The 137,636-nt window shown below is 46.1% G+C and overlaps 3 protein-coding genes across 7 annotated transcripts; 2 read left to right on the top strand and 1 right to left on the bottom strand.

Annotated features, from left to right (window-relative positions):
- The first annotated feature begins 55,298 nt into the window (after positions 1–55,298).
- On the top strand, positions 55,299–85,153 carry LOC142091366 (galactosylgalactosylxylosylprotein 3-beta-glucuronosyltransferase 1-like). The gene is made up of 6 exons (XM_075170541.1): positions 55,299–55,760; positions 74,700–74,848; positions 75,189–75,727; positions 77,068–77,364; positions 77,867–77,974; positions 81,717–85,153. Exons 2-5 carry the CDS (start codon positions 74,737–74,739, stop codon positions 77,951–77,953), a joined length of 1,035 nt encoding a protein of 344 aa, XP_075026642.1. The 5' UTR covers positions 55,299–55,760; positions 74,700–74,736; the 3' UTR covers positions 77,954–77,974; positions 81,717–85,153.
- Positions 85,154–89,773: 4,620 nt separating this feature from the next.
- LOC142089822 (beta-1,4-galactosyltransferase 3-like) lies at positions 89,774–103,474 on the top strand. Of its 2 annotated transcripts, XM_075166827.1 has the most exons (7): positions 89,774–89,837; positions 89,956–90,409; positions 97,445–97,680; positions 98,550–98,740; positions 99,302–99,424; positions 101,769–101,873; positions 102,797–103,474. In XM_075166827.1, the coding sequence occupies exons 2-7, from the start codon at positions 90,172–90,174 to the stop codon at positions 102,954–102,956; spliced, it is 1,053 nt and encodes a 350-aa protein (XP_075022928.1). In that variant the 5' UTR covers positions 89,774–89,837; positions 89,956–90,171; the 3' UTR covers positions 102,957–103,474. The 2 variants fall into 2 exon arrangements, with proteins under 2 accessions (XP_075022928.1, XP_075022938.1); XM_075166837.1 differs by lacking the exon at positions 89,774–89,837 and having other exon boundaries at positions 89,845–90,409; positions 102,815–103,474.
- A 638-nt stretch (positions 103,475–104,112) lies between these two features.
- On the bottom strand, positions 104,113–133,209 carry B4GALT4 (beta-1,4-galactosyltransferase 4). Of its 4 annotated transcripts, none has more exons than XM_075166794.1 (8): positions 133,005–133,209; positions 132,260–132,444; positions 117,526–118,003; positions 115,725–115,957; positions 112,006–112,193; positions 108,170–108,292; positions 105,605–105,709; positions 104,113–105,159 (listed from the first exon to the last, which is right to left on the bottom strand). In XM_075166794.1, the coding sequence occupies exons 3-8, from the start codon at positions 117,791–117,793 to the stop codon at positions 105,018–105,020; spliced, it is 1,059 nt and encodes a 352-aa protein (XP_075022895.1). In that variant the 5' UTR covers positions 117,794–118,003; positions 132,260–132,444; positions 133,005–133,209; the 3' UTR covers positions 104,113–105,017. The 4 variants fall into 4 exon arrangements, with proteins under 4 accessions (XP_075022895.1, XP_075022906.1, XP_075022913.1 ...); XM_075166805.1 differs by lacking the exon at positions 133,005–133,209 and adding an exon at positions 132,665–132,772; XM_075166812.1 differs by lacking the exon at positions 132,260–132,444.
- Between the last annotated feature and the right edge of the window lie 4,427 nt (positions 133,210–137,636).

Here is a 137,636-nt window from a genome sequence, read left to right as displayed (position 1 = left end):
CAGCCACGCTGCCGCCACTTCCAGCAGAAAGCGTCCCAGTCTGGTCTTGCTTCTCTCGGCTTTCGGAGGAGACTGGAAGTTCAAACGGACTAATGAAAAGGGACCGGGGAAGAGTCTGCACAAGGCTCCTCTTTGGCTCCCCCCCTTCCCCTCCTCCTGCCTTCGGACAGTTAGAGGAATGAGAAACCAGCTTCCTGTCCTGACTCCCGCTCGCTCGCTCTCTCCTTTCCCCCGTTTTACAAATCCTAGGATTATCGAGCTCAAAAAAATGCTGAAAGGAAGTTCGCTGAGGAGGGGGGCGGAGGACGTTTTTTGGCAGTAAAGGGCATGTGTGTGTGCGTGTGCGAGAAGCTGTGGGAAGGCGGGGAGAGGAGTTGCGGGACGGGGATGGGGACGGGGGGAGGAAGAGGGAAAGCCTGTCCTGACAGTCGACAGATAACGGACTGCCTGAGAGGAAATCACTGCGAGCCGAGCCGAGCCGCAGCCCGCGGCGCAGCCAGGCGCTTCCTGCGCTACCAACACTCAGCTCTGAAAAGGCCTGAGGAAGGGCCGGCGAGCAGGAGAGAGACCAGGAGCTGCTCCAGTAAATCCCTGCCTCTGTTCATCAAGTCCTTCGTTGCAAGGCGCCTTCCTGTCTTCGAACGTAACTCTGTCACTTCAGGATTTGCCTTCCTCTACAGAGGTGCAGGCTGGAGCTACCGAGGTGCAAGAAGGGGGCAGAAAGTTGGAAAGCTAAAGAGAAGGGGGAGGAGGGAAACCTTCAACTCCCTCCTCCCCGGCAAGCAGAAACAGATGCCGTCCGGGCATCTAAGTTCACGTACTTTCGAGTCAGCTCCCAAAAAATGCTCCCCTTGACCAACGAAGAGATTTAGAGATAAGGAACAGAAATCGCCTGGTAGCAGCAAGAAGGGAAATGGGATGGGTCTGCCCTCGGGCCCTAAGTCTTGCTCCCCACTCCCCAACACTTTTCTAGTCTAATCTTCAGTACATGCATATCTCTGCTCGTAAGAGCAGTCACTTGCACTTACTCCATATTTTTTATCCCAGAAATTCAGACCTCTTTACAGGGCTGGGTATGCTGGTGGGCCGCACCCTTCACCTAGAGAGGCAAACTTAACTTTGCTAAGGCTTCACCATCCCCTCTTGCTCCACACCAAATGTAACTGTACGGGTCTGGGTGAAAAATAATAGACAAATGAAAAACAGGAAATTGCAGCTTTTCACCAAAAATCAGACCAAAGACGGGGAGAGTAGTTTTGGTCTGGAGGAAAACTGTCCAGGAAACAGGGCAAAGGACTCCCTTAACCCACCTCCCTCCTCAGCCCTGGGGTCTGCACCCTCAGGCAGCAGAGAAACCCCGTCTCCTCCCACAGACCTCTGCCAACTCACCACCTAACCCCTTTATTTTGACAGAGTCATTTTTCAGAGAAATCAAGCCTCCGACTGTGATCCGACCACTGCCAAAAGCAATTCAGGTTCTGTCTGTTGGCATGGTGACGACTTTTTTTTTTCCTCAAAAGTGTTGGATGTTATCACTTCACATACGAGAAAAAACACCAAGAGCCCTAGTGAAGGACCTTGAGCAATTATAACTCCTATTGTGCAGTTTATCACCGTAATTATCGTCATTATCCCCGTTTTACAGCTTGCTGGCTGAAGGGTTGAGGGGAAAATGATTTGCAGAAGGCTGCCAGAGAGATGTCCGGCCTGTCGGCTGCCAGCCTCCTGCTCCCACTCCCAGGCTAAGGGGGAAAACTGAGCTCCTGCCACCAGACTGATGGTTGTTCTCAGGGACCCTCAGCGCTCACGAAACACTTAAAACTTCCTTGAATTTATTCTGGGCTTCTCGCAGCACCTTGATGTCGAGTCGGCGCACGGGATCCCTCCCTGTAACGGCGTGCCGCCAAACCCATCGCGTGCCACGGCGCATCCTGCCTGCCTGCCAAGGGGCAGACTTCAAACGGGGCGGGCAGACAACAGGACGCTCAGACCTGGATGTCTCACCAAGCTGTCCTCCCACTGCCCAAGTGGCTGGCTGCCTTCTGTAGGAAGAGAAACCCCTCTCCTTGCCCCCTCAGGGAGGAAGCACGTCCTCCCGCACGGGCCAGCCCTCTCCAGCAGGGCTGAGCCCCAGCACCAGTCCAGCCAGGGGGACCCGCTTCACCACGGAGTTCAAAGGAACCACACCGTCTTCTTCGAAGTCCTGAACTCCTCTCTGCAGACACCTCCCTCCCTCCACGAACCAAACAGGACGTTTAAACTCCCGGTGCTGGTCTCGTCCATCACCCTACATCAGACAGCATCAATAACAGGGGCTGTGTCCACAGCACTCGCCTGTCCCCTCTGCCTGGTGACCTGCTGCACCACACTCCTGCCCTCACCTCCATGCCTTCCCTCATCTTAGATACAGTTTCCCCCCTCCTCCCTTGCAAGCCTACCCAAACAGGATGTCTTCAGAAGAGGATGATTTCATTTAAAAAAAAACTAAATTCAATAAATAAAATCAACCCCTGCATGTATACAGCTTCCCCATGTCACCAGCGAGGGAGCTGGGAGGCCCCAGACACAGCGGGGAGCACCCTGGCATGGCCGCCGTGCAGCACGGGCCCCCTCCCCTCCCTCGCACAGCCCTGCTCCAAGGGGCCTCGGTGGCCCGTGGGCCCAGAGCGTGGGGACTCAGCTGCACCACTGGGTCAGCCTGCCACCCTCACCCCTTGGCGTTTCTCACAGGCCGGTAGGCATTTTCAGCTGAAAGGACCATTTCTTGGAGTCGGCTCTGTGGCGGATCCCTGCAGGAGCTGAGGGATGCATCATCCTTGGGAGCCATGGTGGTGGGTCCCGCTGGCTGATGAACACTGCAGAAATTGAGCACTGCCGTCTGATTTTGGTTATCTGGGGGCTGTGCTGTGCTGCCCTGACCCCGGCTGGGCTGCGGGTGGGTGACGGCTGCCCAGGGCCAGGCCGCAGGACCCCCATCAGCCATTGCCACTAGACTGCCATGGCAGGGGGCGGGGAGAGACTGCCATTCCCCTGCCAAAAAAAAGCAGTATTTGAAGCACAAATCCAGGGAAGAGGAGCTAGAAACAAAACAGAGAGGATTCCCACTTTATTCATAGAGGCTCTCTCAGGCATTGCAGTTTGCTGCAAGTTTCTCTCCATTTTCCCTGCTGTCCCGTACCAGGTACCCCATGGAGGGAAAAGGGAGTCGGAGGACGGAAATGGCATGGCAGGTGGGGTGAAAGAGGCACGCATGGTGGCAAGTGAAAGAAGGCGCGAGGAGCTCCAGGAGAGCTCTTGCCAGGCAGGCTGGGCTACGGGGGTGGCTTTCCCCATGCCAGGATGAGGTTCAGTGAGAGGACAGAGGGGAGGTCGCTGCGGGATTGCCCGGGGAGCCCAGGGCTGGGAGGAGGAGGAGGAGGTCAGGCAAGGTGAGCTGGAACCAAACAAGGGAGGCTTTACAAACAAAGCGCTTCGTATCGGAGCCTGAAATCAGTGCTGAGCCAGAGGATTTTTCCGAGGGAAAGGGGGGATGTTCTCCTCCATAGAGGAAAAAAAAAAGAAGTCTGGATTTGCACAGCCCAGAAGGCAGGGGAGGTTAGGGTGAGCGGCAGGGCTAAGGAGTAAGCCAGTGTCCCTCCTGGAAAAGCTTTCACAGATGAGAACAGGCAAAGCCGGAGAGGAAAAGAGCTCGGGCCAGAAGTATGAAAAGCAAAAAGGAGTTCAAAGCTGAAACAGCTGGAAAAGAAGGGGGAATTTCTCTCCTAAAAAAAAAATAGAAAAAGAAAGATGTGAGTCTGCAGAATAAGAGCAAGACCAAGCCAAGACAGAGCTCTCACAGAAGCAATCTCTCCGTAGAGATTACTTCCTAGTCCCCACCGCCATACAAACAGCTTGATGGCCAGCTGCCCCACGGTACAGCAGCCCCAATCAGGAAGTCATGGCCCTCGACACTTACTTTAATTCCTTCCCTTTGAACCTGTAAAAATAGGTCAGGATTTGAAGTTAGTCACAAAGGCCTCCCTGTCAGAGAGGGCCACAGATTCATGCAGGAAGATGGAGCACCTTCCCATCCCGCTTTGCTGCTGGTCGCGATGCCTCGCCCTTTGGCTTGAGAGCGGATATGGCAAGCCAGCGTTTGTGTGTGAATGAACATAGGATGGATAATGACTTTACAGTTCTCTCCGTTCTCACAGACAAGGTATCGGTGACCCCAGAAGCAGTCAGAGAGCCTGGGGAACAGCTTTGGCCATCAGGTCTAAGTATTTTTTCCCCTTCTAAGAGCCGGGGGCCGTGGCAGAGGCGTCACACAGGCTATTTCTAGGCACCCATCTCTCCCCTCCCTGCTGCATTTCCTTCATTGTGTTTGAGCTCTTTCCTATCCGTGGCTTTAAAATCTCCACCAATCTGCCAGGCGCCACTCAGCACAAAAGAGCAGGGGGGGCCGGGGAGTGGAAGACCCGGGGAGGGGGGGATCTGAACCCCTAAAAATAGCCCTGCTGAGTACGACTGTTTTCCTGACACAGACGGTTCATTGTTAGACCCTGACACGCCAGTTCACCATCCCTCCCCACCCCTCGACATGCTTTCTTTCATCTCCTGCCCCTCTCCAGCCCAGTTTCCTGTCTACTCCCATCCCCGTGGCCAAATCTGGGGTGTATTGTGAAGCCTAAAGCCTGGCGTGGAGGCTTTTGTTTCTTCGAGCACATGTCGGATGGCAGGCTATGGGGCTACCCTTCAACTTCCCTTGTCACAGGGCACCCACCACTCTTTGTTCCTAATTTTACCCGCTCCCAGCCACAAGCCCTGTCTCCCCCAGCTCTCACCTCCCTTTCTGCCTTCCAGAGAACCCTTTTGCCTCACATCATGACACATCTTCTTCTACCTGTCTGCCCCATGCAACCTTTTTGTTAGCTACTTCACAGACCCCAGTACTTCAACTACAAATGAAGGAGGCACCTCACAGTCACACGCTTACTTAGAGCCTCCTTACTGCTGGTTGCATACCCACGGCACAACAGTGTTACCAAGAGGTACAACAGACCTATGCCCAGAAGGCTCTAGTTATGAGCCTGCATGATGATGTGATGTCATCACAGTGATGCCATATAAGGCGACCAGAAGAGAACAAATGGAACACCCCTCGTACCACGAAGGTACATTTTCTCTCACTTTGCTGGTTAGGGCATAGGGCAAGGATCTATGGCTGGAGGAGCAGGTGTAGTCATTGACATAATAGGAGCAGACAGATACTCCTGCCCATTCCCACTGTTCACAGTCATTTCAGAAGTGTCTTGCATACAGAAAAACAGATGAGGACCGTATCTCCCTTCTCTTACTTAAAGCACAAACTTATCACAGTTGCTTAATCCTGTGTTTGTGCAGCATCTAGCACAGAGGAACTCTAATTCTTGACTGGGGACTCCAATTGTTCTTTATTTAAACAACATAAAGACCATTATAGACAGGCTTTATGTCTCTCAGTATAAAACTCCATTGATATAGTGCAATAATATACGATAGTATTATAAAACAAACATTCAGAGAAAAACTCTACCAGACAAGCCACATAGCTAGCAAAAGCTTCCTTCATCTCAGAAGCATGTTCTGAACCTTCTCCAAGCATCTTACCAATGAGATGACCCATTTGGTGAGGCAGGAAGGCCACAAACCTCACACCATGGAGCGATTCCAAACTCACACAGGCCTTTTCAAAAGCATCCTGCCAGCAGCATTTTGGATAACATGGAAGAGGCAGCTGGCAGCCCTGTGCTGAGTACAAGCAAGATAGCATGTCATAGAGAGGTGATTTCCTCAATACATTGCCTCACTGCAAATAGCAACAATAAGGATTCCCACCAAACCAGGAAATGTTTTTGCCTCCTTTTTTCCCCCTGGTCAGGTAACCAAAGAGACCTACAGAAATAAAACAACTTGCTTAAACCTACGTTGTGACTCTATAGCAAAGCAAAAAGCCAAAACAACAGCACCTATGAACTTGGGAAATGCCTTAACCATAAGTCCATTGCTTCTCATGTCTTACCAGCCTGTGAATACAACTAATAACCAGGCACAGACAGGATCTCTAGGAGCTGAGAAAATTTAGTTGGGGAAGAAAATCCTGAGGAGATCTATCACTTCAGACACCCGATGCTTAGTCACTATGTCCAGCAGCTATACTACCACAGCCTAAAGGAGAGCAGAAGATTTTCAGTATTTGTTCCTTCACATTTGCACCCCACTGGTTTTGTAGGAGTTTCCCCTACCCTTCATCCTATAACCACTGTTCTAGCAGAAATGAGAAATCTGTTGAGCCAGAGACCTATAATGCTAAAAAAGAAACTATTTAGTCTCTCCTGCTTTAAATTCTGCCAAACAGCACTGGTGGTATACTATAAAGGACCCCACATGTATAATTTCTGATTAGTTCAGCTCACCACCACTCAGAGGACACTGACACCAACACCCAGTTCACTGCCTGTATTTTCACCTTCAGATGTCCCTCTCTTATTATCCGTTCTGCTAATAATGTTGCCATGGGAGAAGGAAGTTGTGAGTTAACCCGTCTGCATAGAAACAGCAGACTATTGCACTTGCGTTATTTTAATGGTGATGCAAGGCTCAGGACTGAGAAAGAATCTCTATTATAAGGACTAAGCTGGAAGGGAGGAAAGAAATGAGTTTAGAGGTTCACTCAAGCAATAATCTATTTTGATCACTTTCTGTAGAAGATAAGGGCTGCTTTGTAATAATCTTATTTGTTGAAAAAAAAAACCAACAAATAGCTCAGGGGATGCTCACTATTTTAGGGATAAAAGCTAGCCTGTTATGTGCTATTTTTAGAAGTCATTTAAAACCTGACTTCCTTTATTCTGGGGTCTTCTCTTGATCACTTGTGAGAATCATCTTTTCTATGAGAGAGTTATGTCTTGTTTTAGCACAAGCTTTCAAATAAGACTCCTTTTACTGTGTCTGAACACCTAGCACCACAAGGAAGAGTTCCTATGGAGAATTGCCAGTTATGATGATGGTCTCCAGCTAGGACAGACTGCTACTTCACCCCTTCTCTCTGTCTCTAGCAAGGCAAAATATGATTTGATGGCAGGAAAGGGGAAGAGAGGAAATGTAGGTTTGCAAAAGCCACATGTCCCCCTTGCAAACGCCTCTACAAGAAAGCTGTCAGCTGTGATGGGTAGAGTGCTAGCAGCTGTGGCAGGCAAGGCCAGGTGTTCTTGCAAGTGGCAGGCTCCAGCACATTTGTTGTTTCTTATTTCTACTCGCTGAGCTAAGTCCCTGTAGGAAAAGCACTGGTGGGTCTGCACAAGTGATCTCCTATTGTCTTCTCTGCAAGGGTGATCATATCCTCTCTTGCTTCTAGGCTTTCTCTTCCTGCCTTGCACCACATCTTTCTTTACGATCAGGCGTGTGCCTATGTTAAGTGGAAAAACAACTTGCCTTTCTACTCTTCTCTCAAATGCTGAAGGTTCCCTGAGCAGGGAAATCAGCTATGCCGGGAGATTCTTTCTGCCTGAGATCTGAGTGCCCCCTTTCTCAGGATGTATAATATTAAAGCTCTCTGTATACTCCCTCAAGGAAAGCCACATTTCTCCTTTAACTTTCCCTTACCTGCGCCCTAGCTGTTCTAGTGGGAGGTGTTTTCTGTGGGGATGTGCCAGGTTGTAGGGATTTTTTAAAACTCTTTGGCACATTTGCTTTTCCTTTTCCTCTGCTTTCAGAAATGTCACCAGCCCTGCAGTGCTGTCAGCAATATTATTTAGTTTGAATCCTACTGAGTCTCAACACCGCCAGGCAAAGGTGGTACAGTTATCTTCTTTCCATCACTAGGCCAAAAGGGCTTGGCTTGCCTTCACTCTGACACCTCATTGTCTAAATCTGTAGTTCAGATTATTTCCTGACTCATGTTGAAGTTATATTGGGTGTGAATTATAGCAGAAAATACTCAGAAGACTTCAGGCTGGAACCAATAATATTCTCTCTGTGCTTTGCAATTACTTACACAGCTTAACAGGCTGCTTTCAACTTTTATGGCTAGTGTAGCATCACTGTAGCTGGCCAATATGTTTGGGACATCTAGGGAGCCCTCTTCTGTGTAACTGGGGTGCCTATAGCAGAACTAGTGTCTTTCCTGTAGACTAGCAGAGGAGTTTTGTTATCTTTAGCGTAAGCTTTGGCTAAGAAGCCTGACTCCCTAATGCTGCCCTGCTATATTTAGACTCTCTTCTGGTGTGCCCACCCAGTGCTGTTCCCCTTGTTTGTTTCCTACCAAACAATGAGACCTGAAAGAATTGCCTGGAAAGGGGCCAATGCTTTTGCAAACGAAACTGTCAGGCGGCCAAGCTTTGCAACGGCCCTTTGTAACATACTGTACTGGGAAATGGGAAGCAATTGTCCCTCTTGCTTCAACCTCCAGCATGGGCTTTTTCCCCATGCTAAGAGCTCTGTGTTGTGGCCCTGCCCCAGGGACTGTCTTTGAGGAGGTGTCAGAAGATATGGGGGGAATGCCAAGGGGCAACAAATCAGGGTGGCAAGGAGCAATGTGAGATCTGCGCTCTGTTATCCCTCACCTCTAATCCTGTATTCCTGCCAGAGCGTGTTTTAGCAGCAGGTTGTTCCTGGAAAGCCTTTGCTATCTGCCCTGATTGTAGTAGAAGCTGCTCATGTACATATAGGGTTACAGGTGCGGTCAGATGCCCTTCTCGCTCCCCCCGTGTTTCTTTTCTGTGCTCTTGTGGTGCTTGGCTACCATTTTCTACAACCTCAGCACTGAAGGGGGGAGAAAAAAAGCAGCCTCAGCCCTACTGGTGAGCAGAACAAGAACGACGTTAAGATTACTTTTGCTTGTTTTAAACAAATGGAGCCAAAGGAAAAAACAAAGGAGAAGGGAAAAAAGCCAGACAGGGAGAAGAGAGAGAAGAGAGATTTCGTTGAGACAGAGGGGTCTGCCTGATCCACAGTAGCCTAAATGATGAGAGCCTGGAAAGTGCAGATTTACATCCAAAACGGATTTTGTTCCATTACCTTAGGTTCCAACTTTGTTGCTTCTTTTGGCCTCCTGAGCCAAACCCTCTCTAGCCAGAAAAGGATATGTGTATCCCTGAGGGAGATTCCAGGAACATCCTTCAGTTGGCTCTGTTTTGGGTTTTCCTTTAGGCCCATAAGCATCAGAGAGGTCAGAGCTTGCAAAAAAAAAAAAAAAAAAGATGCCAACATTTCCAGCAGAGGAAGAAAGGTACTGAGTATCAGAATCATAGCAAAATTTAGGGCAAGAGAAAGATCAGCTAAAAAGGTATTTGCCCAAACCACGTGGGCATCTGCTGGTCCTGCCTGAGAAGAGGGGTGTAAATATCCTGTGAGGAATAGGGGGAACACACGTGCCCCCAGTACCAGAATGTCATACTCTCACTCCACTGACCACCATGTATGCACTGTTCTCTGGCAAATTTAAAAGATGCTGGGACGAATCCAATGGTTTGAGTTATAGCTACGTAGCATCTTTTTTTGTAATGATACCAAGTATTTGCAACTTGAAAATGGAACCAACTTTTAAGAACAGCTTCGGAGAACGCATGCTGGCAGGAAAAATGCAGCTGGGGGAGAAATAAGTAGATAATATTTTGACACCATGGGCATACAGCACCAATTGACAGGCATTGTAGGACAGCAGTCTTAGGCAGAAATTGTGTAGATGAGTGGAGAGTACAGCGAGCAGTTCAAGCATTACAGCAGGAAAATCAGGTAAAAGGGAGAAATTAATGCAGCAAGGAAAGGCTGTGTTTCAGACTGACCCCTAGCAGACAGTGTCTATCGGATACAGTAAGCAGGACCCTGCACTGCTGCACTTTAACATATCGCAGAAGACAACTGGAGTAACTCAAATGTCACTAAAAAAAACTGAAAGAGCCTTGTCAGTTCTGGGGATGGCCCTTGTCATAGGAAATAAGGCAGTTTCATATGCATCGGGTTTTCTGGGCTGTAATATTATTGTCATATGTAGCAACTGTCTTAAAGTGCCAGATCCTGAGTCAGGGGATTTCTTGTAAGAATCTCAGCTTTCAGTATAAACCAGTACCAAAAAAGCTACATCCTTCATTAGCATACAGGGAAATTTTAAAGACGCAAACCCTAAAAGCTCGGAAAATTTTGGATGGCGGCCTAAAAAACAAAGGCCTGTCTCTATAGCAGCTCCTGATTTGGTGCACACAGGCTGGCTGAGAAATCTGGGATCCTCTTGGTTCATGTTGCAGTAATAAAGGGGGTTATTTCATACTTGCTGTTTATTGCAGAACACAGATCCACTGTGCTCAGTGACTAAAGATCATTTGTGGAGCCTTAATAGTCAACAGGAAATTATATTCTCATTTTGCCAAATCACTTTATCATGGTGGCATTATGAAAAGACTGTTCATCTATTTTAGTGGTTGCTTAGGAGATGCGAGAGGGATTGGCCTGCAGCCACTTCCCTCTTCTGACTCTCCCCAAGATAGCGCTGCAGCCCCTTGCCTACAAGAAAGCCACTGGGCAACTGCTTGAATGGCCAAGGAGATTTTACACTCGGGCTCCTTTTGTGACCTGTTGTGGCAGCAAGGCCAGGTGGAGGAAGTCCTGAACTCCAGCTGAACGGGAAACAGAAAAGCTTACCAGCAGGGAGGACCAGGGGAAGAAGGTGGATTAGTGACACTCTGAGAAGCTCAGGGATGTCAGGGATGGCAAGGAAATGGCTGCTGAGGTGGTGCTAATTCTCTGAGGAACTTGCAGCAAAAACCTGCATTTGGTGGTTGCATGGTGGACCCTGCTCTGGGAGGAGCCTCTTGCAGAAACTTTTGTTTAGATGTGAAATGGATTAGGAGGACTGCTGGGGAAGGAATCATAGTTGCCTTTTAATTGTGTTTTTAGCCTTTAAAAGAAGTGGATCTTCCTTTTAGAAAGTGAAGCTCTTTGAAAAATGAATGTGAAATTTTGACACAGTGTATTAAAGGCCTAATCTTGCACCAGCAAAGTGAGGCAAGTCACCAGTACAAAGTGTAAGAGAAGTTTGCTGAAGTCAAAAAGATCCTGTCCCTACAATTCACAGCCTTTTCTGGAAGTTTGAGGAGGTTTTCTGAAATTTATTCTTTTTTTTTTTTTTTGATTCAATAACTAATGTTCTGATCAGCACTAAGAAATTCATAGCAAGTTGGAAAACCAAGGAAGACTAGATTTTCTTTCTTGGTCTCAGTAAAAATGAGATTTGAAAGGCTGAGATCTATCAGCTCTAAAACCTTGTAAGACGTATTGACCAAAAAGAAACAATTCAATTCACTACCTACAGATATGTCCTTTCCTTGCTTAATCAGTTTTGATCAACTTGTCTTGTACATCCTGCACAGCTACTGTGTAGCTTCATTATCTAATAAAAAGCAGAATTAAAATGCTGGCTTTCTGCATCTTAATTGAATTCCAATTCTCATCCAAAAATAGCTTGACACAAATCAAAGTAAAAAAATAATTATCATGTAAATAAGCAAAGCCATTCATTATTTTCTAACACAACTAAATGCAAATTATGGATCTGAATAAATGTGAGCGATTAGATTGTTCTATTTACATGTGCAGAGAGCCCAGGCTAGCAAAAAGTTACCAAATTTAGTGGAAGGGCTATATTTAGTTTCAAATCAGGATGCTTTAATTACCAGCTAACGGGAAGCAACCTTTTTAGTTTAGTTTTGTTTTGTTTTCTGGTAATTTTTATGAGGTTTTGGAAATAACTACAAATGTGAAGCATAATTAAAATAGATTGCTCCAATCATCCTTTTTTGCGATCTGATATTTTTAAATCACACCATCTTGAACAGACATTATCACACACCAGTCTTGTGGAAACTTTACAAATGCTTTTCTAAGATATCCCAGTTCATGCCAACTCACAGTTTTCTCCCTTTTAAACTATCTAGGCTACCCACAAATGAGTTTGAGCTGGATCATCTCCTCCTTTCAAGTTAACTTTTGCAGAAAGTAACACAGTTCCTCATGTGTTTGCTGGTTTCGCTGGCTCTTTATGGCCAGAGCAGAAGCGGATAGCAGTGGAGACCCCCGACACTTAGTATGTGCTTAGCAGCCTCCAAACAAAAGAAAAAAAAATAACAAATAACACCTTTTCTGTTCACTATAGTCTAACACTACCTACTGCTTGTTACAGGCTTGAGAAACTACAGCCACGCAATACCTGAGGGTTATAAAAATTTTTTTAACTTGCTGCCTAAGCTTTGAAGTGCCGCTGCATCCGAGTACAGCTCTTGCGTCAGGGGTAGTTAGGCGCCGCATTTCCAGAAGACCTTGGAGTCTCTGTCACCCCTATCAGTCCTCTTGCTCTGCCCTTTCCTGGTACAACGCTTCCTGTACTTCAGCTTTTATGCCGTCCTTGGGTTCCCAGAGCCCGTTTGTAGGCTGCAGAACAATAGCAATTGCTGAACATATGAAATGGGAGAAAAGAAAACATCTTGGTAAAACACTCACACACTGGGAGGAGGATATAAAAATAAGAAGTGACAGCTCAGCTCTGGGGCCCTAGGATCTATAGGTTGTGGATAAAAACCGATTCTATTTTTCTTCCCGAGTCTTACCTCTTGTTCTGCTTCTGAAAAATGCCAGTAAGGAGACAGATCCTCTTAGTCATCGCTCCTAGGAAATACATTCCTCCTGTGCCAATACCATCATACCTTCTATTACTGTAACATATTCTGGATCCTTCTCCCTCCTTTTATTTGGCTCCTACAGCTCAGTGAATCATTTTGCAATGAATTGTTTATTCAGCAAATCTTGCTTCTTTTTCCATTTTTGGAGTATCCCAGAGCAGATTGCAATTTCCTCAGGTTCTTTATTATCTGCTGTTATCTGGCAAGTTTTCTGCAGTTTCTTCCTCTCATCATGGATTGACTGTGAACTTTGAGGGAGATATTTGGCTGGTCGTGGTTTCAGGCATATGGGCCAGTTGTGATGAGTGAGACGGCAAGGCTTGAGAAAAATCAAGAGCATAGTCACATGCCAATGTTTGACTGCAAAAAGGTCATCATTATTACTTTACGTTGCTATTAACTTTTGCACCTGTATCTTTCGCTTAAGGAAAGTGAACGTGAAAGAAGGGTGCTGAAGGGAGAACCATTTAAATATAGGACTGCATGTCATTGAAGGGGAGTAACTTTTCCATTCAGAACAGGATATAGCCTCAGATATAAAATTCAGAGAGAGAAATGATGATTGAAAAATGATATTGTCAAGCTGCCAACAGCCGCCTCATTTCATTGCAATCCTTGGGACACCCTGGTGTTTTCCATGTCTCCATCCCAGCCCCTGCCATTTTGTAGTTCAGTTGCAGGAGGCAATTCTGAAGGCAAGCGGAGCAGGTAGTCACACAGGAAAAAAACAAAACCATCCTTGCTCTAAACACCGTGTGGGTGTAAGTTGCCATAGTAAGGGAATCCCATGAAAGGGTGTCCCAACGTTGGTATAGTATGAAGGAGGGCCCTTGAAGGGGAGTGCTTGTCTTGGCTGACCTCCTCAGTTGTGTGCTGGCCCCACCTTGCTGTAATGAGAGGGTTGGTGGAAAGCGCAGGTTTGCTGCAGGCTCCCGTCATCCCTGAACTCCTTAATTTACCTTTCCAGTGAGGGAAGGAGAGGCAGGGAGTGGAGAGGAATAGCGACCATTTCTTTGAACAGGCACTGACCGAGAGCCAGGGTACTTTGGGGAAAAAGGAGAAAACAAGGGAACTCCACCCTTTTACCACAGAAACGTCTCAACCACATCCCAAACCCCAGCTAGCTACAGAGTCCTTCCTTGCATTGAGAAGCAGGCTGGAAAGGGAGCCGGAAGAAGTGGGATGTACAGGGACCCAGAGATATTTTTAAACATGCTGGAGGTCTGGTTGCATAGTTTTGGCCTGGTTTTGTTGGCACAAGGCCCTTTCTTCCCTGGTTTTGATAGATCACACTTGCTGAGGAGGCCCTCCTCATGTGTCAACATGAAATTTTCTGGCTGACGAGATAGCTCTGGGGACGAGTAACCAGCAGCAGCAGCTTTTCTAACCGCACTTACTCCGCAGCCTGTTTGGTTAAGGCGTCTCTCCTCTCAGACCTGCTGCTCCGTGCGCAAAAGCAGGACTGCCAAAGAGGACCTGCTGTGGGCCTTCAGATAATGTCACAGGTTTGACTGAAGGACTTCAGGCCAAGACAGCCTTTCTCTCGAACATGGCTCTTTGGTTGTCAGCTGCAGCTGGAACCTCTGTTCCCCATGTAGGAGGCAGACCGCCATCATGCCACGTTTGACAGACTTTCTACCCTTAGGTAGAAGGTAGAGCTGTGCCTCAGGGCCTCTTACCAACTTGCTAGCCACAGAAGAGGACCACAGGAGGTACTGAGGAGGCACCAATTCAATAAGGGACATGTGCCGTGACTAAACATTGTTTGCACACTCAGGGTATGTGGAATATGGACAAGGAAAGGATTGTGGCTCTATGCAGGGAGGAGACTAATTGCTAAACAAGAAGGTCAAGACGAGGTGATGAAATCCTCCAGATTAGGCTGTGGAGGAAGCACACACCTGTGCTGGCTCTGCACCCAGTGTACCTGGTCACCCTTGATCCATTGGGAGATGATGAGGAGGAGGAACTGAAGGCAGGAGAGGCCCAGCCACTTCCCCACATAAGAGCTGATCTCAGCCCGTGTCATGCTGTGGTGATGTGGTATGTTGTGGTGATGTGGGACATCCTGTGACACAACTTGTGACAAAGCCAAGAAAGATTAAAAGTGCTAGAGAAGAAAAGCCTTGGTGTGTTTATTTTTGGTAGAAACAGGAAGGATGCTGGTGAGGCTAAAAAGAGCCCAAGCAGTGTCCTTTCAGAAGCCTACACCTAACAAACAATGTATTTTCCTACACACGGTAAAGGCAAGATCTCATCCTTTACGTAATAGCTTTCATCGAAGAGGCATTTAGTTAAATGGGAATTTCTTCACCTCCTGCTGAGAAGCAACCCTATCTGGGTAGTAAGAGAGCTGTCATTTAACCGCGAAGGTGATGAAAAGAAGCACACATCTGAGAAATCAAACACGTGGGAGGTAGTGAGTTCAAACCTGGCCAGAGTAACAGTGCCATAGACCTTCCCTGAGGAAGGAAACACAGGACTTATAATAAACACCTTTCATTAGGGGCTTCGGTGTTCAGCTCATCTGAAAGGGAGCAACTCCACCGCTTCCAAACTAAGCCACTCAAATGAATCAGCTGCTCTTGTGGGTTTTGTTGCATGCAGCAGGGTTCTTGATCCAAATGCTGATCACGACTTTTGTGCTTCGCATAAGAGTGCCGCTAGAGCTGCAGTACTAAGCTAAAGGCCTCTCAGCTTTTTCTCTTTACTGATTTTGGTTTTAAAGCAGCTCAAACTGGCCAAGAGGGAACAAAGAAATAATATAGCCTCTGTCGCTGATAAGTTAACTTTTTCTCTATGGACCTATATTAATTGCTTCTTTCATTAATGGTGTGAGCAGGTAGATTTAATTTTTGAACAAAATCACGGTTGGTAGCTGTTAGTAACACCTGAGCCTGCCTCTCTGGGCAAAGTACCCCTTTAGAAATCCCTGTGTCTGCAGTAGCTAAAGCCCTTTAAACACGTCAATCATTTTCCTCTGAGGAAAAATTAAAATCTACCCTGACCTTGTTGCTGAGATGGCTGCAGCAGGAACAGCATGTAGGGCCTCCTGGCTTGACACTGGAGGCATTTGTGGGATTTGGGACACAGTTTGACATCTAGTGGTAACGTGTGGTATAATCCCAGAGCTCACAGTAGAAAGTGCAAGGGTCACAGTCCCGGATCAGACAAGCTGAGACAGGATCCCTCCATCAGCCAAGCCAAGGACACGCTTGTATGTGCATGTACAGCCACATACCTTGGTATTACGCATCTTCTATCCTGCACTGACATTCGATTAAGGGAGAAAAACAGCTAGGAGGTAGGCCCAGGTCGTATTTCATCCAGAAAAGCAACATCTTTTAAGATTTGTGTTTTGATCCCTTTGCTTATGATCTCTTGGATCATTATGCATGCTTTTACCATGCTAATGAAGCAATAGCAGGAGAGTCTTAACCTAAGTAAAGCAACAGAAGATGTCCAAATAGTTAATTTTAAAGTCTGCTAGGAGGCTGAGGTTAAAGAAATTTGGGATATTTCAGCTTCAGATTTGATTGGTGCCATTTATGATTGCAACCAGGAGAGTCTTGTGGAGCTGATCTACTGCTAGGAACAGAACAATGAATGCACAGATAGAGCCATCTTTATTAAAAGAATATGTAGGGAAGAGTAAAATGATTCAGGTGACGTGAGCCGCAGCCCAACCTAACACTTCTGGAGGGTAACAAAGAGACTGAAATCTTGCTTATTTTTGTACTTCTCCACATTTCCTACAATCAGAATGGGAAAGTATCATCTCAAAAAGTTTGGCCTAACTCTAAGAAACTCAGCTTGGACTGCAAAGGTGAGCAGCTCCTCTGAACTTGCAAGATCTGCTTCTTACCACTAAAATCAACCTGTGCAGATAGACAGTGGTCAGGCAGTTGCTCTATCTGTTTGGAAAAATTAGATTAAGTATGTATACAGCGATTAGTAACATTTTATCAGGGATTAATTTGGCCCACTGTGTACAGCTGCCAAAAGGAAAAGAATAAATGTTAATTAGAAATTATGTCAAGAGTTTTGGAGCATTTAAGGCAATTGTTTTCCTTCTATTTATTTTTACAGAGAGAAAATAAAAATAATGCTTAAATCAGAATAGCAATTATGAGCTAGAGCTCATGAAATCACATACCCTGTCCTCCAGATTTAGAAGAGTAGAGAGACTCCATTCCTCCTCCCTCTCTGGGAAGTAAATCCATTTTCTGTGTGCATTGAGGCACGGGGTAGTGCTCCATACTATCATTACATGAACCCTATGGGCCACAGTGCAAACCGCACTTGAAGTCCACTCTCTGGTGCAGTAAAATGATGTTTGCTCCCTGGGGAGCAATTTCTCAGTCTCTGGAGTGTGTTGAAGTGTGCAGTTTTCACTCCCTCCAGGATGTAGCTCAGCTGGTCACCTGAAAATTGCCTTCTCAGCCTTTTCTTGGCAGAAACAAACCCAAGATTTGTGTGTCCAACAGATAAATATGGGGATGTTCAGCTGAAAAGGCCAAAAGCTTTGGCCTGCTTTATCGATCTGCCTGCTTAGAAGTATTCTTCTGTTTACTAAGTCAGGCTGGCTGAATAGGCAGGATGGGTTGGTTTCCCAAGTGGATGGAAATCACGCTTCTCCTCTGAGTAAGCCTCCAGGTTGCAGAAGTCTCCAGGTGCAAGAGGTGGAGAAGAGCAAGAAGCGTCAGTAGGCTGGTTTGTGGTAAGGGAAATCTCCTATTGACCCTGTTCTTGCTCTGTCCCATGGCCCGTTCACACACCATAAACAGTCACAAGGTCTGAGTGTATCTACCTCAGTCAAGGCTTCAGACTGTTCACAGCCCTGTTACGCACTTCACAGCTGCTTGCTTCCTCAAACAGTCAAATGAGCTGGTATGAGACCCTTAATTCTGAGGAGAGATACAGAGCATCCCCTCCCAGCCCAGAGCAGAGAAAATCTGCACAAGCAATTCCCTAAAAGCCTTGCAATTCAGTCTTTTCTCTCTATCAGCAGGTTTGTATCGGGGGTTTTTTGTTGTTGTTTTTTTTTTAATCCAGCTGCAGTCAAGAGCTCCTCAGGGCAGGAACTATATCTGTCTATCTGCCAGGAGGGTGCCGCAAACATTTTAGGCAAAAGACAAACAACATAATAGTGTGCCTCTAGAAACCAGGCACTACCACAGAAAGAGGAGAAAATCCAGCAGTACCAGGAGATCCAGGGCAAAAGAATCAGCGTCCTGGCCATTGGCAGCTCTAGCATTTTCTAGCTGGTGGGGATCTTGAACGAAAATTTTATAGTAGGTATGCTTACACATGTATAATGTCATAGAGGTTTAAAGCAAGAATATCAGACAAGAACAGTGAAAGGATATTCATAATCACGATATTACTATCAAGGTGAGAGTATATAGGGTTCTTTTGGGGGGTGGGCGTGAAAAACAGAAAAAATGGTCATTACTTCTTAAAAGACTTTGTAGACTTCTCCTGCTTGTCCTGTCTTTGCAATCAGCCTGTGTTGCTTCATGTCCATCTCCGAGCCTGGAGACAGCCCATGAAATCCCCACTGAGGACTACAGCACAGGAGCAAAAATGCAGAACTCTAAAAGGTTTAAGCATTACTTAGAAAGTGTATAAATCTATGGGAACTCATTATGAGTACGCATAACAAGTTTCCATGGATACATTTTTTTAAATAACACTTGAATATTTTGGAGGGTGGCAACTCAGATGAACCCAAAAAGACCTGTGTAGGACCAAGTTGTAAAGGTTAGTCCTTTACAAGGAAACAGCCATGTCTTCTGTCTTCCAACTCATAACAACAAAATGTTCTTGTCTTGTTGGTATTATCTTGATAATGATAACCAGTGCTGTTCTTGCTTTGTACAATATTGTTTCCTTAAACACCTGTTGCATTGTGCTGCAACTACACATCGCTGCTAAAACAAAATATCAAGGAAAGCTTTTAGTGAAATTTATAAAATACTGGTGGGACTGGATGCTGCTGTCCCCAAGGTAAGAACTGCCCCGGTCTTGGCCTTCAAAACAAGAGGAAGAAATAGGATTTTCATCCCTGCTTATAGAAGTTCTCTTTTCCCCTTTTTCCTCCCATCATGTCTCTTCTAACAGCCAGGTCCTCTCCAGCTGGGAAGGTGAAATCCTGAATGATCAGGGGAGTGATGATTTCTGCTGTCCAGAGAGGGGATCCAGGTCCTAGTGTTTTACACTGCAAGTCTCTCAGCCTTAGGGGCGTGCTGTATTGCCTGCAGAATATCAACTCTCTACGCTCTTGTTCTCCAGCTGACCTCTTACATCCTAAAAAGCACAATAAAACAAACACCAGTTTATTTGCTATGGAGAAATGGCTGAAGGAAGCCACGTATTGCAGTGTATCAGCAGCTCTGATGCCTTTCGCAGGGACAACAGAGCAGGGGCTTTTGCAATCCATATTTATCACTAATGCCCCTTCAGCTTATAGCTGTGCTGGCTTCCTCTTACTGCCCCGGGCTCCCCGAGCCCACACAGACAGCACAAAGCACAGAGCCGGGATGGCTGTGTATGCAGCAGCCAGTGACCGCTACCTGTCGTGCTTCCAGCATCCCCCATTCAATCCCAGCAAGAGCCCCAGCATCACCGCAATTTAAACACGAACCAAGCCCGGTGAAGCCTGCCCGCGTGTTTCTGGACAACAGTTTCCTTCGTAACCTGGACTTCTTATTCTCTGCAGCAGTGCAGCTCACGGGCAGAACCCACGCTGAGGTACTGGAGGAGCAGAGCTTTCCGTGACCTCTGACGGGTGCTGTCATTACGCGACGCCTTCACAGAGGAAGCACCGTTATTGCGCTGGCTGGGGCCTGTGCCCACCACGTGCCCGGTGATCCTTCCCCTGAGGTCCCATCTCGCCTCACCTTTAAAGAACTAAACTGCAGCAGCTCCAGGGCTGGAGCTTGAAATGGTTTTCCCGACAGATTTTCAAAGGAGCTGTCAGAGAAGGATTCTTCTTCCCCAGCTGTGCGATGCCTACGTCAGAGCTTGTCATCTACAATATCTCTTTTTATGATCAACCGAAAGGAACAGGCACTTGAAGGGCATGGTTCATTTATTTTTGCTGACTATAAAGGGAGTCCATGATGATGAGCCTAGCTGCAAATGTCTGCATTCAATCAGTCTGAGGGAGATGAATTCCGTCCCGGTGCCCAAAATTTTTGGAGGCTCTAAACATTTAACCCCATTGCTTAACATTCAGAAATTATTCCACATTTTTTAGGTTGGATGCATCTCTCTTTTTTTCTGGCAAGCTCAGTCTCTCCCTTCTTGCATGCTTTAAAAAAACCATCATCTTGGCATCATCTCAGACTAAAAAGGTGGATGCTAGTTAATTGTCTAACAAAATTGATTGATTAATTTTTTATCTATCTATTTATAAAACTTTTAACACTATGAAGTGCTATAGAAATGCCATGTTGTTGTCAATAATTAATGCAGTAACATCTGGTGGGCGCAAAGATGGATCACCGTCCCACAAATTAAGGTACACTGTGTTAACTTGAACACTACTTTTAGGTGAGTGCAGCTCATTACAAGCCTTCACATAACAGTTTTGTTGAAAGAACGGTCCTTGCCTCTGACAGCTTTTATTGTTCTTGCTGTGGCTAAAATAAAATAGTAGCCCGACACTCTGTTTTCGTCAGGATTATTATAGATATTCTTTCCGCTCGCGCCATTCTGCTCAGTTTCTGGAGCCACCCCAGCAACTGGGATACCTGGTCCCCTGCCAATGCTCCACTGAGCATCTGTCCTGCGTGCCTCTCCAGCACTCTTCTCCCCAAGAGGTAACTTCTGTGAGCGTGTGTGCGTGTGTGAGATGGTAATGAGAGGCATGTGGCTTCCTTTGATAAGTCCAGAGAAATGTGTTGTGCATTTGGGTTCCAACCGATCCCTCCTTTTCAAGGCTGCAGGAAGTAAATCAGTCATGTTTTAAATGATCCCACGCTCCAGCTGCTGCAGATTTGGAAATTGTTAATGAATGCTGCTCACAGCGTTATCTGCTTGTGGCCATATGGCTCTGTAGGGAGAAACTTCCATCCCGAAGTATTCTGCGCACCTTTCCGCTGTACTTGCAGCGCCGCTGGAAGGCAACCATCACCAGGCTGCAGGGTGACAAACAACTTGTGTTCAGTAGCCAGTGCATTGCAGCTGGGCGTGAGGGAGAATTTTTTTTTTTTTTTTTTTTACACAGGCTACTGGGGCAATTTTTTTCTTTTCTGTGCCAGTGTAGAGCAGACTTTAAAGGCCTTGACTCGTAATGATGTGTGGACAGCATTCTGCTTCGCATACTAATGCATGAAATTAATCCTTTCTGATCACATATTCTGACTTGGAAACTCTCTGATTCCCTTCTCAAGGCTCAGCAACCTTTGGAACAAACGTCCATTCCTTCTCCCCATATTCCAGTGCCAAAATCCTATCCCCTGCGTATGGCTAGTGTGAGGCTTTAACATATTTCTTGTAGACTAATAAAAAAATATGGGTTAAAAGGGACCTCAAACATTCATTTTATCCATTTCCTGCCCAAAAGAGAATTACCTATATCTGGGCCATTTCTGGCAGATACTTATCTAAGTTTACCGTGATGGACACTCACCCATCCCAGACAATCTACTTCAGTGCGTCTCTAGCCTTACCCATAAAACTTGAATGTCCAGCTTGAATTCCTCTTGCTGCAGTTCACTGTGTGCCCTTTCCCCAGCACAGATACGAAAAAGGGATTATTCCCATCCCTTTTGCAGTGGTCTTTTATGTGTTGAAGACTGTGCATCACATCCTCCTCCTCAACCAATGTCATCTTCTCTAGATTAAGCTAGCCCAGTACTTTCTGTCTTTTCTCACAGATCTCATTTTCTCGACCATTGACCTTTGTTGGCACCCTCCTCCTAGATGCTGCCCGGTTGATCCACAAATGTTTTGAAGTGTGATGCCAGTTGTCGAGCTGAGTTCGTACCAATACTAGTGCTGAAGGATTACTTCCCAAGTCTTAACAGGAGTCTAGCCATACTTCTTAGTATGGTCTTACACATTTTCACAACAGTGTGACATTGATGATTCACAGTCTTATTTTGATCTGGTGGAAACCCTTCCCACCCACCCTTTTCTCAAGTCCCTCTATACAGGTCTGTTACATAGATGGCAAGAAACAGTTGCTTTTCAGTATCTAAGGGACTTGCTTCTCTTTGAATGTTATTGACTTACCCCCTGGGAGAGATGAAAAATCCCCTACGCTCCCAGATATACCTTAGAAGAGCAATCTCCAATATTCTTAAAATGATTACACCAATTTGCATAGGTGTTCAAAAATAGGCTTCTCCATGTGAGGTCCTTTCAACCCCTATATGAAGCTTTCACCCTGTTTTGGCTGACACCGACTGGGTCTTGGCCCTCCCTGGCAGCAGAACGGAGCTCCCTCCAGCAATGGGCAGGTCAGGAAGGGCTTGACTTGAGCTGCGGCATCCCATGAGAATGAAAGAGAGTTTTGTTGCCTGTCCTGCTGGAAGGGAGGACTTGGCATAGTTTAGAGGGAGAACACTTATGAGAGCCCTTTGTTAGAAAACCAGCGGCACAGTTAGCGTATTATCTTCTCTCGTTGCTTCATCGTGCAGTGGAGAGCTGCAACGGCCCCTTTAACATTTCACTGCAGCTTCAAGGAAAGGCCTCTTTGAGTGTTGTTCCAAGGGCTTCAGAGCAGGCCAACAAAAACAGGCAGGGGTGATTAAACGACGGACCAGCTGAGGTGAGCTTGACACAACTGCCGATGTTCGGGTCAGCCAGTGCTTGTCTTCCGTCCAGAGGATTTTCCTTTTGACAGAGGAGGGTCCTGCCTCCAGTCACACAGCTTGCTAGGCTGAAACAGGGAGACAGTGCTCAGAGAGGAACTCCTCAGTGGCCCAGGGGAGGCAGATAACATCCAAAGGGGCTGCTTCACCATTTTCATGGCTGTTAGTGTGCATACGTGGCTGGAGGTGAGTGCTCAGAGGAAGGTCCGTGGCAAACGCTGGTTTGATGGCTGTGTGAGGAGGACGTGGCAGTGATCTGCACAAAGCAATAGGTGGGTTACTCCTCATCTCCACAGTATCATGACACTACCAAGAGCTTCGTACCTGCCTATGGCCCCCTTCCCCTCCTCCTGTTGCTCAGCCAAGTTCTTTGTCCTCTGCGCTTCCCGCTCAGATGCGAAGAAAACAACCCTGCAGCAAGGCGGAGGACAACGCAGAATTGTCAGCCTCCACTGCTGGTGTCAGGGTCAGGCCAGCTGGCAGACAAGGAATCATCTGAACCCAAGTCTTTGGAAAGCTAAATGAGCAGTGCTGGGATCGATCACACACAGGCCTGTAGATATTCATCATGGGCTAGATGCACTCTTCGCAGAGGATGGTGCTTCACATGAGGGGCATCCCTGTCTCAGCCTCTGTAGTTAAAGAGCTGGAGTTGGGGAGAAGACCTGAACTGTATGGAAAGACTTCCAGGAAAGTTAATGCCTTACTATGTTTCAAAAAAAACTTTTTTTCTCAACAGAAAATCTCTAACTTTTTTAAAATTAAGGTAGTTGCTGATCTAATTCCAAATGCTCTCTGCTTCACTTGAAAGTGATTTCAGCAACACTTTGATCTACACCCAAAAGCCACTGGGAATAGCACCAACTGCTCAAACAGGCCAAAGCCAAGAAAGGAAAGGATCCCTACACTGAAAAAAAAAAAGCATTCTGGTTCCTAGGCCTCCAACAGATCCACCCTGCACCCAGGCAAATTCACAGGCTTTTGGGAATGCTTCTGTTCAAAAACAACAATACTCTCTGGAAGGTCGTGTGCTGTTGGGAATGTTTCCCTTCTCTTTCTAGATCACTCTATCCAGCCTTCTAATTACAGCTGGCTGGATTATTTTTACAAATAAATTATCCGACTAATTCAACCCTTTATCCAGCTCATGAATCATTAGCAAACAGACTTTGCTTTTTGTTGCTCTTGGTAATTATTTCATGAATGGTTCATGCAAATAAACTTCAGTCTGTGAGAGGCGTCTGCAGCTTGCTCCCCTCTCCTGTTCAGGCCGTGTAAGTGGCTCCCTCGCTGATGTGCTGTGCTTTACTGCTCTTGAACTGCATGTCAGAATGCTTTTAATTACAAGATTTCTCCTTCCTCATGCAGAAAATACCCTTGCCACAGCTGTGTCCCAAACGTTACATGCCAGGCAGAACCCCATTCACACCAGTCCTCATGAATAAGAAACAAAAGAGAGTGGGGGAGGAGTGAAGATGAGCAGCTGTGCAGAATCTGAATAAATATTCACTGATTCCCTTTTTTGCAGCATCTGCTGTCTAAGTCTCTTCTTATGTGCAAATAATACATGAAGTGTGTGCAGGGAGCGCTAGGAGACAGTGGTATGCCACGTTTTTCTAGGGGCTGGCCCACAGAAGTTAACAAGTCCTAATAATATTTCCAGACAGAAATAAAGATCCTTCTGATTATTATAATTCCCGTTGCTGCCTCATCTTCACACCTTATGTTCTAGGGAAAACATTCTGTTGGGATAGGGCTCCACCAGCCCCATCTCCCTGGGGCATGCAGCTTGGCATATCCAAAGGAGCCAGAGGAATAGCAGAAGTTTTCATGCTAGAGCAGCTCTCTTCATCATCTATCATAGTATCATCTCCTGAAAAATGATCAGACAGATGTGTTCTAAGATGTAGTAAAATGGGTGATGACACATCTCATGTTTTCATGTATTCTTTGGAAAGAAATGCCTTCCTTATGGTGATCCACTTGGACCTTGACACATGACAATTGGCAGCCATGGTAGTTTTCACCTACTAGATAGCCCTGCAAATTCTGTTCTGTTCTTTTGCACAGGCTAACCCCTTCCTCTTCCCCTGCCCTTGATTTCTCCCTAATATACCTTGCTGTTCTGTGTTGAATCCACAGCTGTTCTGTTGAGTGATGTGTATCCTTTGTGCCGGTGTATAGCACAACTTGTAGCCCAACACAAAAAGAAAATGCTTTCTGCCCTTTACAAAAAAAACGCACAAAAAATTTGGAATAATCAATTTACACTTAGCCCTAAGGCAATTGTTCACAAGATGCTATGAGCCAGCTCCCTGTGATTCTGTGTTCACATTCTCTGTTTAATTGTACTCCCCTTATTTACAGCCTTTTATCTGCCATACCTTGAAGTCACTAACAGACCCTAACTGCCCCGGCTGGCTTACCTGGGCCCTCCGTCCATGCACCCTCTGCCCATTAGCCCAGACCTGAGCTTAAATAAAGCTCCTGGGCTATGTTGCCTCTGTACCTGTGCTCAGCTCTGTCCTGGCTTAATTAATTGTTTTTCTGGAGAGATGCTGGATCCACCTTGTAGAAAGCCTTGTCTTGTTCCCTGGAGGGACCCTGGACTTGACTCATCACCTTGCCTTGCCTGTGGCTGTCAGTGGACCCTGTCTGTATCAGCACCCTGCCTGGTGCTGTGGGACTGTGCCTGGTGGGCGAGGGTACCACCTGTGCTGCGATCACCCTTGTCTCTCCACTCGTCCTCCCTTTTATTATCCTCCTGCTTGCTTTGGCTCCCAGAGGTTGTCATTTACTCTCAGTGTTGTACCAGGAGTTCACAGAGCTGAAAAGATACAGAAACCTGCATATACACCAAAATGTGTGAAGCCTCTGACTTCAGAATAATATGACTACCTCAAATCTCCTCCACTCAAAAGTAACCATAAGTGGCTACCATCTAATAATGGCTCTCTCTTGTGGATGGTCCTGTCCTACTGCTCCTGAGGAACTGTTCAGGTCACAAAACTGTCACCGCAGTTGTCCCCCTTACACCCAGTCTCATCAGAAGGGATGAAAAGTTGCTGGAGCCCGTCCTACATTTGGAGTCATCTCTCCTGTGGAAGATGGGGGATTTCAGTGTCAGCAGTTGTCAGGCTGACATCTTTCAGCAACAATAAACTCGACAAAGAGAGTGAAGGGCACTATTATAGACAATTAACCTGATTTCAGACTATATATAGCCCCTATATGCATTGCAGCCATTCACAGAGAGATTCCTGCCATGGTATAGGGATTTCTATTGCATAGTAGCCCTAAGATGGAGTGGGAGAGTGTCTTGTGGAAGCAATGTAGGAGCTTGCTGTGCCAAGTTCGTCAGTCCATAAAAAGCCATCACAGGCAGCTATCTGTTTTAAGAGGCTATTTGGCTCTTTTTGCTTTCAGAGGGTTTCGTTTATTATTGTGATTAGAGTGAGCTGCTAATACGTTCATCAAAGGCTTGCTTTTTTTTTTTTTTTCTGGACAAAAACTGAGTTTTCAAAGGAACGGATGCTCATGAGAAGTATTTGTTCCCTTAGAGATTTTAATTCTTCAGAATAAAAAAAGCACTTGATTCTTCTCCAATTTTTTGTTTGTTTAGGCTGAGGAAGGGGTATTAAAACAAACAAACATTTTTCTATTAGAACTGAAATAGGATGAAATTGCTTAATATGACTGAAGAAAGATTGTCCACCTGAAATGAAACAGAAATTATGATTTAGTGTTCATTCCTAAATGAAACAAAGTTGGGGGTGGGGGAAACTTTGGAAAAAAATGAAAGCTGTATATTTGTGGGAGGATGTCACATGTGGAAAACAGCCGCCATATTTTGCTAGTCCTAATGAAAGGTAAATGTGTTTGGGTAAAGTGATGGAAGTTTATAGTTACGGTTCATCAATTTTAGGTCGACCTCTAGCTGTGCAGTTCATAGCCACAGACTCCCTGTTGATACTCTTTTTCTAGACCTTTGGCTTCATTGAATGCAGAATGCTTTCAAAGTGTACATTGCAAGGAGTGAAACTAATAGCAAGATTGCAGTCAGCTAAGAAAGCATGCCAGACTGTGAAGATGTTCTGGCACCACAGCACTGATTTGGGACCCTGGCAACAGGATCTGTCAGATAGCTCCTACTGAGTTGTAGGCTCTTAGATAATGCAGATTACTCTTGTTCTAAAAAAAAAAAAAAAAAGATCATAGGGTAATTTAATTTAGGTTGAAAGGGACCTCGGGAGGTCATCAGGTCCAATCCCGTGCTCAAAGCAGGGTCAACTATGAGATCAGACTGAGTTGCTCAGGGCTTTGTCCAGTCTGATCTTGAAAACGTCCAAGGATGGAGACTGCACTTGATCCATCAAACTAATGGTTAATGACCTGAACGATATCATCCTGAACCATATCATCCATTTTATACATCTGTTTACCTACTCATCTTCCCACCATAGCAATATATCTATCATAGCAGGAGAATGTGACGCTAAAAGAGCTGTTCGGAGAGGAACTGTCTCTAGCAGATAACTACCCTGCTGACTGACCACCGCTTCCCTACTGTCTCACTGCAGGATTTGCATGCATTCACTGTTAAATGTTCAGATTCTTTGGTGATAAACATGAGCAAGATCAAATAACAGACTGAGCAGCTCTCCATGTCACTTTAAAATGCATAACGTCTAGCAAACTCTCTAAGATGCTGTTTAATCCACAGGTATTTGGATGGAGTCCTAACCTCCTTAGACATTACTTTTTTAGATCCATGTCTGTTAATCACCCGTGCTGCTTGCTGATAGGTAGGCTGACATCAAGTATGTGCTGTGTAAAATTCAGGGGCACAACTGTTCTTAATCCCAAAGACACACTCAATGTTAAAGATTCATATTTCATACTTGCAAGTCCATTCTAATAGCTCAATGCTTGTTATAAGCACCCAGGGAAGATATTTGTGTGTAGGAGACCTGTCTAACACAGTGGTGTCACAAGTGAATGGTAAAGTTCTGCAAATTCCTAATGTTCATTTCTGTAGTCATGGCTATAATGCAGGCTGGGGTTACTCTCCAGGACTGGATTGGTTCTCCACCAATACCAATAACTTCAGGTGGCTTTCAATAGCCAAAAAAAGTAAATTAGGTGTGTCATTATTCACACAGCTGCCTATTTTTATTAGGACTAACCCCTGAATCAATTAGAGGACCATGAAGAATGGTTGTACGCTGAGAAACTGTAGTATTAGACATTGGAGAGCACAACAGATGGAAAGGTGGATGCAAAGTCATCTTACTGCCTGTTTCATTACGCACTGTGAGACTGGACTCCTGGTTGGTGAGGGTGATCCGTCTTGTCTAGAAGATGCTCGCTGATAACGACAACAGTTACATTTTTCATTTATTTCTTGTCAATTGGCCCTAGCAGACAGCTTCAGCACAAAGCCATGTACTCTTTTATCTACACTGGCATATGCCAGGATAGATAGAGCCTAAGTGCCTGTATGTCTAGAAGCTTCATCCTTGAGTCCTTACAGGAGCAGGAAAATCTCAGAGTCAGCAGGAAGGCTGCCAGCACTCAGTCCAAAGCTGCCTGTGAGGGTGCCTGCACTGCTGCTTTAGGGACACAAGGAGCCTGCTCACCCTACTCTTAAAGCCCAACAGCACCTTTTAGGGATCCAGGAGGTGGCGAAGAGCATGCCAAGAGGTGGCCAGAAGGAATCAGTGACTCTTGACTTCCTAAAAGCTCTGGATTCTTATTTTCCACAGGATACAGGTTTTTTTTTTTCCTCCCTCCCTTAAAATGATTGTTTTAGGGCATAACAAACTTTTAATCTGCTAATGTGTTTCGTTCCAAGGGCTGGTATATTCATAGGCGTGATTCTTACACAGACAGAATTCTTAAAACAAAGTCCCTGAAGAAAAAGAGGTTTCTAATACCTAATATGAGTGCCTCTGTACGTATTCTGGGCCTGATTTCAGGAATTCAGTTTTGGTGGGTTTTTTTTTTTGCCATCGTATTTATAAGACATTATATTATGGATGACCCATATATTTTATATGAAAAAAGAATCCTTTGTTAAAACAGTTACAGATGCCTAATGCTAAAATCCACCTACAGAAATGGTTACTGGCAAAGAAAAGTCCTTTAGCATCCCCTCCTTTAACATATCTCAACCCCATAAAAGATATTCCCATTTTCAGCTAACTGAATCCCACCTCTATAAATAAGAGATAGGTACTTTGAAAACGTGCAGTAACATAATAAATGCCAACTTTCTTGAAAGTCACACTGAAAGTCAAAAGTTCACCTCTCTGAAAAGCCAAGATGGATGTGCACTTTCTGCAGCACAGAGGGTGTCAGTTGTGTTACTTTTCCAGGGGAAGGAGGAGATTGTATTTGAGATTTTCCATTTTAGTGTATTTGAGAGACATTTTTTATCCATTTACTCTTCTAGCATCAGTAGCAAGGAAGTGTGTGTGAAAGAGATTACTGAAAATATAAACCCATTCAATAAATCAATAGTGTGCTTTCACTTGGAATATTGTGTTCAGTCCTAGTCACCAGCCATCAAGCAGCTGCAGTAGAAATGGAAGAATTTCAGAGACCGGTGACATGAATGATTATCTGCTTGGGAGGCTGCTTTTGAAGAAAGATTGAGAAGCGTGCGATCCTATAGTTTAAATAAGAATATTTAGGTTAGGGGAATATAAAACAGTAAACGAAACGGGAGAAGTAGCGTTAGCATTTCCTGGGACTCTTTCCATTAAGAGAAACACTGTGCAAATTCCCAGCCTGGATAATTTTTGCAAGTGGTTTATTGTATGTTATTATAATAACTCCCTTTAAATGCAGCATAATTTAAAACTGTGTGCTTTACAGACAGACTTAAAGACAAGAATCATCTACGCAGCATTCAGACTTGCCATCCTGCAAGACAGTTGTCATCACTCCTGGTCAGCACAAGTCACCACAGAATGAAAATTCTGCAATCACAAACATAAGTTTCAATAAATATTTCTACTAACATGTACAGAAGTGCTGTACCTTTCTTCCTTCCTCTGACTCTTTGTTTTCAACTAACACTACAATGAAGCACAAGTTTTCAATAACCTGATATTTAGGGACAGCTAATTTAGGTCCTGTAACATTTAGGGCTCAGTGAGATGATTCCTTTGAATGCATCAGTGTTTAGCAGCTGAACTTTCTCTGCCAGTATGGCACATTTTGCCTCTCTTTGTTTACATGCTTCAAAACCTTTCATAGTCTTTGATCTTATATTATGTGGGGTCCAAGGGAGAGAGGGCTCAAGCCACATAGCTACTTGGGACTTGACCAGTTTATAAGCAGCATTGTGGTAGAGTTGCTTTTGTTAGCAGGGGCTAGATTAAGTCGACCTTGGACAACTCTTGCATTCATATGTTCCTAAATAATTGCACATCTAGCTACAGAATTTTCCAGCTGTATAATTAGTAAAGTGTGTCTAAAATGAAAACCTGCAGCATTTTGCCCCATTGCAAGCTAAACTTCTGGTCATACTTCTGGTTCTCTCTGCTGCTGGCTGAACATCTGACCCATAGGACAGTTTACTCATCTCAGTTTCCTTAAGTGTTATCTGCTATTTCTTTTATTTACAATGAATAATATCTTATTCCCTCAGCTGTCCTGCTGAAGTAAAAAGAGCGACTAGTGATGGAGCAAAGTACAGCTAGATGCTGGGGGAAGTGGTAGAATTTGTGAGACCTAGTTGAAAATGCAAATTTGTCATATTATCTCAGAGTCTGGTAGAATAAATCCTGACACTTCAGTCCTGAAGGCATGGAGCACATTTGCACAGGGAGGCTTGGGGTGTAAATCATGCTCTGCTCAGAGCTTAGGCACTATGAACTGTGGTGCCCATGTCCTGAGGTGGCTCCCCCCTGCAAGATCACTCTTTAAGCACCACCTAGGCATTCTGCAAAGCAATGCCGTGATTTTTTTGTCTGTAGTCTTCACTGGGACATCAGGACCCCACGACTCTGAGGTCCAGGAAAGGTAACAGCCACCTGACGCCATATCTCCATCAGCCAAGTGTTTCACTCCAGAGCCCCCTGCCACCATCGGGGAGCCCCAAGCTTTTGTGACAAATATGTTTCTCTTCAGCCACACTACTGCTAAATATTTTTGCCTGTAGCACTGCTGACAATCCAGCCATGATTAATATTGTTCAGATGGAGCTGAGCTCCTCTTCCATTTTGTCATGCAGGCAGCAGTATGAAAGGCTGAGGAAACAGCTGATGTGCCCCTTCCTCTGATGTATTCTCTTTTAAATGCTTGACTCAGCTGAGAGGTGACCAAGCATCTCCTGAATGATTTCCATTGGAGCAGGCACCTGAGCTTTTCTTCAGCCCAGAGTGACACAAGTGCTGGTACTTGGTGACTTGATGCTCACAATGCATTGAATGTGACAGGGGAAGAGATGAATCATAGGCAGGCAGAGAAGGTGGTTGCAATTTGGGGCAAAGGAATAAGGTACCTACCCTGACCCATGTTCAATGCAATGGAAACTATGGCTTGAGGCAAGTTGGACAACAATATCCCACATGCTTTTGCATAGAGACTGTGTTGTGAACATACGCTGGAATCAGATTTTAGACTAATTGCCTCTTTACACACTGCATTTCCCAGATAAACTGCTCATTGCCCTCCTGGGTGTTTCCTGTTCGTTCGTTCATGCTGTACAAGAGCAAGCTGAGGCATATGAGCAAATGTCTGGTGTTGCACTTAGTGATAAAAGTGTCAGAGGCTTGTGGCTGAGAGTCTAAATTAATGACAAGCATGGACCAAGAGCAAGTTTCTGACAAAGGTATGTGTTGTGCTAGGGAGATTTGTTTTTTCTTGCTTTGTTTTGTTCCCTATTAGCCACTGCTGGAGAAACACCAAGCAGTGTAACCAATGAGTCTTTCGCTTACAGAGGAGGTGAGGACACTGGCTGGGCAGATGCCTGTCTTGCTCCAGGAAGAACCAACGTTGGCTCTCTCCCCGCAGCCTGCTCCAAGAGAACCCAAGAAGCCTGCTATGGATTGGGAAACCACTTGTCAGTTGAGTCAACTTCTCTTTCCTGGTAAGCCCGAAGATTTGAAACTGATGAGTGGGACCTCAACATCTGTGGGATTGGCTCTTTGTAAAAACAAGGAATTTTTCAAGGGATTATACTGAAATTTTAATCTATATTATCACTCTATCTATATGTGCCTGACTACCAGCACTGCAAGATCTCCTGTCTAAAATTTATTATTTGGTATTTGATGTCCTCTGCTGCAAAGATTTTTCCCCCATCTAACTGTCTGTCCCCTGCTCAGCAAACAGTCCTTGTAACCCAGGCCCCAGGGAGGCTACAGAGGAGACATCCTGTTATGATGGACAGTTGCTCATCTGCCTCGGAAGCTCCTGCCTGCACGACTTAATACACTACCATCTGAAAACCCTTGGGAAGATGGAGAGATGTCACTGATTCCCAGTCTATTGCTAAACAACTATGCATGTGACGTGGCCAGCACCACTGGCCCAATTTCAATAAACCCTTCAATATTTAACTAGAGGGAGAGCAACTCAGGCAAGAAAGACAATTAGCTGGAGCACGCAGGGAAATATTCTGACTTGCCTTATGGCTACTAGCAAAGGGACTCCAGAGCAGTTGCACAGATTCAGCTGCGTCCTGGACTCTTTATCTCATCACCTTTGGACCAAAATACAAGCGGTACCTTTTCCACTAATTGCCCACAAACGTCCCTGCAGCTGTAAATATGAGAAGCAAAGACATTTTTGCCTTCCTTTCTTTAGTATGTCTTGGCACGATATGTCATATCATGAGCTTACTGAAGACAGACAGACTTGACAGGTGCCAAGTTCCAATGCAGTAATTTTTATGGTTCTTGTAGGCAAAAGAGCAAGCCATCTCCAAAGCTAGCCTCAAGCACTGTTATAAAACAAGGATACCGATACAATCTTGATACCAGATCACATACTCCACACCCTGAGAGTCGAGCCACAGTGTGCAGGAATAAAAAACTGACATTGAACTCAGCTTATCGCAAATAAACTGCACTGGTGCGGCAGCATATATGGGAAGAAATGTTTCAGCTGCTCATATTGCAGTGCGAAGAGGGTCTGTAACAAGCAAAAGAAATTAGAAATTCTTATTGATATAATTGGCATTGCTGAAACCTGGTGGGACAATTCGCATGACTAGAATGTTAAAATCCATGGGTTTAATCAGTTTAGGAATAAGTGAGTAGATAAAAGAAGTGGAGGTGGCAGTCTGCATTAAAGACATCATTACTTGATTTAGAGTTATTGATAATCCAGAACCAAAGGATGTTGAATGCATACGGATTAATGTGTTACCTAATAAAACCCAGGAGGCATGCTGGTACAGGGATGTTCCAGACTGCTAAATCAAACCAGAAAATAAGGTAAGTTATTCTTTAAGCATCTGTCTCTTCTTTATGCCTACTGCAGAAGGAAAAAATGAAAGCACTGTTCTAAGGAGCTTTGATTGTAAGGATATATGCTGCAGCAGATAGAGTTTAAAGGTTTCTAAAATCACAGATGATAATGACTGCGAGATGATTACATTAAATGTGGGCAAACAGAGGGCAGTTGCAAAGAGCTAATTTCTCAACAGCAGAAGAAAAATACAAATGAAATTGATGGGGGAAAAATTAGGCATGAAAGATGAATGAAAATTGGCAGGTCTTACAGAAGAGTTTGTTAGGAAAAAAGTATGGCTTTGCAATCAACAAAAGGCATGCTTTGGCTGAGAGCTCATCATCCTTATTCAGCTGCAAAGTCAAAGCAGCAATCAGGAACTGGAAAGACATGTCTGATAAATGGGTTATGCTGTATCAAGAAATAGATGGCAGTCAATATAAATTAGAAGTCATGAATATAGAAAATTGATAAAGGAAACTAAAGACACATTGAAAACAAGTGACTGGTAGAGCTAAGGACAATAAGGAGAAGCTTAACTGTGTTAGGAACTAAATAAATTCTACCAGTTGCATGGGTCCGTGACTAATGGAGATAATATTTTATTATATATTGGAAAAAGGGAAACTGACTTAAGTACTTCTTCTGGTCTGTATTAAAAAAAAAAAATCATAGGAGAATGAAGAAGTACTTTCCAGCCCATTAGTGTCTAAAGATATTAAACATCACCTGCTAAGCTTAGATATTTTAATGTTTCCAGATTTGAATGACTTGTACCCAAGAGTCCTAAAGAGTTCACTGTGTTATCTATTGATTAGAGATAGTAACCTACAGTAAATAAATCTTGGCATGGAGGGAAAATCTTAGAAGACTGGGAGAAAGCTAATGCTGTGTTAATGTAGCAAAAGATGTAAGCAGCTTGTTCCAAGTAATGGTAGGTCAGATAGCCAGATGTCAGCTGCTGACAAAGTCATGAGCAGAAGTACAATTAATGCAAATCAACATGTTCTTACTGAAAGAGAACATGTCAAACCTGTTGTGATTTTTTTGGATTCGCAAGTTTAGCGAATGAAGATAACCACACAGGTTTCTGTTCACTTAGTAGTGCGTGATATTCTGATTAAAAAATAGACCTGTGATGACTTTACAACATCCATAAAGCACATCATAAATGGATTAAGAATAAACAGCTGTAAGACCTCTAAAAAGAGTTGTCAGAAAGAAGAACTCTTCAAATGGGGACGGTCTCTCACACAGGTCCACAATCAGAACTGGGCCTGATGCCTAATGATCTGGAAGTAAGTAAAAAATCACAGCCAGTAAAGTTTATAGAGACATAAAGTTTGGCAGAGTAGTGAATGTAAGAAAAAAGACAGTCATGGACCCTGAATTGCATTCAATAGCAAGTGGGTGCTTACAGACAAAATGCATTTTGACATGGTTCAATGCAAAGCTAAGAAGAAAGAGCGCAAGCCATTCCTACCAAAAGTGCCTCTGTACACATCGACTCTGAATAGGATGTAGAGGCTATGGCAGACAAGTAATGATCATCTTGTACCATCGTGTGATAAAGGGGGCTAATAAGAGCCTTGAATGCAGAAGAAAAAACTGTTTCTTACGTCTCTGGTATAGAGAGGTTATTTTACGTTTGTGTAACAGTATTAGTGAGACTAAGCCTAGAATAGTATGTTCAGTTCTGCTGTCCATCCCTTAAAGGACACTGAAAACTCATAGAGAAAAGAAAACAGCCACTAAGATGTTTAGAGCGCTGGAGAAAGTGCCTTACAATGGCAATCTCAGTGTTTAGTTTGTTTAGCTTACCAAAAAGAAGACTGAGAAGTGACTTGATTGCGACGTACAAGTGCCTTCATGGGGAGGAAATGCCAGCTACTAAAGGGCTCTCTAATGTAGCAGAAAAAAACAGGGTAGGAGTCACTGACTGGAAGTTGAAGCTGGACAAATTTATGCTAGAGACAAAGCATGAATTTCAACAGGGAGGGTGGTTAACCAGGAAACACTGGCGTAAAGATACGGGTGTCCCATCCCCTGCTGTCCTTAAATCAAGACTAAATACTCATCTGAAAAAAAGATGCTTTCATCAAACACAAGTTCTTCCTGTCATTACAGTGGCCACGGAATAAGAATGCAAAAGACCCGCGTTGCACAAAAGGTCAGGCTGCTTGATCAAACTGTGATTCCTTTTAGCCTGAAACTCAGCAGACCCAGGAATTACATTTGCGTTCACTTGGTCAAATGAGCCGTGCTGTAAGAATCTGATCTCCAAGAAATAAAGAGAGGGTCTGTTCCTGCCGACTGCGAACATGTTATTCCCCTCTACTGACCGTCTGCCATGGAAGCAGATGGGGAGCTTGGAGAATCACAACTAACACTATGCTGTTCCTTCATCTGTGTTCCTTTTTGTTGCCTTTACAGGTTTGGGTAGCAATCCCTAAAAATCAGCAAAACACGAGCACAAGATCATCTGTGGCATAGCGTTGTGGAGAGTGTTGAACTCATTTCTCTCATCTGGAAGATTGTCTTTAACCAAAAGCCTTTGGTGTTACTCAGTAATAATGTGTTGTGCTGTCGTGTAGCAGGGAAAGAATCTGTACAATGCAGGACCAGCTAAAGGCAGCCGCAGAGCCACGAAAGATCTTTAATTCCCAGAACAAAACAGCACTGCAGTCCAAGATGATACTTCCAAAACCGTTTGGGGCTGTTTTAGTCATCAAGTCAGACTGGCTGTGTAGCACAGACCATAGGAGGGTAAGAATTGCCTAGATTTATGGGGGATCTCCACCACTGACAGACCACGTACTAGTGCCCACTAGCCGGAGGGCACTGCACCTCACTCCTATTTGAGGCATGAACGTGTGTGTACGGTTTCTCTGCCTGACAGCCCGGGGGCTGGCTCCTGCAGGTCAAACTGGCTAACTTCTCCCTGCAATCTGAGCAAAGGGGAAAGAATGGAAAAAGCCAAAGGGAAAAAAAGCTCAGCTCCATCTTGCAGCTAATTAATAATCATATGTGGTTTCCCAGCATTTCCAGAGTAGTTCCTTGGTCCCCTCAGGACTATGCCTTAGCCTTATGAATCAGAAACAAGCTTTTATCTTTCTCTCTCATTTGCTACATCTTTTTCTCTTCTTTTGCCTCTTTTCCCCTCTCAATCATCATACACCTTCATTCCTTTCTCTAATCCTTCTTTCCCCAGCTCCTACTTTCCAGCTTCTGTTCCCTGTATCTCCTTCTCTTCCATCACCTCTTTTGCTCCATACTGTTTTCTCTCATATTCCCTCTCTCACAGCTCTACAACAGCAGTGCCCTGACACAGAAAAAGTGATCTGTTCCTATAAGAATAATACAGCTGCAGCCCCGGCCTATTTAATGAAAGCCTTGAGTATATGGCACGAACAGCTTGTGAGTCCCTGAGGTAGAGGTAATATTTTGTATTAATATTTGATATCTTATTTAGGATGCTAAATCAGATGCATGAAATCTCTCAGGAAGAATTGAATGCAGAGTTCTGTTTAAATGATATAGTGCTAAGCCAGGCTGCCGGACCACCCCCTCTTGTCTTGCAGCCAGACTTCTCTGAGCTGCCCTGGTTTTAGATGGAGCACAACCTGCTATCAATCTGAGAACCATGGGAATAGTATTTATGAAGCCCCTATATTGCTGAGGTTAAAATTCCCTGCAACTGTGCCATCCTCCAACTTGTGTCTAGAGTTATTTCTTTCTCTGGTGGAATGCCTAACCCCAAATGCTGAATCAGATCCCTTCCCACATACCTCAGATCAAGCAAAGAAGAGGATTGTGCATTTTTTACTCTTTCTCTCTCTCACACACACACATATGCAGAGGGACTTCACCCCGACTCTGCATCTACATGTATGTGGCAGGGTGGATTAAAAAACCCCTGTCACTCACTCTCTCAAAATGCATAAAGCCAAAGTGATTTGGCCCCTGTTGAAGATGAAGAGTTTCCAGCTTTCCCATCAAAGCTTCAACCAATTAATGCTTGTACCCTCCCTCACATTACCCTTGCCGTTCCTGCAGATGATTTGGAGACCCTCAGCTCCAGAGCAACCCCCTTCTTGCAGATCTGCTCCTGCAGCCCCTGGCTGAGCTCTTCTCTCCCCTTCCTGAAACCCTGCATCTCGAGGTGGCACTAGCAATAGCCTTTTTCCCTTCCCAAGCCTCAAAGGGGGAGTAGCTCTGGGCATGTTCTGTTCTCATTGCATTTTTCCGTACTTGGAGTGGTGGGAGGGAAGGTGGATGCATTCTCTGTTTGTCTCTCTTCTACCCCTCCCTTGAAAAATATCTCCTTCTTTCCTAAGAGAAGATGATGGGGTAGGAAGGAGTAAGGAAGAGGGGGCAGAGGCAGAACCTGCCTCTTGCTGGAGCCTCATTGCCTTTTCTGCCCCCGGAGGCAGGCGAAACTGGGGAAGATCTGTCCTTCATGCCGCAGACATGGCTTGTGTTCAGACAGGCATCAATGCTGCGGGACTTCTCAGACAAAAATCACAAGGCTTGGGAAAAAATGATTTCTCTGGCCTGGAGTTTTGGTCTCAGGAGGTCAGAGCTATAAGAAGCTATGGTTTTTGTGTACCGCTTCTTGAAGCTAACGTTCCCATCTACTCTGTCCCCGAGAAGCCCTAGCACAGCAGCTCCTCACTGCATGTCTACTACCGTTCATTTAAGCAATTTCCAAAAAAAGCCCTCCCTGACTGGGCTTCTTTCTTGAGGATGCAATATCTCAGCATGACAGCCACCTCAGCAAATGGGGCAGCGGGAGAAGGGAGGTTACCTGCCCCGCAAACACCCAGAAGGGCGGTAATAGGAGTAGCAAGGAAAAAAAACACGCTTTTTTTTTCCTTCTGGGCTTGGGCAGACTGACAGGCACAATGAAATGTGTGGGTGTCACTTGGCAGGTGTGAATCGTTCAGGCAAGCTACAGTACACATATTTAGTTGTTTTAAACTGTCTTCATACATCAGACCTCGCCGCCCCTTACGCAGATTTATTGCCGCAATCTTTCATTGAAAGGATTAATGTCATCCAGACCTGGCTGCTTTGGACATTTGCATCAAGGCTGCCAGCCTGGGAGTCGACACTTCCTCCATGGCCGTTTCTCTCCCGAGTCAGTTAGGAGAAGATCAATGCAGGGAAAGAGAAATTCTGGCACCCTTCAGGTGAAGCACTGTTCTCTCAGTATAATGAGTCTCTGTGGCCCCTTCTCTGCTAATGCACAGTGCACTGCCTTGGCTGAGCAGAGGGATCCCACCCAGGGCCTGGGGGCAGGTTTGGAGGGGAGGTATAGCCAGAAGTCTGAGCACGCATCCGGAAAGTCACGCGTTCTCTTGTTAAACTCTGAGGCTGACTCACTGCATGACCCTTGCAGGCAAACTACCTCCCTTTGCTGAGCTTGTTTTCCTGCGTGTAAGTTAGGGCTGAAGGTACTGACATAGCTAGGTGCAAGATGGGGGGTCTAAACTTACTACTGTGAGCAAAAAATCATTGTTGATGTTGAGCAATTAGGCGTGTGTTTGTGTGTAGTGTTTGGCAGAGGCCGGTGTCAGATCTGGCTTCATACAACCAGAGGATTTTTATTTTTCCTGAGGAATAGCGATCAGCTTTATCTCAAGAATAAATCAAAATAACTTTCCCATTCTAATTTCCTCACGGAAGCAACACAAATATTTTCCCACCCCAGAGCTAGCACCTCCTTCTCTCTCTCTCATTCACTGCTGGCTACACAGGAGCCGGTGGGCAATTAGCTTTCTTTTATCAGGCTGCCTGCCAGCAGAGTTAACTTACCTACCTCAGCAGAACCATTACACTTTGGGGGAAGCAAAAAACCACTGCCACCACGGACAGACAGCCCTGCCTCCCTCAGTCCTTACAGTGCGCATACACGGTTGCTCCCTGTATGCATGGATTATATCCTCCCCATGATTAACCATTTTTTCCATGGCTTCTTGTTTGGTTTTTTCACCTGAGGGCTGCAAAACTGAGTGGCACCTTGTTATATGCGCATCCTTGTCTCTCTGTGTGTTTAAGCAAGCGGGAGGATGCTTGCCTCTCACTACAAGCACAGACCTGAAGGCTCTGCAGAACTGTGTTACTGCCAGACAGCCTCTCTACAGTACCGTACCATAGCTCCCAAGGGCACATTTTCTTCCTGATATAAAATACACTGTTCTTCATGTCCTTCTCTTGGTTACTGCTCCCAGTCCTATTTTGGTCATATACATTTGTGCTATTAATGGTCTCCTAAAATCAGAGCTTATCAACATTGGCTCTGGGCTCAGGGCTTCTTTTATTGCATCAAAGGTGCATTGACGTTCTTCCATCTAATTTAATTCTCTTCTTTTTGGCTTTTTTTCAGCAAATTGGTCAGAGGAACATGGTAATAAGCAAAAATTCAAAAATAGAACTCTGGTAATAACCTTCTACCCCTGAAATTGTCTTGCTTTTTGGAGCTATGAATTCAGCACTTCCCCTATGACTCCAACTTTAGAAACTACCTGGTTTTGATTTTCCCAGTGCCCATCAGATACTTTAGGTATTGGCTCTCTGAACCAGCCAGTGTATGTTTAAGCAGGGAAGGTAAAGAAGAAGAAGGCTGGTAGTCATCCTCACCTTGACTCTTTAGTTTTTGAACTAATTTCACTGAGGTTGAACATCGCTTCGATCAGTTCTGTAAGGCATCATGCCCCCTAACTAGGCTGCCATATCCTCTGCTTGGGGCTGTAGAAATAAATCCATGAGATGCTGGAAGGCCACCTGTGGCCCCCAGAGAACAGTGTAGCCTTTTAGAGGTGGCAAAGCAGGTTTGCATTTGCATCCCTCCCCCAGGGCGATCAGCCATACACGCTGGCAAGCTCTAGTGTGGAAATGTATCTGGCTCTGCTTTGCAGATCTAGCAGATCATCTAGGTGAAGCAGAGGGTAACCGGTGCTTCAAAGCAGAAGTTAGCTCTTGGGAAGCGCCGAGTGCTATGAACAGACAGCAAAGGCAGTGATTCTGTTAGCTGCGGACACCAAGACCTGTGCTGCTTCCTTTCTTCACCCAAGGTTCAGAGGACTGTTTGTGGGGAGAGTCACGTCTTTTTGATATCATGCATTGTCCTGCATTGGTCTGCCTTTGCCTACGTACAAACATGTTGTCAAACTTGTTAAGGCTGTGAGGTTCTTCCCGCTAGCTGTCCTTTTGGCTGCATACCTCCCCTTTCCCCCCATGCCTGTGTGCTTCCACCTACAAAAATTAAAAAAGAGAGGGTCTTTTTTTTCCACTTCCGAAGTACAGCTCAGAGCTTCCTGGGATTTCATTCAGGCCAGAGTAAATCAACTTCAAAGATTCTCCTCGAACTGCTCCATCCCATAACCTTCACATCCTCCTTCCCTGCTCAGCCCAAACAGCTCTTGCCATTTTGCCAGTAGTTTATCTTCAGTTGCAGGTAGTAACAACAAAGCTCTTCCTCATTGCCAGCCTGATCAGTTTTATCAGCCAGCCTGCCCTGCTGCTTTTGTCTGAGATTTTCTCCTACAAGCTTCTCTCTCTTATCTGTAAACTGTGGTGGAAGTGTTTGGGGTTTAGGTTTGGACTGAGGCCCAGGAGGCTTTAGGCTGTCAGCCATTCAATACATCAAATGGAGAAGGTGCTGCTGAATCCTGCGCAATCTCCCATTGGACAAACAAAATGTAGGACAAAAATCACCTGAGCTCCATTCACCTGCTTATGTTTCTTCTTAGGGCCTGATTCATCCTCTCTACTAATTTGTCCATCCAGTGATGATCAAAAGACATTCAAATGGCTTTTCTTGGGGGAAGAAAGCCTGGAAGTAGTCCTCTACTCCATCAGAGTTTCTCAGCCTACTCAGAAATGTTTAACCAAGTCTTGCAGAGTCCTTTCTGCTGTCGTGCTGTGTAATGGAGCTCCCTCTGGCCATCAGGTCACATTATCACAGATAATCAGAGCGTAGCAGTTTCACACAAAGCTCAGCCAGACAAGCAAGACAAGACAGTTTCCAATGCACCATGAATCTCTCACTCACATCACACATCATTTTGCTTTCAGCAAGACCACCCTGTCACAGCATATAATGTATAGTACCCATCTTAGAGGGCAGCAGTGAAAATCAGGATATAGCTGTAAAATGTTTTATTGCTAAGGCCTATTTATTCTTTTTATCATTATTCTGAATCTTAACATCTCAATAGCTATGTTTCTGTGTTTGTTTTAGGGTTTTTTCACCATCATGCTCAGAAGACACTTCCTTCTGCTCAGTAACACCAGACAATGGGGTTTTTCAGACTGCAGCAGGGGAGGAACCAGTGTGCCACAGTACAGATGACCACAAGGTAAGGAAATATGGCCAGGAACCAACAGAGTGCAAGAGGTTTCTTGGTCAAAGGAAAGTCACGTGGAAGGATGAACCTGCATCCAGCTTCCTCTCTGTCTTTCAGACTGCAGTGAGCAAGGAAGGATCATGTGAGATCACAGAGATGTGGTGGGATGTTATTCACAACTGGAGCCATGGTCATGGATGAGTTACAGGTTGTTTAGGAAGGACAGGCAGGGGAGAAGAGGATAGGGAGTTCAGTCCTATGTAAAGGAGCTCCTTGACTGCACAGAACTGCAACGAAATGGTCAGTCTCTGAATCAAGGTCAGCAGAGAAAGCGACATGGGGATGTTGTATTGGGGTTCCATCACAAACCACCTGACCAAGAGTAGAAAGTGAACGAAGCTTTCTAAAAACAGCTAACAGAAGTCTTCTTACTGCAGGCCCTGATCCTCACAGGGGATATCAACCATCCAGACATCTGCTGGGAGGGCAACAGGAAACCCAGGAATTTCCTAGGAAGCTCAAAATGCTACAGGGACAAAGCAATGCTCTTCGTCCTGCTCACAAACAGGGAAAAATGGTGGTGAATGTGGCCACAGAGAGTAGTTTGGACCACAGTAACTATACAATAATTGAGTTTAAGATCTAGAGGATGGCTGGGAAGGTAAACAGCAGTTAATACTCTGGACTTTTCACAGCACAAACTTTGCCTTTTTTTAGAGACTTTCTAGGCAGAATCACTTGAGAAGCTGCCACAAGGGATTAAGATACCCAGGAGGGCTGACTGATTCTTAAAGCAAAACTATTGAGAGCTTAGGAACAAACAATCTTATTGGGCAGAAAGACTGGGTATTTCAGCATAAGGCCCATTTGGATAAGCAAGGAACTTCTCAATGAATTAAAATGCAAAAGGAGAGCATACAGGCAGTGGAGACAAGGATAGACATCAAAGGAGGAATATAGAACCATTTCTTGGATCCTTGGGGATGAAATCATGAAGACCAAAGCAAACAAGGAACAGAGCGAGAGAGATTGGAAACCTCAGCAGAAATGTCCAGATGGGATTCATTTTTAAAAGTCAAGGCTAAAACGTTGCTAGCACATACTCAGCAAATGTTTCTGGTAACAGCATAGGTCCTAGGGAGAGTAAACACCAACTAAACAGAAGTTTTTAATACAAAAAATGTACTGAAAATGGTCCTTGTTGCTTTGGGCACCTAACAAAGATGGGGAACAATCTGACTCTGGCCAGAGTTTACATCAGCTGTTCACTTGTAGCACTTCTGGCAATTTCTGGAACTGGAGATCAGAGAAAAATGATGAGACCAGTCAGAGGGCTAGAAGGTCAAGTTTACAGCAAGTATTACAGAAGTTAAATCTATATCTGTGGGATAATAGATGACCAAAAGCAAACACAGCTATTCATCAATAGCTAAAGGGCAAGGCTGCTAAAAAGGCAGGGAGACAAGCTGGCATAAGTAGGAGAAAAAGAGGATATTTCCAACTTGGTGTCAGGAAAGTTACATGGCCAAAGTTGCACTGGGTCATGGAAAAGTTTCCTGTGGGCAGAGATGGAAGCTCTCTCTGTTTCATTTCACTTCTATGGTGGCTCTGTGTGGGGTAACAGAGTGATCTGTGCCAGCAGTGGGTAGGAGTTTTTGGAGTCAGGACGTGAGAGGGGACACCAGAAAATAGTGTCAGGTCCTAAGAAGGGAACAGTGCCACTACATTTGATTGCCCTCGGTTTCTGCCTGCCATATGCTCTTCCACCTTCACCTGAATCAAAACATCCACCAGGGATTGCTGCAAGAGGTCAGGGTTTGGCTCAGAATACAATTTCTCATAATCTTTTTTTTTTTGTCTCATTGTAACAGAGCTGACTTATCTCTACCTAGAATGACACGGCACAGCAGGAGCTACAAGCATCTCCCACGGACCCATTTCCTCTCTCCAGGCAAGAGTGTTAGTCAAGTCGCTCAGTTCCTTTGCAGTAAAGTCCCATTCAGTCAGATGAAAGGGACACAAACATGGTTTGGATTAAGAAGGTGTTGGAAAGGAGTGGGGGAAGGATGCTGGATGTCTGGGAGAGGTGAGTCCTTCCTCACTGGGGGCCATTTGGGGAAAAAAGATCAAAGTGGGGCCATATAGACATAGACCCCAGGAGCAGAGACCTGCACATCTGAGGCGAACTAAGTGCTATATAGGGTAGGGAGAGGCTGCATCGTGGTTCCCCAGTCCTGTGCCCTCTCCCCACCACATACACTCCTTTCCTGAGGGGCTTCCTACTAATTTCTTGCATCCTATCTCCTGGCTCTTCCACTCTGGGCCTGCTACTGCATATTTAACTCTTAACGCACACTTCAGAGAGAAGTGGCAGCTTTGGGGAATTGCAGTCTGGTCAACTGGAAAGCTGCCCTGTCCGTGCAGATGGCAAAAGGCAGGCAATTCCCCCATCTCCCCCGGCCGGCTCACATCTTGCAGTGCCCTGACTGAGCACCGAGCTGCCAAGAGAGGAATCCCTCACTCATCCCTGACAGCTGCCGAGCCATTAGAGAGACGAGCACTTGGTAATGATGTATATGCTTTGCTCTGTCAACACGAAGATTTGTCCCCCTGCTACCCTCCCCAGCCTCACCCTGCAGCTGGATTTCAGCCAGCGGAAGCCCTTTAGAAAATGGAAATAGATGCATCTTTCACAGTCATTAGTGTGGATCGTGCTAATGGGATGTCATGATAAATACTGACAGTTAGCTGAGGGCAGCAGCGTTCGCTGTGAGACTCCAAATGAGAGGGCAGCAGATGCTACAACAAGCTCAAAGTGTGCCTGTGGAGGGGGAGGATGCAGTGGGAAGGCAAAGGCAAGCTGGCGGGCAGGCAGGCTGGTGATGAGATGACAGAGCTTGCTGCTTCAAGGTCACCATCCTGAGAGCAGTCCTAGCTAGCAATGCTGCGAACGGAGAGCAAGGAGGGTAAGGCCCTGCAACGGGTGGGGATTTTGCATATTAGAAAGGCGAGGTGCTGCTGAAACCTCAGGAGGATCCCATGTTACAACAGATGTTAGCACACGTGGGGAGCCCGGGGAGGGAGAGCAGGGGGCTGCAGGGCAGGAGGGGAGCACGGGCACGATCACGTAGGTGCTACTGAGCACCACTAGCAAGGGTAGTTTCAAGGAAGAGATGAGATGCTGATGTTCAGGGGAGAGGATTACTTTGCTTGCACTATCATTTGAGCTCACACGCACACGAAAAAACGAGCTTAGAGCTTTGGTACCTCAGGGAACTGACCAGCCTAACTATAGTTAGATAATTATACCATTAAATCTGTGCTAATACTACTAAGGCTGGTCATGAATTTTTTAACAAACCAGTGTTTCATTGGAAAATACCAACTGATTTTATCAAAGATTAAACTTTTCTAAGGACAAGCACATTTCAACTACAAAAAAAAAGAAGAGACAATAGGAATCAGAACACACACTTATTATAGTGAGGTGTTTTCAGGACATTTCTTTCTAAGAAGGATTTCCAGGTAAATGTCCACCCATTAATCAGATAGTCAAAGGACCTCAAATTGTGGATCCTCCACCCATAGCAGACACAGATCAGCAGGCTGCTAAGGAGCTCTTCCTGACCTCTCTGATTTATTTTCCCTGAAAAATCTCAAAAGAATCTGATTTTCATTCTGGTGCAGATCAGAAAACAATTTTTGCATTCTGAACTTTGGTAAGGCAGGAAAAACTAGTTCATTCTCTGCTCTTAGTACAATTCATCCTCAGGGAACTGCTGTTCTAGAATAAAAGTGTTTTCTTACTTTGGAGTAATTACTCTTATTCCAGAATAGATTATGCACATGAGGGAGTTAAAATAACACAGCTAGAGCAATAACTGTTACTCTATTGCCACACTACTCAACTTCCCAGTATATTCAACTCTTAAAGGATACAAAAGTCATTGTATACTCTTTTCTTATTGAGAGTATTAGCTTTCCTTAGGTCAATGTTGCGTATAGATGCCCTATTGACAAGATTAGTCCTGCCTGACAAAATTAGATCTGCAAAGACAGGTGAAGGATGAACCATGGCTTGTTCAAGGAGTTAACATCAACTTTACTTCTTGAGCAGCAGTGGTATGCAGTATTGGTGTGCACACGTGCCCACGAAAGGACACACATGCGTGCACACATACATGGAGCCTTTGTACATTCATGCTTATTTCATGTCCCTGGCCTGATCCTTGGCTGATTCTGAGATGGGAAGCGCAGAAATAACAAGGAGGTCTCTCATGTGGATGAGGCTGAAATAAGGAGGGGGTACGAGGTGCGTGTGGTGTCAGCACATTACATTACATCCACCCATCATTTTTCTCCCGATATTTCTCACTGGAAGTAGCTCTGAAGACATCACAATAATGACTATTGGCAGGATTTCTGTGGGCGAGGTGCTGAGAGCCAAACAAGCCCAAAGTCTGAATTGCCGTTTAAGTCTCCCACACAGAGTGGCCTCCAGCGTTGAGATGAGGTCAACAGATGGAGGAGGATGGAGAGGAAGGGAACTCCATATCAGTGCTCATGAGCTCATCCCATTTCTTTGCACAGAGAGTATTTCCACCTGTTTCAGGTTGGGTGGGACTGCCTCTTGTTCTTAAAGGCATCAGCATGAGCACAACCCGTGCAGAGGATTGTCCAAGGGTCTGAAAGCTTTCTGAGCTCTCTTATGGCATTGTCACATCACATTGTTCCAGCACCACTTTGTGATGCTCTGTTTCAGGCTGGAAAGAGAGTTTCATGTTGCAAAAATTACTTAACTGGCCATGCATTATAAGCACTCAAAAGTGACAGCTTAAAGGTTGAAATGTCTTTAACAAAAAGCTCAGCACAGTGGCCTTTCCATTTACTAGTGTAGCACAATATAGCAATCACCAAAAGTCCTTCGTACTTCTACAGACCCTTACATTTGCAGCCTGTTGTCCTGTTCAAGTCCTGGTTTTGCCCATAGACACATACCTCTTCACTGCTGATTGACATGGAAACAGCATGTCTTGGCATCCGGCTCTTTTTTTTTTTTGCCATTTCACTCAGCACAGCTGTAATCACCTTGGCCTGAACAGTGCTCAGGAGATTTCCAGAAAGCAAGTGAGGAATGTTAAATGCATTGAATCGGTAATGTCCAAGCTATCTGCCTAAGCAGGACTACATTGGAGTGATGGAGGCTGTTCACGCTGAGGGAGAGATTGCAGGCTTAGAGGAAACCATGTTGCAAAGAAACTGCACACCATGTACTTCTCTGCCTTGACAAATTCTCCTCTCTCATCAACAGATTCAGACCTCCCATGAGGGAAGGCCCTGCCCAGACTCAGCTGCCCAGCCTTGCAAAGCTGGTGTCAGTAACTGACATAGTCAGAGGGACCCATACGCACAACAAGACTGGATGAACAAACATCTAAGTGCGTACCAACAAAAACCAGCATGCATCTTAGCCCTTTGTAGACGGATAGGAGCAGCCTCACGTTCACAAGCCCTGGTCCTCATGGGAGACTTCAACCACCCCAATATCTGTTGCAGGGACAACACGGCAGGGCATGAGCAATCCGAGAGGTTCCCGGAATGCAACAATGATAACTTTCTTCTCCAAGTGGTAGAGGAGTCAGCGAGGAGAGGTGCTATGCTGGACCTTGTTCTCACCAACAAGGAGGGGCTGGTGGGGAATGTGAAGCTCAAGGGCAGCCTTGGCTGCAGTGACCATGAAATGGTGGAGTTCAAGATCCTTAGGGCACCGAGGAGGGCGCACAGCAAGCTCACTACCCTGGACTTCAGGAGAGCAGACTTTGGCCTCTTCAGGGATCTGCTTGGTAGAGTACCATGGGATAAAGCCCTGGAGGGAAGAGGGCCCCAAGAAAGCTGGTTAATATTCAAGGATCACCTCCTCCAAGCTCAGGAGCGATGCGTCCCAACAAAGAGGAAGTCAGGCAAAAACGCCAGGAGGCCTGCACAAGGAGCTCCTGGACACAACTCAGACACAAAAAGGAAGCCTACAGAGGGTGGAAGCAAGGACAAGTAGCCTGGGAGCAATACAGAGAAATTGTCCGAGCAGCCAGGGATCAGGTTAGGAAAGCTAAAGCCCTGATAGAATTAAATCTGGCCAGGGACATCAAGGGCAACAAGAAAAGCTTCTACAGGTATGTCAGGGTTAAAAGGAAGACTAGGGAAAATGTGGCCCCTCTCCAGAACGAAACAGGAGACCTGGTTATCCAGGATATGGAGAAGGCTGAGGTACTCAATGACTTTTTTGCTTCAGTCTTCACCAGCAAGTGTTCAAGCCTCACCACCCAAGCCGCAGAAGGCAAAGGCAGGGACTGGGAGAATGAAGAGCTGCCCACAGTAGGAGAAGATCAGGTTCGAGACCATCTAAGGAACCTGAATGTGCACAAGTCCATGGGACCTGATAAGATCCATCCGTGGGTCCTGAGGGAACTGGCGGATGAAGTTGCTAAGCCACTATCCATCATATTTGAGAAGTCGTGGCAGTCCGGTGAAGTTCCCACTGACTGGAAAAGGGGAAACATAACCCCCACTTTTAAAAGGGGAAAAAGGAAGACCTGGGGAACTACAGGCCAGTCAGTCTCACCTCTGTGCCTGGGAAGATCAGGGAACAGATCCTCCTGGAAGCTATGCTAAGGCACATGGAGGACAGGGAGGTGATTTGAGACAGCCAGCATGGCTTCACCAAGGGCAAGTCCTGCCTGACCAACCTGGTGGCCTTCTGTGATGGAGTGACTACATCAGTGGACATGGGAAGGGCTACCGATGTCATCTATCTGGACCTCTGTAAGGCCTTTGACACAGTTCCCCACAACACCCTTTTCTCTAAACTGAAGACGTATGGATTTGGTGGGTGGACTGTCCAGTGGATGAGGAATTGGTTGGATGGACGCATCGGAGAGTAGTGGTCAATGTCTCAATGTCCAGATGGAGATCGGTGACAAGTGGTGTCCCGCAGGGGTCCGTACTGGGACCGGTACTGTTTAATATCTTCATCAATGACATAGACAGTGGGATCGAGTGCACCCTCAGCAAGTTTGCAGACAACACCAAGCTGAGTGGTGTAGTTGACATGCCTGGAGGATGGGATGCCATCCAGAGGGACCTGGACAAGCTCGAGAAGTGGGGTCGTGTGAACCTCATGAGGTTCCACAAGGCCAAGTGCAGGGTCCTGCACCTGGGTCAGGGCAAACCCTGGTATCAATACAGGCTGGGAGATGAAGGGATTGAGAGCAGCCCTGCCAAGAAGGACTTGGGGGTACTGGTGGATGAAAAGCTGGACATGAGCCAACAATGTGCTCTCACAGCCCAGAAGGCCAACCGTATCCTGGGCTGCATCAAAAGCAGCGTGGCCAGCAGGTCGAGGGAGGTGATTCTGCCCCTCTGCTCTGCTCTGGTGAGACCCCACCTGGATACTGCGTCCAGCTCTGGAGCCCTCAGCACAAGAAAGACATGGACCTGTTGGAGCGGGTCCAGAGGAGGGCCACGAGAATGATCAGGGGGGTGGAATGCCTCTCCTATGAAGAAAGGCTGAGAGAGTTGGGGTTATTCAGCCTGGAGAAGAGAAGGCTTCAGGGAGACCTTATTGCAGCCTTTCAGTACTTAAAGGGGGCTTATAAGAAAGACTTATAGACAGACTTTTTAGCAGGGCCTGTTGCGACAGGACAAGGGGGAATGGTTTTAAACTAAAAGAGGGTAGATTTAGACTAGATATAAGGAAGACATTTTTTACAATGAGGGTGGTGAAACACTGGCACAGGTTGCCCAGAGAGGTGGTAGATGCCCCATCCCTGGAAACATTCAAGGTCAGGTTGGACGGGGCTCTGAGCAACCTGATCTAGTCAAGATGTCCCTGCTCACTGCAGGGGGGTTGGACTAGATGACCTGTAAAGGTCCTTTCCAACCCAAACTATTCTATGATTCTATGATCTTTCTGTGGGTCCATAACCCACAGCAGGAGGCAGATTCTGTTCTAGCAGAGGGGGATCAAAAGCTTCTGTCGCATTTATGAGATCTCTTCGGACGCTTGTGTTGGAGGAGGCACGCGGCTGACTCAGAGAATCCATAGGGATTCATGGCTGCCTCTCATCTAAAGACCAAGAATCACAACTAGAGCTGTTACCCAGATCAGAACACCTCCACATCAAGAGAAATTTCCCATCCGACCTCCAAGCGTGGGTCTTTCACACAGGGCTTTACAGATGCGACTCCACCAAACAGCGGGCATGCTTAGATTCACATCCAAGCACTAACCCAGCCCGGGGGGGGACCAAGCACAGGAAAACCCTGTTCAGTCACTAGATGTTGCACAGATGCAGCACTGGATGTTGCAGAGGGCAGCACTGCCCTGGCATTTGCCTCCTACCCCACCTGGATGTATGGACTCTGCCCCCATGTGTCCAATGCCAGGAGGGGAGCCAGCCTCGGGGGCGCGTAAAAACTGACGGTGATTGTGTGTCTCCAGGACAAGCCCATACTGTGCGAGGCAGGTTCCAGCCTGTGCAGGCAGTGCTATTTGACCCTTACGCGGACCATTCATTCCCCTCGTACAAAAGAAAGTCTTGTTTAATTCGATGTCGATGAAAGACGTGGAGCGGAGAGAAGCTCGGAAACAGAAGCCACTTTCTCATATAGCCGAGGAGCTGGGTGACAACTGCCCTCTGTTCTCCACCCCCAGCCTCCCTCCGCCTCCCAAAGGGAACAGACAAAGGACCTGTCATGATTTGCTTTTGGAAAAAGGAGGGCTTGACATTGCTGTCAGAAGAGCGGTTGTGGAAAGCAGGGCCCTTCGCGTCCTTCTGGATGCGAGATTAATATTGGCTGTTAGGAATGGCGGCGCAGAGAGATCTGCTGTGGTCGGTGCGTCTTGAGTGGCAGTGTCTCCTCGGCGAGATCGGGGTCTGTATGACAGCTCTTTCAAAAGCTACGCCTGCATCAATTTGATGTAATGGCACGGAGGATCTGGCCCGTGCTTTCAACAGATAGCTCACTTAAAAAGTAGTTCCTTATGAAAGCAGTTACTTACCTTTATGGAAAAGCCTTATCGGATTTAACAGAGACGAGACTGACAGAATGCCATAGAACTTATTCTTAAAGCTGACATTTTAATAGAGAGTGACTTTTTTTTTTTAAGCCACCCTATAGAAATCAACCATCAGGATGTAACTCTCTGCTCAACGTTAAAGGATGGCTCATAAATCAATTGAAAGGTAAATACATATTTTCCCTCTGCAAAACTTTTCCAGAGGGGCGCGACGCTGAAGTGCCATCCCCCGGGGTGCTTATGGAGCCCTTGCCCAGACAGCTCAATAGTTCAGGGAGACCAGAAGAGCTGGCTGCCTTCAGGTGAAGGCTGTTTATTTTCAAGTTTCTCACCTGCTACTGGGGCAAGAGAAAATTCAACCTGAATTTGTCACCTGAGCTTGGGTTTCTTTAAACTTTTCCATCAGTACAACGCTCCTTCTCACGCCCCTGCTCCCACCCTGTTCTCCCCCCGTCACGTGGGAATATTCCCTGCTGCTGGGGTGAGACCCAAGCTTGAGGCTTTCTTTTGTGCTGCACTTCTCTGGCTGGTGGGCAGGAGTGATTTGATTTTGTAGGACCTGGAAAAAGCTGTCACTCGGGCTCTCTCTAGCCTGTCAGGGATAGACCCCATCCCTCGGGTGCAAGGTACGCGCAGAGGCAGGCAATTGCTTAACCCACGCAGAAGGAGCGTGACGGCTCTGGCATGCATGCAGCGACCCTTACACACGCTGCATAACTGTAAGCCGATTCCCAGGGGTTTTTTTGCAAGCTCAGAGCCCCTCCGCAGTAACGGTGCCTCACGGATGGCTAGGAAGGAGGCAGAGAGCCCTGGGAGCGCCGAGCGGAAGCCCTGTCGGAGGCTGGGAGCCTCGCAGCGGCTCCTTGCCGCACCTTTGGAGTTGCGCTGCCGAAAATGCTGCCTCCCAATTGAAGAATAACAGATGCGTTTACCATACATCAATCTGTCTCTGTCTGGGTCCTTACAGGGCCCCCATCATCATCCTATTCAAGGGCCTGCAAAGTATTTAAAAATAGCAATAACACTAACAATCTCTCTTTCTTTCCTCCCCAGCTTGTAGCAGAAATAGCTTGATTAGTGTACAGTTCTGGTGCTTCAAGGGGGAGAGAAATGAAACTGCAGAGCTGGCAGAGCGGCTTTTCAGCTTTCTTCAGGCAGCAATTGCCGGCTGCTTCACTGAAGCACAGGCTCTTCAAAGGATGGCAGGTTTTAGATCAAGGACTGCTTGTTCTGTCACACATTTTCTGAGGCAGATTTACAATGAGGAGAGAGGCATTGCTGCAGCTTTGGACCTTGGGAGAGACGCACCTGACCCCCCTCCCCACCTCCTGCCGTCACTCCTTCACCGCACCCAGAAGGCTGGGAAGAAAGGGAGTTTCGGGGGGAGTCTGTCCTGGGGACAGAGGGGTGGCTAGGCAGAAGATAGCTCAAGAGGCTCTCTGAAAATATGATCAGGCTGTTGCCTGACCAGGGGCTTGGCAGGCAAGACCACCGGGGTCTCATCGTGTCCCTCAGACACGAATTTCAGGGGTGACTTTGAGGGAACCTCTTGTCTTCTCCAGGGCTCACCCCCACTCTCAGCAGAAAGGGGGTGCCACCTCCTCAGCTCACAGGGAAGGTTTCACTCGCTTTAGCGCGTGCTGTGTTTTGCGATTCGTATTTACAGAGGCAGTACGATGCCACTCCCTAGCATTGCTTTACGGGCCATGTCATCTGTGGGCATGACTCTTGACTGACCTTTTCAGTAGGTTTCCCTCCTGCCCCCACATCTTCTCGCTGCCCTCCTCCAGGGCTGCTGGCAGCTCTTCCTCACCTTTTGTTTGTGAAATACACCATGCCAGCCGGGAACCAGCAACGGCTCTGCTTGCTTCTCCCCTGCTTTGAGTGCAATGAAGAGGCAAGTTCTCAGCGCAGCTGCTAATAGGCGGGTACCCACAGCGCAGCATCACACACCTGCCCCCAGCAGAGGACACTGTCAAGGTCCCTGCTGCCCTGTAGCCAAATCCCTTGGCAAAAGGGAGGATGGGAAGCGTGAACAACTCACTCCCCCAGTCCTATAAGGTGCCTCAGCCACTCACAGTGCCATGCATTGCTCGTAGGAGCAGCAGCAGCAGGAGCGGCGAGCCAGCAGAGCGGGAAGCAGCTGCAGCCACTCAGCCCAGATGGAGTAAGACCTCGGGAGGCTCGCAGCGCTGAGGCACAGCTTACTCCTTTGCAGCATGAGTCAGTGAACATTTTCCAAAGCGTTTCCTCTCCTATGACTTACGGATGCAAGACCCAAGGATGTGGCCTGTGGGTCTGCCTCAGGATGGAGATTTCATGGAGCTTTTCGCATCATGTTGTACTTTCAGTGGAGGAAGTGTGGGCAGAGAGAGGGGCAGATGGCCTAGGAAGGCACAGCGTGCCGGGGAAGAGCTACCACCCGGAGCACTGGAGTGCAGATTGCTGCATTTGTCTGGGCTGGACACAACCGTGGTGGCAGTGGAAGGAGGAAGGTCTTACCGGTGCAGCAACTCCACTGCCATGTGGCTGGGAACACAGACTTCCCCAGGCAGCGCTTTCAGGAAGGATAAGGAAGGTTATGGCACACTGGATACCCCACTGTCCCCTCGAATAAATCTACTCTGGCTGCTCTAGCCAAGAGAAATGGCTCCACACAGACCCAGACCTAAGTCTCAGTTCAGAAGTGTGCTGCTTGTGCCAGGAGCCAGCTCTGACCATATTCCTGCAGTGCTGACCCGCAGCCCCTCCAGTCCCACCATGGGATGCACTGCCTAAACTGTGGCTCTGCGTGTAGCAGCGAAACAGCCATGTCAAAGGTTATGGACGTAAAAAGGGAGAGCCTGGAGCATGACTAAGCAAAGCCTGTGTGGTTTGGGCTTCCAGAATTGCCAGCAGTCTTGGATCTGATCTCTTCCTCCTGCCTTTGCCCTTGGGAGAGATCCCCAGGAGCCAAAGTCCTTCTTAACCAACCTCTCCTAGAGAGGTCCTGGGGTTAGGGGGTTCACCCAAGACTCAGGTCCAACTCACTGACCACACAAGATGTCTGGCTAATAATCAGTCAGTTGTCTCCTCCACAAGTCCCTTCCCCAGCCACAGAAGGAGGATGATGGCTCTGCCCTGTCCCGTGGGGATGCTGAGAGACTCAGTGCCTTGCAGAGGGAGGCAATCAATTTTTTTGGTGCGGGTTTGCCTAAAATCAAGGTGCTGCAGAGCAGGAGCACCCCAGTTAGCTAATTCTTGGAGCAGGGTAATGCTTCTGCCAGTAGTGCAGGATTAATTCAGGCTTCTGCTGAGCCATCTGCGGGGAAGCGTCTCGCCATTTCCCGACACCCACACGCTGGCTTTCAGCCCCGAGCGCACAGGACTCTTCTAGGCCGACAGTACAACCTGGGGACTTTTTGCCTCCAACACTGAGGAAGGCTGGGTGGGTGGATGGATGGATGGATGGTTGGATAGATGGCTTCCTCCTAGTGAGGGCAGCCTGGGATGCCAGGGCAGGATAGTGCCAGCCCCCAACACACTTGGTGAAGGAGGGCGGCGATTCATGCCCCGCTCTGGCCGAGGGAGAGGTGCGTGAGGACACAGCCAGCGGGCCTGCACAGCCGCGAGCACAGCAGCGGTGAGCGTGGCAGCAGGTCCTGCCGGGGGCTGAACACGTCTGGCTCAGAGCGTCCCTTTGGCAAGGGGAGAAGCAGGTGAGCGAAGGCACCGGCATGCACACGCCTGCTGCTTTGCCTGCGTTGGGTTCGCCTCTGTGTTGCACTTTGTAAATGTCACTTGGGCTGTAAAATGTCACTTGATATCTTTCTTTCTGAGGTGTTTTCAGCAACGTCTGCTACAGAAACGTGGCCGAGACCTGCCAGCTAACCCGAGAAGGCAGCCTTCTTTGTTCTTCTCCAAGAGCACTTTGCAGCCAAGGATCTCAAAACATTTTGCCCTGCTTAGTGCATCCCACAGCAGGAGCTTTGTTACCTGAAGCCAAACTTGATCAACAATTCCCCACCTGAGCCTGGGACTGTGCTACCTTCTGTGCCTCATGGTTTGCTGAAAGCTGTAGCAACCTATTCAGGAGAAACTCCTGGGATGTGGCAGTCACAACCCTCAGGAGAGTAAGCAGGGGACAGACATGTGCTGCCCAGCGCTATGCAAGGAGGAGAAGGCTGGAAAGAATCTCCTAGAGCAGGGCTGAGGTGTGACAGCCCTCACTTCTCCTCCTGCCCTCTGTGCATTCAGGCCCAGTTGAGAGGTTGGAGTTGCTTCACACACACCCCTTCAAGCAGCATGGGGACTTTAGGGAGACACAGCTCATAAGGGAGGCAGGCAGGGGAAAACCAAAGCGGGCCTGTCTTCTGTTCCCACATAACCTGCTCCCAGGCACAGGCTGCCGGGCAAAGCGTTGGCTGTGGCTGCTCATGCAGCCAATGCAAGAAATCACCCAGCGGCCGCTGAGGCGGGAAGTGGTTGCACTAACACTCCTTGCATACCTCAGAGCTAGAAGGGAAACTGAGGCACACAGCAGCAATGCGGGGATAGCAAAGCCCAGAAGCATTGTGGCCCCCTGCTTCCGTCCGTGCCCCATATGGTTGCCTTATCGTTAGGCAACCCTCACAGGCTGTAGTGGTGGGTGGGTGCCTCCTGCTTGGAGCAGCTGGAGCCTCGGTGGGGAGCAAGAAATCAACCCAGCACCCGGTTAGCAGCTAAACGAGCCCCCCAAGACAGACGGGCAGAAAAATATCCCACCCCCTCGCCTTCAGCGGGGAGCGCACCGGCCGGACCCGGGGAAGGGAAACCTCCCCCTTCGAGGGAAAGGGCCCCGCGCCCGGCCCCTGCCCGGCCGCCGACCCCGGCCCCACGTTGGGCGGTGCGGCGCTCGCGGGCGCGGCGCTCCGGGCGGCGGGGGCAGCGCCGCGGCGGTGGCCGGCCCCGCTCGCCTTCCCCCCCCCGCCCCGGCTCGGGTCGGCTTCTCGCCGCTCCTTCCCCCCTCGCCGGCTCCGCTCTCGCCCCTTCCCCGTTTAAGGTGGCCCCGCGGGATGCGCGGCGCGCAGGAGCCGGCTGCGGGCGGCCCTCGGCGCTCCCCCCACCCCCGGCACAGGGTGGCCTTAAATCGGCTCCGCGCTGCGCGTAACCGCATCGCCGGCGCCGTCTGAAGGCGGTCGCCGCCATCCGCCGGCAGCGCCGACGGGCCGGTCCCGGTCCCGGTCCCGGTCCCGGTCCCGGTCCCGGTCCCACCGCGGCAGGGAGGACACACCTCCGCCCGGCGGCGGGCGATGCTCCCCCGGCAGACCCCGGCGCGGTGCCGCCCCGCGCTCGGCGCCCCGGCATCTCCGCCGTGACCGGCGCGTCTCGCCAGGTAAGCGGGAGCCCCTCCGGGCACCGGGGTTTTGGGGGTGGAGGGAGAGCTGGGGATGCAGGGGTGACCTTGCAGTCCCCCGGGCGCCCAGCGCTTGGCGCCGGGAGGGTTACCCTGCCCCGCGACCAGCAGCCGGGTCCCTAAACTTCATCCGTGCTCAGCGCCCGAACCGACTCCGTGCCTCACGGGGAGCCCCTGTCCTTGCATCCCCACGCCCCGGTCCCAGCCCCTTCCAGAGGAACAACATCCCACTCCCAGACTGGAATTTTCCAGCTGTGCGGAGATGCCCCCAGTCGTAGTGTCTGTCCACCCGTGGCTGCGATGCCCCCGGTTCTGGTGTCTGTCCACCCGTGGCTGCAGCAGCCGCTGAGTCAACGCCGCCGAGATCTCCGGCCAGGTTATCCAAACGCGGGTCCCGGGCACCGCGTTGCCCCCCGAGAGTTTTTATTGCGCCTCTTTGTGACAGGTACCGGGGAAACCGAACTACAGAGGGGCCACGGGGTTTGTGTGCAGGCACAGGCATCCCCGGTGGGAGCCGACCCCGAGCGGGCATCCCCGTGAGGAGCTTTGGAGAGGTGGATTGGGAGAGGGCAAGAGCAGGAAGGCTGGGAAAGGTCTCTGCCCCTTTTCACCCCTGCCTGGCACACGGGTGCCTGCCGAGGGATGAACTTGCTGGTTTTCTGGAGCAGAGTTTGGGGGTGGATGTTCCTAGGTGAGTTGGAAAGTACTTTTTTTCGCCCTCCTGCTCCTGCCACTTGCCCATCCAGCCCCGGGGACAGGAGAGGAGGGGTAGGCTCAGCAGCTAGTGCATGAGAGGGAGAAACCCCCAAGTGCTGCAAATCCGGAGAAAAGCAGCTGGTTCCTCAGTAACTCCTTAGGCAAACCTGCCAAGGGGCAATTTTTGTGCGCACTTGAGAGAAGGGGTGTTTGGATCAGCGGGGCAGCACCGAGCATCTCTGTAGCAAAGCAATAATGACAATAAATACCCATCCGGCAACCTGAAGCCTGCACAGCTCAGCGAGCGAGTGGGGGAGCATGAACAATGCAGCCTCTGCAGGTACTTTCAGCTCCTTTCCTGGACCCAGAGGAGGCCTCCTTGTGCAAAGCACATATGCAGAGAGCATAGCAGGGTACAGTGGCTTCACACGTGAGTCTGATCACCCACCTCTGCTCACTGGGCTCAACTCTCGTTTGGTGCAAAAGGGAAAAACGGATGGTGAGGTTCATGCCTTGTATCCCTGGACCACCAAACAGCCATCTGTCCCTGCAGGAGAGCCTCAGACAGGGCTAGGAATGGGGGCCTTGTAGCAAGTTGGGAGATGGGTGCACAGAGACAGCAGGACGGGATCCTCGTAGAAGGCAGGCCATCGTTACTCTGAAATGAGATACCTTGGGGAGATCAGTCTCAGGTAATAGAGAGGGTTACAGGGCAGGAGGGGGGCACCGGCAGAGCTGCGTGTGACAGCCTGTGTCACATCTGTTTGCAGCTGCGCATGCCGCCAATCCCCTTCTCTCCGTGCCTTGAAGCAGGATGCAGGGGTCAGGATCGCTTTCGGTCGGTGCCTGCTCCATGGTTTCCTGGAAGCTATCTGTTAGCGGGCACGCCTGGGACACAGACTGTACGTGAGCGCCAGCGGACGAGCGTGCGCTGTGCTGGCCCGGCGCGAGGCCAGGAGCCCGGTGGCTGTGATTCCTCCCCTCCCCGGGAGTGACTTCAGTATCGCTTTCAGGACACTTCAGTCTGCACTGAATTAAAGCTCCGCAGGGCAGTTAATGTACAGAGGTAGATGCGTTGAGCAGCTAACATGTAGTATCGGGTATTTCAGGAATGGGATGAGATCTAATTAAAGCTTTTGGCTTCTTTGACGTTTTCAGGGTAGTAGTAATAATTACAATAATTGATAAACCGTTTAGGCAACCTTGCAATCCCAAAGCAATTCAACCGGCTGACACAGAGCACAGCTGAGATGCAGCCACCTTTACAGCGAAGGGCCTCAGCCTGACTTGCAAGACACTTAGCAGCCACGGGATGGAAAGTAAAGCAGCTGGGCTGAGGACACATGCTCCCGTGGCAAGGATTTTTAATGGGCGAGGCTCCCGCACCTTTGGGCTTTGTTACGGTGTCATTTGGGAAGACTGTTGCCTAGGGAGCTGTACAGAGCTATACAGCAGCTAAATGTATGCAAGCCAGAATATACTTCTGCAATGTACAACCCTTGAATTCACACTGTTTCCATGGTTTAGGAACACCTTTGTGACTAGCACGTGTGTCGTTTAATGGCATCGTTCCTGCGGAGTGTCTGAGGTGGTACTGGACAGCTCAAGGCTGTGTCTCCTGTGTACCCGGCATCCTTTCTTCTTGCCTGCGAAGCATTGGTAGAGGTGCCTTCTGGAAGGGAACTTCCCTCTGCTTCAGTGGCAGGCCAGGAGGCGTCCTTAGTGTCTGAGAGCAAAGTCGTATCTAGCAGGCAACTTGCTGGCAGGAGCCTGGAGTGGATTCACTCCAGCCGTACCCTCGGATGGCTTTCCTCCCCTCTTCACCACAGTAATCACCTGCCAGTGGCACTGCCCTGTTTCTCAGTGCCTTCATAGCTCTAGCCCCTGCTGCCCCTCTTCCTCTGGGTGCTGGTGCTGCAGGCACAGTCACCTTCGGCTTCCCACCGATGCGTCTGGAGGCTGTCCCAGCCGCGAGGAGCCACCCCACAACCCCATCCACCTCCCAGAGCTTCTTCCAAGGCCTCTTCTTCCTCCTTTTCAGCACTCTCAGTTGTCTTTCCTAATATTTGGGAGCAATAAAGAGATCTCCTGACGTATGCTGCAAGCCTTCATATGTATGCCTGTGAGGGATGAGATATTTGATAGGCTCCAAAGATGCCCTTTACTGAGCACGCAGAATTGCTCTGGGAAAGCGCTGCAATTATTCTGCAGGATGTACATAGGAAAGATGGTATCTGTCCCCTTCCTCCTTGTATTTAATTGTTCCTAATAAAAGAAGAAGCCTAAGAAGGGGGTAATAAGCCAGCCTGGAAGCTGGGTCCCACACACCTGCAGGGCCCTGGAGAGGTCTTGAATCACTCTGCCCTTTTTGCTCCTGGCCTTTCTAATAATAAGCATTATGCTCGTCCGCACCGCTTCCCATCCCGAGATCTCAAAGTACTCCACGTACGTGATTAAGAGCACTCCCTGCCCACATACAGAGCTGTTTGTCAGGATGACTACCCCCACTTTACACGGGAGACACTGCAGCTGATAGCGTCAGAGCTGAGACAGCCCCAGATCGTCTGTCTCCCCGGCAAGGCCCCTGCGTCTCTGAGAAGCACTTGCTGGGAAGCAGCTCAGCCTAGGACTGCAATTTAAAACCTAGCAGTACCATAAGAGACTAATAAATAACAGTGCGTGGATGAGACCTGTGGCTATTGTCACCCTCCTCTCGGGCGCAGACATGACTGCTTAAAGCCCACTCTTCGAAAGGGACACTGGTCAGACCCCACCGATTCCTCCAGGCTGGGTTATGCCTCGAAACTGCATCCCAACCCGTGGTCAGCACACTTATAAAAACTTGGTCCTTTATCCTTTCATGCTGTTTTAAGTTGTGCAGGCTCATAATTAAGAGCTTGAAATCTCTTCTAGCTCACTCTCATGTGACATTAGTGCTCCCGAAGGTCTTTCCTTAAGAGCTCGAATTTATCTACTTTGCCGATGTTCCCAAGTGTTCAATCAACTGCCTTGTTGGCTTCCTCCGCCGTGCCGTGCGGGGGGCTCTGAGATCCTTCTCCCTGAGATAAAAACATTGCACTCTGCAAATTCCTCAGATTTATAAAATGTGAGCTAAGTTTCCTCAGGAGACATGGCTTCCCAGGGCTGGGACACAGAGCTGGGATCCACAGCTCCGCCACAGGGACCTTTAGATTTCGCTTGCCGTTCATCCCTCCTCTGAGCAGGTAATCCCACTAATGCCTGATGCACACAGAGAGATTCGTTATGATGGGGCTAGTTAGCTCAGGGAGACAAACGAGGAGGGACACCTGGGTGAAAAACAAAGCAATCGGCAACGTAGAACAGGGAGAATGAATGCTTGTCTACATCGCTTTTCTTAGTAGAGGAACTGGATTGCGTTCAGGAAAAGGTGAAAGGTAGCAATTTGATGATAAAATAGGTATTTTCCCATGCTGTGCGTAGTGGCATATGGAACTCGCTGCTACAAGATGCTGCTGGTGCTGAGTGTAGGATTCAGGAAAAGAGGAGACATTTTGATGGATAGTAGATCATTCATCACTGGACAGGACAGTCCATTTGAAATAGATTTAAATCTTCAGGCTTCAACCTCTCACAATCATCTAGCATAGGATTTCTTGTACCTTCCGAAACCCACAACATTGATCAATGTAAGAGACAAAGGACAAAAGGAGACAGACATGCTCGAGTGAAGATCACTGGGGCATATTTTCATTTCCATGCAGAAGTGAAAAATACGTGTTTTCCAGCCTGTGTGCTGACACTTAGTTCTCATAGGTTTGGTTTTTGTCAGCTGGAGCGGGTTCAGGTTAAGTTCTGATGAGATTTGAGCTGGTCCAGTGGTGCTTACGCTGACGCTTCCCCTGCCTGTGCTGTTGATTTTAATAGACTGCCAGCATCCTGGCAACTTTGTGTGGTGCTGGTTTATGAATAATGCCGCATTATAAAGGAAAATGGTATTGTCCTATTCTTTGGATATTACCCTTTGGCAATGAGAGCAAGGGCATTTATTCCCAGTACAGCCAGCCTCTAGCCAAGCAAAGTGCAGGGATTACTTGAAGCTGAACAGGGTTAGCAGTCAGACAATCTCAGCTCTGGATAAAAGATTTTACAGCAGCAATGTTGTCTTGTTCTGTAAGTTCACAGTGGGTTTGTGTGTGGGAGTACAGGGCACATGGGAACTGCATTTTGCTAGCAAAGCAGGATTGCTCCTAGGCAGTCCTTGTGTGGGAGAACTTGGAGGAAAAGCCAAGGACCAGGCAGGCAGCAGTAGCTTGCAGACCCGGCATCCCCGAGGTGATGCTCCCCGTGCAGTGTTGCAGGGCAGCCCGGCTCCTGAAGACACTGTCTCTAAGGTCAGGGGTAGAGATGCAGTTTTAGCAAGATCCTCTGTGTCTGACAGAAATCTCCTGGTACCCCTTGCTAGAAACAGCACGGTTGATCCTTGCCTGGCAGGAGTAGAGGTTGCTGGCTCCTCTCCTCCTCCATGCCCCAGTTGTTAAAGTAGGATAGTTAATATTCATCTCGCCCTGAGCCTTCCCCATTCTGAAAGCATGCTAAAAAACAGCTGTAAGGGGATATTTCTCCTACGACTGGCAGATTTAATTTATTATTACGGTTATGTCCATAGCTATGGGTGAGGCAACAGTGCTGGGCTCCCCGAAAGCCCTGGCTGTGACCACAGCAATAGGAGTGCCGTTCATCGGGGAAAACTGCGCAAAGTGCCACCTCGGAGGCCATGCTGGGCGAGCCTGGGTGGCAGGAAGGGATCTTGCCCTCTCTGCGGTGCTGGGGTGCCTTCCTCACTGAAGGTGGTCCAGCCTAGAGCGTTCGCTGGGTTCCCCCTCCCCTCCATTTTCTCCCACACGGACCATCAGGGTGATCTTAGCTTTCTCCCTTCTGATACCCCATCCTCTGGATCCTTCCCTCCCACAGCCCTTCCCCCAGCCCGGATCCGCACAAAGGTGAAAAGGAAAGGAGGCGCCGATGACTTTCCTGTATCTGCCAGCTTCCCTCTCCACCTCTGACGTGAATGAGGCCCTTCATGTGCTCCTCTTGAGCAAACACAGATGCTTTTGTTTTATGGGCTGGTGGGACGGGATGGAATTAATAAATCAGAGTGCCAGTGCTGTGCTGCCACATTCCTGCAATTTTAAGGCAGGATCACACAAAAAAAAGGCGGAAGCAAAATAGGCAAACTCTTCAGAGAGAGCTCAGATGCTTTGACTGTGCCTCCTGCTTGCTGTCCCACTTGGTCTCCTGCTCCCTCGCCCTTGTTCATTCCTCCTCTTCTTTCTCCTGCTCTCTCATTAACCTCAGCTTTTCTCCTGTTCCCTCTCCTTCCCTCAGGAACCAGTTTCTGTCACACCTTAATATCTCGCCTGCACCCATTTGTCTTCCCTCACCTTCCTTTTGTCTGCGCTTCCCTTGCCCCCACCCCACGCTAAAGTCCGCCCAAGGCTTCTGCATTCAGGTATGAAGTTCAATGTCCCTTGTGCAAGCCCAAGAGCTAGGAGAGCCTCGGCTCTTATACTGTGGACCAAAATGTCTCCTTTTATACCTGCTTCCTCCTCCCTGCCTCAGTTTCTCCTCATAAGGAGAACGGTGCTGCCTGAGTGGTTCAGTGAATGACTCTGGGGATAAAAAACCACCAAGTATTACTGTTCTCCCCTCAGATATGGTATTTAACAGTGTTCCTGTGAGCGAAATTAGATCCTGCCCCAGAACTGGCGGGCCCTCTTTCTCCTTGAAGGATAATCAGAAACACTTTGCCAGGCTTTGCCTGAAATTAATTCTTCTGAGCCAGATAACAAGTTTTTAACATCTCTACTTGGCTACCATCAGGTGGTAAGGGGCTAGGAGAAAATAATTTTTCTCACCTATAATTAGCTAACTGTATGTCGGACTTCAGGAGGGCAATGCAAACCGTGGGCTGAGACACTTTTTATTCACTGCAAGGGTTATTTTTTCTCTAATGAGCTTAGGCACTTGAAAGTCATTTCCCCAGAGTGCTTATACATTGTTGTGCTTATCTTACCTGTGGGGGAACTGAGGCACTGAAGCAGGTGAAATGATTTGCCCAGATCCACATACTTATGCATAGTTGAAGCCAGAAAAAGAACCAAGAAATCTTGTTTCACAGTTGAGTGCTTTATCCTCTGGCCTCGGAGGAGGCCAGCAAAGACCTTTATCTTGTTTAGATGAGTGGATAGTCATTCCAAGAGGACGCTGGGGCAAGGGTATCTTTCTGTACTAATGCATGTCTTAATGAGTCCTGCGGCTAAGCGGCTTCAGTGATAGATCATGCATCTTCTTCACTAAGCATTGAAATAATTTTTTAATCATTAAAGCTAATATAGAATCCTCAGAAACATCCAAATCTCACTGCAGGGGCTCAAATTAGCCTGCAAACAGAAACCAAATCCTGATTATCCCTGTGCACCTCTACAAAGCCTACAGGCAGCATCTGCTGAAGTCAAACACGAGCCGGCTGAGCTGCATCTCAGGGCTGGGCAGGGCGGTCAGAGGCAAGCTGGCAAATCCTACTGCTCCAAGGTCCACAGCAAGTTTCTTTCCTCCCTCAGACATGCATGCCAGCTCCTCATCTCTGTGGAGCAATAGGAAAGGAGGTAGGGGCATTAACCACTGACTCCAGGTAGCTGAGGTGTCCCCTGGCAGATCTTTAGAAAGGAGAAATTATTTGCATTTTGGCAAGTGCTATCAAGTGGCAGATCTCAGCCTCACCAGCATTTCTCCCCCACCCCATTTTTTTTTCCCCTTGGAACCGCCTCCTCCATCCTACTTCCATCAACCTCTTGCAGCCTCTGTTTTGTCAACAACTGGATATTTCAGGTGCCCTCTCCAATCCAGCCCCTTACACTGCCTTCATTCACACGTCTCCCCTCCACCGTGGGATACCAGCACCTCTTGCACTGTAGCAGCCCATAGCCTTCTCCATAACTCCTCCAGTAATCCCAGTGTGTTTCCCGTTCTGGTTAGCAACTCTTGTGCTGTTTCCCGTTTTCCTCAAACCTGCAGCGCTCGGCAGCATGTTATCAAATGATAACAGGAGCTTTCTTTACAGCAGAAGTGATGTTTCTAACTTCCATTTTAGAACAGGACTCTTGGAGCATTGAAGAAAACACAACATCAGCAGCTGCGTTGCAAGGCACAGGACACTGCTAAGCACTTCGGTAAGATCTAATCATCACTGCTGACCTCTATGCTAGGAAGACTTTTGTGGGTGAATATAATTTACCCTGAAGGATTCTTTGAGAAAGGATAATTAAAAATTGCTCCTACCACCTCCAAGAGCCTTTGTGCACGTCACCCTTCTCTTGTCACCCTCTTGAGAACAAATCCAGTACTGTTCACGTATCATGACCAGTCTCCCCACTTGCGCTCCCAGTCACAGCATTAGCCAAACTCTGCACACTTCATCCCACCTAATAGCCTCTTCTGGAGTGTTGCAGAGGACCCCCGTGGCTCTCCTGTCAACATCTACTCCCATTCAGCAGTAGGTAAGCTGCCACCAGCAAGTTTTGTTCATAGTCTAGCAAGCCAAGCTAGTCACATAATGGACAGAACCTGGTTAAGGACAAAGACTGTGAAAAGCAACCAGAAGCGTGCTCCAGGGGCAGGAGATCATTGCCCAGCAAGGACAAATCAGACCCCTGTTTTAAGGCATTCCTGAGTTTCTAGAGATTCAGTTTCTAGTTCTGCAGCTGCCACTTTTACCAGCATCGCTGTCTGTGGGGAGACTATCACTGACCCAACGCTCAGAAAGCTTTTAGATAACCAGGGGGTGCTTTCCTCCCCCCAACTCAAAGAGAGAGCCAGATTTGCTCCCAGAATCAGGAGAGATTCAGATCCACCTCTAAGACTTACAGCAGCAGCCCATTTCTTGGTTCAACGAGAGACTGCTCTTTGTCTGCCCTGATGTTTCAGGCTAACCTGATCTGCCTTTGAAGTGAGCTAAAGGGCTCTCGAAGTGCAGGGAAGGGTTCAAAAAAAGCCTAGTTTGTCTCTCCCCTCCAACCAGAAGTATCTGTTCATCAGTTATTCTGCCAAAGGGCAACTGGCAGCCCATGCATGTGGAAAGGAGGTAGGAAGGACAGCGCTCCCCAGCAGCCCTGAGTGCAGGGATGTAAGAGCTGAGGAGAGGCATCTCCCGGTATTTTTTTGCTGGTATTTGTGCAAAGATCGCACTCCAAGCTCAAGGGACAGACAGAGCAGACAACGTACCAGCTTGGAGGATAGCATCAACCCCTTACTGCAGCCAGGTCTTGAGCAGCCTGAAGCACACAAATTCACAGATAAGCCCGTGAGTACAGTGCAGCACAGGCTGACCTCCCTCCCAAGAGGCTTATAGACACTATGTGCAAAGACCACTTTCAGCCCAGGTTACTTTCATGTGCAATTAAGGAGCACAGCAGAGAGCAAGCCCTATGCAGTCTAAGAGAGAGAGCAGAGTTTGTTTCTTGTGCTTCTTGTGTTTCAGAGCTCGTCTGCCCTCAATTCCCTCATAGCCTTCCTTGCCTCCCAACAGTACAAGACCTGGAAAAACAGAAACCAAAACCTACACCTTTTCTTTCTGCTAGGACTGGATTGTTATCAGAAAGGGGCGTTTGGCTTCTGCTACTCCTCAGCTCCATCAATTTGCCAAAATGCATCCACTGCACACTTTTTCTACAAAGAAAAACTGCTTTCTATCATGACATAGGGTTATCTTCTGGCAGCTGCTGCCGGTGCCCAAGTTAGATATTTCAACTATTGCACTGACTGCTCCCCTGGCATTCCCAGCAGCTGGGAATCACATATGGATCTCTTGATCTCAAATGCCCTGGCACCTAATTTGGATGTGGCCTGCCTGTGGTCCGGAGTCAACAGCTTCCCTGTTAGGACAGGGAAGGACATTAGGACAGCCGCAGCAGGACACTGGCCATCACCTTCCTGCCCCTTCTTCACTTTGCTCCCTTCCTCCCTTTTCATTTCACATGCAGAGGGCAGGAGAATAAACACTGTATTCTTCTGACTCTCTAATTTTCATTCTGGTGTTTCTTTTAATCAAGCCCAAGCTATACAGATCTGCTGTGGCATTTAAGGTACAAATCAAGCAGCGGGCCATAACGGATATCTATTGCAAAAGACAATTCTCTAGGTGCCACTTCATTTCTCCATTCTACATTTGTTTTTAAAAGTGTCTGCACGACACTTGGATGCCGCACAGCAAGTGGCAAATCTAATGAGTGCTGATGATTTATTTTGGAGGAAGAAATCAGAATTAGCATTTTGGACCATCTCAGCTAGTTACTGAGCGAGCGTATTTCACACAGCTCAGAGAGCTGCAACAGCAAAAATGTCCATCAAGGAGACCAAAGTGGTGTTTCTCCTCTTTCCACTTCTCACTTACTTAACCAATGCCTGCATGATGTGGTGGCACCTCATCAGTGCTGGCCAGCGTCCGTTCCGTGTTAATCTACGGAGCAGCCACCGACGAAAACATTCTGCCCAAATTTGCTCTTTGCGTGATGCTTTTATTGATCACGTAATTCAGCCAGCATTCCCAAATAAAAACTCCGGGGGATTGTTGCCCATGCACCGCACGCATCCTCTACCCACAGTTGTTTCCGTGCAATAAGGGCTCTGGACTCTGATTCTTCAGGGTGCCAGCACACACGTCTAACCATTAAAATGCCAGTATTTCCACAGGTTTTGGGAAGACAGGAGACATCTTTAGCTACGTCTGTGTTTTAAATGGCATAATTGCTGTTCCGCTCGTTTGCAGTGTGATTTCATCCAAAGCAGTTTCTCCTTCGGTTTCTTTTGCCCTCCCTTGGAGTAACCAGGAAGTCCAGCAGGAAGAGCATTTCGGCATTGCCTTTGAAAGTAGGAGGGAAACAAGCTGTCTAAATCAATCAAGAGTGTGCATTAGTGATAGTATGTTCCTCTGGAGGTCCGCATTTGATGTCGTGTTGACACATAGCTAAGATCAAAGCCCGTCTCTGCATCCTGGCTGCTACCAAAGGAACAGCATTGGCCTTTGGGCCCCATATCTTTACAAGGAGCTTGTGATCAACGTGATATTTTTTTTTTCCCCAAACAAGCACCTGTGAAATGTAGTTATCCATCAAATAATGCCTAATGCATTTTTCTCTGAAAAAGTAATTCCTCTCCGCCTTTGAAAATGTTCTGGAAGCAAATACTATGGGTTTTTCCTTCTGCTTTTGTAAGAAACCTGTAAAATGACAGCTCCCGCTCCTGCTGAACAGGCATCAGCTGTTAACTCAGTAGGGAAAGCTCTGGATGAAATGTACAGATACTTTGGAACAATCTGCTATTGTTTTTGCTTCCTTAGAATTATTTTGCCTCCTCGGAAGAAAGGAAGCTTTTTTATTTTTTGGATAATGCAGATATTGGGCTGATTCACGCCGATATGTTTGGAATGATTATTCTGTAATAGTCATCAGTGCCTAAAAAGGACCTCGGTTCTGCCAGAGCTCAGCAGCAGGGGAGAGAAGTCGATGTTTGAATAAGCCCCCGACTTCCCTTTCAAGAGAGGATGACTCCAAGCAGAGAGGTCTCTCAGGAGAGAGCTGGCTTTCTCAGGAGACATCTGGTACCTCCTGCTTCTGTTTGGGTCTGAGCTGCCAATCTTTCTGCGGGTATTTCTGGCACCCCTGGATTACGGCTCTGCAGCACAGGGAAATTGGGACGGGGCAGAGGGCTGTGTCCCTCTGAGTCACAGCCCACCCTTGCCAAAGCTCAGGGGGATGGGAAGGCGGTGACAGGTCGCATGGGTCGATCATGAAGGACGTTTGGGTCTGGGCTGATTAAAAATAGCCTGGTTTAGACCTCCTTTTGCAGGCTCCGGAAGGCTCCCTGTGTAGCTGGGCTTTTCAGCCAAGTTCAAGGTCTAGTCTATATCCAAACTGGGTTATCTTCATTCCTGCTGATAGCCCAGATAGTGCCTGGATACCCTTGATCTACCTAGGGATAGCAGGCTGAGCCATGCGCTGTCTCGAAAGTATTGGCTCCCACGGGACCTAGCCAGCAGATTTAATTAGCTTTGTCAACGTTTCTTTTTTGTTTTCTGTTGGGGTTTTTTTGCTTTCTTTTTTTTTTAACGTGGGAACAAAGCCCTGTATAGAGCATCACCCTCCCCCACTCCATGCTGCTCAGACACGAGCCACACGTCTGGGATAAGGATGCTCTCAGGAAAGGTGCTGTGCCGAGCTGTTTATGGACCAAGGTTGGAAGAAAATGCTTGACTTGGGTTCGCGCGGGCAGTGGAGGGATGGGGATGTGGAGGGTGCACAGCGCATTCCCCAAGGACGAGCGTGGTTTCTGGGCTGAAGTAACTGCAGTCCCATATGGCGAAGGGATCGGAGCTGGCAGGGAGAGGATGAAGCCTTTCTTTACATCTGAGGAAGAAGCGCGGGGGCTTGGGAAGGGCGGCTGTTTCACTGGGAGTGACTCACTTCCCGGGGAAGTCGTCCCCGCAGGAGTCCGCGCACCAAGTGACAGAGCATAGATGGGGCCGAGCCTTGAAACCCCACAGTTGCTGGTAGCTCCGCTCTTCCTGCCCTGGGGAAGGACCTGGCCACTTTTCCCCGTATTGTTTTATTATTTGTAGTTCTCTGGGTTTCGTCTCTCCAGGGGGCTCAGTTAATTTTGCTCGTCCCCACGAGCGGTAGGGAAGTACTCATCTCATTCAGATGGCAGGCGTCGCTTGCCCGGAGCCATTCACGAGGTCTGCGGCAGAGGGACAATTAAAACCCCCAGCAGAAGAGCACCCTTCCACCTTTGGACAGGACCGCAGTGGCCCGCATTGCGTCTGCTACTGGGAGGTCAAGGTCCCAGTTGTGGGTTTAGAAAAGAGCCTTTCCCTTCCCTGTTCCATCATTAAAATTTCCTTTCCTAGAAAAAAATACTCTTCCTTTTTTTTTTTCTTTGCTTTTCAGCCAGCCAGTTCCAGCAGAGTTTAGGGGATAAATTGCTATTTATTGAGCAGAAAACCAAATCTCCCTTTTCCTCTTCTGTTTCCCACCCCCACAAGAAATACAGCTGGACGTGAATCCTCAGGCACTGTCCTTTAGATCTAGCCTGTCCTTTCTGTCCTACATCGATGCCATTCCTGCAGACCTGTCTCGGGGTCAGAGAAGTCCCGCTGCTGAGAAATGTCCTGTTGTGGCTGTGTTTGCACAGTAATTACCCCTGCTTATCCCAGAGCAATAACCCATTCCACCCACTTCTGTCGTTCCCTTGAATCCATCCTCCCACTTTATTGTGCACATACCGAACAGGCAGGAGACTGCCCGGTGAGGGGAAGCGCTGCAGCCTCTTGGCGTGTCTCAATTTAAACGGTATTGAAGTTTCGGCTGAAGGGTCTGATGGGCCCAAGGGAATGGGGGGAGAGGGGACAGCAGCTTCCTGTGGATTTCAGCAAAGCAGAGACAGAGCCATTGCTGATCACCACAAATACCGGCGCTGCCATGAATTATGCATGCCTTGTTTAAAGAGAGGTCGCTCTCATCAATAATTGAAAGCTCCCTGCTCTGCCTTCAGCATCACATCTCCCACACCGGGAGTTAGGGAACTCATGAAATCTGCATGGACTTCCTCAAGGTGGCTAGGGGCTGATGGAGAGAGGCAGCAAAACGCAGGCAAAACAAACCAAAAACCCTGCTGACAGTTTCGGTGCATGAAATTAAGTGTCATCTGCATCTGCCGGCAGCTCTGCTCCAGTTCTGCCCTTCTCTCCCCACACCCCTCTTTCCTCCCCTCTCTATGCCTCTCCCCATGCACGGAACAGCAGGCTTGCAAACATGGTACAAACCAAGGTTAGGGGGTGTTTCTTGAAGCTTTTGGCTCCATTCGTTTGCTTTGGGTGCTTGCCTAGAAAAGTCTTTACACGGGATGGTGGGATGTTCCCCGGGGACAGTTTGAACTGTGAAATTTGTCCCTCTGGGAAGAGAATGATCTTTAGAGTCTGTGTCTCGGACTATAGACACACAGTCCTGGGGCTGGGATTGGTCCAACATTCAGGGTCTTGTAAGCCCGGCTCAGACAAGCTGGCTGCCCTGAACCAGAGGCTGCAAAATCATCTTTCTTGGCAGAGCAAACTTTTCGAAAGGTGTGATTCTCATGCTGAATCAGGCGAGCGGAGGTCAGAACTGAAACCTCAGAACAGAACTACCAAAGCCTGTGTGATCCTAACCACTTCTGAGTTATCAAAGAGGATGCAAATTGAACAGCTTTTCAACAGGGCTATAGGAAAATCGCAGGCACCTGAACTCACATGTCAGCCTTATAAACCCCAGTCAGCTGGGCCTCTCCCTAACTTTCACCTTTCTCTACAATTCACCCAACAGGTCCTTTCAAACTCCTCTGCAACTCCGGGAGAAAGTCACATATGTGACCTCTTAAAGTTGTATCTGAACCATGAGGCTGCCCGGGTTGTTCTCCAGTCTGGGAATCCTTACCCCTCTCCCAGCATCTGAGCTGCCCTGCCTGTAACAAATTGGTAATTAGTCAACAGCAGATGAAGGGATCGGTCGCACGTGATGCTCTGAGCCTCAGCCAGATCTTCAGCATCGGCCTGGGGCATCCAAGCTGGGGCTGGGCTTTTCTCGTTCTCTTCTCCAAAATCCTTTCAGATTAATGCCCCCTGCACCAGCACATGAGCTTAAATGGAGACTGGATGCTGTCGTGTCCCAGGAATTGAAAAGTCTGACAAAGCAGCATGAAGCGAGAGTAGTACGAGAAACATTTTGTCCCTATCATACTCAGCTTTGTGCTCTGTGTCTGTTTATTTTTTAATGGAGAACAGAAGATTGATGGATGAAATTAAGAAGAGGGATGTGTAATTGGAAAACAGCTCAAGAAGGCTACAGGCAGCATATTGAAGGCATCCATCAAACATCCAGCTAATGTTGTTAAGGGTGTGTAACACAAACAAGGGCTGCAGGAGACACTAGGAAAAAAAGAAGAGAGCGGAGAAAGGGGAATAGGCAGGACAGGGGAAATAGCAAGGGAGGAGAAGAGCCAGCAAGAGAGTACAATCAATAATATTTGTATTGCAATTGCATCCAAAGGCTCCTGTTGGGATCAGTGCAGGACTGTACAAGCACATTAAGAGACAGTCCCTGCCCTCTACAGCTTAAACCCAGGAATTATGGGATGATCGCTGGAGATGGGTTTAGATGATCACAAAATTTTCTTCTGATCTCGAATCTCATTTAATAGGATCTACTCTGAATGGTTTAAAGGCAGAAGGAAGGTAGCTGGTTGTGCCAAGAATACACACAGTAATGCCTGCCAGGCAGGCATGCAATTAATCTGAGCCACTTAGGGGACTTTGTTTTTAATTACAAAAAGTAGGTAAAAATATGTGCAGTAAACCTCCATAAGCCCCACTGGGGCCATCAGCAGGCTACCCAGAGGCATTGACATGTGACTGGGTTTTGATGCTGTGTTTTCAGAAGGATGGGCTGATGCTTTAATGGACCACTTTGTGGGAAATATTCCATGCGGGGTCGATATTAAGAAAATGCAAAGGGCCTTTGTGTGGGGAAGGAGAGAAGATGAAGGCGAAAATTATTAGTAGGCCAGGGGACTCCTCTAGTCCTGGAAACAGGGAAGAAGAGAGACTCTTAGGGACTGAGAAAAGGCAGGTGAAGGATGTAAAGGAACAGAGAAGAGTACAAGCATGATGGATGCAGGGGGTGGCAGTGGGGGAGAGAAGGTAAGGTTTTAAAGAGAAAATCAAGTAGTCCAAGACAGATTTTCTGAAAACAGCGTTGAAGTCGGACTGGTGCTTTATGCGGGGTTTAACTTCTTCAGCGTTGCATGCTTTGGAAAAGCAATCAAGAGAAGGTGCATGTAGAAATAAATGAGCAAGGAGCACCAGGGGAGTTGCACACAGAGACAGCATCTCCGCTTGTTTGCAGTGTTCGGGAAGCCTGAACAGGGCTGGCTGTGAGGAGGAGGAGGAGAAAGAACTAGAAAGGGAATTCGTTAAAGCTCTTCTAACTCTAATCCACTCTCCTCTGTGCTCTCTTGGTAACACAGCTGCCACTGCCGCCTCCTCCTCTCCTTCCCTCCAGAAGCGACCTGAGTTTGCAGCAGTAGCAGGCCCGCTGCATAGAAACTGTGCCTGTATAATTAAGGGCTTTTATTAAAGGGAAAAAACACTGGCTGCCTGATTCTAGTGCAGGGATATTCATAATTGCAAGCATCCCAGAGGAAGCAAGGAGCTGTGATGACCCCGAGCCAGGGCCCGGTGGACCTAGGCATTTGCTGCTGTTACGAGGCAGTGTAGAGCCCTCCTTGGATTTCTTTGGTGGCTCTGTTCTCACAGCCTGGAGTGATGGGAAGCTTTGCTCTGTGCTGCTATGCTGGTAAGGGAAGGGATTTCCTGGAGGGAAAGCAGCCCCTGGTGTGGGTAACACTATCCTGCCCTGTATCCAGCCTAGATCTGTAGCTTATCAACCACCTACACCTTCAGCACTAAAGCTTGAAAGAAACACTTGTACCTGCCCTGGACCCAGCCATCGGAAAGCAAGGAAGTTATGCGGAGCCAGCACGTTTGCTGTGCAAGGCTCCTGCTGGCATCACCAAAACACGCCTCTGTGCTCCTGGCCACACAGCTTCCTTGGCCCACTTCTTGGTCCATTTTGCATAGCTTGAAAGTAGAGGAACGGCCACAACGGTGTTCCCTGAGTGAGGAGGTAAGTCACATTAGAGGTTATTACCACAAACAGTTGGTCTGGGGATCAGTGGAGACAGGTTCCCTAGAGGGATTGCTCCGGTGTGGTACTGTTGTTGTCTAACGGGCTTGTGAGTATCTACTTGCCTGCCAGAAGACTTGCTGAGACATGCTAGTCTTGTGTTAGATTTGGCTGAAATGTGTGTGATAGTTATTGGCGGCAGGGCACTGATGAGCCCTGCGATCGCATAATCCCTGTTTTGTCAGGAGACCAAGGTAAAATGTCAGGGGAAAAATTAAAGACAAGTCCCAAGAAGGTCCCAGAGGATGAATTTAGAAATGCATCCCCTGACACCTTCCAGGAGTACTATGTGGCTGCTGTCACTGCAAAGCAGAGCCCTTTTGGACCAGTTGTCGTGTTTCTTCTCACACGATTCTCTAAGGCTGAAGCAGGGCAATCCTTCTTCCCCTTTGGACAGATGAGGAGCTGCTGGGCCCGGATCCTGGGAGAGGAGTTTCCTTTGCACTCAGTGTGCCTACGTCCCTTTGAGGACCTTGGTTTTAGATGACCGGCCTTCAGTACACCTAGGAAATCCCTGGCAGAGCAGGAATTCAAAGCCAACCAATTTGAACCTGCTTTCCATCCTTTGTATCAGTGTGATGCCATCGCCCTCTTCCCTCAAACTGCCTTCAGCCTAGGAGAGCAAGAGGGCCTGGTGGGGCTGTCCCGTTCCGCAGGTCTCCAGTTCCCAGGGCGTGCGACTGTCGTTTCCCAACAGAAATCTCTCTGCAGGAGGCTTATGAAAGTTTTATGCTCCCTTTAACCTCCTAGTCAGTATCGCTGTGGTAGCGAGGAAGTCCACCAGGAGAAGTATTTGGCATCAGAAAGGTAATCCCAGAGGAAACAGATTACAGAGGTTACCAGGAGGCAGCGGGGAATAAAATCCAGCTATCAAACATCAGGCAACCTGCTTAGAGTGATAGCAGAAAGTCCTCAGATAGTAACAAGTAACTTTGCTCTGTACCCTTCAGTGTTTCCGTGGGCTGCTGTTCCGCAGCAGCAGAAGTGGATCCCTCTTTCTGGAGCACTGCTTTTGTTGCTGGTGTGTAATAACAGTATCAGGAGATTTTGTACCCAGAGAGGGATCAAAGCAGAAGCTAGAAGTTGGAGGAAAATGTTCCTGACAGTGTGCAGAAGGCAGCACATGCACTAGGCAAGCCCATATGATGTTGGACTTCCAGAAGTCATCTCTGGGATCTCATGCTTATGTGACTTACTGCACACAGGCTGTTAAAGGTCTTTCAAACAGGTGACCCAAGACTGGGATCTCATCACACCATGACTACACACAGGGATGAGTTATGTCCCTGAACAAGTGGCCTGCATAGACGTCCAAGTACGTCAGTCTGTATTTTCCAAACTGATCATTAATGTTGGATACCTTGATGAAGACGTGGCTACCTTGAGAAAGCAAGGATCTGATTTCCAGACAGACTGACTGTTCATTAATCATATTAACTAGTGGGAGCTGAAGGTGCTCAAAAATTGTGAAAAATCAAGTACAGGACTACTGTAGCTTGGATCATCTGTAACTAAGCCACCCTCTGTTGTTGATTATTCCTGACACTTTTGTCCTTTATTTCTCTTTATTTTCTTTTAGTTCCTCTCACCTTATAGAAGGAGTTTCAAAAACAAATGTTGCAATTCCTCAGATCTCATGATCATGTACATTACAGAAATGCTAAGAAAGAAATTAAAGTATTCTGAAGTCTGTGATCTAAACTAAATGCTGCAGTGGTCAAACACTGCCAGCCAGGAATAGAAAGGGATGTGAAATAATTACACTTTCAGCCTGTATCATCAGCATTGTGAAATGACTGAGGCAGGAATTTCGTGGAAAACTTAGTAGGTGATAGCATGCATCACTGACTGCCTCAATGCATCTGCATAAGCAGAATTAATTAAAACTGCAGGAGTGAAAGAGATGCTGGCTATCTTGAGGATCCCTGAATCTTCTGTTTTGTCCACTTGCAGATGCAGGAACACAAATCTTGCACACAGTTTTAAAAAATTCTACAAAAGAAGCAAATTAAATGGTCGCCACAAGCTCAGGAATGAATACCAGCTCTGGAGAAGGGGCAAATAACTGTCCTCGCTGGCTTCAGAATCAGCAACATGAACAACCCTAAGGACAGTGGGTTCATCATGGGGCAGCAGGAGGTTCTTTATAGCAACAAAAATAGATAAAAGCTTCTATTCAATAGCACAGGAATTGGCCAGGGCAGCTGGTTAATGGCTCAGGCCTGCAATGTTAATGGGGTTCCTTGTAAACTTATACTTAGACAAACGCTTTGCTGGACCAGGGCCCAACATTTATCATGCCTCCCTCCAAGCAAGCCAAACTCAGTCTATTAGTTTGGTCTCTAGACTTACTGTCCTAGTGTTTGTGGTGATTGATATTTTGGAGGCTTTAATCTTTTCTCTGCTCTGAAAGGTAAAGAGATGCCTGGGCATTGGAAGCTCTCTGCAGCATGCTGAGGAGACGTAACCTTCTTACCACGCTCCTGATCGCCTTGCCATGGGCTCTTCTCCTAACCTTGTGGCACCAGTACCCAACCACCCGCTACCTCAGCCTGCTGAGAAGTAAGTGCAAGAGTTGTCCTGTCAGTGTGCTGGTGGTTGTGATGATTGCTGGTGCGAACCCTCGGTAGAAGATGCTTTCTGATGGGATGGGTTAAACAAAGACAAACTTGCCTGAAGGTCCCCTCAGGGTTTGCCTACAGCAGGCACACGAACTGTTCTTAAGAGCGTGTTGAACATGCACCTTAGGCTGGCTTTGAGGAGAGGATGCTGATGTGCTGAGCACTGACGCCAGACAGATGTGTCCCCAGCACTCCCTGGAGAGGAGGCAGCCTGGCAGTGATTAATTCTCTAACATCTTTCTTCTTCTTCTTCCTTCCTTCCTTCCTTCCTTTTGTCCCAGAAGAGACAGATGAGAACGTGACCTCTAAAGCTCTCCTCAATGGTACATCTGCACTGAGAGAAGAAGGCCTCCCATCATGCATTCGGCAGCAGCAAAGCATAGGGGCAACGCCTAAAGTCATCCAGAATTATGTGTACTCCAGGCCGCCCCCATGGTCAGACACCCTGCCGACCATCTTTGTTATCACTCCTACCTACACCCGGCCAGTGCAAAAAGCTGAGCTGACCCGTCTGGCCAACACCTTCCTACATGTACAGAACCTGCACTGGGTGGTGGTGGAGGACTCGCCCCGGAGGACCAACCTGGTATCCAACCTGCTGGAGAAGGCAGGGCTCAACTTCACCCACCTCAATGTGGAGACACCCAAGAGTCTGAAGCTGGGGCTGTCCTGGATCCCATCCCACACCCCAAGGGGGACACTACAGAGAAACCTGGGGCTGCATTGGCTGAGGGACAGCTTCAGCAACACCGCACCACCAGAAGGGGTAGTGTATTTTGCCGATGATGATAACACCTACAGCCTGGAGCTCTTTGAAGAGGTAAGAGCCATAAAATTACGTGGGACAGAAAAGCAGGATACAGCTGCAAAGCCTCTTAAGGCCAGGGGCACTTGCAAAGACCTCTAAGATAAGGCTACCATGTGGACTTTTAGCATCAACTGGGAGACAAGGGCTCTGGCATGTTGCCTAGAGCCCTCCTCTCCTGCCGTGTACTCAGTGGGAGCTGGGTATAGGGCAGACGCAAACCTATAGCTATGCAAACCCATAGCTATGCAAACCCAGTAGCCATGCTCTAAAGGGCTGAAAGAGCAAAGAGCACATGGTGTGGGCTGCAGATGTGAATAGCCACTCACACAACGTGGCACCAGCCAGAGCCCCGTTTGCCAGGGACCAGAGGATACATACTCCAGAATTTACACCTCCCTTCAGGGAGAGCTGACCTGATTTAAATGAGCACCAAAGACAAACTTCTGGCAAAGCATAAATCTGCAGTTGTAGGGGTGTAATGGGTAGGGGATGTTAGAAAAGTGGACTGACTTGCTAATCCACCTTTTTTCTTTGGCTGCCCTTCTGTACTCTGAGCGCCAGCCACCACAACAGGGCTGTGGCCCTGGGATCACAGAAGCTTGCCCAGACTTCTGCTGGAAAAGCTGGCTTTTGTGAAATGTCAAGTCTATTGTACACTTGCAAAAACGATTATTCAGTAAACTCCCTTGTCACCAATTTAAGCCAAACTGTACTACACCACTTGAAATATAGAGTTACGCATCAGAACACATTTCTAGTTTCCAGAAATTTTTTTATCTCTGTTAAGCTCATCCTTTCTTATTTCTTTCCAGGTCCTTTCTGACAATTTCAGTAAAATCCCACTCTTTTATGCAGTAGCCATGGATGGAAGAACAAGGGTGGGGGGAATTTGCAGTAAATGAGGACAAAGATGCATCAGTCAGGGAGGGAGATTACTTGTATGAGGGTGAAGTTGGAGTGAGTGGAGTTGATAACACGGAGCTAGAGGCCCAGTAGAAATTGTGTTTGGCATTTACAAAAATGATAAAATTTTACAAAAAAATGATAAAAGTTCAGATGAGATCAGAAAACCAAAGGTTTTCCTTCTTCTGAGGGACTGAACGTGGGCACGGAAAAGCAGTGAGTTTGGTGTTCAGAGAAGGTGCTAAAACAGCCTTGTGGCTTTGCAAGCTGTAGGTCTTCAAGCAGTAGCACAGGTGAACAAGAACTTGTGCTGCCTCGAGCTATGTGATTGTGTGGGAAGTCAACGGGGGAGGACAGGTGCCAATGAAAGCGGAGGATGGTATACTAATGGGGTGGGACAAACGTTGCGGAGTTGAATTCTCACAGCACTGTTTCTTTCTGGCACACAGATGCGCTACACAAGGAGGGTGTCAGTCTGGCCAGTGGCTTTCGTTGGGGGGCTGCGATACGAATCCCCAAAAGTGAGCCCAGCAGGGAAGGTGGTGGGCTGGAAAACCGTATTTGACCCTAACCGGCCCTTTGCTATTGATATGGCTGGATTTGCTATCAGCATCAAGCTGATCTTGGAGAAGCCTCAGGCCAGTTTCAAGCTGGAGGGAGTTAAAGGAGGCTACCAGGAAACCAGTCTGCTAAAGGATCTAGTGACTATGGATGGGCTGGAGCCCAAAGCAGCCAACTGCACAAAGGTGAGCAGGACAAGAGACCTTGAAAATACATTCTCCTTGCTGGGTCCTGGCTGCTTTTGCAGCCTCCTGCCATGCTCCTCCACCTTCCACTGTGCCTGCCCTGTGCTGGCACACATCAGCGCCAAACAGTGCTGGGACAGACGGGCACAGCTTGCCAAATTCTTCACAGATGCAAAGCTCAGACAGCGCTGAGGAACAGCTAGTGCTACGCACTCTAACTGTGTTAATAAAGAGCCTCAGCCGTACAATTCGCACCCAGATTGCTTCTCCAAAATCCGGGAGGATTGGCAGAGGGTTGAGTCTGGGGTTTCGGTCCAGAACGATCCCTCCTCCTTGTCACTGTTTCATGTGCCGTGAAGTCTCTCCCAGGTTCAACCCCTTTGAATCACATGCTTCAAACAACCGCAAGCCCCAGGTTGCTCAGGATCCCACCCGATGGATGCGCCGCCCTCGGCATTTCCGTGGCATCCAGAGTCCCTGAACTCTTTGTGATTCCCTCTAGGTGTTGGTCTGGCACACAAGAACTGAGAGGCCCACTCTGGTTAACGAAGGCAAGCGTGGATTTACAGACCCCAGAGTAGAGGTGTAAGCAGAGAGCCAGCTCCAGCGTGTGAGTACCCTTGTCTTTATTGTTTTTGGCAAGGCAAATAACCTGTACCTGTTTCCTTATTTATGCTTTTATTTCCTCAAAGACTGCATATATGATTGTCCTAGTAACTCCCTTACCATGCCACCCTTTGCACAAGAAGTAGATCCTCATCTTTACCCACTTACAGTCTGCATTTCATACTCATTCAAGCCTCCTTGAAGTCCACATGGAAGATTTGCCTGCGTACAGACAGAGAGAAAAGTGGCAGAAGAATCCCATGGTTTCGCTCAATAATAATGACAAGCCAAATTCCTTGCTCCCCTATTTCTGCCAGCTCCAAACCCTCTTTAATGTGGGAGTTGTCCTACAGTGTGAGGAAAGAGATCACACTCCTGCAGACGAGCTTTTCCCCAGCAGCCCTGCCACTTCTGCCGTGCTCCATGCATCCACCTTCAGCTTTTATCCTACATGAACAACTGTGGTGTGGATGCAGCAGGGAAAGGCTGATGGGACACTTAGACAACCTCAAAACAGGAACCAGCAAAGAGCAACCTACACAGGCTGTCACAGAGTTTGAGGGGCTTGGTACCAACGTTACCAGAGCTAGGAATACATCTGCTGCTGAGGAGAAATAGTGAAGGCACTAGGAGTGCCTTTGTGGTCCACAGAGCCAGGTTCAGCAGCAGGAGGAGGGATTATGGCAACCACCACAGGTGAGGGCCAGAATGTATCAGAGATCAGTGATATGTTCTTAGAAGTAGAGATTGATGAAGAACAGGCTTCAGAGGAGCTATGCCCTTCTCTGCCAGCTGCCATGCCCTCTGATCCCAATGTCTGTCCTTGGCAGATTCCTAGCCCAAAAGTCCCAAAAGATTACAGGTATCCAATTTGGGAGTACTCAGCTCTTTCTGGAATGACTTGTATCTGTGGCAAGACATAGGATGCTGAATGATTTACTCCTACTTTGGAAGATATTTCAGGGCTGCTTTCAGTCCTGACCCCAATATACACCTCAGTTCAGCTCCACCAGTGGAAATAAAACTGACAGCTTTTATACAGGCAGTCATGAGTATTTTAACTTCTGCAGTGATCTGCTGTGTGCATTACTAGTAGCTGCATACAGCATTTCCACATCATCTCATCATCTCTGAGTGACAGCTGTACAAAGTGCAAAGCAATCCCAGCGCCTGCACACCCAGCAGCAGACAGGAGGGACGGGAGTCAGTTGCCTAAACATAGACACCCGGTGCCGCCATAAGGACCCTGAGGTAGCCTACCTGGCCCTCCTGTAGGGCACAAACTCTGTGCCGTATCTGCCAGCTTTTCATTAATAGCTCAGATATCCTAGCGATCTGTAAATGATGCTCGACACCTACGCTTAGGCAGCAGCCCCTCTTTTAACGTGTGCTTTTGTGGAATCCACTAGCAGTAACAAGCTCATTTTACATACCCACCTATGCTGGGTCTTCAGTAGGCTAAAGCTACAATTGCCCAAACTCAGCTCATAAGGACTCGGAATCCAGTTAACTGGTCTGACTTACTTTGTAAAGGATGAGCAGGCTTATAAAAACTCAGACAGATTAGACCTGCCTTGCCTACTTGTCAGAGGAGGGGTTGACTGCTCCGTTACAGATGCAAAGTGTGGATGTGACATTTTCATAAATGTGCCATTTATGTATCTGCTCTTTTGTCCTCACCCTCTCTTCCCGGCCAAACACTCAGCCATCCTCCATGAGAAATGCCACACACCTGCTATGGATTCTCACAGGAATGGCTCCCCATAAGTCATTTGCTGTGGGAATGGGAAGCGATCAGTCCGAGAGATCAAGACACGGCCACCCATTCACCAGGAGGACTCGCACCCTTATCCAGAGCCATCCTCTTAGGGTGCTTTCAAGCCAGAGTCTCGGCTGGGCCAGCTGTGTAGATTTTGAAGGAACTTTCCCACTTGCACTAGCAGAGAATTTGACCACAATCCCTTCTGCACCAACGTCTGCCATGTGGGGCAGCTGCTCTGACCTGCCAAGTGGGCAGGTGGCATCCACTCCTGCAAGGTAAATTGCCTGACTGGGCAGTCAAGGAAAATCATTAGATTCCCTCCCTTACAGTTTTAAATTGGGATTTCTGCTGACAGCTACGGTGTTTTGGAGGCTGCTGAGCTTCAGAACCTTGACAGACATGATCTAGATAAGCCAGCGGTGAGAAAAAAAAGAGGTAAAATTGCTCCCCTGAGGATGTTCTGTTCTTAGACGCAATAGGGAGAATATTTCTGTCTTTTCCTCCTGGCAATTAGTCCTCGTTGAGGATCAGATCGAGCCAGTCAAGTCCCAGGCCTCCCAGAGGCCTCTTTCCCCTTTAACGCCTGCAGATGTGAGCCAGGCAGACATTACTTGGTGCGGGACTTGGTGCTCTGTTAATCCCTAGTTGCACCACTTGCATGGCCGCTTGGCACATGTGCCTACTTGGTGGATTGCCACAGACACAGTGTAGAGGGACCTGCTGATCATGTGAACTGCGAAGATTGGGCTTCAACGGGTGCTGCATTAATAGCAGTTATTTTGTCCCAGCTGGAGTCCACTCTCCTCCTTGCCCACATTCCCACCACCCTTAGCTGTGTCCAGCTGAACCGTGGCAGTTTTTGTGAGTCTGGGGGAGAAAACTCCACGTGCCAAATCAGAGCAGATCTGCAAAGGGGGAGCAGTAAGACACATCAGGGTTTTGCTTTTCACGAGAGACAACAAAAAGAAAAAGAAAAGCTCAACATTTAAAAAAAGGAAAGTGTTTTTCTTTTCTGCACTAGAAATTCTGCTTTTTTTGCTGCCCTGAGAACCATTGGGCAGGATCTAGATGTGCTGGGATTGAGGATCAGGGGTGAGATCCTCAGTCACTTCCCCAGCCTCTGGGGAGCAGAGGAGCAGGAGGGACAAAAGGGGATCTCTGAGCCCATCTTCAGCTGGACAAAGGCTTTCACTGTGGAGATATTGTGGAAAATGGCCATAAGCCTGGTCTCTGAGAAACACCATGGGGACATGCAGAGTAGGAAGGGAAATGTGGAGGATGGGGGAAATCCTTGGGATTGTCTGTATTGCAACATGGGCCACAGAGCAACCAAAAGCTATCACAGCATACGTCCCTGCTGATTGTATTGAAACATCTTTGAAACACAGGCTAGGGCTTCTGAGAGCAGGAGACGGAAATTAATTTCGCTTTGTATTTTTCTTTGTTAAAGCCCTGAAAATTATCGCTCAAGAGTGGTGTTATAAAACCTACCTATTCTTATTGCTAACATCTATTTATAGGCATCTGAGAGAGAAGAGTTTGCTTAGTTTAGCATAGGACTCCTGCAGCCTTGTGATATTTGGAAACAGGAAAAGAAGTTCACCTGCATTTCAGAGCTTCCAGACAGACTGAACAGGGACTCTCAGATCTCATCCTGCTGCTCTTTCTTTAAAAAAAAATCAGAGAGTTAAAATAATGATTTTATGGGGAGGAAAAAAAAATCCTTCAAGAACTTTTTCTCATTCGTAAATAAAATATCCCAGCTAGGACTCTATAGCGTGGATAGAACAAGGAGCTCTTCAGCCATATCCCCAGCCTGAAGCTGTGGGTAGTGTGGTTGAGGAACCTGGTTACTGTTGCCTGCCTCGTGTCTACCTGAGCCAGGGGACAATCCTGTTGGAAATGCATCTCCTGCCCTGTCGTACTGGATGTGGTATCGACACCTCTGTCTCCTTCTTATCTCATCTTGTGTTTGTTTTGACAGAGGCAGCGGGCAGTGATCATTCCCAAAATTTGTCAGCAACTACAGCAGCTGGGCACACTGCCTGTTTTGCCTGGCCCTCTGCGCCACCGCTGGAGGATGATAAACATCCCAAAACGTAGCCACGCCGATCAGCTCCCACTGCCCGAAAGGTGGTGACAAGCAGGGACAGAGCTGATGCGGTGCCCTGCGATCCTACAGCTCTTCACCTTTGACTTCGTGCCCTGGCTCCCGTTCCCCACCTGGGAGAGGAGTGCTTCCCTTCCCCTGCGGGCTCTGTGTTTTTAACCATTCGTTAAAACTGATTAGATGCGATCTCCATTCTCGGCTGTGCCAGCACAGAGGCTTAAATCCAGGATGGGTGCACGTGCCTCCGAAGATCCCTCCTGGCCTATCGTCAAACCTGAGCTTCAGTAGAGCAGCTGCGAGCTGCAGTGGTTCAAGAACAGGAGTTGTCACAAAAGCACAAACGTGGACCTGTCGGCTTGAGATTGGTACGCTCTCAAAACAGCTTTAAAACAAAGCTAGCCTGAGAGAGGCTCTCCCTCTGAAGGATGCACTCAGATACCTACACGGAGCAGCCTTCAGTGTTGGGGAGGGAGCTGTGCTGAAGCTCCTCATTTTGGGTTTGGGAGTTCAGAAGGGATCTGGTGCCTATGCCTCAGCTGAGAACTTGAACTGCCCTCGCTTAAGGTTGTTTTGGAAAATGCTGTCCCAGATCCCCAAGCCCAGAGCCCTCTGGATAAAGTTCCTCTCCCGCTCAGGGAGACCCGGCAGGTACTGTACCTCAAACGCCATGCCTCCACGTCTCGCTGCAGAGACCAGAAAGCATGGGCAAAGATGGGTGGACTTGAAAGTGTTGTTCCTAGCCTGGAACCCTGCTGCAGCACTGTCAGGCACTTCAGTAGCCTTGGATCACGCATGTGGACTTGCTTCCTAGACCTCCAGAGAGGGAGACACCTCTCTGGGGTGGAGGTGGGTGAGAAGTGCTCAGAGAAGAGGAACCCTCAGCCTGCACTCATCTCCTGTGAGAACATCGAGGAATGTGGAGAGACATCATCGGGAAACATATCTTGAGCACATAGATGACAACGGAAATAGCAAATGTGACAAGGTTTTCCAGTTGAACTTTGAAAGGCATGTGTGGCCCTGTGAAGAGAGAGGAGACAGTGTCATGTGGAAGGGTTTCCCTCTCCCTCAATAAAACGGGAAGACAGCCAGGTGGAGAGCAGCCCACAAATGAGGAGGTGGCAAATGAGGACCAAAGGAAGGATGCACTGGATTAAAAGCACAAGTGTTGATACCATGTGTGTGCGTGGGGAGTGGTGTCGCTGTGACTTTCCCAGGAAGATTCCTTGAATGACCCAGAAACCCCTCTGAGCACATTTTGAAAACCATCTTCACTCAGGCCCTGAGAAACAAGGCTTTAGGCATTCAAAACACATTGAGGATTTCACAGCTGGGGGAAAGTTATAAGCAATTGAATCTTCTCCTGCCCAAGAAATTCTGGGCTGGCAGGAGACTTATTTATTTGTTGATTTATTTATACTAGAATTCTTCTCTGCCTATTCCTTGTTTAGTTTTGTTTTTTAGCTTAGATCACCTGACATGTTCATGAAGAATGAATATTTCGCCCCTCGCAGACTCTCACAGAAGAACAGTAGAGCTTGGTGTTCACCGATGAATGTCATATGTTCTGCGCTCCCTGGGGTTTCTTTATAATGGTGTCTTAAACTGGCAAAATAATCAGAAACACAGCAAGGAGGGGAGTACAGCGAAGGGAATTACAGTTCCTTTATGCAAGAGACGTGGGTGGCACTAAGTTTCTGGCTCCCAAGCAATCATAGCGAGGTAAAAACATGTGCAAAGGATAGTCCCCATGGGATCTCAGGAAGCCTCCATGAAGGGGGCTCTTCGCAGGGTATCTGACGGAGGGACTCGGTCTATGTTCCCTCACATGAGAAACGAGCAGCCGTGCACCCTGCTATGGGAGGGAGGCTAAAGTGCAGGAGAGGGCAAAGCGGGTGAGATGCCTCCTATCAGAGACGAAGGCAGGAGAAATCAAAGGATAGGCAGTAAATAGAGAAATGGAGGCTGCGTTTAGTGAGCCTTAGGCCGAGGTCTTTCTGGATGAACACACCCAGCGCTACCAGGCCACCCTGCCACCCATCTCAGCGTGAAGGAATACTGAATGGGCCATGAAAGTGGTGTCTTCTCTGGGCCCTAGAAAGGTCCTTACAGAGCAAGGGTCTGGCATACTGGCACTGGATAGCATGAAGGAAGCCTGGCATCTACAAAACACTTTTCGTTCTCCATTTGTCAGAGCTTTGTGTCCTGTCCTCTGCAGGAGGTAACAGGCCTTGCACTCCAGTGGGCTTTGCCGATCCATCCCTGCCGCCAGACAGGTGGGCTCAATGCTTCCACCAGCATTACATCAAGATTAAGTCCACTTCTTTGTGGTTTCAATGAATGAGCAAGAGTGAGGGAATAAAGGATTTATGATCCCCCATTTTCCTCTCCAAGATGGGCAGGGTTCCCGTATGAACAGGAGGGGATATGGTGATTAACTCCCTGGCCTTTAATCTCACAGAGGTCCTACACAGGGTTTTGCCACTGCCGGTGTGTGTTTGTAGCAAGGGTCTACTCCCATTGCAAAGGATGCCCTCCACACACATGTTTTTAGAGAGTTGTTCTCTCTGCATCCCTATAAGAAAGCAAAATTATTATTCCTGGTTTTCCCACTGGGGACCTGGATTCCAGTGATACGAACTGCACTGTCAGTTCAGTGCCGGTCGGAGCCTGCTCTCACGACTAGCCCTACCGCACCACCTCCATTCTTGCCCCAGCCTGGCCCTGCAGAAGAGAGTTTCTGTGAATCAAGAAATTCTGTCAGTCACTGAATTGTGCAAGACCAAGACCTTGTATGGACAGCATGGATGTACACAGCTGATATTCCAGGCTAGCAGACATTTGGACCCGTTCAGCACAAATACTCTTTTCTCTGTAGAGCAGCCTAAGGACAGCAAGGACTACTGCTGGCCAAAGTGTATCAGCTAAGGGTAGGTAAGAGACACCGCAAGTTAAGATGGCTGTTTGTTAGCGGAGCTGGGTGGGAGAGCCCAGGAGGGGAGCAACAGTCAGTTACAGGCTTCAGGGAAAGTGAATGCAGTGAATGCAATAAGGAGGGAAGCTGCAGATCAAGCCTGGAGTGTTTAAAGAAGAGAAGGCATCCCAGCACCTGGTTTTTACTAGCATATTAGTATCTGATATTCATGTTCTCTGAGATTCATCCAATTAACCAACCAATGAATATTACTAACATTTCCTGTTGCAGAAAATGCTATTGATGAAGGAAAGAGAATGTCAAGAAAGTAATTTTTAATGGTTATTTATTTATATTGAATGGTACTAGAGTGTTATTAAATATGATGTGAATAGTATGATATTGCACCATTGTCTTGTCTTGCCGCATAAGTGCTTACTTCTTTTCCAGGAAAACACAGCGGACTGTGTAATCGAGAATGTATCATTTTTAGTTGTTCTCGTTTCAAGGGTACTCCCTTCAGTCTTCACCTGACCCGAATGCCACAAGAGAAATTCAAGCAAAAACATTTCAGATCCCTGAGACTCGTGCCTGCATTATGGAGTGGATGGAAAGAGACAGAAGGAGACAGGAGAATATAGCCTGAACTCCATCGTCTAATGGCATCTCTAGCAGCAAGCTGTCATTTTGGTGACGTGGTGACAGTCCCTACTGAGATTGCCCTCTAAAGGTGCTGACCACAACTCAGAAGCGGGTGGTGGTCAAAACATAGGGCAGGCAGTCAGTTCTCCATCACAAGAGAGAGGGGAAAGGTGCCACAAACTGCCTTAGTGCGATGGCAAGCGGTGTTGCACGGTCATGCCTAAACAAGGCTGCTGCTGGCAGTGATCAGGCTGCCCGATTTCTGTGGAGGTCTACTGGGTGACGTTACGAGGTCTGTTCTGCAGGGTGCATGGTATCCACTCCAGCTCTGTTGGGCCAGCCAGCTCCTGCACGCTGTCCTCCCCTCTGGGAAAAGCCAGGACAAGCTCGGCTGGCAGCAGTACAGTAAGACACAAGGGATCTCCTGCAGGAATGTGGGTACACATCACATCTCAGGTCTCAGCAAAAACCGATCCAAGGTCATATATCCATTTTGCCTGTCTGCTCTGTGAAAAGTCTCTCCCAAGTGATTCTGGAGCCCATGAAACCTCTCAAGAGACACTTTTCAACTTCCTTCCTCCTGGAGGAGGACCGGTTGCTCAGGACAGGAAGCGATGGGAAGCAGGCGAGAGCAGTAGCTTGTGGCCCTCTGCAATACAGCCCCACTGCATCTCCTGGGGCAAGGGGGAGACACCCAGGAGCAGCACCAACAGGCTAAGGAAGCGCAGGCTAAGGCTTTACAAGGTCTTCCTAACCAGCTGTACACTGTTTCAGTCCCTGCTTCTGCCAGTCCCTGTAAGCTACAATCCACTGGGAAAAATGGTGACCTCTCGCTGGGGCAGTAGATGTCAGTGCAATGGGATCAGGTAGGGGAACAACTCTAGTCTCTTGGTTCCTCCTTCCCTCTCCAGACTGGAGGAGAATGGATGGGCGTATCTGACAGGAGCCCAATGTTGGCTAATCCACAAGCCTGGGAGAAGCTACTAGACCCAGGTCCTGTTTCTAATGTTCTTACTGATCTAGTCTGTCATTTGGCCAAAGTACATCACATCAGCTTTCTGTAACTTTGGGTTTTTTTAACAAGGGACCCACCTCCCAGAAACATGGAAGCACTTTTAAGACTCTTTTGAGGAAGCATTGCTAAAAATTTAGCATACTAGAGTACAAGCCAAATCCATCCCTGTGTAATAAAAAAATCACATTCACAAAGGTGTTGCTTAAAGTGCAATGTGTAGTTTACAATCCAAGATCCTGCAAAAGGCCTGAGAAAGAACTGCTGTGGCCAAAGGTACCTGAAACGTCCACCCCACTAGAAAACACTGTCACCCTCAAAAAAGAGGGACAGCTCTGCTTGGCTACGGTGGCTGAAAGCCTCTACAATGCCTGTACGAGGTTTAATGCTACCTTCCTCTTCCCTTGACAGAAACCCCGGGGATCGGGAGGGCAGTGGATAAGACACACTGACCGACGCTGCCTGAGCACCCTGCTTGGTATCGCTGTGGTACTCCAGCGCATCGTTCCTCCCCTCCTGGGGCCCTGCATTTTCAAGGCCAAGCTTCCCAGGCACTCTGCTGCATTTTCAACAGGGATCTGGTGCAGGCCTCAGGAGACAAAGCAGGGAGGAGGAGGGGAAAGGGAAAGAGAAAGAGCAAGCAAGAATGAATCTTATTAAACGGAGCGAGGTACCTCTCTCAGTCTCTCATCACGTTCGGGGCTGATTGGAGGTGAAATTACACTTAGAGGAGGGGAAGCCCCCTCCCCTGGGACAATCCAGAGGCTCTCGCACAAACTTAATTTCAAGCTCTGTTGAAGATGGTGTTTGTCTTTTTTTTTTTGTATGCATTCAATTTAATTTCTCAGGCAGACGTGTGAAAATGAGAAAGGCAGACCTTTGACTGTGAAGACAGCCTGGTGCCTGCTTCTTACAGATCCAGTCTCACATTGTTTTCCTCCAACACTGCCCTCAATAAATCTGTGCACAGGGGTTGCTAAAATGCCCACCACCTCCCTTACACACTTCGGTGGAGACAGTTAAATTTTTTTTTTTGCATTTAAGCAATCCAATTCATTTTTAATTCCAAACACCCCCCAGCTTTCGACAGCTCTGTTTAAAACAGGAGTACTGTGACCTTGAAAAGGCTTGGACTGGCTGGCACTATGAAGTTCTGATCTGTACTCTGCTCTCCAGCCTGTACTTGCTTGCTGTCTTGTGAGAAAAAAGCTTGTGGTGGTTTCTGATTCACCCGTTTCAGTGACAACGGCTGAAGGAGAAGGAGAGGAACTGCATTTGGTTTTGGAAGGCTCCTAAGGGAGACGTTCCTGGAGATTCAGCTCTCCCAGCCCGCACAGAAACGTGTGCTGTTTGGCCCCTCTTCAGACAGTTGATCTGGCTAGTTGCATGTTAGTTTTCCAGTCTGGAGAGCATATATATACACACAGGTAAAATACAGCTTGGGGTAGGCTGTTGCCTTTCCAGCTGATCTGCTTCTTGTGCCCAGGGAACAGACACAAAGTGAAGATTTTTACAACTAAGCCCTGACTGCCAGGAAGTTAGCAGAGCTGCCGGTGCAGGTCCAGAGCAGAAGCTCCAGCGGGTCCAGCTTCTCCCTGCCTCTGAGACAGATGGAGGCAGACAGGCCTTGCCCAAGTTGTTCCTGCATTGTGATTTCCTACTGTGACCCAAGGGAGGATGGCAAGCAAAGCATTAAGCATTACCAGGCTCTAAAACAATTGCTGTCTGCAACCCCAGGTCATACCACGAAAATCTTGGTTCCTCTGTTTGTTTCATGGTTGATGCAGAGATTAAGTCTTTCCTGTCCGTGGCATTGTACTCGCTGGACCTTTCAGCAGAACAGCGAGCATTGCTTTGTTTTATGGAGGGGCAGACAAGCAGGCTGGGTTTGCCGTGGTCACGGCGCGAATGGCACAGGGAAAACATAAACAGTAGAGACTCACAGCAGTGCACAAGAAAAGCAATCTTTGCAGCAGCAGCATTGGGTGGATTTCAATAAAGCAAGGCTTTGCCCAGGCAAAAGAAAGGTTAAATACATTTTTTATTTTAAAAACCAATTAATTTAAAATTAAACATGAAATGACGACAATTTATATCCAGGCCCTAAGCAATCCACTCAAATGGAATAATGGGTTGTTCTGCGCAGTAGAATGACTGAAGTCAAGTTTCCTATAGATGTGTCCCCTACTTCTTAGTCCAGCTCTGAAGCAAGAGTTCTCCCAGCTCCCCATATAAATGATGATAAGGTGATAAATGCTATCACCTTCTCCCCCCATCCTTCTCCCATGCCACCCCGTTTGGAGGGCAAACAGCAGCACGTGCTTTGCCTGGCGTGGGGCCAGGCGTGCTGGCGGATGGGCCCGCACACGGGAGCTGACTGCCCGGCCAGTGGCTACGTCTTGGAGCGGGACGGGCACCTGAGCTAAGGGTGCCTGCCCCTTCTCGCTCGCACACATTTCCTTTTTACTACTCTCCTCAGTGCAAACCCAGCCACTGACTTTTCTTTGAAGCCTTGTAGGAATTTAATCTGTAAGACTTCTTTTCCTCTGCCAAATTCAAGTGAAAATGGGCTACACGTTGAGAATCCGTTCTGAGAGCAGGCAGATGGATTGACAGCACAATCTCGTAAGCCCCATCCCATTAAGAACTCAGCCACTAAAGAGATGGGTGCAAAAGCCAAAATTTTTATGGGCAGCGAGGCTGCGACAGGGGGTCCCTCGCTGTGGAGGCTACGCTGCTGTAGTCCCTTCAGGCGCAGGTAGCGAGTCGTGTGTTCATTTCAGTTTCTCTCTCCCTGCTCAGTTCAATAAGCAATTCGGAGTCGGGACAGCGGCTGTGGGTTGACAGAGGGGAAGAGCCGCGGCACAGCTCAGCAGCCGCCCCTACCCCGCTCCCCTCCGCCCCATAGCGCCGCTATTCGGCCGTTACCCGGCGGCCACCCCGCCTGAGAGCCATGCCAGCGGCGGGCGCTGAGGGAGCCGGAGGACTACATCTCCCAGCACGCCGCGCGGCGGCACAACCCGGCCGGACTCCGCCGTGCCCCGCTTTGCATGCTGGGAGCTGTAGTCTCGCCGGAAGGCGGGAGGGGGTGCTCGCGCGGGCTCCCCCGCATGCAAACCGCGGACGCCAGGCGCGGGGCGTGGCCGCGGTGGCGGCTGCGTGACGGTTGAGCGGAAACCGCCGCGCCGCCGGCGGGGCGAGGGCGCTCACTTCGTCACCCCCGGCTGGGGCGGAGCGGGGGAGGTCGGCCTGCCGGGAGCCTCCCGGGGGGTTACAGACGAGCCTGCCCCTCCGCTTCGCCCTGCCCCGCGTGGGCCGTCTCGCCCGTGTTCCGCTCTGCCCCCGGGCGGGCGGTGGGTCCTCTCCCGGAGCCGCCCGGGCGTGCTTCTCGCGGTTGCCTCTGCCTCAGAGAGCTTGTCCCGAGGGGGTAGGCGTAAGGGTGTGGGGAGGGCGGCCGCTGCGCCTGTGCTGCTCCCTGCCGGGCTTGGGTGCCGCTGCCCCCGTGGCTTTCTGCGTGGGCTTGAAGGGCTTTTTCTCTCCTTCAGTCCGGCTTGCAGAGCTTGGAGCGGGAAGGGGTGGTTTGGCTCAAAGCGCCCTGACGAAGCCGTGCTGGAAGAGCAGGCTGCCGCCTCAGAAAGTTTGAAGAGGAGGAGGAGGAGATCGGGCGTGCACAGCGATGTAGCCCTGAACGTAGACCGGCAGCCCCGTGGAAGGCAGTTAAACTCCTCACCGGTCTGATTCCAGAGCATGGGCTAAAAACTATGTCCCTCTCTCGTGTCGAAAATCCTTGTTTTCTGCTGTTTCTGTTTGTCTTCCAAGCAATATTTATCCTGATACTCTACCGAGGTGGACCTTCAAATGTGTTTCGTGGGTTTTTAGACTCGCATCAGATTCTGGATTACTCAAAAACTCACGATGTGTATACAAACCTCAGCTTGTTTACTCAAGCTCCTGATGAAGAAGCTATGCCGTACTGCTCAGTGCAGTCACCAATATTTGGTAGGTATAAACTGGTGGTGTTTGAAATAGCTGCTTTAGTACGTGATAACGCTGAACACTTTGTAAATGTAAGTTGTGTATTTTTCAAACTTTTCCACTTTAAAAGTGTATACTGATGTAATACACTGACAAAACTTTCTTGTGTTAATGAACTCCTTTTTATTGGCTATACGAGGAAAAGTGTTTTACTGACCTAAAAACCTACGATGTTAAGGATTTGGCTACATAGAGATTGTAGAACGAGTGAAAACAGTGCGTGGTGTTAATACCAAGTTAGTAACACTTTTTTTTTGTGGTGGGCCTGTATAAAATGTGCCAACGGTTGTACTTTGGTAACTGCATAATTTTGACTTCTGACTCATTGTAAATCCTGGGTTCTTTGTCTCAGCCTTATATCAAGCCTGTAGTTCAATATAAATTGATTAAGTTGGCTTTAAATATCGTTTGTATGAGAATGTAGCTTGGCATCTTGCTCTTCGTGGTGATCTTTTTGGCCTATGATTGTTATGAGTCCTTTAGACTTAGAAACTTCTCCTTTAGACTTAAAAGTCTGGTCACAGGTTAATTTGTATTTACGCTAGGACCAAATTAGAGCTGATCCTAGAGGCAGCATTGATCTAGCTACTGCACTACTAAACCAGTTGAGAAACTTTAAGTAAATACGAAGTCAAACCCATAAAACAAGTTTGTTGGTAGTAAAGCGGTGTGTCTCTGGTACTAGTGAATCAGTTCCACTCAGCCAGCCAGGAATGGATGAGTTCTGTAAGCACGCACTTAGGGCTGGTTTGGGGATGCCTACTTCTTAGAGTACTGTGTAGTAAGTTATCCTTGTCTGGTTTTCCGTACTGCACGGGTTTCTGCATATCTAAGGCTTGCATCTAACTAGTCTGGGAGCACTACTTGCTAGTTGCCCTGCTGTTCTAGGAAGGCTGATCACGACACGTGGAGCAGAGTAAGAGCAAATGGCTGACCTTGGTTCACAGGTGGAAGTATTGTTGAAAGCTAGTGCTGTGGTTACTCTTGTGTCAAGTTGCTTAATGAGGTTAGAGAACTCTGCTGGGATGCTTTGGATGAGCCTTTTTAGACTGCAGTCTTTGTAATGATGCTTGTTCTTTTGGGAAGTTTTCTTCCCCTGTTGCTCAAGTTAAATGAAATTCATGCAGTATGTATGATGAAATTGTATGATAACTTCTGGGTATATGCTTCAGCATTCGCCTTGGAAACAGTTCCACTAAGTAAATACTGAAATATTAGTAGTACAGAGCCTTTTTGCACAGGTGCCAGTTGTAATGGTCTTAGTGCAGTCTCTGTTCATTACTAGCTACAGCCCATCAGTTCTTTTGGGAAGCTACAATTCTGTGTTTCCAACTTAACTGCTGTATTTGAAAAAGCACAGCAGAAATGTGCCTGCACCCTACTTGTCTCCACTACTGAGGAGAATCCGCTGTCCTGAAAAGCGGATGAGAAAATGAGAACGCTTTGGTCTCAAAAAAAAAAAAAAAAAAAAAAAAAAAGGAAAACAAACCAACCTAGGTGCAATTGTGTGCAGCTTACCTGCAAACCATCAGATAAGTAAGAGTAGTGACGTATATGGAGGAGGCAGACGCAGGATAAAATTACACTAATCAATGCTCTTAGAGCTGTGAAATCTTTTTAAGACCTCGTCTTCTGCCCATCCCTGAGAGTGCTGAGAACAGAGGGGATTGGCCTGCATGGGGTACTTGAGAGCTAAAATGAAAACATAATGTTAGTTATAGACAGAAACAAACAGTAAAGTTGCCTGGGAGAAAAAAAATATGAGGCAAAGTAATTGTGAAAGTTTTGCTGCATAAAAAATTGGAGTTGAACATATGAAGCATTGTTGCTGTGAAACACAAATCATTTGGAGCATTGATACAGATTCAGCTTAAGAAAAATGAGCGCTTTGCTACAACTTAGCTTATACTTGGTGATATTTCCCTTTAAACATAAGAAGTAAATTATTCCTGCTGGTATTACTATATGCCAGCTTCTTCTGTGTGTTTTTGTTCCCCCCCCCCGCGAGAAATGCATCCTACTCAGCAAGGTACTTGCCCTTTATTTTATATGTAATGGGCACGTATGAACAGATGTTTAAATACTTTATAAATGCCTTGATTGGTTGTTATCATCTTCTCTCATGGGACTGATCTCTCTTGGAAGCGTTATATCAGAAAGAATGATGCCTTTTAATATTAATTTCATGAACTTCATTAAATGAGATTTCAAATCAATTCTTGAGGACTCCAGTCTCCAATTCAGAGCTGGTAATAAGTCACTGTGTCCACTCCAAAGCGTGTTAAAGTAACTGGAAGAATGCCAAATGGCTTAAATGGTTTCTGCATCAGGGCTTTTATGAAGTGCAGCACTTTTTCCACTTATGTATATAGTAGATCATTTCGATAACTATTTGAATGTAAGATCAGCTTGCAGCTCATCTGTCTTTTTCCTACCTCCTGAATCTACAGCATTTTGGTTCTTCCAGGGCTGTGGAGTGAGAATTAAAGTATAATTGCTAAAATCTCTGCCTTGGAGGAATTAGGCTCTCGCTGACTAATGTTACTTTTTTAGCCCTTAGTGGTGTCCGCTGAACCTTTTGTGACTGACAACATCAAAAGCATTGTACTAAATATTCAGTGTCTTCATTAATATTGTGAATAAATTACTCAAGTTCCCTTAAAGGTTAAAGTTTTTACACAAATAACGAGTTGTCTGTTTCCTCCTTCTGTGTTTCTGGAAAAAGCAAACTGTTTATATGCTAGAGTTGTACTTATTCAAACTTAACGAAGTAGCGTTTAAATTAAAAAATCTGACTTTCTCACGTTGCATGCAAGATGTGTTGTTTGTTTCAGTTCATCTTTTCCTCTTACCAGGAAGAAGCTTGATGCTAGATGACTCAGGGTTTTGTTTTTTTTTTTAAAGAGGTGCCTTGCTTCATGCATGGTGTGTGCTGAATGAGTTGGTTTGGCCCTTGAGGACTTTAATAGTTGAAAGTTCTGTGTGTAATTCTGCTGTTTTAACTATGCTCGTGCTACGGAAGAATTTTTTTCCAAGCCCTTCTTATAGTAGTTTCTCCCTTTCACTCCCATCTGTCATAACCTTTTCATGAGTGTGACCATCTGTTGTGGTAATGAGTAGCTGCTGCTGCATTTCCTAATGGATGCTCTCCTACTAAAGTTTCTTCTCTTGGATTTGAAGACAAGTAAAAAAGTGCTAATGCTGAGATTTATTTTCAGCTGCAGTAGCGGCAGCTTTGTATTCTGTCATTAGAAACTGGTGCTTAAATTAAGGCTGTTGGTCTGCCTTTTTTTTTTTTCTTTCATTCGAACAGTGGTAGAATTATACAAATATGATTCTATTAATGTAGTGTGTGGTGCTGCACTTCCTCAGTGAGGTATTCATCCATGCTACTGTTCCCATTTGTTCAGCTTGTGTAAGTTCTGCTTATTCTGGTTGAACTCAGTAATTATAGCTGCTAACTCTAAATGTGTAGCAAGGAGTTTAGAAGCCATGTAGTTTCTTTCTTAAGATGGGATAGATCTGGTCAAAATCAATAGATCCCCGATAGTCAAAGTAAAGCAAGCAGGGAGTATGCTGTCACTAGCACCAGCTAACAATACAGACAGGGAATTGTGAGTTTTGACTCCACACACTGAAGTTTCATATTAATTCAACACCCTCTGTGTGATGGTACAGGCACAGAAAGAGCTTAGGAACCAGGCTACGGAGAAATCGCTTGGATACTTCAGGGTGTTGATTCTGTACCTTGTCTGAATTGGGATCCCGTGCTTTCTAGCATGTCTAAGATGGGCTTTTCCTCCTTTCCCAAAGCTGTGTTTTAGCAGTTTTATTTTTCCCTATTTTGTCCAGCCTGCAACTGCTCTGTTCACAACTGGGATTTAATCAGATTACAGTGCATTAGCCTTTTGTTAGTTGGGCAGGAAGGAGACCTGAGAGCCAGAATTTAGTTCATAGCCAAGAAGTGTAGGGCAGCCAGAGGTTTTGGGGGTATAAGTCACAGTTAAAAGCTGACAATTTCAAATGACAGCTTTAAGTAGGACCAACAATTCTCTGCAGGCCATGCTACCCAAAGACAAAACATTTTTTTGCACCAGAAGCCTGTGAGGCAAGCTGTTGGTTTTTGTTTTGGTTTTGTTTTGTTTTTTAAATAGCTATAAATAAGTTTTTCTTCTATAGATAAAGAGGGTATAACTTCTTTTTTCTGTGTTTCCTTGGCATATGGAGCCAGGCAGCTCAGGAGAACATGACATCTTGAAAAACCTGAAAAATGCAGATATTACCCTCATGAATCATATGCTTGGGTATGGAAGGAGACAACAGGAGTGAAATTATTGCATATTATCTTACTCACACCCTTATGTTCAAATTTAGATTTGATTCTTTTGGAATGTAAGGATTATCACTACAGAATCTTACTCTGCAATACAAAGAGCTCCGATTATATTATAGAAAACAAAACCCTGCCTTTGTGGGAGAACAAAAGGGATTAATTCCCTTTCTTATATTTTCCTTGGAACAATGATCTGGAGTTGAAATCCAATCTGAATATAACATTTCTTTAGCAAGCTCCAGTTGTTGTCAAATCAGTGGTTAATGGTGCTTTAGTTAAAAGATCTGATATTCAGGGAGTTCATAAATCTAAAAAGGAACATAAATTACAGGTTGAAAACAATGTTGGACTGAAATGTGGTGGTCTTAAAGGCAGAACAGGAAGCTGTGCAGAAGTAGATAATAACATCATAAAATCTTAACAATAAACGTGACCTAGATTCTTGGGCCCCCAGCATGATTCTCTGAAGAACTACTCTTCTGTTTCAGGTACAAAAGTTGGCAATGTACTGCAGTTTCCTACTGAGGGTAACAGTGAAAATCAAATTCCCCCTGTGTTTTAGATACTTAGGGAAGGATTGAAAAGGGATACTTAAGAGTCAGCTATTGCAAGATCTTGCTGACAAGCAAAATTCAGGTTTTCCTTTTAAAAACAAAGACCAACCAACCAACCAGCAAAAACAAGCCATGAAGTGGGATTCACAGCGGCTAGACCTTTTTGACAGTGTGAGGAATGGGATCAGTGGCTGTTCAGACCGGCCTTCAGGAAATGCCATTATGTGTGTTCCTTGAGGAGGAAGAAGAGACACATCGAGTATAGGTTTGCCCATCAGAAATGTGAGGTATACTAACTTCCACATGCTGTCTGAATGGACAGCTTGAATCTTATGCCAAATTTAGCCCCTAAGCCTTGTTAGTGCTCAAAAAACCCAAACAAAAGAGTGGAGGGATGTTGCTTCCTTTTGTGTCAGTGAAACAGGATGTGGGTGAACACAGGCTCAATTTTTTTCATCAGAATTGTAGCAGAGATTTGAAAGTAGGATGGGCTGGAAGAAGTATCTTCTGGACTCACCTGCTTAAATACTTAATTAGCCTTAAGACGCACCTGTACTTTTCCCTGCTCAAATGAAAGCTACTACATACCAGGCCTAAATATTTGCTCTTTCTCTCTCAGGCTCCACTATCAGAAGTTTTCTGAGAGAATAATTTATTTCAGTCGTTTAAGAGGGAGTCTGACTTAAAAGATACTGAAAACTTGCTGTAAGACAGCTGTAGGATTAACTATGAGCTTGGAAGGAGAAGAAAAACTTATTTATAGCTATTTGAAAAACAAAACAAAACCGAAACAAAAACCAACAGCTTGCCTCACAGGCTTCTGGTGCAAAAAAATGTTTTGTCTTTGGGTAGCATGGCCTGCAGAGAATTGTTGGTCCTACTTAAAGCTGTCATTTGAAATTGTCAGCTTTTAATTGTGGTTTAGGTAAAGGTTTCTTCCTAATTCATTTAAGTAATAGATTTTAATCTTGTTCTGCATTTGTGCTTTATTTCCTTAGAAGTTGATAGTGGTTGGAAACCACTAAGACACACCGATTTGTGTATAAATATAATTCTTCTGCTAGTTCTGGAACCTTTTCTCACTACCCAGAAGGACAGGCATTTAAATAATTGAAGAATTTGTTTGTTCATATTGTTACAATATAAGACCTGTGTTAAAATGGTGATTGACACTTTATAGTGATTTTCTTACTTGGGGCTTGTCAAGCTTCTTCCATCTGAAGAATGGAAGAATTCAGATAAAACTGCAGAACTATTTTTTTTTTTAATTAGGTAAAAACTGTTAAACATACTGGATATGTTTTGCATTTCAAATCGAGGTGCTGAGTAAAGAAACGATCATATGCAGTTTCTTTTGTTACCCTGCGCCTGTTCCTGAAAATACGTAACATCTCTCTTCTTCCTTCTCAGTTGTGTCATCTGCTTCCCCCAAAATTTTGAAGTACTGCCTGTTTATCACTGTGTATCACAAGCCCTTGTGGCATGTGATTATAACATCAAATTGAACTTGAAACTTTTTTTACAATAAAGCTAATGTTTCCTAAAGCATTTGTATTCATCCAGGCTTTAAACTATTTCTCCCCCAACCTGCTGAATATCCCTTTGGACATCTTTGTCCTTGAATCTCGCCTGAAAGGGGCTTAGAGACTTTTTCCATATGGGTCGCAAAAGCAGATATGTCTGTTTATCTTGATTCATTTTCAACACTATTCTTAACAGTGAAGACATGTATTCAAGGATCCCATCTAAGCAACACAAGACAGGAGGTTTGCTTGTGTAGTAGGGAGCCAAAACGAGGAAAAAGCAAGCTGTGCAAGAGCCTGGTAAGGCTTGCTGGCTGTGCCGGGACTCGGGATGCCTCTCTGGCAGGTTGCCTGCTGGCCTGGTGCTGAGCCTGGCACCCCATGGTGTGGAACTGTGGGTAGGTGACCAGCAGGCAGTGGTGGAAGTCATCATGTGGGCACATCTGCATGGCGTTAACTGTTCTGTGCTAGGCTAGGGCTGATGTCTTAAGTAGTAAACATATGTAGCTAATATGATAGGTTTGAATGAAGGTTGAGAAATATCACTGATCTGACTTTTTTTTTTTCTTTTTTCTGTCTCTCCTTACAGTTGGTCCGTTAACCATTACCTTCAGGATGCTCCCTAGTGAGAGAATGATCATCAAAAAAAATCCTTTTGTTCAGTCTGGTGGCCGCTACAGGCCACCTCACTGCTTGGCCCGCTACAAATCAGCCATCCTTGTAGCCTACAGGAACCAGGAGAAGTACCTTCACCACCTTCTCTACTATCTTCATCCTTTCTTGCAGCGCCAGCAGCTCAGTTACAGTATCTACTTGATTCAGCAGGTAAATCTAAATCAGATGTGCCTGGTGGTGTAACTGAGCTTCCCAGTTAAGGGTTAGGTTCTAACCAAGAAATATGAATCTTCTAACGTGGAAGTATGGTTTTATGCATGGGTTTAGAGCAGGTCAGTACATGCTGTCCCATCTCCATGGCTGCTAATGATGGAAATACCATATCATTTGTCAGGATCATCATTCTGCTATTTTTTGTCTTCTAGAGGGATAAAGTTGTCATTAAGTGGTGACTTGTATTTTCGGCTGTTCAAGAGTTGAATGTGGTTTGTCTGTAGCTTGTCAGTGTGGCTACTGAGCAAAACTGTTGAGACTAAATGCTAAAGGGAAGTTGGGTATTTTTAGTCTGTATCAAATAAAAACATCTGGCTTGACCCTGCTGTGGGCCAACATATGCAGGCCAAACAGCCATTTTTACCTAACATGGACAGATGTTGCAAAAGATCAGTGGTGAGAGAGCAAGTTTTGGATTCATTAATTAAAACTGATAGTTGATTGGGAGGGAGAAGAAGCTTTTTGTTTGACCAAGATCTGTTTTCTCATTTCTAAGCTTTAATAAGCAATAGTCAGGGCAAAAGTGTTGATGTGCAGATGTACACCTGAGGATTGACTTACTGGTCTCTTAAAACTTAGCTTTCTTCAGGTGCCCAGTGTATGTAGCCCCTGACACAGCAAAGCTTACAATTGCTGAGAATACTGTGAAGAGACTGGGTGAAATTTTCAGAGCCTGGGGCATGAAATTTGCAGCCAGTATTGGTTCATTCCAGTGTCATTCAATTGAATAAGGCTTTTTTACTAACATTTTCATTGAGTTATCCTCTTTGTTGTTTTGGTGAAGAAATGTAGGTTTTCTTTTCCAGGTGGGGAATGGTACATTTAACCGAGCAAAGCTGCTTAATGTTGGTGTCCGGGAAGCCCTGAAGGATGAAGACTGGGACTGCCTTCTCCTGCATGATGTGGACCTAGTACCTGAGAATGACTATAATCTCTATGTTTGCGATGAATACTATCCCAAGCATATGGCTAGTGCCATGGACAAGTTTCAGTACACGTAAGTGCCTCCATTTGGTTTGAATGTATGCATCCTAATTGGTTCACTTTCTGCATAGAAAGTATGAATGGGGACAGTGAAAGATACAGCCTTTGAGAGGTTTTCTGTTTGTTAGTTTTGCACTAGTGACTTCCACAGAAAAGGGTATTCTTGACCTAAGCATGCGATCTTGAACAGTTCCTTGCCTGCAGTTTCCTGTTCCACTGTTCGCTCAGCTTGGAAAATGACTGGCAGGTTTCTGTTTGCCTTTCCTTCCAGAATAAAAGGATAGGGTGGGAATTATTGGATCATGTGGAAGATGTGTGATAGGATGCAGGTATTTTGAACTAACCCAAGATGTGAATTTCACAACCAGCTTTTCTTTGGTCTGCTGGGGGGCGGGGAGGGAATGGAACATGATAGGAATTACACTGGTTTTGCTCTTTTGGGTTTTGGCATTGTCATGATAGTGTCTGTAAGGTATGCAATTAATATATGTGTGAATTGGATCACATTGTTAGTTTGTGAAGAACTGGTATTAGCCTTCAATATTAATGCTTTTTTTTTTTCTTTCTCTTTTAGTCTGCCATATAAGTCCTTTTTTGGGGGTGTATCTGCTCTGACTCCAGAACATTACATGAAGATGAATGGGTTTCCGAATACATACTGGGGCAGCAGTGGTGAAAATGATGACATTGCTACAAGGTACTAATGCATGGGACAGGCTTAAAATAGAACCAAGCTGGCTAGTGAAACATGTAGCATTGCACTACGAAAGGAACTAAGATGTTGTTCCTTAATGTGCTTGCAGTATCATTATAATCCAAAATGCAGTTGGCATTGAGAATAGTTAATGTCAGAAGATGCTCGGAATCTATGAATCCTTGTGTGCTGGGAGGACAAATTTTTCCTCAGAGTCTGGAGGGCAGAATGTTACTTCACATTCTCGTGCCTTCAGTCACTCTGGAGTGCGTCCAAGGGGTTATAACCAGCAGTAGTTGACCAGTGACTCCATTGACATGAACAGCCCCAAGGGAAGGAAGGAACCTGCAAGCTTGACGAATAAGAAAAACCAAGGAGGTACTTATTAATTCTCAGACAGTTGGGAATTTAAGTTATGTTGGGCATCTAGGTTGCTCCAAGTATTATCTAATCACCAATACTTGGAATTAAGGAACACAAGGAATTCTAACTTCTGTGGTCAGTGCTGGGTGATGGAGAAGCCTGTGTACTACTGTGAGTCAGTGACAGCAAGATCCGATGTTTTATTTTTTTCCTTGTAGTTCAGTTGCCATGGCAGCAGCATGCTAGAGAAGTGAATACAATGAGTTTAGTTCCAGGTACTCTGCCTAATGCGAATTCTTCAAGTACACAATCATGGCTGCAGCTTCTTTATGCAGCTTTGTAGTTGCACTGTGCACCTTCGTCATCCTGCACTGAGGCAAGCTCATGGGGAGTTTATAAAACTAAACTGACAATAAAGGCCTTGTGTGTTTTTTGGTCTTGCACAGTGTGACAAGTTACAGAGTTTTGGAGGAATGTTCTGTTCAAGGACTGTAGGAGCTTCTACAAAGCAGTATTCTTCTGGGAATTGAAAGTCAAATTTTCTAACATATAATTCTTCCTTTTCCTTTCAGAAAAAAGGTAACTAAAAGAGTATATGATTGTTAGAGATTCAGCATATACTAAAGGAATGGAATGCTAGGAAAATAGATCTTTAAATCAAACACTACAATGCTGGGTCTATTCAGCTGTTCTTAGTACAGCTTAGGCATCTAATGTGGTTTTCAGTACCAGTGGTAGAGTCATGCCAGTTATGCATAAAAGTGCACTTCCTTACAGAAATCTCTTAAGGCAAGTAGGTTATGTAGATCCCAAAATAGCCCTTTCTTGAAAGGAAGTAAATCATGTGTTGTTTCTCTGAAAACTTACACTAATGATTGGCAGTGTTCTGGCCCATAGGTACATGGAGGCCATGGACAGTACCTGTTAATGATTTATTCACATACTGAAGTCTCAACCTGCAGAAGTTAGGAATGAGCTGGCTATTTTTGAATGGCCAGCTTGATGCACCTACTGGGTCTCAGTCTGAAATAATAGTATGTCATACTGTCAATGAAGTGTTCTAATAATTTGATGGTTCTAGACTAACAAATATTTTCAGTTCTGTAGCCTCTTTCAGCTTTATAACATTCCTGCTTCAGCGTAACTTGCTGCTGTACCAGATCTCAGCAGAAGGCAATCAAATGTTGCAAACATGCTGGTTCTATGATCTCAGTTGAGCAAACATTTATTCTTACATTCACAGGAATTTTCTCAGCGTAAGAGCTGCCCTGTGATAACGGAGGTTTGCTAGCCCTAGCACTATTACAGGCACTTTTTATTGGTAAACTAACATAGACGCCATCAGCAATGGGTTGCCTGAAAGTCACCCAAAATGCTGTTTTTAGGAGCTCTCTTCTGGAATTCTGAGCCTTCAGTTCACTTTTTTCTTATCTAACTGTTCTGCAGCTGAGCAGCTCACATTTGTTTGTCTGGTGCCTGTATTTATCACTAATCTTTTATGAAGCCAGTCCTCTAATCAGGCCAGCTGAATGAATGGCACTTCTCAAAGAACAGAGGGAGGCTTAATCTGGATTGGCTTCCTTTCAGAAACTGCAAGTTTGGGTTTGTTTTGGTTTTTTTAAAGTTTAGGTGGTGGACCTCTAGGCAATAAAAGCTCTGCTCTTATACGGAAGTGAAAATAATGCTCAATTGTCAGAATCATGGGAAATGCTCTGTATGCTGTTGTTCATTCCCTGCTTGCTATAATCCTCTCTGTACCCTGTTGAAGCACATTGCAGCTGGGAGCTTTCTGGCCCAAGCCTGGTTAGAACCTGCTAGAGAAGGTAATGGTGGCACTGTGGTGTTAAACTTGCTCCCTTCAGTTTCTACACTTTGCTTTGATTGCATTAACACTGAAAATCATCTCTGACTTTGAATTTCCCTCTAACTAACCTAGAAATGGCATCTTTATGCCTAAGCAAACATTTTGTTTGTTGTTTTAAAGGATTCAGTTAGCAGGAATGAAAATAGTCCGGACATCACCTCACCTTGGACGCTACAAAGTGATGGACTACAATGAAGAGACAGAGACACAAGAGCCTTGGAGAAGGTAACTGTTCTAGAGGGAGGGGGGCAGGTAGGAGGCTACTCCTTGCCTTGTGGCAGGTTGACTGTTACCATCATCTTCCTCAGAACAGGCAGTAAGTATACCTAATGTTTTTCTGCTTTAATGTGGCCCCTAGTCAGTTTCAACTGAATCGTTCTGCTCCTGTCTCTGCATTTGAAGGGTTTCTCCTAGTTTCCTACTTTTTTCCTATTGTTAAGGACTCTTGCTAGCTAGGAAGCTAATGCATATCAGACTTAAGCATCACATCATTCAAGGAATGAAACTTTAAAAAAAATGGGGAGAGTTCAGTTTGAAGAGGCACCTTGTTACAACTTCCCTATAATAAAAACTTGCTCTTCAATCTGTATGGATGTACAATGTGCCATTAAAATAGTGGAAAGCAGCATTCTAGTTCAAAGACATGAGGAAGGTGCTATGAGCGACCTTAGCAAAGGCCCAGTTTTTACATGACAGAGCTGGGGGAGGGTGTTGGGTCAAGTGTGGTGGAGGCTTCTCATACTGACAGTACAGACTTCCCTCTATCATCTCAAAACTCAGGTTTCCATAACAACCCTTAAAACCTACCTAGAGCAGCCTGTGCACACCATTGCTGCAAGCCTCTGTGTTGCACTCCCAGGTCTCTCTAAGCTGCTGCCAGTTTCTTGGTTTTTCAGACTGTAGTTGCTACCTCGCTGGTCTCCCAGTCCAAATTGTCTTCCTTGTTTAGAATACTCAGCATGAACTTATTCTAATCTGTTTAGTCTTACAAAATGCCTTCTCTCTCTCATCTGTATTACATGAGAAGAATTTTCTTGGGGCTTTTCTGCTAGCAGCTTTCATCTGCTAAGCCCTTGCCCCCTCTGGAAGTCTGTTTCTTCTGCAGCTTCAGCTGCAAACAACATCTTCGTTCTTCTGTCTAACTGCAGGTTTTCTTTCTTCTTCAGGCCTACTTCCCGACACAACACCAGAAAAACATGGAAGGATGATGGAATGAATTCGTTAGAGTTCAAGCTCCTTTCCAGGACAAAGCATCCTCTTTATACCAACATCACTGTGGACATTGGATATGTTCCCCCATTTTCTTAAGAGAATGAAAACGAGCAGAGTTTGGGCTCAGCATGGCAGCATGCATATGGGTATTCAGCCTCTACCTCCTGCACCACCTGAGACTAATCCTGTTGACCTTCATGCATTTTACTTTTCTTCTGACTTTAAGATTTAGAAGAAAAACCTCATCAACAGGCTGCAGCTTACTGTAAAACTTGTCAAACCACAGTAAAACTAACTACTGAGGCAGACCCACCTCCCAGCCCTTGGGGATCAAGTCTCCTTGACAGTAAGTTGACCCAAGTTTTCTGGAACCTTTGTTTCACAGGTGGATAGCCCTGTCCTGCTTTGTACTTAAGTGTTAATTGGGATGCAAGCCATTCTGTCAGACAGGCCTCTGAAGTGCTGTATTTTGCAAAAGTATTGAAGCCAGTTACAGTTCTGTAAATATCTTTTGTGAATTTGAGTGAAATAAAGTTATGTGTTCAGGTTAAGATTTTCTAGAATATTTAATAAGACTGTAATAAAGGAGAAAGTTGCCCTGATACCAGACAAAACCAGAGCTTAAGGCCTTGTTTTTCTCTGGCCCGATCCATCGGTGTTTAAATGTTTTTATTGTAGCTGTAAGTAATTCAGGCCAAATGGGACCTGAGGCTGTCATCTAGTAGGGAAATTAATTAATGTTTGAGCAACAGCTGAAATACTAGATTATCTTTCAAGGTTGATCTATCTTCAACATAAAATACTAGAGGAAAATCTGAGTCAAACATGTCCCTGGCAGGAATGCATTTGTCCTTACCTGCCTGTGAGACTGACACAGTCTGCCCAAGACCCTCCCTTTTCTGTAACCTTCCTTTCTCTATAAAGCCAGTCAATAGTACTGCCTACCAGGTCCAGTTATTTTGCAGGCATGACACTGGGTGCTTTTGCTTGTTACTTGTAGATACTAAGATTCCCTGTTCACTGAAAGGCAGCATTTATCCCACTAACACCTAAGAACTTACTTAAAGCTTCAGCCTTCTCTACAGTTGGAATAATGTGTCAACCAGCTAGAGAACCATTCTTCAATACTATAGTAAGCAGAAGTTGCTTTTTGTCTTGCAATTCTTAAGTTATTGTGTCCTAAAAGAAACTCTCCCACCCCATACCTCCAAGGGATGCATATCCAACAAGCAGGTGTGAGGACAGTTAGGTATAATGCAGTAAGGAAAGTGCTCTAATTGAGATTTTAGCAGAAATCCTGCAGCATACTGGATCAGCTAGTTAACCACAGACTTCCAATCTTCTCAAAGAAGAATCACAAATAATAATAGCCTGGGTATCTATACAAATATGCACTCTAACAGTGTGGCCCAAAGCATTAACAAATGTGGACAGCAATTTCTTTCCATCTGACATGCTGGCCACTGCATTTCTCTCCAGAGTAACACACAACCTGCAGCCTGCTGCAGAACCGAGACTTTCATTTTGCCACAGGACACTTCAGCAGTCCCACAGCAGGGTGAGCTGAGCTCATGAAGGACAAGAGAAGCCTTTTGAATTCAATGGAGTGTATTTGTTGAGAGATTTTTAACATCTCCTGATCTATTACCATTATTGCCCTTCCCTCACACATACGCAGCTTTTCCTCAGGCTGGAAAAAATTAGCTTTTCTCAGCAATTTTGTAATTGGTGAAAATTCGTGTGCTTTTAATGAGAAAAGACTGGCCCGTTCCTTTTGAAGTCATGGAAATGTTGGCAGTGTTAAGCTGCCTTCCCCCTACAACAAATAAGAAGTTTAGGAATAGCTGCAAGAACAAAATTTTTTTTCAGGAGACTTAGTTCAAGTCCTTCCACTGGACCAGCCCAAACAAGGACACTTTTGCAAACATCCCAGCAAAAAGTGCATAGAAGAACACAAGGACCTGTCTCTTGGGTCAGTCCCTAGCTCCAGTCCTCACAAAAGGAAACTCTCAACCAATCAATTACATGCTGTGAAGAAAAACTTTCTTCTGTGCTACTGAAGTACTCTTTCAAGCAGAGTGCCAGGAGTCATCTGCTGTAATAGCAACCACAAACACGATCTGTTGCCATTCCCAATAGGCTGTATGGTGTCCACCCTTATGAGATCTTTGGCTCCATGCTGAAATCCACTGTGATGTTGACGTATAAAGGGTTATGTTCCACTGAGAGCAGTTTATATGAACAAGAGTTCAGTCCATCCATTTTCCATGTTCTAGATACCTGACGTAGAAGCTTCATCCTGAGGACAAAGAGGAGAAAATCTTCATTGACATGCATAGGAGAGGAGTTTTGAGCTCCTTCCCACTACTAGTAAACTTAGAGGCAGAGCTACAGCCGTTCGGTATCTACTGGGAATGTAAAGTCATGCTTTTCCCATCTTCAGCAAGGACAATCAGACATGGGGAAAAGTGTCCTTTGGTTTAATCTCTGAAATTATATAGTCAAATCACATCCATGTAACTATAACTTTGGAAGTTTCTAAGGAACATCACCCAGTTGATTCTAGGCAGATCTCATGTGCAACAGCTGCCAGCTGTGAAGAGTGGTGTCACAGGGATGTCCCCCAGCGCCTCTGGGTACAACAAAATGCCTGCTTGGCCTAGAGCAAAGAACTTGGCCCCCAGGTGCCTGGCTCCTAGCCACACACCGAGACAATGCAAGGTGGAACAGTGTTCTTGACTCACCTCTCTCCATTCTCCTCATTACCATGGTCTCGTTTGTGGAAGATCATCGTATACCTGGCTACATCAGCAGATGGCCTCACCACTCTCATCTTCTGCATCTCAACCCTGGGAGAAACAACAGTGCCATGAGCAAGTCATCACCTATAAGTAAGCTCTCAAGGAAAAAAAAAACACACATTTGGAGACTTCATCTCTTGCAGATGTCATCGAAGCAAGTACAGAGAACTGTAGGAAACTCATCTTCACCTCTTCCACAACCCATTTTGCCAGAGAAATGGGGCTCAGAGTTGTGTTTCTGGAGAACAGGTCCAATAGAGTGACAGATACCCCTTTCTTTTGAACAGAAGCAGGTAGCTACTACAGAAGAGGTCACGTAGAGCTTTAAGCACACATTATACAAGAGTACATTTAAATTAGTATCATCTGGTCTAGTTTCTACTGCCCTATATTAAACCCTAGGAGGTCTGTAGCAAGATTCCACACATTTTGCAACAAGTTCATCTCAACTCCTAGCCCCTATACTTGATAGTTCTCCACTTTAAAAAAGCATGTTTTCTTTTTTAATAGTTGGCAGATAGCTGTAAAATTTTTATTCGTTGACATGACATGAAGAAAATTTTCTGAGAACAGTGCCAGAAACACTGAGCCCCATGCATGGATTTAAGTGTCTGACATCAGGTACTTGATTGGAGCTTTTGGCCTTGAACATCTGTGGAGCACAACAATTTTGTTCTGTCAGCAGAAAGGGTTAACTTCATGACAATGGAATTAAGGAATAGCCCAGGTCTGCTAGTCACATCAGCAGCTGAAAGAGCAATAGGAAACCAAGAATTGAAGAAACTGAGCCCCTACAGCTTTCCAATGACTGTTTGTAGCAGTAAATTACCAAACAAATACAACAAATGATCTGAAAAGTCTCTTTGTGATGCACACCTGAGGAAGGGGCCGAAAAAGAGACCATCACATTTAGCATAAAGGCAAAACAGCAGGACCTAAGAGTACCCCAGCCCACAGTTCTTGAAGATACTGAAGGGGATGCTGCCATCTGCTGTCTTCGCACAGGAAGGCTGCAAGGATCTCTCCGTGCAACCCACCCAGACAGCAAGCTTCCCATTACCTACCCACTGCACACTCTGTAACCAGCCCAGTCCAAGATCTACCCAAACGGAAAGGCATGAGCCAAGTCCAGTTGCAGTGTGCGCTCTGGGTCGTACGATTTGGTTTCCACACCAAGACCACAACAGCTGCAAAGTTATGAGGTGCCATACACAAGCAAGCATCACTTTTGATTCCAACCACTTGCAAACATTGTGGACACCCTCAGTAAATCCTGCTGATCTGCTGCACAGCTGGTTCTCTGCTGCCCACAGGAACATTTGAAAGAACACCATTGTCACCTCTGTTCGCTCATTAGCTGTGACACTTCTCAGGAAACTGAGGAGCAAGATGGTACCAAGCCATCCCCTACCACTATAAAAGCCAGCTCCCGAGAGGTCACAGAGAAGTTGGTGTCTCTAGCTAGGGGTAGGGAGGGGAAAAAAAAAAAAAAAGTTGTGATTAAGAAGGGACAGAAATCCATGTCGCTGTAGACCTTTTAGATTTCTTGAGATACAGGTGACTGATCTGCTGAACTGACACAGAGAGGAACTTTCAAATGAAGGTTTTTAACTTTAACACACTTAATTTCACCAGTTTAATATCACCAGGGGTTTGAATTTTATGCTCCCCCAATGCTTGTTTGCATATTTAAGCAATTGAAAAGGATAAACACTTAAGAATGACAGAGTATACACAAGTTACAAATTGACAGGCTCTGCCAGCAGAGCTTGCAGGGTTGTGGGGTTTTTTCACTAACAGCAATGCAGGATTAGAGGTTTCCTCCTTGGCAAAGGGCAAAAGATCAACATAAAAGTTTTGTTGACTTCTTTGTCCCACTAAACCTCTCAAACTAACAACTTTCTCCTACTTTGACAGGCACATCTGCAAAACTAGTTTTAACAAGAGCAAAGGGCATATGCATATACATGCAGTCTTTCTAAAATTCAAGTTATTCACTATCTTAACTATCATCACTACCACCCACATACAAATAAAGCCCTGCTTGGTGTAAATCATGGTGGTCAATTAATGCAAAAAACCCAATCCCACCAAAACCAAAACGCTCTCTTGCAAAGTATGGAACTCAATACATTTGTGTCTCTGGCAAATCCAGACTTCAATCTTCTTACTTTGGTTATGACCGATTTCCAAGCAAGAATACAAATACTGTGTGGCCAAGACAAAAACAAAACAAACCAACCAAAAACCCCACACCCAACCAACAATGCTGTCAGGAGGAGGACCAGGTCTCATGCATGCCTAACCTTTTCAAAGGGGAAACTGTTCAAGAACTACATCTCACACTCCAAATCCCCATTGCAATACTGTTTTGAATTGAAGGCTCCTGTAGTGTTCCACCTTTGGAGGCTAGGTGTGAAGTCACACCAATTTTTTTTATTTTTTAAAACCAATGCCTCCCCCTCTCACACCCATTTCCCTCTAGCCTTTTATTTATTTATTTATTACCTGATTCGAAGGTCGTCATCTTCTCCACCCCAACCCCAGTAGTTGTTAGAGAATCCGTTCACCTTGGAAAACTGATCTCTTGTTAGAGCAGTTACACCTCCAAAATATCCCTGGTACCGTAACCTAGAAGTACACAAGAAGAGAGAAGGAAGAATTAAAAGTCAAGTTCTACCAACAATGAAAATATCACCCTGAAACTCTGGATCTAGACCTGTCTTTCACAGACTGAAGGGTGCACAGATCCATGAGGTAGGTCTTGTTCTCTTCCTCTTTTCACAAAAAGATGGTGATTTGCTTTAGGCCAGAACTCTCCAACTGAGAGAATGTAGCCTTCTTCAATAGTTTCTCTCTCTCTTTACACGACTCCCTGTGCCAGTCAAAAAGGCACTTTACCTCAAGGACTCTGATGAATAGAAAAGGAACAAAGCTACGCACTAACATAGTGGAAGCTTTGCAAGCCATCGACTATCTTAGCGCTGAATCTGAAAAACTTGGAATGAAATCAGATCACAGCAAGGGGGCATGCGCTATGGGATATCGCAGGACCAATTCCAAGGTAAGGTACAGTGCAAGTTACTTAGTAACCTAAGGTAATGGAGTTCAGCTCTGAAGGAGATCAATTTCTAACTTCTACCTTCCTTCTCCTGGAAACTGCATCTACTTTAAAAAGGTGTTTACATACCATGTTTATTTATCTTCTTATACTTATCTATCTTTTGCTAGTTGCTTTTTATGATAGCTTCCTCTTTCCTGGCCCTTAAGGTAAGCGTTACAAGACAGCCTCTACTACATTGCCACTGCCACCTTCAGAGGTGATGTGCAACATGGCTGCAGATTGCATTTTGATTTCTAGACGTATGTGAATCTAAACAGATGAAGAAATTGCCAGGGCTAGAAAGTATCCATTAGGGTAATTTGCAAAGGGGCAATGCTTATTATTATTTCTGGTTTACCATGAATCTAATTTAAAAGCATCAAAAAAAACCCCCAAAAAACAACACACAACCTCCCTCGTAGACTATTTTTCCTGTCATAGCATCACAGGAGAATTGCAGAGGTTGGAAGAGGCCTCTGGAGGTCAGCTAGTCCAACCCCTCTGCTCAGAGCAGGGTCTGCTAGAGCAAGTTGCTGAGGACCATTTCCATTCAGGTTCTGAGCATCTCCAAGGATGGAGATTCTACAACCTCTCTGGACAGCCTGTTCCAGTATTTGACCACTCTCGCAGTAAAAAAAAAAAAAAGCTTTTTCATATGTTTAAATGGAATTTCCCGTATTTCAGTTTGTGCCCATTGCCTTTTGCCTTTCACGGAGAAGGGTCTGGCTCCACCTTCTTTACTCCCTTCCGTCAGGTATGTATACACATTTACAAGATCCCCCCTGCCTTCTCTGCTCCAGGCTGAACAGTCCCAGCTCTCTCAGACTCTCTTGACATATCAGATGCTGCGATCCCTTAATCATCTTCCTGGCTCTTCTCTGGACTCGCTCCAGTATGTCCACGTTTTTATTGTGCTGGGGAACCCAGAACTGGACACAGCACTCCAGGTATGGTCTCAATGGTCCTGAGTAGAAGGGAACAATCACCTCCCTCAATCTGCTGACAACACCCCTCCTAATGCAGCCCAAGATGCTACTGGTCTTTATCATGAGGGCACATTGCTGGCCCAGATCCTTTTCTGTAAAGCTGCTTTCCAGACAGTTGGCCTCCAGCATCTACTGGTGCATGGAGTTGCTCCTTTCCAGGTGCAGGACTCTGCATTTCCCTTTGTTGAACTTCTTTAGATTCCTGTTGGCCACATTCTCCAGCCTGACAAAGTCCCTGGTACATCAATCACCCCTCCAAGATTTCTATCTTCTGAAAACTTGCCGAGGGTGCAATCTGCCCTATTGACCAGGTTACTAATGAAGATACTAACCAGGACCAGCCCTGGTATCAAACTCTGGAGTAAACCACTAGTGATTGGCCTCCAGCCAGGCTTTGCTCCAATGATCAGAATCCTTTGAGCCCAGCAGTTCTGCCAGTTTTCAGTCCATCTCACTGTCCACTTACTAGTCCATACTTCATCACTTTGTCAACGGGAATGTTATGGGAGACAGTGTTGAAAGCCTTCTTAAGTCCAGGTAAACATTATCCACTAATTCCTCCCTCGCCCACCAGGCTAGTCAAATCAGAGAAGGCTATCAGGTTGGTCAGGCATGACTTATGAACAGATTTGCTTCATCACCTTCCCAGGGATTAAAAGGTGACGTTGACAAGCCTATAGTTCCTCAAATCCTCCATCTTGCCAGTCCTGAAGATAGAAGTGACATTCGTTTTCTTCCGGTCCTCAGGAACCTCCCCCACTCATCATAGCCTTTCAAAGATAACAGAATGGCCTCGCAGGTCACCCAACTGGGATTTCAACCTGTGGTCTCAGCTCAGTTTAGGTATCTATCTTGAGCTCAGGATCTGAATTCCTTCAGATGTATCCAGGAATTCTCTTGGAAGAAGAGCATTATTATCCCCACTTCACAGATGTGTAAACAGAGGCAGTGACACAGAAAAGAAAGGATGAATCTAATTCAAACCACCAGTATCCTAGTGAATACTGGTGCAGGGTATTCACAACACCCTAGTGCAGGGTATTCACACAAAAACATCTTGTCAGTGTAAGACTCTTTAAAGCCAAGGCTTAAAGCTAACTAACAGCTTCTTTCCACAAACAGGAGAAACCTGAGGAAATTGATAGTAAGACCACCCCTTAGTAAAAGCAAAAAAAAAAAACCACCACCATCTGCATGCTTAGCTAAGCTAAACACTTGCAGTAAGTAAGGCACAGGAGGTTAAGTAAAGCACCTCAAGCTTTGTGCCATGTTATTAGCCTGGATTCTACGTGCCTGTCAATTAACCAAAGCAATGTTTCTGTTGCTTTGGTGCATGACCATTCTACAGCCCTCAGCGTTCTCCGCAAGGCACAGTGCTCCAAAAACTTGTCACAAGCCTAGTTCATTTGTGCTTGTTCCCATTTTCACTGAGTAATCGGAAAGTGAATATTATTCTGTGTAAGAATTTGCACATCTCACTTCTTTCTCATATATTTAACAAAGGAAACCCAGAAGTGAAGCAGAGCTTTACTTCAAAGTACTCTGAGATCAGCTTTTGAAAAGTCCACTTCTAATTAATATTTAGAGCAACATGACATAAGAGGTGACTCTTGAAAAAAACATATTCAGTGAAACCACTCTAGTCATTAAATTCACCAAGCACAGGAGCCTTTTTTCTCTGAGGTGGACTGAACCTGCCTTTTCACTTTAAATTATTTATATCACACTATCACTTAGGGGACCCATTTAAAAATCAGAACGATCCTGTATTAGATGCTGTACAGCCAAATAATTAAAGGACAACCCTTTCCTTTGGCAAATTCTCACACTTGAGCTCTCAATATCAGAAGTTCCCTCTTCAATAGCAAAAGCTAAGTGGCAAGTTTTATTAGCACAATAGTAAGATCACACTGTCAAATCACAGGACCACAAGACTGCAAGTGTATTTCTAGCTTTGACAGAAGCTCTTCACACAACCTCTGTCACGTTGCTTTCCTTTCAAAACGTCCTTTACCTCACCCCAGAAACTATAATGATGACAATGATCATTCATACAGGTGACCATGGAGCTGACTTCAAAGCTGTCCGTACAGTTATCTTGTCAGAAGGTGCTCCAGAGAGGCAAAGCATTACCATCAGAAACCTGGTGTCAGGAGGAAGGGTAGATACCAGCATACAGCTCCATCAGAAGAGAAACATTACCAGTAACTTGGCATTTCCCAGTTGGTATTCTCTCCATATTCCTGGTTTCCTACCTGTATCCAGTATTGTTCCTGCCAACTACAAGGTGCTTTGGTTGTCTGTCACACATGTAAATGTTAAAGTCATTTTCTGGCACCAGATCCACATCATGGAAAATGAAACAGTCCCAGTTCGCTTCTTTTAGGGCCTCTAGGTATCCTACATTCAGCAGTTTAGCTCGATTAAATTTGGTGCTGCCAGCCTGTGGAAGAGAATGGAAAAAACATCTGAAGAAGGTGTCAAACCTTTTGAACCAGAACTGCTCCCAGGCATTTGTTCTAATTGTGTAGTTTGCAACCGCATTCGTGCGTCACTGCCTTTACAGCAGTAACTACACAAAGAGCTACCCCATAACATTAGATACAGCATCAGAGTGGCCAATGATGCAAAGTGTTTCTTCAGTCTCTACTTGTCATGAACAAACACAGCCAGGGTCAGGAGAGCCTATGGTTATCCGGGCACGAGAAGTATGCACGCTGTGTAATGCAATTTCACTGCTATTGCTGCTCCTGTCCTGGAGCTCCCATCAGGCTACATAACAAAAGAGATATCAATAAACAGTTCAGAAACTGGCACTCCATACAACTGTGTCAGTAAGGCTTATGGAAGTTTTAAAACAAAAAACAAACCACAAAACAAAACACACAACCAAACCAAAACAACACAACATTACTCCCATACTGATTGGTTTATAGATACCAGAGCACCTGCCACAGATGATTTATGCTTGTCCACTCAGTTTAGAAGATAGCAATGCTTGAAGAGTTCACTGTATTTCCTTAGGTCACACAGTAGATGGCAGAGTGGGAAATAAAAAGCAGGTCTCTTCATTTTTAACTCCTATCTATAACCTAATTACACTGCACAGGGACTCCCCCTAGCACAAAGCTTCACTTGACTTTTACGAGTCTTTGTTGTTTGCTTTTGCTGTAAGTTAGTGCATCTTTGCTTTCCAAAAATATCATTTTTCATCTTTAAGGTATACATATATATACACACACCTGGCAGTTTTTTAAGCTTACCATGTCACCATTCACTCCGGAGCAACAGGTGTGCTTATCTTGCTATTTATTTTTTTACTGGGCTATACACACATGCCAGCCTGTAGAAGGCTTTCTGCTTCTGAGGACAAGGCAGTGAGTTGCCTCAAGTTCCCACCTGGGAGTCAGAGGGTCAAGCCCTGTCCTCCCAGAAACTAACAGGACAGTCATTCTCCAGAGCTAGGAACCTGATGTATTTAAAAGAATAAAAAAAGCAATTTTCAAGAGAAAGGGGTCATTTGCTAGAAAGTGCCTGGACTGAAAGAGGCTCCATGGACGATGAGAAAGAAGTTGGCCTCCCCAGACTGAGAGAAGGTTAGCTGTAGCGAAAAGCAGTTGTATACAAAGCATGTTTTATCATTCTAAAAAGGAACACTTTGCTCTGAAGAAGCAATTTGTTCACCATCACTAACAGCCATCTGCTCCTGCACAAAGGTTTATGGGATTTATGGCTCCATACCTGCAGTTAGGAAATACAGCTCAGTGCCCGCTCTGAGAAATTGAGAGAGGGATAATAAATTGCTTCCATTCTCAGTAAGGGAAAGAATGCACTTTCCAAGAAAAATTTAGATACAATTCACCCAAGATCTATTATGTCAAATTCCTGACTTTTTTTTTTGGTTAACGTGTCCTGTATATGAAAATATCTGTCAGAAAATCTTCTCCTGATAATGAAAGCATAGGTTATTGAGTGAACAGAACAATTCAGATGACTGGTAAAGAACATACAGAGAACTTCACTTGTATTGGGTATCAAACCCAGCCTAGTTCAGCAGCAACATTTACCATCTGCTGCTCTTCTGTCTCCCCCACCAGTACCGTCAGCCACCACAGCCCACTTCCTGCACAAAATGTAGCCAAACGACAGTGAAAATTACTTTCCAGGAAGGGCAGTTTTCAATGTTAGACCACATACTGAATGAATAGCAAAGTTTACTCTCATCTTTTATTGAGGAGAGAATAATCCTCCTTTGTTTCTATGAAAGAAAAACACTGACCACAAGACAAACTTATGTTGGGAAAGAAGTTATTCACCCTTTATGGATTACAAACTCACATTTTTTTCAGCACTACACTCATGTATGCACACATTGTGCAGAGAAACACGATTTTCAAGATGTTACAAGTAGCCCATAAAGAAGAGATCTGGAGTATGCCCTTCAATGGCTCACTGAGAAAAATATAAAAGGCCCATTTCTTAATCTTCCTCCAAAGTAAACTCTGTGTATTTTAATAGTTAAATCCTGTTTTTAACTATTTCTTTCCTCAAAAGATACTTAAAACAACTAATGACATCACAAATGGAGAGTGAAAATGGATTTGCCGTAAAAGAGAGTTTTCACTTTCCAGTCTTTGGGTATGACTATCTACATGGAAAGACTAAGCAAAAGCTTCCAATCTTCCAGGTAAAAACTTTGATAGAACAAGTCCAGACTTGTCATTACTGCTCACATCAAATAAAAAGTAATACAGAAGTATGGAAGTTTTGACTGTTGTCATGTTAGCATTCTCCATCTCACATATTTCAATAAATAAAGAACATATGCCCATTCTCCCAATGATTTATTGCTAACCGCTGCTTGCTAGCTGGAGTGAGCCATTGACATGTAAAATTACCATATATACTAATGCAGAAAAAGAGCCTCAGTTTTTCCACTCTATGGGCCACATGACTCTAAACAATGAAAGAACAGTCTATTCCAACTGAAAGTATATACCCTGCCATGACTTTTGTTGCTGTTCTGCTATGCCATTGAGCAGAAGTGTAAGCTTTCACCTAGAATGCACTGCCTTACACTGGTTAACTGACTCTAACCTCTTTAAACAGATGGGAGGAGAAACTATATTAATTTATCACCTTTTTCTCCTGCTGTCTGAAAAATCTGTTTAGCGTCAAAGCAGAACACGTTAGTAGATGATAGTAAAAGAAAGCAAACAATAAAAGATCAAGAAAAAGACAGCATATTACAAAAGAGAAATCTATACTGCTTTTAGCTCATGTGACCAGAACATAAGCATCTTACATGAAAGACAGTGTGGCACAAGTCTGCATGCTCAAATTTTAGCCGCTGACTCAGAGGAGCTAGAAAGAAGGCAAATAAAGAAATCAATCCATCTTCAAGGAACCAAATGCTCTCCCATGACTACTTCTTCCCACAGCCCTTGCTGGGCAAGTAAAGCACCTACAAGCAGTAGCTGGCGTGTTTAGTTTGAGACAGCAGAAGTACAACCACATGATACACACAGCTTACTAAGCAAAACAGCCAGCAAGCAGATGGGAGAGAAGAGCTAGGTACAAACTGAGGCTTTTGATCCAAACAACTCCAAATTTAAAGACAGAAGACATGTCAGCCTAGTTATGTACGTGTATACTGCAAGAGAAGTGAGTGCATTAGTAACGCAAAAGATGCTTATCTTGAACGCTAACTCAGAAATAGTAAGTTACTTAGACCGAGAAATGGACACCAGTTGAAGCCACCGTTTGTTAATACTTCCCAGCCTTGCTAACAGCAGCTGAAATCCTGTAGCGTACCAGCAATGGCTGCACACACCATTGCATCCCTCAACAAGTAGAAGTGTTTGAAGCAGGCTTGGAGGACTGATATTAGCAGAGGCAGCAAGCATGCCTCTCCTAGGACTGCAGAGCACTGACATCATCCCCACCCAAACACGTCTCTGCAGAGTTGCCTCACCTGGTGAATAACGTAGATGCCATAGTCCAGCTGCTGCCGCTGTAGGAAGGGGTGGAGGTGCTCCAGGAGGTACAGCAGATGCTTCTCTCGATTGCGGTGTGGGATAAGGATGGCCACATGCTGCAATGCTGAGCACTCCGTAGGGTGATACCGGCCCTTGGCTACCTGAGGGTTCTCCTTTTGCACTTCTTCTAGTGTGAGAGATGCTTTGAAAGTGAGTTTGCTGGCACCTCCTGTAGGAGAAGCACAAGAAGCTTTCCCGAGCCGTTTCTGGTTGTGGCTAGTGCAGTCACCTAATGAGGCACTCTGTAACCAGCATAAGAAACCCAGGTTCAAGCCCCAATTGGTTTCCCTGCCTTTCCAAGAGAAAAGTAGTACTACAAGGACATTATGCGGGCAGTGGAAGGAGAGGGTATCAAGCGTTTAGTTGCTTAAACTGATTATAGAGTAATGATGATTTTAAAAAAAAAAAAAAAAAAATCAAGAGAAGTTCCACCCTACTGCAGGAAGATTGGCCAGAAACAGCTGCCAGGGCAAAGCAGAGGAGAGGGAAGTGGAAAGAAACATAGGACTGTGGCTGTGAGAAGTCAACTCTACTTAAAGCATGAACAAAAGCATCAAAGGCTAAGGCCTTTTTAAGATAAAATGTATCAACATTCTCTGTACCCAAATGAAGTTTCCATCACTTCCCTTGCACTGAGCTATCTTTACAGTCCCTCTGGACTTGGCAAACCCATGAAAAAGAACAAAGCAGTCAACTGAGACAGCTACAGCCACAGTGCGTTTACTTAAGCAAATACGTCCTGGGGGCAGGGATGGGGGTATGCAGCTAGACAGCAGCTTTTTGGATTACATCGGAGAGAGGGAAGAATCCAGCTTCCCAAACAAATCCCTAATCACGTTCACAAAAAGGAAGAGGAAGACGACAATGACACGGTACTGCAAAGCAGAAGCCTGGTGCTACTAGCAATACCAAGACAAAAAAAGTGGACTAATAAAAATGCCAAACCAAGGAAACAGTGACCTATTTGAACCTTCGCTATAAGTAGTGCTAACCCCAACGCAGCTGTGAAGTCCTTCAATTGTCAAGATAGACAAAAGTACATCTAATGACGAAACGGCAAAAAATTAAGGGAAGGTGAAACGACTTGTGGTTGAGATAAAGATAGTTTAATAAAAAAAAGTGAAAACTGCGCAAGCAAGGCATAAAGAGAAATTAATTCATTACTTCCCATTGGCAGGCAGATGTCCAGCCACGCCCTGAAAAGCAGGGCTTCAGCATGTATAGCAATTGCTGGGAAGACAACGCCATAATGATGAACACCCCCCGCTTCCTCCTTTCCCTGAGCTTTTATTGCTGAGCATGATAAGTGGTATGGTCATATGCTATGGAATACCCCTTCCATAAGTTGGGGTCAACTGTCTCGGCTGTGTCCACTCCCAACCTCTTGCCCAGCCCAAGCCTACCAGATTTCAGGGAGCCTGGGAAGAGAAAGACAAAGCCTCAACAGTGTGCAAACACTGTTCAGCAGCAGCCAAGTCACCGGTGCATTATCAAAACTGTTTTAGCCACAGATGCAAAGCACAGCACCATACGGGCTGCTATCATCCCAGCCAGATCCAGCACAGGTACTCTGTGCCACAAGTCGCTTCCTCAGCCAGAAGTGCTTCCTGCAACTGGTTATATTGTATTTGTTTCACAGGAAAAGTGTTTAACTAAAACAGCTAGAAAGAAAACCAAGTCAGCAGTACCAAAGCAGATGTAACTTGTTAGAAAGGAGAGGAAAGCACCATTACTTACGTAGGTACGGAGACAGAGCTGGGCAGTGACCCTGAAATGACTTCACCGTGGGAACTTTCGCAATTGATTCGATCTTCTCCTCCTTTTGATTGTCCTCCAGGCTATTTACCTTTCTGAAATCCTCCACCATGCTCTTAGCTTTAGAAATTTCTTGTCTGGAGTCCACAAAGTAACTGAATGTGGCCCATAGCAGCATCAAACACAAAGTCACAAGCACCAACACTTTGAACTTATAGAAGAGGTGAAAGACATAGAAGTTCAAGGCCATGGCGCTCTCTGATTCGCAAACTGCTTCCTCTGCTCTGAGGCCAAGGCAGGCCACTGCTCACCCAGTGGGGATGAATCCAAAGAGAAGACCTTTGGTCACAGTAAGGAAGGAAAGCTGGAGGTAGAGAGGGCTGCCACACTTCCTGCAGTTTCACAGTTCATGGAGCCATGGCGCTTTTTGCTCTTCCAATGTCAGAAAATACAACTTAACCTGGGGGGGGGGGGGGGAGCAGGGAAAAAAGGAAAGAGTTAGTTTCTACTGCCCTCCACTGCTGTAACTTCACAGACTTCGCGAAAAGAGCTTATGACAAAACATGAAAGAAACAGCAAGTATGAACTACTGGTCAGAAAGTAAGACACTGACCTTTGGTCCCAGCTCAGCCACAAACCAGCTGCATGATTTTCAGCAAATCACTTTCCTGCTTTGTTCTCCACTCCCAGGAGAGAGGTTTTTTTTTTTCTCCCCCCAGGCTGGTAAAGTGAAACCACTACCCCATATTATCTCTGTGTACAGTGCCTGGCAATACACAGGCTTTACTACTTCTATTCCTACCAAAATTAACAACAGCTGCAAGGCAAGGGATTCCGCTGGCTATGAGTAAAGTCAGCTCCCCCCACCAAAATGAAAACCACATGAATGTCTGTAGAATTAAACTATTTTCTTCTGAAAGATAGTATTATTGATGCTATGTTACTCTGCACAACGCCGTGTGAACCCCGCAATACTTGACTGGCATTAGAAATCATTCCTCTCTATCTGCTGCCTGCCAGTACCACCTTGTGAGTCTTTGCCCAGTATCGCCCTCTCACATGCTGCTGCAGAAGGCAAATCTTCCTGCTTTTCACAGGAAAGGTTCAGTTTTTCAGTGTTAGGTCTGTGAGAATCCAATCCTTTGTTCTGCTTCCTGCCCTCTTTCAAGAGCTCCATTTTCATACAGCCTTTCACTGCCATCACACTATAAAGTTACCATGCTAATACTTTTGTCTGTTATTATCATCGCATAGCAGAGAAAGAGTGAAATTTTAATAAAAGGCAGCTTTGATATGGAAAACACACAAGAAAATTGCCACCTGTGAGAAGAACAAGGATTGAGGCTAAGTGAAAGCAAAGGCAGTGATTAAAGACAATGCACACAAAACAGGCTGGAACAAAGAGAAGAAACACAAAAACATGGAAGGTTATTTTAAACTAGCTTTCAAAATATACATGAGACCCTGGAGAGATATCGCAGGCCGAAGGAGTACAGTAACTCTACATTCCCACTATGGAAAAACATACACAAAATCATCAATTTACCTTATATTATTACTTCATAGGTTAAAAGGTATTACGTTTTTTTCCCCTGAGACACAAGAATGGTATGTGCACAGAGAGGCATGTCTAATTCTACTAACAAACGATAAAGAACTGTACCCTTATGAATGAAGGCGACTGAGAAACACAGTGAAGAGCTGGCACTTTTACAACTCCCGCCAAAGATGGAGAACTTGTGAACTTAAGAGGACTATAACTGGAAATAAAAGGACAAGCAAGAGGTTAAGCCTCAATAAAAACTTGCCTGTCAGAGAAACGAAAGGAAACTTGATCATTGCCCCTCTGGAGGATGTTGCTTCACTATTTCACACTAAGGTCTCTTCATTTGGAAAAGTGATCTTTCACCAGCAAGCTTAAAATACTCAGCTTGCCAAGTCAGGCAGCTAACCCAGAGTCAAGAACACCAGAGTTCGGGCCTTGTAAAGAGGAAGAAAAAAAAAAAAAACACCACCACACAAATGTTAGGCCTAGGGCCTGCTGTTAAGACGACACATCTGGAGAAGTAGTATAAAAGCCAGAGTTGTAACACATCCATAAAATTAATGGAATAGCCTTCATAAAATACTGGCTAGAATAGTCATGCAGAATCTACTCCAACCTTAACAAAGCCCAACAGTCACTCTGCAATTCCCATGAAATGGAGCAAATGCTTTGCACTTCGTAACTTCCAATTAGATAAAGTGAAACCCTTACCAATTAAGTACAGGTTGAGGATATGCAAATCACAATTACACAATGGCTGAGGTTGGAAGGGACCTCTAGAGGTCATCTGGTCCAACCCCGCTGCTCAAGCAGGGCCACCTGGAGCCAGTTGCCCAGGACCGTGTCCAGACAGCTTCTGGATATCTCCAAAGATGGAGACTCCACAGCCTCCCTGGTCAACCTGTGCCAGGGCTCAGTGATTCTCACAGTAAAATTAAGCGTTTCCTGATATCCAGATGGAGCCTCCTGTGTTTCAGTTGTGTCTATTGCTTCTTGTCCTGTTACTGGGCACCACTGAGAAGAGCCTGGCTCCATCCTCTTTGCACCCTCCCTTCAGGTATTTATACACATTGGGAAGTTCCTCCCTGAGCCTTCTCCAGGCTGAACAGTCCCAGCTCTCTCAGCCTTTCCTCACAGGAGAGATGCTCCAGTCCCTTCAGATCTTCATGGCCCTTCGTTGGGCTCTCTTCAATACGTCCATGTCTTTCTTGTACTGGGGAGACCAGAAATGGACATAGGACTCCAGGTGTGGCCTCACCAGTGCTGAGTAGAAGGGAAGGATCACCTCCCTCGACCTGCTGGCAATACTTTGCCAATACTAGCTCAGGATACCACGTGCCTTCTTTGCTGCAAGGGCACATTGCTGGCTCACATTCAACTTGGTGCCACCAACCTTTTCTGCCAAGCTGCTTTCCAGCTGGGTGATCCCCAGCATGTAACGGTGCATGGGGTTGTTTCTCCCTCTGGATGGCAGCAGGACCCTCTGGTGTATCTGCCACTCTTCACAATTTGGTGTAGTCTGCAAGCTTGCTGAGGGCACGGTCTGCCCCATATCTAGATCATTAATGAAGATGTTAAACAGGACTGGACCCGGTATTGACCCCTGGGGTACACCACTAGTTACTGGCCTTTAACTAGACTTCATGCCACTGATAACCACCCTCTGGGCCCAACAGTTCAGCCAGTTTTCAATCTACTTCACTGTCTGCTTATCCAGCTCATACATCAACAGCTTCTTTATGAGGATCTTATGGGAGACAGTGTCAAAGGTCTTCCTGAAGTCCAGGCAGACAATATCCACTGCTCTCCCCTCGTCTACCAGGCCAGTCATTTCATCGTAGAAGGTTATCAAGTTGGTCACGCATGACTTCCTGTTGGTGAATCCATGCTGACTACTTCTGATGATTTTCTTGTCCTTCATATGCCTGGAAATGGTTAGCTGCTCCATCACCTTCAAAGGTATCGAGATGAGGCTGACCAGCCTATAGTTCCGTGGGTCATACTTCTTGCCCTTCCTGAAGACAGTAGTGACATTTGCTTTCCTCCAGTCTTCAAGTGCTTCTCCCAGTCGCCATGATTGATCAAAGATTATCAAGAGTGGCCTCGCAATGACATCAGCCAGCTCCCTCAGCACTCATGAGTGCATCCTATTGTGGCCCATGGACCTACATATGTCCAGTTTGCTTAAGTATTCCCTGACCTCTTAAGCAATCCTCTTTCACCAAGGGTACATCTTCCTTGCCTCACCCTTTCCTCCTGGTCTCTAGGACCTGGGATTCCTGAATCCCAGTCTTGCTAGTAAAGACTGAGGCAAAGAAGGCATTCAGCCTTTTCTATGTTCTGCGTAACCAAGTCCCCCATCCCATTGAGCAACGGGCCCACATTTCCCTTGTCTTCCTTTTGTTACCTATGTACTTACAGAAGCCCTTCTTGTCATCTTTGATATTCCTAAATCATGGCTGATATATTGGTTGGGGGGTGAAAAAAGAACACCAAGTTAGACATTAAAACATTTGCAAACAAAAATTCAATACTAAACAAATCTTGCTTTAAACAATAATCCCCAAGATGCTGGAAATGTGGTTCTTTCTTCTTCTTCTATACTTTGTAACTCAGGGTGACTATCCCTCAAATATGGGTGGGAAAACATCAGTAGTACAACTAAACTCTCCCCATAGCTCTCAAACCTGTCTCTGGCTAGATCTGACCTTCATCAAAGCTACCAAGAAACTTTCACCGGAACATAAAGTGCAACTCTTCTTGTGAAATAAATTCTCAGTGAAGCATAACCAAACCTAGTTTAGAAAGTTACAGCTGACTGCAAGGGCACAGCACTTCAGGCCACAAGGTTAAAACCAGCATGGTACCCATTTCAAAACCCATGAAAAAAAATTAAATAGAAAAAACCATACTTATCCAAATATGACATCAGCCAGAACTCCAAAATCAATGAAAAATGAGATGGATAGGTCTCTATCTATATGTAGACATACTTATATCTAGACAGACACTACAAACACACTTCTAAACATATCCATGATCATATTGAGGCACATAAATACCGCATGATCTGCATTCCGCAACTTCATATCTGTACTAATAACTGTCCCTGTGCTCTGCAGCTTGTCTGTCAACTCAAGTTCTGTGGCCTGCTACGTTTTTTGAAATGTATGCCAAACCCTACTTGCTTGCTCCAAGGTTCCTAGCACTGTTCAGAATAGGCTACCTGTAGGAACCAACCAGAAATACAGTGCTATATGACTCACCCCACAAACAGGGGGGTTCAGTTCTGATCCTTGAGCCTGCTGCATGAACACAAAACCCTAACTTGCTCTCCATCCAAGCAGCCCAAAATAGTAAGCAAGGTTCCAGCATGGACAAGACTTCTTCCTAAGCAAAGCAGAAAGATCAGAGCCATCCATTTTCATTCAGGGTTTTCCCCAACAGAAATACACATGCATTGGGCCGTGCAAGCACAGAGCAAGTGAGTAACATATGTGCCAGCTGGTTCCCCATGCAAGTGCTGCAGGGTCAATCTACCCATATGCAGTGGGCATTTGCTTAGCAGCCTGACTGAAGCCATTAGCATTGCCAAGCTCAGAGATACCCAGAAATTCTAGGCTAAAGGCCGTTCTTTTTCATCTAGGCAAAACTCCTGGGTAGACGAAGACAGTATCAGCAGGAAGATGGATTACTGGTAGCCCCAGTCTAGATATTAGTGAAGGAAAGTAATCTTATAAACAAAATTTGTTATGTAATTGGAGTTGATAAAACCTCATTATTTTCCAAACACTTATTTTTCCCGGATATGTTTTTAGATAAAAATTGTCATCATGATAACTATGCTAAAGCCTAGAGTCACATGATTACTTACCAAAAAAGTTACATTTAACAGTATAAATAACCAGTGAGAACATACTTTCTGCCTAAATTTTATTTTTCATATGTTTGTATTTAAAATAATTCACCCTGTATGGAACTGCAGAGCAGCTCCAGAGAGATACTTTCATTTGATGCATGGAAAATTAATTTTTAATTTACACAAACTAACTTTCTGATTCTACTTGTTTCACACTGCCTGGTAAGGACAGGTTTCCTATCATGCAGGATTTCCAGAAGCCCCTGCAACCTCCTCAAGCTCACGCACAAATCCACAGACAGCAGAACAGGTTCAGCAGCAAAAAGGAATCACTTCAATCTAACTTTAAAAACCCTCATAAATTCAAGCAGGAAATGAAGCATGAAAGAGTTCCTTGAAACTGCATTTATCAGCTCTGTACTATGCAGACTATTACTTAGTATTTTATCTAGGCCAAAATCAAAAGCAGCAATAGGTTAGCTCTGGGACTATCATGAAGCAGTATAGCGATCTTCTTCATTAAACCCTCCAAGAAAGAATTAAATTCTTTACAATTGACAAGGTAGAAAACTCACTGTACAGCATCAGCTTTTCTAAGCAAGACAGTTCAAGTCCAAGTTTTACAAGAGTCTAAACCTGCTCCTTTCACAGGCATTTCCTTCTTTTCAGCAGATTAGTTTTTTTAGTAGGGTATTAGGCTAATAGTTTTTAACCCCTCTTTTATACAACACTTTTATAATCTTATTACCTCTTCTTATTAAAAAAACACCAACTACACTGAGAAATGGTGACATCATGGGCTATTTAAGAAAACAAACAAAAAAAACAAACAAAAGAAACCCAATCCTCAGATAAACACTCTTTCCACTTCTCCGGATTTCAAGCCAAATGAAGCAAGCGCATTAAACCACTCATTGCTGCTGCCACATCCCTCCTTCCTGTAGAGCAGTCACTCCAAGAAGTATGAAGCGCGCTATGCAAGCAGCAGACACTTTTCATCCAGGAAACCCCACACCATAAAGAGACCTCTGTTACCTCGCACATGCTGCGGGAAAGAGGCAGGAAAGAGTCAGCTCAAAACTCGCAGGATGACTAAAACAGAAATAAAAAATAAAAAAATCCAACACATCCCACTTTTCCCCAGCCCTAGGAGGCTCCTTAGTGCCGTCCCACATGCCCCTCCCTCGGCTCATGTCCCAGCCAGGGATGGCAGACAGCCTCTCTCCTTTCCTCCTAGCACAGCAGAATCAGCACAGGGGCACTCAGGCATATCTTGACATAGCACTGTGCCAGAAGCAATACTGCATACAAATAATTACTACAACAAACCATCCAATTAGAAACAAAGGCTCAAGCCTTTGCTCCTAAAAGCAAACCACAATTTCTATTGGAGCCTTTTTGGTATCTGCTCCATTTGGATATTTTTAACATTAGAGATGCCATTCTTCTTACATAGATAAGCTGCCCATCCTCTTGTCCATACCTGTGGAGAAGTCCAGGCGCTCCCACTGCACTGCTCTCCGTTATCGCCCAGACATACTTGCCAATGACGCTGCCACCGCAGACAGAAGCGTGTACTTTACGCAAGGGTCTTTCAACCAGCCTGGCTTACTGACCAGTCTTTTCTCAAAACATAACTTAGTATTACCAGGTTGTCCCTCACTAGTGCTTTTTCCACCACTTTGCCCCATAACACTCCTCTAGGAACCTCACAGAATCAGCAGGATGGAAACAATGGAGGTGTCTCTTTGCCATCTTACCCATCTGGGGCTCTCCCAGGCTACCAGGGCAGCAGCACCACAATGTTAGCCATGCTGGCCAAGCTCTGGTCTGGCATACAGGAGCCAGGAAGAGTTTTGCTGCCAACCTACCTAAGCCTCCTCCCTAACTGCTACATATTAAGCTGACAAACGCACTTCCTTCAGTAGAGTTGCACCTACATTAGAGGAATTTATGAGCACACCTATGTCAGGTAAGGGGTGGGATTTTCTCATGCTTCCAGTCAACATACAGATAATGACAAAATACATAGAAAGGATGAGGCATGAGTACACACAGGGTACACTGCTAAGACTGATTGTATTACAGGTGGGGAGAGAAAGGATAGCTACAGCCTCCTGACAAGTGTTAATCTCCTGTAACTCAAACTTGAACTCTTTGTGCAATACGTACATTCCAAGCAGGTAGATATTTCAAAGCTTCCCCAGTAAGCCTCCTCTATGCCACAAAGGTCTTATTTATTACTAGGACTGCACAAGAGTTTTGGGGAAAAACTTCCTTGTTTCAGACACTTAGTAATGTAGAAAAAAACCTTTAGGACTACTGTGTGTTTTAACTGGTCAGCCACAAAGTCAGACCAGCCTGGGTCTCAACTATCACCGTCTCACCTTCCTCTCCGCTCCAGTCCCCAAACTATACTTTCTCTGCACCGGCTCTCATGCAAACATGGGGTTAGCCAGATCAGGAGGCAAGCAGTACTTCTAGCAACCTTCTGTGATCCTCTGCCTACCCTTCCTACTGAAGAATGCCAGAAGACCTGGAACAACTACCAGCAGAAAAACAGTAGCTCAGCTTCCAGTTGAATAGGAACGGTTATTTTATGAGGATGATTATATACATCTCCAGGTCAGAACTGGTAAAGTTCTACAAACTGCCTCAAACCAGACAATTTTAAAGAGGAAACATGCGAGTTAAAAAGAAACAGACCAAGGTGCATTTGTGGGGCCTGGTTAGAATAACAGCCACTGCCAGCTAAAACATTCCAGTTGTGTGGAGAATACAAACAGATGTGCTGGTTCCATGCTCTTTCCTTGCTATTTATTACTTGATAACTGCTTGATACTCAATGCAAAAGAACAAAAGTGCTGGCAGCCCCAACTCCCTGAATTACAGATAAAGAATACATAACACATCAGGAAATAACCTAGATATTTAGCTTACATAACTTATTGCCTCCATGCATGTGAGCATCACAGAAGCAGCGATTACAACAGATGTAAATGAGGAAAGGCTTGGCAGGCAAATACAATAAATCCATTTCATACAAAAGGAACATCATAGTAGAAAAGCACTGAAAGAGGACTCTCCATACACCTTTAACTCTTACGTGCAGGACAGAGAAGAAAATAGGAGCATCTCAGTATCTCACCTATCCCTAACAGGGATGCCATTGTTCTTCCACCCAACGTTACACCAAACGAAGAGCGCTATTCCTGTATTCCAACTTGCTTTGGTTTATGATCAAAGAGCTGAACAACTTGCTCTACAGTGAACGAACTGGACAAACGAAGCAGTCCCTAAGCACTGGTATGCGTGAAGTTCATTGTCCTTTGAATGTGTGTCACTGATCTTCTGGCTGCCAGACGCCCACTCAGCCACTCCCTCACTTTGCCCGTCCCCAACAGGACAGGGGGAGACAATATGAAGAAAAAGATCATGGGTCGAGATAAAGACAGGGAGATCACTTACCCGTTACTGTCACAGGCAAGACAGACTAGACTTGAGGAAAATTAATTTATTGCCAATTAAAAATAGAGTAGGATGGTGAGAGACAAAAACTACAACATTTTCCCTCCACTCCTTCCCAGGCTCAACTTCACTCCTTCATTCCCATCTCCTCCACTCCCCACCCCACAACAGTGCAAGGGGATGGGGAACAGGGGTCAGTCCAAAACAGCTCCTCTCTGCCACTCCTTCCTCCTCACATTTTTCCCCTGCTTCAGTGTGGGTCCTTCCCATGGGGTACAGTCCTTCATAAATTGCTCCAGCACGGGTCCCTTCCACACGCCACAGTTCCTGCCAGAAAATCTGCTCCTGCGTGGGCTCCTCTCCACAGGCTGCAGTCCCTGCCAGGAGCCTGCTCCAGCATGGGCTCTTCATGGGCTGCAGCTTCCTTCAGGGCATGTCCATCTGCTGCGGCATGGGGTCCTCCACTATGGGCTGCAGGGTGAATATCTGCTCCAGTGTGGTCCCCTCCACAGGCTGCAGGGTGGGTATCTGCTCCGCACCAGGAGTGCCTCCTCCTTCTCTGACCTTGGTGTTCACAGAGCTGTTTCTCACTTCTTTTTTTCCTCTCTCGCTCTCTCCTCTCTCAGAGCTGCTGCGCAACATTTTGCCCTTTCTTAAACACATTTTCCCCGAGGCACTACCAGCGTGGCTGGTGGGCTGAGCCTTGGCTAGCGGTGGGTCCGTTTTGGGACTGGCTAGAGCTGGCTATGTTCAGCACAGGTGCAGCCCCAGCCTCTTCTCACAGAGGCCACCCCTGCACCACCACCCCTGCTGCCAACACCTTGCCACCTACACCCAATACAGCACTTCATTAACTGAAGTGAAATACTGACTTAGAAGTGGTTTAAAAGACCCAGCGCATTGCTTGAGATGTATACCTTCTTAATGATTACTCATACCTATTTACTCAGAATGTGTGTCATTTTTTGACTATTAGTACACCCAGGTGAGAGTCCTTTCCACCCTGTACCTCCGGCCACAGCATGCACCTGTGAGCTATACCTGTGAGCTTCACTGTCCAGAATAGTAACTACACACTTCTACCACCTCAGATTAATCAGCTGACACTTTTTGACTGTTCATCTAGACAGTCATTGGTACATGGCATAACTATTCTGGCATAGCTATGCAAATCTATCTTCAGGTAGACAAACTTGAGGCAACAATTTCACCAATGCATAAGAAATATATGGAATCCTGGCTTTAGCACTACTCTTGTTCCAGTGCTTTACATCTACCTCAAATATTAGATAGTGGATATACAGCTGCTTTTAACATTTCCAGACAATTCGGTGAGCAAACAGTAGACGTTTTTATATAGTCACGTTTCACTTCTAAAACAGAGGCCCACCTCTTGGCAAATACCCAGTGCCTAAAACATCACATTAAGATTTCTGAAATTACCAAAGGAAAAGCTTATGCTTTCTTTACTAAGCAAGTACACAGCCTTTGCTGCAAATGACCCAACATCATTATCAAGCACAGGCCAACTGAGCGGGTGCTTCTCCAATACTCCAGTACAGTTTTTAACTTTCCTAAGATGTAATGAACTCTGATTTTATGCTAGGAAATGCAATCTAACATCTCCAGGCCATTTATGAATGGCCTCTCTTGTTACAGAACTACAGCTGAGCCACTGACCTCACTGTAAAAGACACAACAGTGTTAGACTGAGTGCAGTCAAAGAGATGGAGCAAGGCGTACAGCAAACAGTACTGGCACACTCTGTAACTACCTAGCTGCTTACCACGGAAGTATCTTTTAAAAAAATACAGCACAATTTAAAAACACCTTCCCACCCAAGGTCAGTGGAATATCCTGAAAAAGCACATGGTAAACCAGATTTCTGTGAACACAGGAATCTCATGTATAATGGAAAGTTAAGGTCATGATTCAACTCAGCAATACCCTATCTTTCCTGCCTTGCTGGAGTGGATGCCAGAGACTTTGCCACTTTACAAAAAAAAAAACCACCAAAAAAAACCCCAAAAAAACCAAAAACCCACACCCAAAAAAAAAAACAAAAACAAAAAACCACACCACACCTCAACACATTTCTGGCCAAATTCCTCACTCACCTCTCTCCTGCACAAAAACCCACTACATTAAAACCGTGCACATTCTTATTTTAGCTTTAAGTACTTCACAATGAATTTTTTAAACTAAAGTGTCAACCTCGTATCTAAAGCAATACAGAACAGAAGTTGAGGTAGGAAGTATAGACCTGTGGCTACTTAACACATTTGTAATTTTCAGTTTGCAAGTATTTATGAACAAATTTGTAAAAAAATGAAAACTAATAAAGTTGTAAATGTATAACGAATGCATAACTAAGAACAGAATCCCATTATTTGTTTCTCATGGAGGTACTTTAGCATGAGAACTGCACCGAAGACATTCCAGTTGAAGCTTCCTTAGGCATGAACAGATTTTACTTTTTCTTTTTATTTTTGCAGTCCTATCTCAGTAAGGATTACAAATTGTCAGTGCCTACTGCAAAGACATCTATCAAGAAACTGCGTAGATGGCATGACTTTGTTAAGCTGTTAAATGTACAGGACCTTTTCCACGTTAGAACACAATTTACATCCATGCCAATTTTCAACCAATTGCAGATGGATTTTTATGCAGGAGAAAAGTTTCAAACATACAATTTAAGAGCCCTAACTCACATCCTTTGCAAGTGTTATGGCCTAGAACAGCTTTCGACAGAATTTGAAACTGTTCCAACAAATCTAGTTCAACCTAGCAACAAGCAATTTTAATCAAATGCTTGTGGAAGTAATTCTAAAAACATCCCCCCAGAGAATCAGGATACTATTAAACCTTTTGGACAAGCAGCTCAGTAAAATTTCAGGCAGTGGGAGATAGTGTATCCCTCTTCCTCCCACTCAATTACTAATCTCTTTTCCCCATCTCACTGGATCTTGCTGGGGAGTCTGGAGAACTAAAGGCGAGATGTGACGTGAACTCCTCCTCTCCTATACCATCAGGGTTAAAGAGCTCCTGTCCCTCCTCCTCCTCACCCAAGCATCAGCTGGGCTCTAGCTCTTGCCAGGAACAAAAGAGAAGGTCAAGGGGGATGATACTCAACTCAGAAGCAAAATGGCAGAAAGTGGCTCCTTTCCAACCCTTCACTTCTCATTACTGTGCAGGTATTACCCCTCCCCATCTCACTGCTGAACTCTTGCAGCTAATTGTATTCATAAGTCAACTACAAGACTGAAGACTGAGGGGGACACAAGATTACTGCCGCAGATGCCCCAGCAACATCAGATCCAGAAATTTTGCTATTTTTTATAATTGCATACATTTAGAATCATCATGATATCAGTTTAAAAAGATTATCTGAATTACAATGCATGATAACTTTATCCCACAATTCACTGCCTGACAAATAAATATTACCCAGTTGTTGCTTTCAGCAGCAGCACTGCATATATGCTAAAAAAATATTTAAGGACACCAAGATGACACAATCATAGCTGTAAGGCATGTTACTTGTAGGTATGCCAAAACACTTCCAACAGGAAAAAAAAAAAGCACAGGGACACAATACTTATAAAAACCCCTAAATATGTTAAAAACTATAAAGAAAAAAGTGATGGATGCTCTCTCCCATTGTTTTACAAAATTTTCAAGGTCCCATTTTGTCGTGGTTTAAACCCAGTCAGCAACCAAGCACCACACAGCCGCTCACTCACACCACACCCCCCCCAGTGGGTTGGGGGAGAGAATTGGAAGAGCAAGAGTAAGAAAACTCGTGGGTTGAGATAAGAACAGTTTGATGATTGAAATATAATAATAATAATAAAGTAATGAAAAGGAAAACAACGAAAAGAGAGGGAAAAACAAAACCCAGGAAAAACAAGTGATACAACTGCTCACCGCCTGCCGACCGATGTCCAGCTAGTCCCCAAGCAGCAATCGCTGCCCCCTGACCAACTCCCCCCCAGTTTACATGCTGAGGATGATGTCATATGGTATGGATACCCCTTTGGCCAGTTTGGGTCAGCTGTACTGGCTATGCTCCTTCCCAGCTTCTTGTGCACCTGGCAGAGCATGGGAAACTGAAAAGTCCTTGACTATGAAAGCACTGCTCAGCAACAACTAAAACATCAGTGCATTATCACATTATTCTCATGCTACATCTAAATACAGCACTGTACTAGCTACTAGGAGGAAAATTAACTCTATCCCAGGCAAAACCAGGACACATTTATAAACAGCATAAAAAACACAGCAAAAAAGACCTAGCCCAGCTGCACACCTGCTGGGTGACTTTTGGACTACATATGTGCCTAAACAAGCAGGTTTTTAACTGAACTCTTGCATCAAAGCAGGCAGTCATTTGACCAGGCTTCAGAATCTCCAGGCATACCACCTTCAAACTAGCAAAACCCAAGTTCACCAAACTCAGGAAACTTAGATTTAGGATCATATAATAAAAAATAGAAATCAAGTACCCCTCAACTTCTATTTTTTCCTACATATTATTTAAAAGAGAAGAATGTGGCAACTCAAACCAGAAAGAAAAAGAAAAACCCAAGTCTTCCGAAGCTGAAGTAATAAATTTCTTACTTCTAACTAAAAAGTATTTGTGAAAATGAAATACAGCTGTTACAAAAATGCCAAATACCTACATAAATCAAAAACAAGATCAATCATACTTAAAGGAAGTGTTTATCAAGAAAACTCATTCACAGTAGCAGTATCTTGGATGAAAGGTGGTATACTTCACACTGTTAAAGAAAGGTTCATGAAACATTATCCAAGTTGAATAGTGACAGAGAATAATACAAAACTCCAAAGCCATGCTTTTCAGTATTCTAAATTTAATCAAAGTATTTGTAATTAACCACAGAAGACTTACAGAATTGTCACTGAGTTGCAGAGAAAAAAAATCTTTAGAGGAAGAGCACCTCACCTAACTACCAACCTTACTGATAAAAAGTGTAAATAAAGTTAAAGAACATGAACAGAAGCTAAAGTCTTTGGGTATTTTTAATGCTAGCCATCTTAATGACATCAAACTTTCGCCTTCCTTTTCTCTAATCCTCTTTGTTGAAAACTGAGCTCTTCTAAACTGACTCAGCTGTCCCTTCCATAACTGTTAAGTGAAAGGATGAAAAGGATGTTAAATCGACAAGAGATCTTCATTGTTAACTCTTTGAGACAAGCAGGTATTAGTAAGAAATTGAATATATCTATTCTCTTTTTTGAGTATTACTACCACAGTGCTGTGAAAATCTTAAGTCTATAAGGTTTCTAATCATATCAGAGCTATACTTTAAAAGCGTTTGTATTATGACTCAGAAACCAAGCCTTCTCAAATACTCCTAGTAGTAGCCCCGCTTCTGTTTTCCCTCAAGACCTACAAACATGTTTCCATCACCACTAGCCCACATGGAGCATTTTCATTAAACAAGGGCTCCCATGAACCTATGCAAGTCTCCTCTCAAGCCCTCTGATCACTGTTCTAGCTCCTCCAAAATAACATCTAGAGCAATGAGTGAAGAAGTTTATGTCTCATCAGTGAGAAAATTTTAGTGAACAGCATCACTTGCCTGTGCTCCAGTTTCTCCGTGGGTAAAATGGAGAAGATAATACCAAGTACTGAATTTACCACAAAACTGTTCAAAAGCTTAAGTTAAAATAAAAAAAAACAGTGCACTACATCCGTCCTCCGGACTTAACAATCTCTGAGTCCAATACAGTAAGTACTTCCACCTGGTACATAATTTTTAGATATGTAACTGTTCCCAATTATACCAGTAACGCTACACTGCAATGAAACTATGTACCGGTTTATGCATTTGCAGGATCACATCCTTTGATGTTCGTGAGCGATCACCGCCTGCAGAGGCAGGGGACAGCCTAGAAGCGATGAGCTGGAGAAGGCAAGCCAAAGTTTCCTCCACGTACCAGACTCTCAAAGAACGAGACAAAATTAAGCGAACGCCCTTTGCTCTTTCGGAAGGATTTAAAACTGAAACACCGTCCGGAAATTAATCATCCCCACCGCTCATTTCCACCTTTTTACCCCTCCCTCCGCAATTTAACCCAGTCCCAACACCCCGCTCCCTCCCGTACTCCCACTACTCGTCGCCGCACCTCTCTCCGCCCGCCGCGGTTGGGGACAGGCTCGCCCTCACGGCAGGCAGCTCCTCACCGCTCTCCCCCGCTTTTCAGCCGAAACTCGTACTTACGAGGCCCGCGCCTGAGGGCGCCCACGGGCCGGACACCCCTCTCCCCCGCGGCCACCGGCACGCGCACCCCCCTCCCGGCGCGGCCGCGCGCCCTCGGCCAACCGCCGCCCCCGCGCGCAGGCGCCCTGCCGCGCGCGCCCCCTCCCCTCACCGCCCAGCGGCGCGTGCCGGGGGCGGGGCGCGCGCGCCCAACGGCTGCCGGGGGATCGCGCCGCCGCGGCGGCGGCTGAGGGGGATGGGCGAAAGGCGGAATGGAAGAGCGGCGGCGTTCCCGGGGTGTGGGGGCCTTGCTCCCCGACCGGAACGGGGAAGGGGGTGACGGGCCGCGGCCGGCCCTTACCTGCCGGCCGCGCTCCATAGCGCGGCGGCACCGCCGTCGACCCCAGCTCCCGCCGCCGACCATAGAGCGCCGGGATAGAGCGGCCGCCTCCCGCCACAGAGACCCCCGCCGGAGGGACAGAGCGACCCCGCGGTGGCGGCTGTGGTTCTGCCCGGCCATGGCAGCCCCTCGGCGGGGCTGGGAGTAGCGGGCCAGCGGGCCTTATCCGCTAGTTTGCTTTAAGATTTCAGAGCAAACTCGGGAGCCGTAACTTTATCAGCACAGGTCAGATGGTGCTGACGGCTCAGCACGCACGGGGTGTTAGGTGTTCGCGGCTGGGTGCCGGAATTCTGCCAGGTCTTGCCGTTCGCGGGAATGCAGAAGTGCCTGGGTTTTTTGAAGCTGCAGGGGAGCTTTGAGGGCCGTGGGCATCACAGCATTCGCATTGCTCGTCAGAAGTTGAGAGTTTCGCTTCCTCTCCAAGTGTATCATATTTAGCTGTTCTTTACAGCGAAATTAGATGGGGCTTGGCAGGATTTCTTAGAATCTCAGAAATCAGAACTTAAGATACCTGCTTCCAAAACCTAATTGCTCAGGAAAGAGAAAGGTGTTCCCTTTCCTTAATCTTAAGTGGAATCACAAAAGGGCTTTTTATGTCGAACCCGAACAGAGTGCAGACAAAACCCCTTCAAGTGTGCATGCCCACATGCAGATGGCTGCAAGTGTTTATCTGTTACTAGCAAGCTTTCTTAGTATTTGGAAAAAGCCTCAAAATCAAAGGTATTTTCGCCTGCAGTACAAATTAGATCACCGTATGGATTAACCAAAGTTCATGTTGCTATAATGTAACATTTGTTGTTTCTCCATGCAAAACTTTCCAGCATAACTGCCCCTACCCACAGAAAAAGAACAATTATTTTAAATTATTTGGTCAAAATATCAAAGCCATTTCACTGACAATGGCAAGAACAGCAGAACGGGAGCAGTAGGGCTGACCATGGTGCTGCCCTGCTGAGTCTGCCTGGCTCTAGGGTAAGCCTGCAGACATCCCCAGGATGTCAGGAACTGGAATATTCCAGCCAGACCTCATAAAGTCGCACCCAAGAGGAATCTGCTGTCAAGCACTAAAAAAGCCCTTCAAGAAAAAGGCAAAGTTCCCCTTTTTTGTGGTGAGAAATTACTTCTGTTAAAAGAACCAGAGATGAGAAAAACTCTGTTTAAGAAATTAAATGAAGCAAAATGTTGCAAATGTTTTTGCAAGAAGAAAATAACCTCCACTGAAACTGTCAGAAATTAGATCTGAGGGAGATTGAAGGATAGTCTTAAATTCCTTCTGTTTGTAAATAGTGAATGATGTTGATAATCCAAAATTAAAAGATGTATGAGTAAAAACTGTATGAGTGACCCCTTTTCTAATGGTATCAGTCACGCCTATTGATAGTTTTAGTTGGGTTTTATAATGTTATATAATTTTCAAATCCAGATGCTACTTGCTGAGTGTAATCAAATCTGCCAAAGCGGCATCAATCTCAAAAACAGTAAGTTTCAGTTAGTGCTGTGAGAATCAGAGCTGTAGATACAGAAGACGCTCTGCTGAGAGTGACAGAGAGCGTTAGTCATTGTTTGACCCGGTGAGAGTGTATTGGCTTTGTCCAGCTTGTCAGTCCACACACTGAACGCAGATTTAATCTGCGTGTACCTTAAGTCCCAAAGCAAATCGCATTCTCACTCATCCTACAGGCCAACAAAGATAGACAAGGGAACAGTGAGACATGAAGCTCTTATGATGGTGGTCTTGCAGGACAGGTGAGAGGAGAGCAGAGGTGGCCAAAGGTATGTGTGAAGATGCTAGAAGCGAATCGGGATATGCAGAGGATCTGCAAGCGTTGTGTGGACTTGGAGGTATCAGGGATACTGTGTTACAAGGGTGTAAAGGATGTGCGAGAAACTTGGGCTATTGCAGTGAAGGCATTGTGGGCGATGTGGGAAAGAAATGCACTGAGTACAGCAATTAATTCCATTTATGGCCCATGGAACACTGTTAAAATGATACAAGCACTTCTATAGCTACACTTTTATAAAAGTCCCTCTGCATGTTTTCCTCTACAAACGTTCTTCTCTGGCAAATTTAACATTTGCCAAACTTGCTTTAATCGGGTTTCTTTCCTCTGGACTAAATGTTATGCTTGTTCTAAAAAGTAAAACCCTCTCGTGGATCTCATGGGAACAGAGTCTGTATTGAGAAGGGTCCTGAGTCTGGGATCCCCTTCAGTCATCTATCTTTAATCTTTTATTAAGCAAAACCTTACATTTTCCCCAACCTCAAAAATTCAGATTGTCCTAGATGAGATCTTGAGCTGTTGATTTTAATCTCACTTGTAGAATATGACAAGAACTGAACTTAAGCTACCCAGAATAGCAGCCATGTATCGTTGGGCCCCACGCCACAGGCAAAGGTAGTACAAGCTATTTTTTCCCCAAATGTCCCTGTGACTCAACGTTTTCAAAGTGTAAAATGATATTTTTGAAATCTTTGAAAAAGACCAAAGATCATTAGTTGTGGAAATAACGCCATCCAATAAATAATTATCTGTAAACTTAGTAGTAGGTATTTCAGTGGAATGCTACATCTCCGGTTTGGAGAAGGATATACGGTATATGGCATGTTGAGTAACATTATTATGTTGAGGTGATGAATGGACTTTTTTTTTCCTGTCTGGGAGGAGGCAATGATATCAGATGGAAAACCTGATACCTCATCAGTTTCCTTAGCACAGCATAAAGTTTCCCTCAGAAATCAAATCCATACCAGCAGGTTCTTAGTGCTACTAAAAAAATAGCGATGAAGCGATTCTAGATGTAGTTTATCTCAATACAGCATCATAGAAATAGTGGGATTTCTGAGCAAACAGAATCAGATCATGGGTCATTTGGGTCTGTTTCTGTTAGTGTTGATATTTGCTGAGCAGGAGTAGATGTTAAAGCCCTGCAGGTTAGTTTCCTATTCGCATAGACATCAGTGATCTGAAGTAAAATTGTTCCATAACACGACTTGTAGAAGATGTACGGAAGCACCATTTTCTTGGACGCAGATACGAAGTCCGCATCGGAAGCTCTTCCCTGCAGCAAGTGTGAAAGCAGCCTTTCTTTTCGTCTCTATTCTTCAATCTCACAGTTTAAACACAGGCCTTTTGCCTGATAAATCTTTTGGATGAAAGCTGTTTGCCTGATGCAACGTGGCCTCGAAAGGTGAACAGCAGCAGTGACCTTTTCTTGCATGCAGATGTGATACAGAGGAACCTTTGGAAGGGAGGTTTGACTTTCCAGGCAGTGTTTTGCACGCAAAATCCAACTGGTGTTTGTGTGGGCACAAGAGAAAGTTCCACCTCAAGTGTTTAGACATCGGTGACTCACGATCCCCGTGACACTAGTATTTTCTGTAAGAGTGTTAAGATAGTTGTGTTAAATCCGGAGTTCTGTGCTCCTATTTTTACTGTGTCTTACTCAGCTACACCCTATTTTAGACCTTGGAGCCCAATCCTAGCACACACTAAAAAAACATTCTGCAGCACAAAATAACTTCCATGGAAATATGCCCTGGCAGCGATGATTTACTGTCACAGTTGTACAAGTCAGCAAAGCAGAGCTTACTTTAACGTGGGCCAGGTGCCGGTAACAGCATGGTGTCAGTAGCAATGAATTTAGAGTGGGCTTCAAAAGTCACCCCAGCAACTGGTGGACGTTCAAGCAATTGGTTCCTGCTGAATTTCATGTTGCTACAGCTACGCTGTTAGTGGTACCCAACCTCGTCTGTGCTTTGTCGAGGTAAGGCTTTGACTCTCTGAGTTAAATAACACCTGTTGTCCCAGGGTAAATTTGCAGGACTGTTCAGCATCATACCCATTTATGTCCCACAGATTCTGGGAGTAAAAGGATAGAGGGGATGTTCGGTAAAATGAAAAAGGAAGGAGTTAAATCAGTAAGACTTGAAAGGGATTTGAAATAGGAGGGAGGGTGAGTGACAAAGAAAAAGGGTTTAGGTCTTCTAAGGGACAGCAGAAAACAGACACAAAGCATGGCAGAAGTGAAAAGTAGATGAAAAGGGCATTAACCTGAAATACCAGAAGGGAAACGAGAGTTAGAAGAAAACAGGAACAGCGGTAAAGATAAGCAAAATCAAGTGTGCTACTGGCTGAGAGTGTAAGTTTTATACCGTTAGTGTTTGCTAGTGTACTGGCCAGTGCGGAAAGTGGTGGCATAGTGACTCAGTGTGAGTTTTTTATCAAAGTCCCTGTAGCAGTTATACATTTAATCGGAGAGGAAGGGTCTTTTTGAACATGGGCCTCTGTACTTTCCTGGGCTTCTCACTGATGTAATCTAGTGTTTCACATGATAAAGTCCCATGGAAGGATCAGCTAAAACACTAGGGGGATTTCACAAAATGTAATAAGGATGGTCTCATCTTTCACGTTCTGCCTGAGCTGCTCCTTGTTCCTCAGTACTAGTTTCCTTAGCTCAGTCTGGATTACAGTTTCCTTGCAAATAAGAGCAGAGCAAGGATCCAAACATTCACACATCTCTTTTACGAATTCAGTGATAAAAATACAACACACCATGGACTGGCCACAAGGACCCTGGCAGATAAATGCAAGG

Source organism: Calonectris borealis, chromosome 1, assembly GCF_964195595.1.
Source record: "Calonectris borealis chromosome 1, bCalBor7.hap1.2, whole genome shotgun sequence".
Taxonomy (NCBI): Eukaryota; Metazoa; Chordata; class Aves; order Procellariiformes; family Procellariidae; genus Calonectris; species Calonectris borealis.
The sequence above is the reverse complement of the archived record's forward strand: the minus strand, read 5'-3'. Positions and strand labels throughout refer to the sequence as shown.

What these genes read in the sequence shown, in the direction of transcription:
- LOC142091366 (XM_075170541.1), top strand. Translation starts at nt 74,737, where the DNA reads ATGCTGAGGAGACGTAACCTTCTTACCACGCTCCTGATCGCCTTGCCA. An exon ending in GCCTGGAGCTCTTTGAAGAG is followed by an intron (nt 75,728 to 77,067) that starts GTAAGAGCCATA and finishes TCTGGCACACAG; the next exon opens with ATGCGCTACACAAGGAGGGT. An exon ending in AAGCAGCCAACTGCACAAAG is followed by an intron (nt 77,365 to 77,866) that starts GTGAGCAGGACA and finishes GATTCCCTCTAG; the next exon opens with GTGTTGGTCTGGCACACAAG.
- LOC142089822 (XM_075166827.1), top strand. Translation starts at nt 90,172, where the DNA reads ATGTCCCTCTCTCGTGTCGAAAATCCTTGTTTTCTGCTGTTTCTGTTT. An exon ending in AATGATGACATTGCTACAAG is followed by an intron (nt 99,425 to 101,768) that starts GTACTAATGCAT and finishes GTTGTTTTAAAG; the next exon opens with GATTCAGTTAGCAGGAATGA. An exon ending in ACACAAGAGCCTTGGAGAAG is followed by an intron (nt 101,874 to 102,796) that starts GTAACTGTTCTA and finishes GTCTAACTGCAG; the next exon opens with GTTTTCTTTCTTCTTCAGGC.
- B4GALT4 (XM_075166794.1), bottom strand. Translation starts at nt 117,793, where the DNA reads ATGGCCTTGAACTTCTATGTCTTTCACCTCTTCTATAAGTTCAAAGTG. An exon ending in AGGAACAATACTGGATACAG is followed by an intron (nt 108,293 to 112,005) that starts GTAGGAAACCAG and finishes GTGTACTTCTAG; the next exon opens with GTTACGGTACCAGGGATATT. An exon ending in GATGACGACCTTCGAATCAG is followed by an intron (nt 105,710 to 108,169) that starts GTAATAAATAAA and finishes TGTTTCTCCCAG; the next exon opens with GGTTGAGATGCAGAAGATGA.